This window comes from Phaenicophaeus curvirostris, chromosome 1, assembly GCF_032191515.1.
Source record: "Phaenicophaeus curvirostris isolate KB17595 chromosome 1, BPBGC_Pcur_1.0, whole genome shotgun sequence".
NCBI classification, from domain to species: domain Eukaryota; kingdom Metazoa; phylum Chordata; class Aves; order Cuculiformes; family Cuculidae; genus Phaenicophaeus; species Phaenicophaeus curvirostris.
This window is the reverse complement of record NC_091392.1, coordinates 23,203,791-23,347,969: the sequence shown is the minus strand read 5'-3', so window position 1 is coordinate 23,347,969 and position 144,179 is coordinate 23,203,791. Positions and strand designations below refer to the sequence as shown.

The window sequence follows — 144,179 nt, the reverse complement described above, 5'->3', positions numbered from 1 at the left end:
CTTGTTTTCATGCTTCTCACTTGAAACAAGTGCTGTTCCACAAGGTCTCTGGCTGCTGCAAGGATTGCCACCATTTTTAAACAACTAGTATTTTCTTCAGTAACAGAGGGTAGGAGTTTTTCTCCCTCTCTGCAGTAATTTGTTAATTTGCCACAGAAGGTAGTAAAGCAGGAAGCCTCCCTACTTTCTGATCCTGCTTCCAATATCAGTCCTCAAGTGTCTCTTTTTAATAAAAAACTGTACAGGAGATCAGCTTGCTACTTTTGTTGTGGTTTTAATAACAGAAGGAAAAAGCAGCATCTGGGTTCTTCTGCTGTGGTGAGTCCTGACATGCAGGTCCCACCAACAGTCTCGCAAGGCTGACCAGATTATATCCTCCCCAGCTAAACAGGGAGCAGTTAGTCTCTTTAGGGACTGCATGATCAAACTCCCTTGTTCAATATTATTCAGGCAGGATCACACTTGGGTCTCACCTTGGCACAGAGCTGTGCTCCAGGAGCTCCTGGCTTCCCTGCTCTGCATGTAGTCAAGAAACCTGTCATTGGATGAGAAATTTGTTTGTCCCTTAGAAGACAAGAAAACCTGAGAGGATTTTGTGTGTGTGTGTTTCTCTATCCTACTTTTCCTTAATTTTTTTCTTTTAAATGATTGATTTGTATTGTATAACATGACTCATTTATGTCTTTAGTAAAAGGCCGGACCATCTGATTATCAAGCTTACTGCTATGTGGGACTCTAATTCCCTAAGGGTCTTCATCTGCCAATAATCTTAATTGCAGTTGGCTGTAATTGACATTTTATCTATTTCCTTTCCACTTAGAAAATTCAAAGTGCTGACAAGCTAGCTCTAGTATTGGTGAATGCAATAATTAAGGAGGATCTGGCAACCACTTCATCGTCAAACTATGTTTTGTTTTTAATTAAAACTGCATTTAGGCTTTTGGTAAACTGTAAAAATAAATCTTAACCATAACCAGATCTAAAGCTATGTCCCCCAATTTACAGCTGGTATAAGTGAATGTCAAGAGAAGGTAGCCTTTCTCTGCTGATTTATATCAATCAGCTGAAAATGGGATTCATTGATCTTTTCTTAGAACTTTCTGGAAAAGTATGTCCTTCCTCTAGGACTCCAAAGAAAAAAAAAAAAGGCCCATTAAATGCACTTTGGCCTTGGTGTCGCAGTTTATTCAGATTCTGTAGAAATACTTATATTTTAACTCTTATAATCTAAAATTAATAGACATAGTTTATCTCTAATCTACAGGCAGCTTAACAAAAAAAAAGCATTTAAAATGGGGAAAAGATCCATAACAAAATAGTTATTAATAATTATAATTATGCTAATGAAGCTGAGTGCTGATACAGATTTGGCAAATGCTAATTTAAAAAGTTTTAACTAGTATTATAAATTTTGTGTGGCTGCAGTTTTTGTGAAAAAAAAAAAAGTGGTTGATTGTCCTCCTTTACAAATAAGGGAGTAGTACAAATTCTGATGGCACTTTGGAGCACCCTGAAATAGATTCTTCCTCATCTTGGAAAGTCTGTAGGGAAAGAATCCTTTTCTTTCCCTCCAGAAGTCCCTATCCAGTTCTGTCCTGGCTACATGCAGTACTGCACTGAGCAGCTGTCTGGCCCTGACAGGATTTCTAAGGGTTTTAGGGCACAACATAAAGCAATCATAGAACTTTTTGGTTTAGTTATTGTGCCAAACCAGCAGCTTTTGAGATGCAGGCTGGGACATGTCTCTGTCCAAGGCACTCGTGCTCTCATCCTTCTACCTCTTTTCTAGCAAATATCACCCCTGGTAAACCTTCTTTTGCAGTTAAATATTTCTGCTATTTATAAACTCTAATCGAGAAGAAAAGGTGGACCATACTTTATTTTTTGGTGAGTTTTAGTTGATCTGTCTTTTAAATTAATGACACCTTGGTTGTGTCAGCCTCTGGTCAGTTGGACCTTTTCACCAGTCATTTGGAACAGCACTCTGGTTATTGATTTATTTATCCTCTTTGCTCCACTGTGAATTCACACAAACTAGCACTGAAGATATAGCCCAAAGAAATACCCTCTGAAATTGCATGGCAGAGGTTTGTACAAAGCCAGACAAAAGGAAGGGGTGCTTCACCCCATGTCTAGTTAGAAAAGAACTCCTTGGTTTAGTATTTTGTGGAAATTTGACACGGGTTTATGGTGAACCTGTGTTGGCCCATGGGAGAGAAGTACACTAAGTGTTATTAAACATAGAAATGTTGCCTATAGTGAACTGCAGGAAATGTCCATTTCCTCTGATGAAGTTGAGAGGATATTTTCTCATTCTGTTTTACACTTTTTCCTACGGTTCTGCTTTCAGGCACTTTTGCAGTCTCCTTAAGCCCTGATCATTCCCTATTGAGTTACCAGGAGTTCAGCAAAAAAAAGTAACAAGACCAGGAATAACTAGGGAAAATATATTTCTGTAAAGGGTTTTTACAAGGAAGATGGAAACTTCCAAAGAATTCTAGGGAAAAAAATGGAAAAATCACCTGTAGAAGTTTCTTTTAGAGGGATATGATCATGGAAGCAAAGCTTCTACGTAGGCAACTCCAGATGGACAAAACTGCAGCAAAGCCTGTGAGCTGGGGCTTTGGGGTCATGATTGGCCTAGGGTGAACTTACATGTTTTCCTCTTAGATGGGAGAGGCATACGTCATCCAGCCTCAGTATCAGCCTTCCAAGAGCACTGAACACCTTGTGCAGTACGGATGCAGGTTATTATCTCTGCTGTCACAAAACCCTCTGTCAAGCACGCTGTAAAGAATTCATGGTAGGTCACTGCACCAAATTAACTTTGAGTTTTTATGTGGTAATTTGCACTAATGTTACAGCAACAGAGAAAATCCTGCAGATGGCTGAAGAAGAGGAGTGCAAATGAGGAATACGCAGGTTGGGGCTGTGAGGGTGGGGGAAACAAAGAGGGAGCCAGCTCAGCAGCAGCCAGATTCTGACACTACTCTGAGAAAGGATGGATTTGCTTCTTTTCTGAGTAGGGAGGGTTGCTTTTCTTCACAATGTGGTAGAGAAGAGAAAAGAAACAATATTTTTAGAGGATGTTAAGGAAATTGCAAACATGTGCTTAAGGGAAGTTTAAGTTTAATCCATAAGCATGCCTTCTTATGATAGAAAGAAATATTTTGGGGGTGTGAAAAGTGATCTGTACAGTGGTCCATATAGTAAAGAAGCTAATGTCTGTAGGTTTTTACATATATCGCATATATACAGCTACTGTATGTACAATTATGTATAAAAATACATATGCTTGTACGTGCATTGTATTGCTCTTCAAATAGAAAATCAAATGGTGTGAAAAAATATCCAAAATAGATTGGATCGGAGGTGAGGTTTGGTTACTTCTCTCTGACATGAGCTATGCAACAGGCTTGAGAGGAAGTCCAAGGCATGCAGCTGTTGGCAGGGAGAGGATCCTGTTCCCCCTATCATGCAAAGGCCTGCCCAACCTGCTGAAAAAAAGAGACTGGATAAGCCTTCAGGGATAAAGTTTAACATCCCTTCCTACATTTCTATGTTTTGTGAAGACATTTCTGGGTATTGCTGCAAATACTGCTTCCTTTGTATTTAAATGCTTTGTCCTGCAGTGTGATTCAGAGATGCTTTCAGTGCAGCGCTTGATGAGGCTGGAAAAATGAAAAAAGCCAGTCCTCAATAAGGGAGGGTCAGAGAGACAGGGCACAGCAGTCTTTTAAAATGGGAAAAATCTTGCTAGCTTCTACAAATGAAAAACACAGGCCCTGTAACCATAGAAACATGATCGGCCAGGGATAATACTGTACTTCTGATGAATTTATTTTGTTTAGAATAAAACACTGTTTGGAAGAAGAGATATAGTGTAGATAACGTGAAGTAATAACAGTGCCTTGCTTTCTGCACTTCCTTCCCACCTTAGATATTGGAATACTTTAGATAGCTCTTACTCCATTTTACAGGAAGGAAAATTGAGATGAAGGGAAGAAAAACTTATTTCCCCAAAGTCACATTGCAGAACCAGGAAGAAACCCCAAGTCTTCTCAAGTTAACTGAGATTGAATTATCAGAAAGAATTAAAGTGTTTGCAAGCATTTTTTTATGTGTGATCCAGCAGAAATTGCATGAGATTTCCTGTCAGAAAGATGCTACGCTGAGTTTTACCCTTTGGCAACATCTACACAATGAGAGTTGTGTTAGAACATCTGAACTAGCAACTCTGATATATAACTCTGGACAACTGCTTTGATTTTTTTTTTTTTTGGCCTAAGCTATGAGCTTCTTTCTTCTGCCTCTATGTCTCTTTTGCTCTTGATGTCAAACTTATAAAAGCACACCTGGGTTAACCTGATATCTCTATCCTACTGCAATTACACTATTAACAGCATAGAGGTGGAACATGAATGTTTCACTGTGTCCATGGCACCAAAAGACATGCTCTAAAATCTGAACATATAAACTTCCAGTAGTGCTTTGGCTAGTAATTCCTAAATACTTACTAAAGACTTAGGAGAATACTCCACTATCCTTTGTGAGAATTAAACTTTATTGACTTTTTTTTTTTTTGGTATGAAGGAGGACAAATCGTAAATAGAAAATTGACAAGAATGGGAACACAGGGAGCTACCCTAAGCAAGAAAGGGAGATCTGTAGAAAGCTCTCCAGTCTTGCTCTCAGTTGTCTCATGTGTTGACCTGAAACAAGAATCTCCTCAACACAGAAAAATAGATGTCACCTCTGGTGAAATATAGAGATCATCTGTTTCAATGGCAGAAAATGAGTGGAATACAAATGTGTTGTCTGGAATGATTTGCTAGGAATTTGATCTGTATCCAATTTCTGAAAATACCAGCAGCACAAAAGCATTTTGTTTCTAAACCTGTAATAATTACACTTAATCTGTGCAAGCAATTCTTTCTGTGGAAGAAAATGTTGATCGATGTGAGAGTGTGAACAGCCCCTACCAAGACTAAAGAGTCTGTATGTTTGCATAAGTATTAAGAGTACTCACCAAGCATCCAGAGATATGACATGGGCTAGGATAGTTAGTAATTAACAATATGGCAACTGCAGAAATAAACAACAGGCTTAGATCCCACAGTAAGTAGCCTTTCAGTCAATGAAGGAATTAATTTTTCATGCACTCAGTTTAGAAATGAGAATTTTTTCTTTGGAATCTCTTTTGAGTTTGATGTAGGACAACTCATACAAAATTCTGTACTGTGGAGTTCATAAAGCCAAAGGACATATTTACAGAAAAAAGTCAAAACTCTCATATAGCCAAAGGGAATGCATTTCATGTCTACTCTACAGGAATCTCTTGAGGGCCTTGTGCAGTAAGATTGAATTGAAAAGAACTCATAAACCCTAACAAATCAAATAGCACAATACTATAAAATTAGGCACTAACCTTGTTAGGATAACTTGGTGAGTCAAACTAATTCTTTGTAACATACAGAAAAGAGTTAAGTTCCCTTATAAAGATGATTCAATGATGAGTGACTTGAGGCATTCAGGTGTCCTACAGAGGTCTACAGAAACTCCCTTTGCAAGGAAGTTGCTCAGAGCTAATCAACAGAGAAATGAGCACAGGCAGTATCTGAATTCCTGTCTCTTCTTCGCAAAAACATGAATTGTGTCTGCTCACAGGATGCTTCCATGCACTTGGTAGTCTTTTATAGCCTGATGGTTGCAGCATTCTTGAGTGGAAAATGGCTTTGAATCCCATCAAATTAGGGAGGAAATTAGACAATAATCTTGCTTTCCTGGGTGGTAACAGCTGGAAGGATCCAACTGTATGAATTACTGCCACCTCTCCATTTACTGTGAGTCTGAGAGATCACAGCTGTGTAGGACTCGGTGCTCCCAGTGGTGAGTGTTTCTCCATGAGATTAAGGTCAGGTGCCAAAGACAAAAGAACTTGCACAGCCAAAATAAAAGCGCATGGTGAATTTCAGATTCAGTAGCATCTCACTTTGGATCAATTGATCTTAAATACTAGATCATACCCTATGGCTATTTGAAACACTGTCCTGCAGTGGTGGATTATTTTGTGTCTTGTACTTGTCCTCTGGGATTTCATTACTGCTTTGTCAAATTCTCCTGAAGTGTTTCTATTGCTGAAATAATTAATAGCTCAAATATCAAATAGAATTTCAAACATTTTTGTTATATTCATCCTTTAAGTGGAGATCAGCCATCTTAGCACGTTTGGATTATACGCAATGTTCTCTGCTTTTCTTTTGCTGCAAACAACTGGATTCTTCATCTGGGAAGAAAAAGAATTATTTTTTAAATTTATGTATGCCTGTCACATTCTCTTTGAAATTGTAATGGTACTAGTACTGATAACTCATTTCCTATTCTGACAGGCAAATGATTAAATCAGCCTTTTTATCCCTGTTGGCCTCTGTTTGAGCTGTCCAGTAGCTATGATGCTTTGGCAGTGAAGTCAGATTTTAGAGGGGACATTGGATCACAGGGGAACTTTCATTTCAATCTTTATACAGAAAAAAACAATTGGCTGTGAAGTACTGAATGTAGCAAAGTAGGAGGCTGACTAAGTCTTCTGTGATAAAACAGTTAAACTTCTGTAAATAAAGTGTTGCTTATTTTCTGTCAGGCATGAAAATATCCCTCTGTCTTTTCTTTGTCAGTTCTGTGAACATATATTTGCCAGTATACATCAGATACTCCACTCTGAGCCAGGATTTTGCCTCAGAGGCTGTATTTCCTCAGGCTAGTAAAATTTTTGCAGGGAACCTTTCAGCCTGGTGACTTATTTTGCACAAGCTTTCAGCTGTCTGAAATTTCCTTCAGTTGTGTATCCTTATAGCTTACAAATGTACAAAGTCTTATGTCTGGTGTGTCTAGCAACTGATGCATCTTGCTTCTTCTAGCTCATTGATTCCTTCATTTTCTAGTGCATCAGCTAGTTTCGTCTAAGTTTTCACCATAAAAGGAGAACCTATTAAAAATGTTTTTATTTTTTGTAGCAGTCCATTACCTAATTTTATCAGCCTTGATTCTTCTGTTTACCTTATGAACCCAATCAGAATGTGGCCAATTTTTCCTCCTGTTTCATATGAGTTATTACTGTAAACATCAATAAGAAGCTATTTATTTAGCTAGTTCAGTTTTGCTCTGAAACTGTGGAACTCCAAAAATATTTATGCAAAATGAATGTATGTTATAACTCTCCTCTTGATTTAAGACCTTGGCATTTAAAATCAATTTGATGTTTAATGCTTTTGAAAAGAGCAGTTTTGTGAAGCAAGGCAATAAGTTCAAAGATGTTATGATAGCATCCATAATCCTGGGACTATTTCAATTTGCTTACTTTGAAACCATCTTAGTACACTGGAAGTGCTAATAAAACTCTTGTATTTGTGATTAATCATATCTAGAGCTACACGAAGATCTAATATTTTTTTCTAGAGATGAATAAGTAGTATAAACAGCTGTGTTTACCCAGTACCATGGGTAAAGCATGTACATAATGGAAAGACATTTTGAACCATCATGACAATCTGAAACAAGACATCATCTTCTTGATCATATGCATTCTCAAAATAAAACAAACAAACTTAAAAAAATCACTTGTTTTCACGTAGGTGCCCAAACCTTAGACCTCTAAGTCAAAACTAGATATCCTAGGCTGCCTAGGCAACATGGGCAAATATGCAATCTGAGCAATTCATCTTGTTCAAAGATACATCTCTAGTATAAATCTGATAAAACATCAACAGAAGGTACTTGTTTTTATACTTCAGTTAGAAGTGGAGCACATCAACATCTAACTTGGAGATGTGACAAATAAATGAAATTAATTTTAGCCCTCTTGAACAGATTTATGAACGTTGTTTTTTACATCTGAGTCTCTGATACATAGTACCTCCTCCAGATGTAGATATTTAAGGGTCTTCTGGAGACCAGCAGGGGAATTAACCTTTAATATCTTTGTCTATGGGTGGTTTAATATCACTATCTACTAAGGCATAAACTTTTAAATTTAGAACTCATGAAGGCTTGAATTGTAAAGGTATTGGTGAGCTGTCTGGCATTGCCTTTGTCCTTTTACTTATTTTTGTGAAAAAATACTGCCAAACTCTTATTTCAGCTTTTCCTGGAAGAAAAAATTTTCATCCCAAGAATCTTTTTGTCATATTGAGAGAATTTCCTTCCTGAGCTCAGGATAAATAGTTGACGTCTTGGAAGGTTTTGGCATAATGATGGTCATAATTATGTTTGTTAGTTTGTTTGTGTCACTCAAAATATTGTGTTCCAATCTGAATGTTTTGAAATACTGGCTCATTTTTAGCATCTCTCTTGTCAGCTTAAATTATGAAGCTAAATATATTTTCAAACTGGGAAACTGGAATTTGTATTTTTATAAAAGGAATTGGATCAAAAAACCCAATACTCCTCCTTTTCAGTGTTTCAATTTCAAAGAATTTTATTTTTCTCAGAACAAAGCATATAATCCCCAAAATAAACAACCAGTTCTACTGACTGTCTTGTTTTCAAGTAAATCAGCATATGACATCCTATTCTGAGCTGGAAATAAGAAAGCTCTATCCTATTCCCTTGTCCTTGATGGTCCAAACAAAGGCTGTATAATAATAGTAGACACTGACTCTTTACATGATGTCAGTGTACTCTATGAGAATGCACTGCCTATTAATGAAAGGCAGAAAGGGAAAGTAGAGTAGAAAATAATAATGATAAAAAGATCTCACTAGATGCAGAAATGGAATCACAGAGAAGATATGCACAGAGATCGAGATGATCTTATAATTAGTTGACACAAATTTATTACTTTCATAACTGTAGGTTGTTGCTTCTCCCATTCTTAAATAGGTAGATATGCACAGCAGACTCACAGGAACCATAAATAAAGGGTAAATCTAAACTAATCAAGCTAAGCTTCATTAGGTAGACAAGGAGACATATTGTCTTACAAAATCTCTGATTTCCTAAGATTTTTATAGGCAAAGACTACTTGGACAGTAACACTGAGAGGGTGATTGGTCACTGGAACAGGATCCCAGGGAAGTGGTCACAGCATCAAGCCTGTCAGAGTTCAAGGAGCATCTGGAAAATGCTCTTACTCCTATGGTTTAATTTTAGGTAGTCCTGCGAGGAACAGGGAGTAGACTATCCTTATGCATCCTTACCAGCTTGACATATTCTATGGATCTATAACTCTATGCATCGGAGGCATTGATAGCAGTGAATTGAACTATGGTCTCATGGATGTCTAAGATAAATCTGATATAAGTTGTTCATAGCCTAAAGCTAGTACCTCACTGTATAACCTTAGATTATTTAACAGCTTGACATTTAGAGAGAAATAATTTAATCCCTCATATCCTACTCTGTGAGAAGTTTGCAAGAAAATTGGCAAAGCATAGTGATGAAGACTATAAGTGAAATTAACGATATGCAGATGAGATAGACTGGGTTTAACATTAATGCATGCAGTAAGACATTTTCAAGGGCAGAAATAATAGCATTTAAGCAGTATCTGTGATTATCTGTGCTTAGGTAAAAAGGATAAAGACCTGACAGGGAATATATTTTGGGAAGACTCTTATCATTGATTGATTCTTAACAGTCAAAGCAAAGGTTACACACAGTGTCTTTGCAGTGATTAGTAGGTGACATAAACCTTGCAAAAATAGGCCCCTGCCCTAAAGTAAGCTTGGTATATTCAGGCTTAGATCTCATTTCGTGTATCATTCAGGGGAAAAAAAATATCTTCAGAACACAAATATTACTTGCTAGTATTTCACGGGGTAACAACACCTTCTTTAGTTCAGTAATCTGGGTAATTTCCTCCCTCTTATCTCATTACAAAATTTAAAGGATCAGAAAGTGTAAGCAAGCTGGAAAACTCCCCAAACAAAAGAATGTCTGCAAAACTCCTTTGTTATTGTTTCTTGGCTTATGTGAGTTTTGAGGTTTTTTTAATCATTAGCAAAGGTTAAGCATGTTTTAGTTACTTAGCAACCATAATTAGTTTTCAAAAGTTTCATTTTGAATTTTATCGTGTATTTATCCATGTTTTTCTCTGCTCCTTTTCTCCTCACTGGAATTAAAACTCAAGAAAATTTGAATGCAGCCAGACATCTGAACTCATGATCTTTGCTCCTACCTGCTTGCAGTAAACATGGAAAATCGTAACTAAAATACAAACCAGAGCAAGAGAGAGCCATTGCTGTCTCATCTGCATGAGGATCTGTTCATAGCTGGTTTTCTATTTGCACCGTCATGGCTTAGGCAGAGAAAATAACCTAGAGAAAGTCACAAAGGTATTTTTAGTCTCTGTTTTATTTCCCTTTTCAGTGTTTTCATTTCATTGGAGCTTTGTGCTTTATCAGTTTCAACCTAAAAATGGAAGTTTGAAATAAGTGGTATTTTCAAATTTAATTCTGAAAAGTGTGATTAATTTGAGGATTAGTTAAAATATTAGTCCTGCTGTGTTTAGCTTATGTTCATGTATATTTTAACTTCAGATGAATATTTAACCTAGTGCAATATGAACTATAAACCTTGTGCACACAGAGTTTTACCTGTTTTTTCCAGTTACTGTGATAAAATATGTTACTTGCCTATAAAATCTTTGCTTTCCTTCCCAAATTTACAATATTAAGTTGATATCCTAACTTAGTTAAAATCAATGGGAACTTTCCTATTGAGTTTCCTAGTGTCAAATTTTACTCTGTGTTAGTAACACAGGTAGTTATATAAATAAAAATATTTATACCCTGAAGATATGAAATGGTGAGATAGCCAACTATTACAGCTGTTAAGCTCGTTTTCTCCCCAGAAGCCATGGAGCACACAGGTGAACTGCAAACTGCTGAGGCCTCTGGCTGCCCAGCACCTCTGTTCTTGGGAGGTGGTAGAGCACAAGTTACATGGAAGCAAGTGGTTCGTACTGTTTGTCCTTCCTAACATCAATGGTGTTCAGCAATCATTGTGAATGCAGTATGGTACAAGCCATTGCAAACATACTGATGTGGGAAAACAGATGCTGAATTTGGAATTTTTGCTGTTCTTGTATTATAACGCATCTATTTTTGCTCATAGCAATGAGGTGAGCCTGAAAAAACACTGAAAGTCGAGGACCACAACTGCTTGAGTCCTTTGGTATATGCCCTGAGTCTTAATCTGTGCTGGAAAGAGTGTTCTAATTATAGACTCTCAGGCAGCCAACATCGAGATGGATTCCACTCATCAGGGCAAACAAACCAGTCTGTTTCAAACCCCTCTGTGTATCTGGAAAGCTTTGGAACAGTAAGTGAGTTTATATTCACAGAGTGAGGAAAAGAAAGATAGAACTAGAAGGACAGCAGGAACTGTTGCCTCTCTTTGCTTCTGCTCTTACGCAGTCTCCTGTAAGCAAGAAGAGCAACTGTCTGAGTCTGACATCATGGGAAACAGTGGTGGAAATTAACCAATATTGCTGTAGGCAGAGAAGAGCGGATGTCTTGGTCTCTCCCCAAGGCATTCAAGAGCCTAATTCTGGTCCTAATTATTGTGTCTACAACCTTCCCACTCTAGAAATGCCTTCTAACTCTCCACCCCACCTTGGTTCAGAGCAAAGGTAGCATGATTGTTTTTCAAAGGGAAAAATCCTTGATGAAACTAAGTACAGAGGTGCTAAGACAAGGCAGCAGCCTCCAGACGGAAACTAACATGGGGCTGCTATGGCCCTTCCAGCAAAAGCCCATAGTGATGCTGCTAACGTGCAAGCCTCTCTGCTTTGCAGATATGCGTACACCTCATCTCTGTGTCCTTTAAGACAAACTGGTGTTCTGCAACTCTTCTTAAAGCCTAGGAAGCTTCAGGCACGTGTTCACATTTCTCATTCCTCCCTGAACAAGACTTTACCTCCAGGAAAACAGAGAAATACCTAGGGAGTTGGATATGTACATGGGAGGTTCTTGCTTCATTCCAGAATTATTCCATAAATATGTCCCCTGATGGGTATCAAACGGCAGTATAAGCCTCTCTGTTTTGTCTGTTTGTTTTTATCCAAGTATTCATTGCATAGTCTTCAGGTTATTCAGATCCAGAAAACTGCCTTCATACTTCTAATGTGCTCATGTTTTTCTTCTGCAAAAAAGGAGAATGACATTTTGTAGATTTAATCACCAGATTAAGTGCATTTTCCAGAGTTTCCCAAATTTACTTTCAGAAACAGCAGCTGACATTTTCTTAAAAATAAAATAATAAGGGAGGAGGAGAAAGAAAACCATCCCTGAGCTGACAGAATGCAACAGTAGGAGGCAAGCATTCAGCTGGCAGTTACTTACTTCCTGGCATGCAATTTTAATTAAGGAGTCAGCATGTCTGCTACAAAAGCCCACAGGAGGCAGTAACTAAAAATGATTGGGAAAATGTCCATGGATAAAAAGGTAGGAGAAAGGAACAATGACACTGTATTTCAGGAAGCTAATTGAACATGTTCATCCCTACTTTTCTCTAGATAAGTCCTATAGCCAAATGAAAAGCAAGCATAAATTGTTGTATCACAGAATGCACTGGAATACCTATTTTGCAGTGTGTATTTAGAGATTCACTATTGATCCAAGATAATTCAAAGGTAGCCTCTTCCTTTCTTTTTTTTTTTTTTAGATAGGTCTGCATTTACAACACTTTTCAGATTTGTATAATTAGGTTTTGTCTTTCTTTTTATGCTAGGGACATTGAACTCAAAGCAATTACACATTCACTGAGCAGTTAAAGTGTCCAGTGCATAAGAGGAGTAATGACCTGCTCAGGAGTCACGTTCTGAGATATTAATTTATATTTTTAAACTGAAGACAAGCCAGAAATCTCTCTTTCTTAGACCATAGCTGTAATAATTGCCTAGCTAAGTCAGCAAGTAGATCACTTTAAACCACTTCCAGTAATTTTTCATAAATACTTTTTTCCCCTCATGTGATAATTTTTTCTTCTCACAAAGCCAATCATCAGGACATAGAGGCTGATTCATATCCTGTACTTCCAAAATCATTATTAATCATACAAATATATCTCCAAAGAGGTACTGTGAAATCCTGCCTTGAAATTTCATCGTTGGCTCTAACTTTTATTACTGGAAAATATTCAGATGAAATACTGAGGAATAAAAAGGAGGGAGCTCATGCATCTGCCTTGTTTTATATCTATACACATCCATCTGAAAGGGCTGGGACTAAAAATAATTTGTGAAAGAAAACCAAATTAATATGATATGACTTAAATCTAGAGCTATGCATTCTGTGGAGAAAATAACTTGTCATCTAATCTCAGACTTTCTGTCTTTCTGTCACTTTCACTTATTAAGAGTTCTTCGGCTAGCAGGTACATAATTTAACGCATATGGTCAAATAAATTGCTAGTGAATGTTACAGAAGTACAATGAAGTCTGAAGACAGAATCAAAAAAACCTCTGAAACTTTATTTTTAATAAATGCCATTTAGTGGACTCATTGTGGGATGAAAAATTATTTCTGGGAGAACGTAACTTAGGCTGAAACACTAAACAATCAGTAATGACTTTCTCCCTCCTTCTCTTGAACTGCCTTTATGAATCAGGATTGATGGAGTAGTGTTCGAAGCAAGCTGGGACCACAGTGTGAGCTGTGTGAGGCTGTACACATCTCTGTTCTGTTTCTTCACAGCCATGGAGACCGCATAAAAAAGATTCTAATGTGATTGCTTAAGAGTTTGATGTCTTGCTCATATGAATAAAATTAATGAGAAAAGGGTTTTTTTCCCTTTTCTTTTTTGTCTTAAGTTAACCCACAGGGAGAAATTTTCTTTTCCTTTTACTGAGCAGAGGAGAAAATATCCTTGATTTTTTTTCTCATGACACTGAGAAATCCAGACAGTGATAGAATAGCCTGAAGATTTCTGTAATTTAAACCAACCCACAATGATCATTTCAGGAGCCATATGCTCCCTGAAAATTGTTATAGTTTACTGACTATCAGTTGCTTCTCTTACCTGTCTTAAACTAGAAAATGCCCTAAAGGAATTGCAGGTAGGGATAAATAAAGACCCAGTAATAAGATACATACCACTGCAGTATTGCCAGGAGAGTCTTTGTGGCCAAAAAATGGAGAGGGCAATAACCAGTAGCTCTAGGGCTACCAAGTTTTACTCTCAGACAGCAGCCACGCTTATTAGTATCGAGGATAAGGATCTGCACAGCCCTGCCACCCTCTGCAACCTACCAGCAGCTGTGGGGAGCTTTGACGACTTTTAATGCCAGGTGTATCTAGTTTATGTTTCTTGGCTTTTTGTAATAAATAGCTTGAGGGACTATTTAGAAGTAGGCTAAATTTCTAGTCATTTTACTTTTAAACATCTTAGCTAAAGCATCCTCTTGCCAGTCACTCTCCCTTGCCTCTGGAAGATGCTATTTCAGAGGGCTGAAACTGTGCTCTGTAGGATAGCTGCTAAGTTAAATGAATCTTCTGGTGGCATCTCTCCCTCTCAATTGGAAAGGGACTCCAGGCAAGTGGCTTATTTGAAACACCTATACTAGTGTTGCAAATGGCTAAAATGTAGTGACAAGAATTTCATGCAGAGAAAAACATCACTCTATTTCAATACCAGACTTTTGAATAACTCAGCTTCTATTTCAGCCCGTACTTCTGCTTGGTGAACCTTAGATTTTTATTTTTTTTTTGAAAAGCAACTGTGGCTTTTGAGGTGTATTATTTGTCTTTTACATGTAGAGAAGAGGAAAGTGAGCAAAAGAGGCTACAAACCTACTTTTAACAAACTCGGTTAACAGCAACAGCTTGCTTATAGTCTCTATAATTTTATGTGGAGACATGAAAAGTTTTTTAGATGAAGTAAAGCTGCCGTCAGGCAGTTTCAATTTGCAGTGGACGAACTGATTCAACTGATCATGGTATTGAAAACAGCATGGTTCTTGGCTAAATGCTAGGGACAATATTTTTATATGGATGAGCTGTTCTTGATTAATTTGTGATAAAAAGCTCAGGTGGGCCTCTGCAGGTATCAGAATGTGTTTGCACTGCAATTGTCTAAACACATACTCACATACATGCTCATTTATTGCATTTAATTGATAGCAGCTCACAGACAGTTACCTCCTGCCAAGAGTTGCAGGAAGAAACCCTGCCCTTCTCAGGCCGTGATGGGGGCAGAGAAGAGGTCCTGTGCCCTCTCAGCTTCCAAGTGCACAGTGTGTGCGTAGAGGAGGTGAGCTGAAAGAGAAAGTGAGAGAGAGAAAGACCCCAGGTCTTGTGATAAAAGGAATGAGAAGAGGTTTACGAGAAGGAAAAGAACATCTAGAAGATAGGAAGTGATTGAAACACAAGCCAAGCGCTCTCTCTGAGGTGATCGGAGGAGTCTGCGGGAGCCTGGGAGGAGGAAGAGCACCCAGTTAAATGTGTCACTGATGATGGACATCCAGCAGGGTTTGGAGAAGAGTTCTCAATAGTCTGTGTATGTTGTTTTTTTTCTTTAAGCCATATCCACAATATTGTAAGGAAAATGCTCCTTAGAAAACACTAGCATCCTTTTGACCTTTTCTAAAGGAAATGCAATTTGGACTTTTAAGTTTATAATATTTAAAGTGAAAATACAAGAGCTGTTTGTTCCTTTTCTGGATATGGTGTCCTTATCTCCCTTTATCTCCAATTTGACTCTGCTAGAATCCCCTTTCAAGTCTATGATGCAAACTCCACAGCTTATTTCAAATTACTTTCCCATTCTCTTTACCATGAAACATACTGTTTCGGGGGTGAAGTACCAGCACTCCATATCTGCCTCTGGACCTAGGTCTCTAAGTATTTAAATAGTAATTCAAGTTATTTTTTATTAAACGTATTGTGTACAAAGTGGGTAAGCAGCCCAGAGTTTGGCCAAGAACAGAAACAAAATCAAGTACACATGACAGGGAGTCAAAGAAACAGGGAAACAGGAGAACAATTGCCTCTGGCCATTATTTTACAGCTTTTAGAAAAGTTTTGAAAAAAACCTTTAACTCCTTTTCCCCGTTACTTATGTACCTACAGTTTCTGTGACTGTGAGGGAAGCAAAAACAACCGAGTAAGAACATCTTGGAGCTTAAAAATATCATCACTGCTACTGAAAGAGAATATCTGTACCATATCTGAATATCTGAAAGAGAGTAGCTGTATCGGTACTTCATCCTGGTTTTTTTAAAGCATTCATCCTATCAGGCAGCTGGATCCCCTACAGGATGGATGGAACTTAAGGTAACAAATATCATGGTCTTCAGAGTAAATCTATTTATAATAAATAGAAAGGAAAACACTTGAGTAGGTTCCCAAATATGATAAACAGATCAAGATGTTCTTGGGCATATCTAAATTAACTTATCTGTAGATTTTAACTATAGAACTGCAACATTAAAAGTTCAATGGACTTTATCTTGCCTGGTATCATTGGCTGCTATCCAGTAAAGCACTTACAAATTGTTTAGTTCTAAGGACACGATGCCCTGTTTTCAAGCCAGTGCACCCAGCTGCATATTGGAATAAACCTGTGATAAGCTGTTTGACAAGCCCTGTAACAAATACTCTCCTGCTGTTTCTTGAAGACACCTATGTAGTTTCTTCAAAAGTACTTTTTACCAAAATATATTGAAAATACACCTGGGTTATTCTTCTTCCCCCAATAATTTTTTCAGTTTTAAACACAGAGCAGAATTCTTGCTGTATCTGCCGTCTAACGTCCAGATAACTAATAGTTTATGTATTTTGGATCTATATTTGATAAAGAGAATCGAATAAAAGGGATTACTAATGCACATTTCTGTGATGTCAATATTTTGTTTGTTACTGTTGTTGAAATACAGCCGTAGCTTGTCAGATTAGGATTCCTGGAGATTCTGTCTGTGCTTATATGTTTAATTCTTCCACTTTATTATGAAAATGTTAGACTTTTCCTATCTGTCATTTGCTTACCATAAATGACAGCACTTGCTTTTTCTTGCCCCCTCCCCTTTTCTTTAAGTACAAGGATACTTTTCTCATCCAGCTTCAACCCAAATGACTAGAATGACAACAAAAAAATGCACCCTACCATAGCATTTTAATCTATTTCCAGTAGAGCTCATGATTTAGAATCTCTTTCTTTAGGTGAACACAGAACCATGAAAGAGCTGTGCTCTTTTCAAATATAATCCAACCCATGGATAGTTAGGGTTGTTCATGTTGCATGTATTGAAGGGTAAACTCCTGTCTCTAGAATGTTTAAGGGCAGACTAGACAAACTGTTTGATTGGAAGTCACCTTTTGACTTTAAGTTTTATAAGTCAGGTAAATAATATTTCCATTCAGTGCTGACCACATTGCACAGTATTGAATTCTTGCAGAACAGTAATTCTTCCTATAGTACAAAGACACTGATTTGTCACGAAGTGAGACTATTAATTTAAATTATATTCTGTGGATAAAAAGTATTTATTCACAGAACTCAATTTTCCACCTGTGAGATCCTTTCAGATGGTTATGACCAACTTTTCTTGGAACTATGTCTTCGAGGGATGTATCAAGAAGACAGTGTTTTAAATAAGTAAAACTCTTTCTTTTCATCTCCACATGCCAGCACACTTGTGTAGGTAGGAGATTTGCTCTAATACCAGCTGCCATGATTGTGGGTCACATCAAAGCAAAAGCCATGATGACCAAAGAAGCAGTTATTAGAGCTGTTGGAAATTCAGGATTTATTGGCATTTTTATATAATGAAGCATTCCTGCTGTTTTGTGCACATGTGGACAAGATCAGCCAAACCCTAATCCAGTCTCCTTAGAGATCTCTACACAAAGGCCTCCTCTTTTGAGCACGTACTTGAATATTTCCTTCAGAGTGAAAGAAGTGTGACAATACAGAAGAAAGGATTGTTCTTATAAAAACTAATTGGAAACTGATCTAGCTAGGAAAGCCAACCAGCCCATAGGAAAGTTTACAACATTGCTTGGTTTAGTTGCTGAAAGGGATTTGAGGTTTTCTTTATCTATTAGCTTCAAAACTTGAGGTCTAGGGATCATGTCTGGTCCTACTGGACTTGATTGTCTCAAGAGGAGGCTGTCACTTATGGGTAGTTCTCAGTCTGCGGAACAGTTAACCTTAGTTTACTTTGTTATTGCGAGACCTGGATAATATACAATATTACCACATCATCCATCATCCTCAACATAAGTCTCACCTGAGATAGTGTAAAACAATGCAAGAAGCACTTCTTTTTTTTTTTTTTTGAGCAGAATTATAATTGATACATTACTCAGTTATCAGCAGGTGATATACCATATTTCCATATTTCTTTGCAATCACATTCATTTCAGAGTGTACATACGGGTTGAGCAAGCAACTTTGTATAAACCAGTCAAGATCAGGTAATGTAAAGCCCATTTAAATGATCGAACAATTTGGCTAAGGCAAGCAAGTCCTGTGCTGACCATTAGTATTTGTTGCTGATACATTATGCAGATGTGAGTATTAATACTGGTGGTCTGCTTATGTGGAATGGAGCAGTAACATTTTGAGCTACAGCTGCACAGTGCTGCATCATTTTGTTCCTTATTATTCCATCTATTTGAACCATGCTGTCCTTCTTAATAATACATGTCTATGCATTTTTTTCCAGGTACTGAGTATTCTGACCAGGATAAGAAGTAAATGTTGCGCCTTTTACTACTGGAGATCTTGTGCTTTTCACCCTGAAGTTGGCTGCGTTTCTCTAAAGGTGGAAGGTAGTATGATGTACTGACTTGTAGCATTCCAACAGGAGAGAATTTTTATTTTATTTATAGGTTTAACAAAAGAATTCAGTTTCAACACATCATATGCCTTTTTATGATCTTCATAAAATTCATTTTCTCTGCCTTTTTTCCTTGTTCCAATGAAAATACTAATTCTAATTCTAGTACTTCACAGATTCTGAATATCAGTAGTCTCCTGTAAGAATGTGAGACAGATATTTTTCCTATCATCTTTGACAGTGGTGGTACAGACAGAAAAATTTAAAAAAGGCACAGGAAGCTGAGCTACTGTTTAGCATGAGGCAATAACAAAACAGTGAAGAGAAATCCATGTATCCTACCTCAGGGTCCTCTCTTAGCCATTACACTGTAAAATTCTGTAAATAAGCTCTTTGCCAGTGAGAGTGGAGTGGTGAATACCATGTTGCTAGATGAATATAATTTATTATTTGGTCATAGATCCATTAAACAGCTTCTGATGAAAATGTATTTATAACTGAATACATAATGTTGCATATTCACTTCACTTAACTGTGATTAGCTGAAGCAATGTCAATTAAACCTGAAACTTAAAAACTTACGTGGATAACTATTTAGTTTCATTTTGTGTTTTTGTAACTGCTACCTGCAGTCCAATTAGTGGCATAGGCAATTAATAAATTCAAGGTCAAATTATATTACCTTTCTTAAAAGTAAATGGGAAATGAGCTAGAAGAATTGGAAATATCAGAAAGGCAAAGCTCAAGGACCTTAATAGATTTACTGACCTTTATTCTTGAGATGGGTTGGTAGTCATTATAGTGCTGCAAATGTTTTCTTAAATAATTTAGATGCCATTGCTTGCTTCTTGGAGACACTTCTTCAAGGTTCTGTGAAGCCAGCAAAGCACAGATAAGTACAGATGCTCCTCAGAAATAGAATAGACAAAATTGCACCTCCATTACATCCTAGGTAGACACCTTTAAGTTTCTGCTCATCTGTTTAAAGAACTCCCAAGATGCAACTGAATAATTAGTTTGATAATGATGCTCTTCCTGAAGCAAAAAACCACAAAGTGACAAAAAGCCCAGTTGTGTCTCTTCACACTGATGGTGCTTCTTCTTATGTAGAAGCTTATGTAGAAGAGTGCTTCTTCTTATGCCTTATGTAGAAATAAAAACAAAACTGTAGTACTTACTGTAACTTCTGATTAAACTTCACAGGGTAATTTGTTTTTTTCACAGATAAATTGAATAGAATTACCCTGTCTCCCTTAAAAAATCAGTGACAAATCACATCCATTTCACTCTTCTTTACATTTGAGGAACAGAGTCATAAAGAGTACCTTTGAGTACCACATCTGGGCTCCCATTGCTTTTGCAATGACAGGATCCTGAAGTCTAGATATCCCACAATGCCCACACTTCTGCTGTCTGACAGGCTCAGAGACACCAAGCTGAGCAAAAGCCATGAACTAGGACTACTTACTGGTAGCTACTTACTGGTTCCTGCATTTTCAGAGTCCTCCCTAGCCAATATTCAAAATGCATTGTAAGTAGCAAAGGACGTAAAAGATAAGAAAAAAGGCTGTTTGACACATGCATTAGATGTAATACAAAGTGTAAGCCATAACTTATGGGGAAGAACAGCAATTAGTGATGTCACCGAGCACACAAAATCTTCAAGCCTTTAATTTTTGTTTTAATTTTCATATAAAAGGTCAGTTGTGACTAGATACTGAATAGATTGAAATTATCAAAGATACTGAAAGCAAGTCAGAACAGGAAAAGAAAAGGTGAAGGAATATTTAGATAGGTATGATACAGTTCACTGATCAAATTTGCCCTCTTTAGTACTAAAGGGATTTACATGAAACAATTTCTGAGTAATTAGCACTTGTTTGTGAGACCTCATAGCAGATGATGAGGTCTGATAGGAGCAAAGAAAGATCAACTAAATGTGTCAAACTCACTCTGATATCCAGAAAGCTGCTGAAAGAAGAAATTAAATAATCAATTTTAAGTGCTTAGAGGATAACAACTTGGTAAGAAAGAACCAACACTAATTTCTTATGAGCAAGTCATGTCAAAGAAAGTAATTAGTTCTCTGACTACCCAGTGACTTTGCCTGGTCTAGTAGATGAAGAAGCAATAAAAGTCAAGTATCTTGGTTTTAGAAAGGCCTTTGTTCCTTTACATTCTCCCAAGTAAATTAGGGTGATGTGACCTTAAGAAAAGTATATAGTGTGGGCATATATCTTTGTTCCAAATCTGCACTCAAAAAACAGGGTTCACTTTCCAAAAAAGTGGAGGCATATATCCAATAATCTCCCTCGCTGAGTACTGAGGTTCCAGGATTCCAGTAGCATTAGTTTATACTGTGATTTAAATCATGTGTTAGGGAATTATATAATAAAATCTACAGATAACGGAAATGTATTATGGGTTGTAAGCTCTTTGGATACTGGTTTAGAATATGAAACTGTATCACTAAATTAGGTAAATGATCTGAAATGAAAAAAACCCAAAACATTGACTTAGCTGAGGTAAGAGCAGAGATCTGTATTTAGCCAGGTAAAATCATATCTACAGGTAGAAAATGGGGACTTAGAATTGCAGAATGGTTTCAGTTACAAGTGACCTTCAAAGATGATTTAGTCCATCTTTGAGTGGGTCAGGTTGCTCAAAGACCCATCTAACCTGACCTTGAACACTTCCAGGAATGCGACAGCCACAGCTTCTCTGAGCAACCTGTTCCCATATCTCACCACCCTCACCATAAAGAATTTCTTCCTTATATCCAGTCTAAATCTACCCTCTTTCAGTTTAAAACCATTGCTTCTTGTCCTGTCACTACAAGCCTTGGTAAAAAGTTTCTCTCCATCTTTCTCATAAGACCCCTTTATATAGTGAAAGGCTGCAATGTGGTCTTCCCAGAGCTTTCTCTTCTCTAGGCTGAACAATGCCAACTCTTTCAGCTTTTCCTCATAGGAGAGTTGTTCTATCCCTCTGATCATTTTCATGGCCCTCCTCTGGATCTGTTTCAACAGATCCGTGTCTGTCTTATGCTAAGAACTCCAGAACTGGACCCAGTACTCCAGGTGGGGTTTCACAAGACCAGATTAAAGGAGTCACCTCCCTTGGCCTGCTGGCCATGTTTCTTTTCACGCAGCCCAGGATATGGTTCACTTTCTGGTCTGCAAGCACACATTGCTGGCTCATGTCCAAATTTTCATCCCCCAAGTCCTTCTCTGCGGGGCTGCTCTCAATCCCTTCATCCCCCAGCCTGTATTGATACTGGAGATGGCCCCAACCCAGGTGCAGAAACTTGCTCTTGGTCTTGCTGAATCTCATGAGGTTAAAGACTTAGTGAAATCCTTCATGAAGTTAAGGAATTCTTAACTGGAGAGCATAGGACAGAAAAAGCCCAAGGTCCATAGTGATCACAAACCGGGCAAGATATCCTTGAATTGCTCAGGCAGTTGGACTTGATGATTGTTTTAAGTAAAGTACCTTCCCACTGAAATATCCTATCCTATCCTATCCTATCCTATCCTATCCTATCCTATCCTATCCTATCCTATCCTATCCTATCCTATCCTATCCTATCCTATCCTATCCTATCCTATCCTATCCTTCTTCAAAAAGAGTTAAAAAAGAAAAAGATCTTTATTTTGGGATGTATGAACAGAGTTGTGAGGTTTGTGATAATTACTCCATTGCACTTAGAAATGATGGGGCCTTACATAGATTTATTGGGTATCTCTGCCGATTATTAGATATACCCACTACTGTGGGTGAGCTTGTGTTCAGGAGGGATGTAACTCAAAGTGTCAAGAAGAGGACAAAAAAAAGATAAAATGCTTAGAAAATTAATTATTATAATACACGGATAAATATGTGAGCAGTACAGCTAGTCAGATACGCAGAGTAAGGTATAGTTCATCTCTAGGCACATGCTTGATTTCTCTACCCATACCTGGCTACTGGCATCATATCCAGGAACACAGAGAAACATCTTAGTTGTTTAGACTAGAAAGCAGAGTCTACGTAAGGGACAGAATGGCAGCTCCAAGCATTAAAACCAGATAACACTAAAACCCTATATGAGGGGCAATGATCAGTCGGTCAATGCATCCTCTGGTGCTAGCTCAGACTAATTTATCTGAGAAAAAATTAGATAGTGTGTCAGCGATTAGAACCTGCATTACACAACTTCCTGTAATGTGCTATTCAAAGTTTACTTTGACAGACGATTCAGTAGATGAACTTGGCATTTACCTGAATGCAAATCTCTTTTCTCACTGGCTATTAATTTCTATCTGAAGTAGAACCTCTGAAGTTATTAGCATTTACAGGTGATAATGCTGCTATTATGTTAAATGAATTAAAAACATTTGATTATTTTACTACATTTACAAGTATTGTTAATACAATTTCATTACTGTATCGGATATAATCAAAATTACAAAGAAATACTTCTCCTTTGAATCTGTAGTAATAAGTAGTTACAAAAACATTTTGCTATTTCTATGCTTTGAGGTCTTAGTAGCCACAGGAAAAAAACGTGGAAAAAGTCCAAACCAATTTGTCATTCCAACCAGTCTTTAGCTATATGGACTCGATGATCCGGTGGGTCTCTTCCAACCTGGTTATTCTATGATTCTATGATTCTATGATTCTATTTTCAGAATTAAGGAAGAAGCCAACGTAATACTGGGAATGAATTGCTTGGTCTTGCTGAGATGCATCATTTTATCCTAGGGGAGCATGTATTTTGGGAAACAGTTCTATTTAATTTGCAACCATAATCAAGTGATGTGATTTTATTTATGTAGGAAAAGTGTATGAATTTTATTATCAAATGGATTTCAGCAGGATGTGGCTCACAACCCTGGGTAATCACACTGAAGGGACTTACAACTATTCTGATGAGTAAAATGAGAGGGATTTTCAACTGTCATCAGTTTCTCAAAAGGTTTTTTACTTTCATTTTCTTTGCTAACCTAAGAAATGCTCACAATTTTGCTAAGGCCCTATACAATACAGTAATTAGCACTATTGTATTTTTTACTTATCTGCTAACACTGTCTACTTGTCAGGAAAACACCCCCATAGTTTCAAATCACAGATAGTTTGAAATTTCTTAAATGTGGACAAAGAAGAAGACCCAAAGTGTTATTAGGGGAGATTCAGTCTGGATCGTGCTCCTGGCAACTTCAAGTAGTAGCCTTCATTGACCTTGTCAGCATCGTACACAATACAATCTGTTTTATCCATGTGGCCTGTAAAGCCATCCTGCAAGTGCAACATAACTTGAGAATGAAAAGGTAAGTGGCTGCAGGAGGGCACTGGAAGTTTGGCTCTTAGTTTAAGGCTTTAGTCATAATCCATTATTATATGAATGGTGCTCCACACTTAAGAATTTGATGAGTGGTCAAAAATATCACTCATGAGACATTGTCTAAGCCGTGAATTCTAGAATTGCTACACTGAAAATATGCAGTGCAGACACTGCATTTAGGAATAAGTTAATGGCTTATTGGAATTGAAGAATTGTTCTTAATGGGTGCAAAACTCCATCTGCTTTCACAGTGTGAACAAGGAAAATAATGGTACTATCTATGCCATCCATTTCCTTCTCCCCAACGCATTATAACAGCAGCTAAAGAAAGAACTAGCCAGCGCATGGGTTTCTATTTTATGCAAACTGAACTTTTCAAATCTGTGAAGGATGTCAGCAAATGTTGTCAATCTTGTATATGGATCATTACCAGTTTTGAAAGGTGAGACTGAGAACTGCAAATTGTAGGTTACCTTATTCTCTCTCTCTCTTTCTCTCTCTCTCTCTCTCATGCATGTGCTCCATCCCTTCCTTTCCTCCTTCCCTGCTCCCTTGCCCTTCTCATTTCTTCTTTCTTTTCTTCCTTTTCTTTCTTTATAATAAGAAGCAGAGTTTTGCAAGGCAATATAAAAATCTGATAAAGGACAGTTGTTCAGAGAAATCATCTAGGGGAGCAGAAAATGCTTTTGCCATTTGTTATGCACTCAAGCAAGTGCTACAATAAACAAGAGACTTCTGTTTATTTCTGCTGAGCTAAATAGAAAATAAAAACTATCAAATGTTTGTGGCTTAGTTATACATACCTGAAACACTTAAGTAGAGTAGCTTTAGTGCATACTTGACATTTTATGTTTGTTTTGCTAGCTACACTCGTGAGTGCACAGATAAAGATGGATATCATATAGCATGAATTGCAAAGTACGAGGTGAAGAACAGCTTATCTCAGTGATGCTCAGTGTATTGTAAAGGCTGGGCCTCTTAGCCTTATAACTCCTAGTGAATCCTGTGTTAAAACCTATTTATAATAAAAAGGTAGTTTTTTATTTTAGTTGAAGGAAATTACCTGACCTGAAGATCCAAATTTTGTATTTTAATGGAGGTTACACTCTTATTCTTTTTAAGCTTACTTACCCAAAGAATTTTATGCTAAGAGAAACCCACAAATCTGACTGCCTATTTAATCCTGGAAATATTAAATTGCTTTCTCAAACTATTCAGATTGATTCTTACTTTAGGCATCTCTGAATGCCACTTTGCCTATGTCTTTTTATGGGGTGTGGGACCATGATCCAGCTCCAACAAGATATTCTCACCCTCAGCTGCCCAGGGTGAAGGTCTCTCCCTGTTCCTTGGAAGGATCCTAGGAGGCAAGAGCAAATGTGTGATTGTGGTCCCAGATGCCAGACCCAGACCTTCCCCTTACAGCTGAATGCCCGTGCTATGGGCTTATAGCTATCCTTCTGGGTCTCACCAATATTTCTTTGTTGACTACACAGTCATAGAATCACAGAATCACAGAATAACCAGGTTGGAAGAGACCCACCAGATCATCGAGTCCAACCGTTCCCATCAAACACTAAACCATATCCCTCAGCACCTCATCCACCCGTGCCTTAAACACCTCCAGGGAAGGTGAATCAACCACCTCCCTGGGCAGCCTCTGCCAGTGCCCAATGACCCCTACTGTAAAGAATTTTTTCCTAACGTCTAGCCTAAACCTCCCCTGGCGGAGCTTGAGGCCATTCCCTCTTGTCCTGTCCCCTGTCACTTGGGAGAAGAGGCCAGCACCCTCCTCTCTACAACGTCCTTTCAGGTAGTTGTAGAGAGCAATGAGGTCTTCCCTCAGCCTCCTCTTCTCAAGGCTAAACAACCCCAGCTCTCTCAGCCGCTCCTCATAAGGCCTGTTCTCCAGCCCTTTCACCAGCTTTGTTGCTCTTCTCTGGACTCTCTCCAGAGCCTCAACATCCTTCTTATGGTGAGGGGCCCACAACTGAACACAGGATTCGAGGAGCGGTCTCACCAGTGCCGAGTACAGAGGGAGGATAACCTCCCTGGACCTGCTGGTCACGCCGTTTCTGATACAAGCCAAGATGCCATTGGCCTTCTTGGCCACCTGGGCACACTGCTGGCTCATATTCAGTCGTCTGTCAACCAACACCCCCAGGTCCCTCTCCTCCAGGCAGCTTTCTAGCCAGACTTCTCCTAGTCTGTAGCACTGCACAGGGTTGTTGTGCCCCAAGTGCAGGACCCGGCATTTGGCCTTGTTAAACCTCATGCCATTGGACTCTGCCCAGTGGTCCAGCCTCTTCAGATCCCTTTGCAGAGCCTCCCGACCCTCCAGCAGATCGACACTTCCACCCAGCTTAGTGTCGTCCGCAAACTTGCTAAGGGTGCACTCGATGCCTTCATCCAGATCATTGATGAAGACATTGAACAGGGCTGGACCCAGCACTGAGCCCTGGGGAACCCCACTTGTCACTGGCAAGTCTTTCAGGAGGAAAATTCATCTTATAGCCTGGTACAATTGGGCTCCCTTTTGCGATGTAAAAGCTGTGGGTTCAAATAGCACAGTATTTGAGGAGGCATCACAAAAGAAGTCTTTATGCTTTCAGTGTTGTTAGAGGATGTTGGAGGATGGAAACAGAAATCTTTAAGTGAAGAAAGCAGTTTGCATAAAACTGCCTGCAGCACTCTTGGATTGATGCCTGAGAACAGAGTTTCAGACACGTGTTTTTCATTACTAGTTTATTTTGGATAGTTTGGTTATATCACCTTGCTGGTTCTTTAACCCTCATGTGGTAACTAGCTTGTCTCCATAATTTGTACAGTGGTTTAGAGAATTCAGGACAACAATCTGAGGGCCACTCTTGGAGCTTGACACCCGGGTTTCCACATTTGCCACAACTGAACGTGTCAGAACCTGAGGTCCTTCATCAAAGGACAGCCAAATGAAATGCTCAGAAGTAACTCTTCCAGCCATCCTTGTGGGTCTGCTCTTGCATCCTGACCTAAAATGATTCTTCCTGACTTCAAGGGGTACTGAACCAAGTAGCAAGCTTTCAGGGACTATTTTTCACAGATATATGTATTGCTGTGGGATTTTCTAGTGAAGCACCAAGCAGTTAAAGACTCTGATATTTTTACTCTGTTTGTAGAAGAACTTAGCAGAGATCAGATTTTTACCTTAGCTGTTCTATAGAACAGCTAAAGACCTTTGTCCTTTTGAATTCTTTTAAAAGTGGCCTTTTTTGACATCCTGTAAGTCTAAACTATTCTCAGCAGGTACTCTTCGTTACCATTTATATCAGGTTGAGATATTTTAACAATAAAAAAGGTTTAAGAAATCTTAGGCACTTTTATTGAAATATAACCTTTCTTCATAGACGACGATTTTAGTTCTTCTTACTTTTTCACATGTTAATTTATGTATTGGACTGTGCAGCATTTGGAAAATATTTATTTTAGAAATAGTAGATCAGTATTGTAAAGGAAAGTTGTACAGAAATTGAAATTGTGCAGGTAAAATAACACAGAACAGCTTCCAAAAACACATGGCAAAAGTATTAACACTGGCAAAGAGTTCAGTAATTGTTAAAGAACATAAATCATCAAATGAAATTTGCAGAGACATAGAACTAAGCTGGTAACCAAAGTTATCATTTATCACCAATAGCTGCAAAGCAATCTGAAATCTATGCAGACCTGAACCCTGGGGAATATCCTCAGCTTTAAGAGTGCTGAGGGAGCAGGGAGTCACCATCCGGGCAGCTAGTATCCTCCTGTGGGCTGCCAACGGCAGGAATAGACTTCTGTGAATCTAAGGGGTTACTAGAAGACTTCCAGTCCTGCCAGGAACTGCAGACGACATACAACAGTCTTTTGACTGTTGTAATTAGTACACAAACTGGCTTGGTGCCTACATATAGTAAAAAAGTTGCAAGATCTACGTTATTAGGCTTTTTTTTTCACTACACCCTTCCTGAGCTGTTGTGCTGCATTGCTCCTCAGCAAGCCCTCAGGTTACAGGTTGGTTAACTTTAAACAAGCAAGACTCTTGCAGTAAACAAACACCTATATTTCATTTTAAAAGTACACAAGAGGATTTATACTGCAAGATTGGTCTGTCTATCTGATCATAGCAATAGAACAATCAAGAAGGGTTCCAGGGTTCACTTGGGTTTTTTTGTTTCTGGTAACTGTTTTCTGTTTTCTGGTAAGCACATCTTTCAAAAGCAACGTGAAAGTATACTAAATACAGCATAGAAAAGGAAAACAAAGACACATCTGCCCTAATGAAGTACATGGCAAAGGCTCCATTTAATTCAGCAGGAATGGGACCAAAAATAAATAGTAAGTCATAAATACTATGTACCAATACAGTAAACTAATTAGACTCAGTTGAGACAAAGAAAAACTGCACTATTTTATATGAGAATTATGCACAATGCCATTTACAAATAGTGTAGTCATTATATATTAATCAACTCCTAAAATAATCATAGACGCATTTCCACCATTTTTCACAATACTCACAAACTCTGAACAAAGCAATGAATGTAATAGCAACATATGAAAAGCTCGTTTTCTGCTGGGAGTCAGCATGGTGCTCAGTGCCTCCGGTCAGAGCCAAACCCAACCATCCTGAAATTCTCCATTTAATGAATTTCATCCATTTCAATGCTCTCAGATAAGGATATTCTAGCAATATTAATCTAGCAAAATTCTAGCAAAATATTAATCTCTCCACTGCAGTTGTTTGTAAGTTGTTCAATAAGTTAGCAATAATAAAAGCACAGTTCAAAGATTGTGTCTGACCTGTTCCTTAAACTTTTAGCTAAATAAGGGAAAAAATGTCCCGGTGGAACCCCACATTCCCACTACTACCAACTCATAATTCATGACTGGTTTACTTACAGGATACAACCTGTCAAAAACCTTATGCTTGATTGTTTAATTTTTGTCACTAATTTGTCATGTTGTGACAGTTACGATGCTGGTCACCGAAAGTCAGTTTGTTTATAATCCTACATTTCATTTTGACAACTTACAAATACACATGGCCCAATAGCTGTCTTTACAAATTGCTCCCTTCTCTCTTTGTATATAATTTGCTGCTTATACAGACTGTAGCGAAAATAGTTATTGAAAGTGCATCCTTCATTAAACAATTTTAATCTTCTTTCTCATTTGCAAAGGTACTTTATCACACTGTCTGTCCTGAAAAAGTATTTTCAGGGAAATTCTTGGTCAGCATTATGTGAGCATTCAGACAAAATAGGCCTTTCTTATCTTATTATCTGTGATTCTATGAATAAGCCAAAAAGTAAAGCCAATGAACAGCTGAAAATCAGCTCATAAGCAGTTAACAAATTTCCTGCAGCTGAACAACAGTTGCCGTGTGGTTATAATACTGGTAACTCTTTGCAGAGCAGACCAGTGGAGGATCAAACATCACATCCACTGGGAGTTGTGAACCTAAGGCCACAAAGAGGACTGTCCCCCTTTTTCATGTTTCTTTAAAATAAAAAAGTTTTACAGATAGAAAACATCTATCAAAAATAAAATGGAGAAAAATGAGTATTCTACTAAAATGAATATATGTGTGTTTATTTATTTAAAGACAAATGTTTCACAGCAAGGACTGGTGAACATGGTGAACATTACCCAGGGAAGTTCTGCAGTCTGCATCTTGGAGATTTTCAAGATGTGATTAGACAAATCCCTGAGCAACCTGGTCCAAATTTAGTGCTACCCTTGCTTTGAGCAAGAGGTTGCATGAGATGGTCTTCTGAGATCCCTCCAGTTCAAATATTCTATGATTCACTGTTTCTCCTGTTCTTGAATAGTCTGGGAATTACTGACAGAACTTGAAAAGTGATACCTGAGAACCCTAAAGTCAGAACACTCTCATAGCTTATTCTCCTCTCCATGCCTGCAGGACCAAAGGCCTCCATAAACAATGACTTCCTTGTTTATATGTTGCACAAGCTTCTGGGAAGACACCATATGATATAATCTAAGACATGCATAGTGGATTATCTACTTGCATAAGCATTTCCCTCTAGTACCTGATAAATTAGAGGCTTCATTTAGCAAAGTGCTGCATCTCTAATCATAATCATTTCTGCAGGGGATTAGTTAACGTTATTTGTATAGTGGTGGCTCCTGATTGGCCTATTCACAGACACAGCCCTATTTGGCCAAGCATAGTATAAAAACTAAAAAATAAAGAAAAAGAAAAAGGAAAAGAAAAGGAAAAGGAAAAAAGGAAAGGGAGGTATCCATCCTAAAGAGATAGTCTCAATCAGGCTGAAAAATGTGGTGGCATGTGCAGATAGAATTACTTACACAAAAACGTAATCATTACAAAAAAGTGCTTCTTTAATAACTCATTATAGCTAATGAAAGCAAAATACATGTACAACAATCCTGTACACTGTATTCTGGCATTTTGGAAATCATGACGTCTCTACTTTAAATATGCACTATAAAAATAGATGTAAACCATCTAATCAAAAAAACAAAAGCATTTTTTGTTGCCGTTGTTAGGATAAATTACAGTATCTGCAAAAGACAGATTAAGGTTTACAGCCATCATAGAAGTGCCCAGGGAGTGACCCAAGATAAATACACTCAGATTTGTTTCAGCCTATTAACTAAATGCTCTTTACAAATTGTCACAGGCCTTCCCAACAGGTGAAAAGAAAAACACTGTAGTCCTTACAGTGAAAAACATGTAACAACCATGTAAAACATCATTATTTGAAGAAATATTTGAATTTCAACCTTCCATTCTGACTACGTTGCACTGATTTGTGTTTACACTAACACAGTCTAGAAACCTTCACTGCCACTTGTCCTGTAGAGATCATGAGCCTCCTGGTGAAGATGCACTGCAGTCCTGATTGAGGCAGTAAGCATCACATTTTCAGAACTTTATCTTGTGCTTTCATTCATGAAGGGAGGATATATCTCTATTTTTGGCAGAGAGGTATGATGATAAATTAGTCTCCATTCATATAGATCAACTCAGATCTATCAATACACGTCTATTCAGAAAAATGCTAAACGACAACAATAACAACATGTTTCAGAGAAGTCCTGGAAGGATGTGGACTAAAAATATGTTTAAGTACATATTCTCCTTCCAGATTACAAGGTGCTTAACAGATAAAGTGCTGTGTAAGTGGTCATACTGCTCTTCTCCATTTTTTTTGTGCACTTTTGACAGGTCTATAAACTGTGTGTTCAAGACAATCCCCTGTCTGATCTTTTTCTTGTGAACAACACCATTTCAAACAATGTTTGAGTCTATAAAAGAGAAAACAAATATGTTCTTGGACAACATTACCAAAGTAATATTAATAACAGATATTTAAAACTAAAAAATCTGAATCTCATTATTCCACTACTCTTGAGAATGGGGGCAAACTGCCAGTGATAATGGCTATGCATGTTTATTTTTTCCTTCATAACATGAAGATATAAAAATTCAGACTAGCTGAACTAGATTAGAAATTTAATCTAAATTTATGATATTGAGAAAGTAGAGTACTCTTCCTGATTAGACACTCAGCCTGGATCATCAGTCTCTAGGACTGTAAAATACGGCATTTATAGTAATGTGGATTCTTGTTGCTGTGGTGACAAAAAGCATTTTAAATGACTCATCACATGTCAATGGAAATGAAAAGAAACAAAACCAATACAATCTAATCCTCAGGATTATTTTTTTTTTTTACAACCCGGTGTTATTTGCAGAAGAAATGATTGGTGCCCAGCTTGGGTAAGTATAGAGATCGAATATAGGCACTATCCACGTCATGATTGCAAGCATAACTACAGCAACTCCGATGATGTTAATGCCCAAACCAGCTTTCACCTAAAGGAGAAGAAAAAGAAAGCAGAAACTCACATCAAGACACTGAAGAAAGTTTCTAAAATGCCAAAAACCCTCATTGGGGAGTTTTGCTTACAACTCACCATGTCCATAATAGTTAAATGACCATATGAAAATACAATGGCATTGGCTGGATTTGCTACAGGAAGCAGGAATGCAAAGGAAGTACACAAGGTAGCAGGTATCAAAATGAAAAGTGGATTCACATGAATGGCTTCAGCCTATCATAAAATAGAGAACAGCTGTCAAGGGACACATTTGCCAAATGAAATACATAGATACAAGCTTATTATATTAAAACAAATGTACTGTGAACAGAATTGCCAGTTTAAATAGTGAGAAATAAGCTTTACTGATAACTCATTTTTAAGATTATATCTGGGAATGCTTCAAAGAAGAAAAGGTGATTCTAATACAGAATAGCTACTGAAACTTAAATTCACGTCTGATGTTTTCTACTTGTTGCTGAGTCCATAAAATAAGACTGTTACAAAGAGTATGGGTACTGCACAGACACTAAAAGCAAAACAATGCAAGAAAGAAGATAAGTTTGAAATTGTATATAATATATAGGAGTAATTCAGCGTAGTGAGGACTGAGGTTTCTTTGTAAGAGAGGGAAAGGGTATTAGTATGCTTCTAGGCTGGCCAAGAGGAAAATCTACAGACTAGAAGATATTAAGTTCTTAAGAAGAAGAAAGAACTGAGTGTTTTGATAAAGAGGATCAGAAAAAAAGGACACAAGTGAACTAAGGAAAGAAGAAATGAGAATTAAGTGTTAAGTACATCTATTAGCTCTCTTTTCTCTTTGATGGCAGCTTAAAAGTTGCGCCTCAACCATTTCACTAAAGATGTGGTCCTGAAGAAAGACTGAGAGCTGTGTTTTTCAAGTGCTTCACAAATAGGAATAACATCATTGACTTGAGTGTTGAACTTTCACCTAATTTTACAGACTTTTCAGCATCTCTTCTAAGAAAGCCTCACAACAATGAAATATACAATGCACAACAGAGGACAACAGAAAAAATACATGAAGTATTTTATGGAAACTTTTAAAAACTGAAGTTTTGAACAGCTATATTATTACATAGATGATAGAGCAGATTGTGATTAAAAAAATCACCTGTGTTATACTCACCAAAGGAGACAGTATGGGCAAAAATATCGTAATGGTAGCTGGATTGCTGGCCACTTCTGTTACTGAAGTGACAATAAGGCATGATATCAGGATAATCAGCCACAAGGGTAATGATCCTAGAGGGGTCAATTTACTTGCTACCCAATCAGAAAGTTTTGAAACCTGCATCAGGAATATGATAACGTTATTAAGTTTAACAAATAATTGAAAAGAATTTAAGAAATGTTATAGAACAGAAATTTACTAATCTGCTAATTGTGAAGTATTTGTATAAAAGAGACAAAATCTGAAATATTCCTGCCACATACATTTAAGCATATTTTTCTAATTCACTGGTGTCCTATAGGAACCCTTGCAAACTATATTCTGTTTATTTATATTTGTACCTTTGAATCGTTTAGAGGAGTCATGATCAGAAAACTGAGATATGCATGTACCAGGCTTCATAACCAGTGTGTGGGCCCAAACCTGCCTGATTTACTGGAGCAGCCAGCAGGGCTCCAGATGAGAGGTACCTTAGTGACATGGGGCATCAACTCTGAGACTCTAGAAACAGTATTTCTGCACAATTCCAACTACCATCAGGTTTAAATTATATAACAGTGGCCATCATTGTGCATAGTCTTTGAAGACAAAGCAAACTCCTTTTTTGTAAACCTGCTTTCTGAATATCTTAAATATTTGTCACATTTATCACATCCAATATTGCTACAGAATAACTCGCTAAAACAAGAGAATAACTGTGATTTCACCGTATGTCTGGATTTTTCCTAATATATGTTAGGCTAATTGTTCAGTACCTTCTATAAACTGCATTACCTCACAGCCATCTGCCAGTGCAAATCCACCACCAACAAGAATAGCTATTTCCCAGGGCATGCATGACTGAAATTCCTTCCAAGTAATCAGTGGAGTGTAACCAAAAGCAGCTAAAGAAAAAAAAATAAGACCAAAACAAAAAACACACTCAATCAACATTTAGAAATATATTAAAAAACATCTTGAAACAATCTTTGTTAGGAAGTACTCAGGAAATATTCAAAGGCAAAATCTCATCATTATAACATGAAGAAAGTCTTTGACATGAACTACTTGCATTTCCTGGGACAGATTCATAGCTGGTGAAAAATGTCACAGCATGAACACAATAGAGCTACAATGGTTTCCACCAGCAGAGCATTGGCCCCTCTCCCCGTCTTCCGTAAGTGGGAGATAGCTGTGGGAATCAATGAGTTTAATTTACTCAATAAAACTGCACTATTGAGACAGACTGCTGAGCAAATGCTGTTTCACTTAGGCTCATTTATGTTCTGATCTTGCATTCTCTGTGAACTCCCAGATCTCATTGATTTCAGTAGCAAAATTGAATGCATTAAGAGAACAAGCTGGAGGTGTACTCTACTCGGGGTAAATTCCATTTTTAAGGGGAAAAATTAAATGAGAATGGACTCGTTTGCCAGGATGAATTTTGTAGAGTACCTTAAATGAGCAGTAACATTTGCAAAAAATAAAACCAACCCTGCTCCACACCATCCCTTTCAATGCCCACTGCTGTCAATGGAAAGGTGGTTTCCATTGGCAGTCATTGGCTGTAGGTAGTAGGTTTCTAACAGCACTATCTCCTGCTGCTCATATTGCCTGACTGTTGGCACTGACTTCCAGGCCAGGGATGCTTTATATCCCAGCAAAATATCATCCTGTATTAAGATTGTAACATTAATATTCAACAACTTTCCTCTAAGTAGTGCAATAAGTTATATTTATGATTGCATCCTAGATACCTTAATGTAGTAAAATCCGCATTAAAATATACTCAACTGTTTTCTCCATTTGAAGTCTTAGACAATGTTTTTGCTGGAATAATAAAGAACAGGACGCCTATCACTAAGGCTGTTGTTGAATCTGTAGCATAGCCTTTATACCTAAGGAAAAGTTAACAAGAAAAAAACACGTAAATATATATATATAGTCAGGAGGAGCAGGGGAAAAGAGTGAGGAGGAGAATGGAGGGGCAGAAAGGAGCTGTTATGTGCTGATGACTATTCCTCATTCCCCACCCCTCACACCACTCGGTGCAGTGGAAAGAGGAAAAGGAGTCAGGAACTGTCAGGAATGAAGTTGAGCCTGGAAAGAAAGGGAGTGGGGGAAATGTGTTTTAATTTTGTGTTTGTTTCTTGCCATCCAACTCTACTTTCAATTGTCAATTAAATTGATTTCTCCCAAATCTAGTCTGTTTTGCCCATGGTAACAACTGGTAAGGGATCCCTCTAAATTTATCTTGACCCAGAAGCTATTTTTTCTCCCTTATCCTGTTGAAGAGGGGGAGTGAGAGAATAGTTGGATGGGCATCTCACAGCCAGTCAAGGTCAATTCACCACGTCTGTAGAAATATTAGGTGTAAGCCCTCTAAATTCATAAATAAGCATCTTGAGTAAGCATGTGTCATTTTGCCATAGAATCATAGAATAGTTAGGGTTGGAAGGGACCTTAAAGTTCATCTAGTTCCAACCCCCCTGACATAGGTAGGGACACATCCCACTAGATCAGGCTGACCAAGGTCCCATCCAACCTGGCCTTAAAAACCTCCAGGGATGGGCAGCCACAACCTCCCTTGGTAATCTGTTCCAGTGTCTCACTACTCTCATGGTGAAGAAATTCTTCTTAATGTCTAGTCTAAATCTGCCCCTCTCCAGTTTATACCCATTCCCCCTTGTCCTATCACCACAAGCCTTTATGAATAGTCCCTCTCCAGCTATCTTGTAGGCTCCTTTCAAGTACTGGAAGGTCGCTGTCACACAGAAATAAGCTGGGGAAGAAGAATGTTTGGGAATAGCTGATGCTTAAACAACTAATTTTCACAGTTCAATGCTAAATTTAACAACTTTAATATGCTGTGTGATAGATTTAGTCCAACTGTAATAGATTCAGTCCATTCAGCTTAAGAGCACTCTGTGTACCCACAAAGGATGATGCGTTTGTAGCAAAGAGAAGGCAGTAGGGCTTTATTATCACCTTATTATAGCTGTCACTACTAGGGTCATAGACATAAGGGCCATGTTTATTTTGGTCATTTCCAGTGCCAGAAAACTGCTTGCACTAGTGTTTCTTAAACTGATCCAATATTCTTCTAAATTGTATGGAGTAGCCCCAAGATCAGGTAAAGTGTAGAACTGAGGTCTAGGCCCATTTTAACAGATCCGTCTGACTTCATTACACATTGTTAGGTGATGACATATCCCAGTTTGTCTTATTTGAGTTAAGATGTCAATTCAAATTAATAATAATTTTTGTTGAAGAAAGTTAAACCAAACATGTACTTCAGCTTTGTTATTTTTTTTCCTATTTTCTGTAAGTTCTTCTGTAATTTTTCCTGAACTGATATTCCGATATATTTTTCATCGGCTTCATATCACATGAATTTCTGCATATGCAGCTACAGTAGGTACAGACATAAACTTCCCAGCAGTCCTTCCCATCAGCTTAAGGCTTTATACTAAACCAGGGTTTTTCACTGAGAAAGGAAAATCATCACCCAGTTACATGTTACAAATGTATGATCTGGTGGATCATTTTGCTTTAACAGTGTTAGATGAGATTCAAAAAAACCTTAATATACATAGCAAATTGACACTACAGCCAGCATAGTTTTAGCTAACACTGTCACAAAATTAAGTAGCCATATAGTTAAATAGGTCTTCTAATATATTCTGTCTCCTGCTCCCTATTGTCTGCTAGCACAGAAAAGACTTTTAAGAAACAAGTTATCATTTTGTTATGGTTTCTTAAGGCAGAAGGTTCTGCCTATGTATCACCTTTAGACTAGGATCAGATGCACTGGGTCTAAAGAGGAGAAAATTTCTCCCTCTAGGATCCTATCCAGCACCCACTTAAGAGTTGCCAGGAATTTTGAAGGAATGCAAGATTTAGGCACAGAAACAATTTGTGCTGCCACTTTCTTCTAGGCAGCTGCTTCTTCACAGAAAGGTTGAGGTTGTAAAGAACCTCTGGTTGTCACCTGGTTGAATATCATCTGCTCAAGCAAGGTCACCCACAGACAGTTGCCAAGGACCATGTCCAGATGGCTTTAGAATATTTACAAAAACGGAGACTCCACAGCCTTACTGGGTAATTTGTGCCAATGCTCGGTCATCCTCACAGGTAAAAAGCGTTTCCTAATGTTCAGGAAGAACCCTCTATGTTTCAGTTTGTGCTCATTGCCTCTTCTACTGTCACTGGACACCATCAAAAAGACCCCGGCTCCATCCTCTTTGCACCTTCCCAGGTATTTTTAAACACTGGCAAGATGCCTCCACAGCATTCCCTTCTCCAGGCTAAACAGTCCCAGCTCTCTCAGCATTTCCTTACAGGAAAGGTTCTCCAGTCCCTTAGTCATCTTTGTTGGTCTCCAGTACATCCATGTCTAGTGCTGGGGAAGGATCACCTCCCTCAATCTGCTGGAAGTACTCCTCCTAACAGCCCAAGATACCATTTGCCTTCTTTCCAGCAAGGGCACATCACTGTCTCATGTGCATGTTGATGTCCATCAGGACCCCCAGGTCCTTTGCCACCAAGCTGCATTCCCACTGGGTGGCCCCCAGCATTCACTGATGCCTGGAATTCTTCCTCATCAGGTGCATGACTTTGCATGTCCCCTTATTGAACTAGGGAGGTGCACACAAACACTTAGTATTCCTGATGCAAAACACCATTCTCAGAAAACCTGCTTGGGACACACACAACATCCTATTATGAAAACACACATGGCTTCCAAACAGAAGCTTTTCAATCATTAACAAACTCTAGGATAACTATATTTCAAAGCCAATTTATCCAAGCTGTAATACAATTGCATACATAGCATCTGACTGCTCATAACACTGCAAACCTGATTGTCCTATAAGGAAGCAAAAAGCTGTTATTTAAGGAGATCTTACAATGACTCCAACTGAGATCATTGTAGAGAACAGGCCTGTGGGCAAAAATACACAGTGGCCTTGTACTGGAAGTAAAGAAAGCAATAAAATATGCAGAAAAAAAGAAAGAATACACTCAGACAATCTCAGGAAGTGTGAGGGAAGCCCAACTTGCATACATCAACTGTAATCAGCCACAACCCAGTGTTGAACTTTATGTTTCTTATAAGGTTCATAAAGTCCTCACCAAAGGTCAACTTGAAACTCCTGTAATTGAATCCAATACTCTACAGCCTGGAATCAGGCCAGGACATGGAAGGAAACTGCTGTTAACAGAAATGATGCCTGTGCCTGTGCTGTCAACAGATGGGAGGGAAACAAGTGTTTCAACTATCTGTTGCTCTCTAGAGTGTTATAAGACTTTTATTAAAACACCCTGCTCTCTGCCTCCAGAGGGATGCAACAGTGGTTCAGGGCACAATAAAGGATTAGTCTTTAATAGATTTACAAAACTTTCTCAAGAAAAATTGACTGGTAAAGGTGATTTATATTTGAAAGGCATCTGATAATGCTGCTCTTTTACAATGAGCTCTTCTCAGTCCTGATACAGTACAAATGTGGATTAAAAATTGGCTAACATTTCAAAAAGTAGTCCTTAAAAACTGGTGTGTTATCATCATTAAATATCAATATTTCTGCTGGGATTTCAAAAAAAAATCACTGTCTGTATTTTAAAGGGATACTCATGATGATGCAGACAACAGGCTGAGAACATGAACATGTGTGGTGAGATTGATGAGAATTTGCTTCTTGAAGTAAAACTTTGATCATTCCATTTAGTTTGGCAAAACCAAGCTTATAATTCAATAGAATTAAACCAGATCAGTATATCCTCAGAGCAACTATCACAGAAAAGTTCTTAATCCAGCTGGGAAAGACAAAAACAGATGGCTGGAAGCTATATTTAGACAGAAAACAAACTGTGAGATTGTCTTGCTTAGTTTGGCAACAGAGAAGATTGTACCCCAGGACTATCAAGGAAAGAAGTAAATTCTAAATCTGAGGAATCTGTGCTTTGCCACCCTGATACCAAGCCTGGTTGCATTCTGGGAGTTCATGTTCTAATGAAATAAATCTATAGCAGGCTTAACACAGAATAACGAAGCTCTTCTGATCTTCAGCATGTTAGAACAAATGAACTGACAGTCTGTCTGGTGTAAGATCTTGGGAGTAGTGTAAATCATACCTAATGAGACGCACCAACTGGCCATGGAGGGTCTCAAGGTTACTTATAGCTCTGACATTGCAGCTTTTTCTAGGGGAAAAGCTCATCATTGTAGGTGACAGAAGTTCCCCAAGGCTGACTTGAGACTGTGGAATAGAGTCCTGCACAAAATACATACTATCAGGTTTCTGATAAGAAATCAGATTTCTGAGGGCAGAGAATATTTCCTTACAGCAGTTTCCTGTAGCATAAACTTAAGGAAGTTGTGCACATCCCTACCAGTATACTTAAATCCAAAAGACTGGACAATTTTGTACACAGAAACATTAGGGACCGGGTGCATAAGAGATGTAAGCTGCAGATCATGCACTGCTAGAAGCCTCGTGGACATCACGGTGATGAGTGCAATGTAACCACTGACAGAAACAGTTTTCTTGGGTTTTAAGTTCTTTTTCCTGTTTGTCTCTTTGTTTTCTTTAAAGAAGATGACTCATAATACTTCCGGCAGTACCTGTGCTGGCTCCTTGCCCCACTCACGTATCACAGCTGAGTAGTTTTCTGTTGCTCAGAAAGTAAAAAACCAATTGCCTGGTTTTATGCTAATTAATGCAATTGATTGATTGACAAAATTAACACTACATAGAAATAGGCAAGGTCTAAATAGTAAGGAATGCTTTCTTTCCACTTAAAGGTTTCGTTAAGCAGTAACAGAAGCTTTGTTTCACTTTACCTTGCCTCACCCAAATCATGTGATTCAGCCTAAAGTAACATGACACATCATTGCATACTCTCTCAAGGAGAACATTTGAGGGAATCTACAAATTAACATCCCTGTGCAGGACCTGTAACCATGTTTAATACAAGAATATTCTGCTTTTTCCTGCCAGTGAACAAAATTCTCAGACAACAGTAAGTAGACAACTTCAAACAGGAAAGTCGGGATCTCTGTACTGAAATAAGCCATTGGAGCCTTAAGCCCCAGATTTGAAAGGTTGTTTTAATTGTCTGTTTTTCAGTATCAGATATATCCCATTAAATGGTCCTTGATAAGCACTAGATGTTAATATGAAGCACAAAGAGAAACAAAGCCAGCCTAATTGCTTAGATGGCCTATTGCTTGATTAGGTCCAAAACCACTTCAAGAACACAGTGTTTTGTATAAAACAATGATCATCAGCTCTCCTATGGTTATAAGGCAAAAAAAAATATGTTCTCTTGCAAATTTTTTAATAAAGAAAAATATTTTAAAAACAATCTTAGCTTTTCTTGTACTTTTTAATTTTTCTTTGTACTTCAAATGTTCAAAGATCTACAATTATTTCTTGTGATAACCTATACCAAACTCTCTGGCAGAACACTACTGCATGTGTGTGTGTACGAAAGGTGGGAGTATATTTAAAAAAAGGAGGCACAATGGATTCACATTTACTTTTCATTTATGACAGACACACAGGAAAAAAAAAAAGAAAAATTACAATTGAGGTCCGGTACTGGCCTTTGACCCATCCAGTAATAAATGTTAAATCCAGAAGGGCCTAAACAGCACAAAGTCCTGCTCCTCCCAGTCCTGCAACTACTTCCTATAAGTCCAGAGAAAAACTCAGACCTTTATCACAGAACAGGACTGAAATGACAGTAATTACAGCAAAAGAATAGGAGATATGACTATATTATAAGTTCTGAGGAACTGAAAATCAAGTTGAAGGCAAAAAAAAATGTAATAGCTCCTGAATAGTTCTGTTTTTTTGGTGGTTAGTTGAACTGTGACATTGAGAGAGAGTTATGTACACAGAGATAGTAATTTCTATCATTAATTACTAATTATTACAGCTGTCAAAGCAAGAGATGCTTCCCTGTATGGACTCAAGTTTGATTGTTACTAAGGACAGTAGATAAAAAACTTGTAACTAAAAATTTATTCTCGAAACTGTAGATGTGCTGAGGAACTAGGATACTGTAATATCAGTCATTATGCATTCTCCCTCACTGGATCAGCTCTGAAAACTAGGCATAATCCTGCTGAGGAAGCACTTTATTTTATCCTGTAAAGGGTTTAGCACATTTCAGATATTGCACACATACATCTATGAAATTGCTGGGGTTTGCCTGTCCTGTACACGCTACAAGTTTGTCAACGACTTCAGCCTGTTAGAAGTTTTGAAAGTTTGTTTGGTTGATTTTTAAATTGAGAAGAAAAGAAGGTATGTAGTTAGGATACAGTACGGTTCTTTCTAATGTATCAGAAAGATTACTTACTTCGGGAAAAGTGAAGACCATCCTGGGATGAAGCCAGGCTCTCTGGTGAACCACAGCAGGGTCATTAGAATGAATAGGACAAGTGTAACGATTTCTGGGTAGCTAGAGGAGAAATAGAACGGCTTATAAAAGTTCTGAATTCACACTTGGATTTACTTGCTTTTGTTTGAATATCTATAGTTTGACACACCTCATCCGTCCAAGTTTCTTGTACTCCTCTTGAATCACCTGTGCTGAGGCCTTTTCTCTAGGTGTTTTCTTCTTGCCACACTTGAACATGTTTTTAAAACTGGAATGTAAATCAGCAATACTGAACATTGAACTAACAGTATATCCAGAAAAAAAATAGTCCAACCTTTCCAGTTACCAATAACACCTTACAAAAGTAAAATTTTCCCTTTACAAGGTAGTGTCTCATACTTAGTTATCACACACCAAAATAAGCATATGTGAATTAATCAACAGAGGTTAATGGGAGATTGGCAGAAGCATCAACAAAATGTATCCTGTTGTTGACTAGCTCATTTGTCCAGGAAGGATGAAATTTTAGTCACGGAAACGAATTGAAACAATCAAATACATAACCTATTTAATGAAAGCCATCTATGACTTTGCTTTACCTTGTTTTGTAATTAAAATGTTAGTGCCTCATGAGTAGTTTGCATACTGATCAGTAGACCATTTGGTACAAACTAGGTTGTCATACTTCAGTAAGACCCTTACACAGTGTTATGGAGAACATTGTCAAAACAATCAAAAAAATGAATCAATAAATGTTCACACATTTCAAAAGTGGAAGGTTTTTACTTCACATTTACAAAAATAGTAATCCAGTTTATATCACAAAAACTCAAGTATTCAAGCTGATTGCTGGCTCTAGTAAAGGGCAACATATTGGCTATAAATCTTTTAGTCTTAGATGGAAATGTATAAAATTTCAATATTCTTCTGTCATGCATACATGTACTTTTTAATGATGATGTCTACATATTCTAAAAGAATGGGTATCCTAATTTGTGACATGAAATTTCAGCTTTGGGCTGCAGAGTCAAGGATCCTTATTTTAGAAAATCCTTGTTCCAGCCAGGGGCACAGTCATACCAATCAAGTACACAAAAGCACCGTTGCTGCATTATCTTCTTGTTGTGCCTGCTAAACTTAGGTGAAATATTTACTCCTGGCACAAAATATCTCTTATATAATCGACAATTAGTTTTATTGATTACAACATTTACTTACTCAAACCCAAGGAAAAGCCACTGTAGCCAGACCCAGGAGAGCACCAGAATAATAACTGTGATGGGGATGGAAAGGATAAACCAGGATCCAAAATTGATGCACTGGCAATCCGGGTAACGCCTGGATGAAAATAAAAAACTGTTCAGCTGAACTTTGCAAAAGAATGAAGACTCGTGAGAAGTGCCAGAAAGCTTTGCTGCAAGAGAATGCTTCTGGCTGGCATGAGGTGGCCTCTGGTGTTCTCTTGCCTCACCCTCCCATCTTGTTCCTGATCATCATGACCACTACAGGAGATAGCTGTGCCGGTCATCTGAGCACTGGATCAGCAACAGGTCTGGGGATCTGTTACTGAACTAGTGGTGCCTAATCTGATTTCAGAAGGCAAAGAAGGGCCACTCACTGCATTAAGGATGGTTAGGGCTACAAAGAAATAGAAGAAAATGTGGAAATGAAGAAAAGCAGTTCTTTGAGGGGAGACTTTAACAAAAGAAATCATAGTCAAAAGAACGAGCTCCAATGAATTTAGAAGACAACAGTGTTGAGACTTCTATTGTTTAAGGTTCCATAAGGGATTCAAAACTGTTTAGAAACAAAATTATTACTAATTTCCAGGAAAGGCAGCAACATTAATTTCTTAGGTGGATTTTCTCTCCTGTCACCTTGGCTCTTTGTGATTGTCCTTATCTACTGTTTACAGATGTGGACTTTTCAACCAGAACTATCTCTACTCTGTGCATTTAAGAAATGTAGAAAAGGGCTTTGGCTTTCTGAAAAAAAATAATTTAATGTTGAATGAGATAGATGTCAGAAAGGCTAAAAGAACAGGTGAATGAATCCTGGTTTTCAATTTACTTTGTGAACCGAAGTTATTCTTCATTGGAGCTCCCCTAGCTCTGCTAAGAGAGCTTTTCACATTAAAGGTGAGAAAATGTTAGTCTCCTTGAACAGCCTTGCTTCTTGATGCAAAAGTCAGATGGAAGTGAAGTCACAATGTGAAGACAGAGGCTATAACGACTATTTCTAACTATTAGCCCATCTTTTGTATTAGCCGGGCCCAGAGAGTGGTGGTAAATGGTGTGAAATCCAGCTGGAGGCCAGTGACAAGTGGGGTTCCCCAGGGCTCAGTGCTGGGTCCAGCCCTGTTCAATGTCTTTATCAATGACCTGGATGAAGGCATCGAGTGCACCCTTAGCAAGTTTGCGGACGACACTAAGCTGGGTAGAAGTGTTGATCTGCTGGAGGGTAGGGAGGCTCTGCAAAGGGATCTGAACAGGCTGGACCGCTGGGCTGAGTCCAATGCCATGAGGTTTAACAAGGCCAAATGCCGGGTCCTGCACTTGGGGCACAACAACCCTGTGCAGTGCTACAGACTAGGAGAAGTCTGTCTAGAAAGCTGCCTGGAGGAGAGGGACCTGGGGGTGTTGGTTGACAGCGACTGAACATGAGCCAGCAGTGTGCCCAGGTGGCCAAGAAGGCCAATGGCATCTTGGCTTGTATCAGAAACAGCGTGACCAGCAGGTCCAGGGAGGTTATTCTCCCTCTGTACTCGGCACTGGTGAGACCGCTCCTCGAATCCTGTGTTCAGTTCTGGGCCCCTCACCACAAGAAGGATGTTGAGGCTCTGGAGAGAGTCCAGAGAAGAGCAACAAAGCTGATGAGGGGGCTGGAGAACAGGCCTTATGAGGAACAGCTGAGAGAGCTGGGGTTGTTTAGCCTGGAGAAGAGGAGGCTGAGGGGAGACCTCATTGCTCTCTACAACTACCTGATAGGAGGTTGTAGAGAGGAGGGAGCTGGGCTCTTCTCCCAAGTGACAGGGGACAGGACAAGAGGGAATGGCCTCAAGCTCCACCAGGGGAGGTTTAGGCTGGACATTAGGAAAATATTTTTCACAGAAAGGGTCATTGGGCACTGGCACAGGCTGCCCAGGGAGGTGGTTGATTCACCTTCCCTGGAGGTGTTTAAGGCACAGGTGGACGAGGTGCTAAGGGGCATGGTTTAGTGTTTGATAGGAATGGTTGGACTCGATGATCCAGTGGGTCTCTTCCAACCTGGTTATTCTATGATTCTATGTTTCTATGATAATTCTTTAATGAACAACAAAACAAGCTCTTGAATACTTTATACTAAGGAGTAAATTTCATTAGAGAATATCAGTGTATTGTGGTTAGATTTCACAGTAAATTTGTGCAGCGCTGAATATATAGGTAAATATTTCTAGTAATCTTAATATTAAAGTTAGTAGTTCTTCATCTACAGAGCAAATGTAGACTAGATGATCACTTTAAATGAAATGAAAAATATTTATTAAATAGTGCTAGCTAAATTATCTGCTATTGTTGAATTATCTCTTGTCTGAGGCAAGGATGGACAGGCCACACTGAAATATTTATTTTTTTAGACATTTTTCCTTTGGAAAATGGAAAAAGTGTGATTAATTTTAATAATCCTTATTTTACAGTGATTCTGTGCCAATAACAATAAACTCTTTCCAGACAAACACTATAAATGCCAACAAATTTGGTTCCTAGATCAAGTCCACATAAGATTATTCCTTCTATGACCTTTTTATAAAATTTCTTAGGTTGAAAATAGTGCACTGTTGACAAAGTTTGGTTCCCTCATGTTGGAAGATCATGGTCAGTAACCAAAACAGGATTCATGAAATTTAGTAACCTCTCAGTGAGTCTGATGGGAGAACCAAAGGTTTAATTGTGGGATTTACTCTTCTTCAAGCACAGGAAAACTCGGTTTTCTCCCTCACATAGTGTTGCCTTGTAACCCTTTATATCTCTAACCTCTTCATAGCCTTTCTCTCACTCTGTGGTGCAACTGCCTATGCTCCTGGGACCCATAGCCCTGCTCTAATATGGTCCAGTTGTGAACTTTGTCTTGCAGTGCCGAAGAAACGGCTTTGTTTGGGAAACAGCTTGACAAAGTCTCCATAGCAGAACTATGTAAGATTAGTTAGGTGATACTGCAGGCGTGAGATAACTGACATGAAGTTCTGCAGCACCCTGAAGAGGGAAAACACCAATATGGAAAGGGATAAAATACTAAAGGAAAAAAAAAATGGAGACAGAAGAAACGGGCTCAGTATCACCAAGGATCTGTTCCAGGAAACAGTGAGGACCAACCCATCTCATCCTCACAGATGCCCCTCTGGCCAGTAAAGACTTCTGGGTACCTTACAGGCAGTGGTGGGCAGACTAGTACTTAGCCTACTAGCAGGCTATGCTTCCTTTTGGTGTGTTAGCCATTACCTTTCTTTTTTCTCTCTCCCCAGCAATGTATGTTCTTTGGATACCATTAAAGAATGGAGTAACTCTGAGAGGACCAGTAACAAATTTGTCTTATAAAGAAGCCCTTATGGAAACTGGTCTAACTGGCAGGAATTATTCTGCTCTGTGGATTGCAGCACAATTGCTTGTCCTAAATCAACTGCAGGCTGAGAATTCCCAGCAACACCCAGGCCCCAATGCTAACACAGATAGTCTACTTTCCCCTTTACGTGACAAGTGAAAAGGAGGGAAGGAAAGAACAGTAAACACTAATTTCAGCGTATTTAATACTAAAATCAGGAAGATAAAAGGGATATAGAATTTCACAGTGCCATTTTCAGTGTTTTGTCACTGAGTGGGAAACCCAGGAAAATAGTGTATGTACAGCTTTTTAGCTGAATTATCCTCCCTTCAGGTGCTTATGATACATGATGGTAGGTTGCAAATATGTCCAAGTTGTACTAACAGGTCAATTTCCACTTCAGACAGGGCATAAATACAAATGTGGCCTCTAGGGAGAAGGGAAGCAAGATAGTTAAAGATAAAAATATTTGCACAGTTAGATGGTTGATTCAGCTCTGAGTTAAGGATTAGGCTCAGTGGTTGTGTAAAGATTAAACAAAATCCTGTGAGGTATAAAACTGGATTGCACATGCTGTGCTCCATGTACAGCCCATGCTCCTAGCAGAGGGTGAAGACCCAGGGGGAGAACAACAATCTGCTTGTGCATTCTTGAAGAGATTGTTAACAGCTAAGGCAAACTGAAAAACCAGCTACAAGCCAGTTTTCTTCAAGTTTCTTACAGCTGCAGGGAAATGAACAAGAATCCCTAGCAATCTATCTTGGATTCTTCTCAGCTCCTAAGCCTGCTTGAACCAGAAATCCTTGCACGTTTGAAAGTTTAATTCTGAAGGATTTATAATGCCATAGTCTGCCTTGTATAGTTTTTTTGCCCCAATTACAGGCATTCTGTTATAATTTCTATGCTATTTCCATTGTTGCTATTCTCTTAGCACAGGCTGATTTACAGACTGTACCACTTCAGTTCTCTTTACCAGCATGCTGAAGCCAAATTTCATCCATTCATGGAGCACATGTTGGAAGAAAATCTGTCAATAACTCATCTATCACTGTGGAATGGTCTGCCCAGGGAGGTGGTTGACTCTCCATCCCTGGAGGTGTTTAAGGTGCGGTGGATGAGGCACTGAGGGGCATGGTTTAGAGATTGGTGGGAATGGTTGGACTCGATGATCCGGTGGGTCTCAACCTGGTGATTCTATGATTCTATGATTTTGCCATTGGCAATAGAGAATCATGGACAGAGAATAATAAAAGGATTGTATTTTACAGTAGCAGTTTGCAGAAGAAAAAAATGTTCATCAAGAACTATTAGTTTTTCAAAAGCTTTAGAATGAAATCTGCCAATTTTCTTTTCAAAGGAATTCTAGTTAGAAAAGCAAAAGAATATTAAAGAATGTTCTTAATAACCTCAAACTGAAATATTCAATTGAATGCAAAGTTTCAGACTGGTTGGAAATTATTTGCTTTTTCTTTGGCTAAGAGACATAAATTCCTCATTTCAACAATGCACTAAGTAGAGCCTCCTGAAAGTCTCATGATGCTTTTTGCTGAGTTGACCTGAGTTTAGCTCCTGCTGTACTTAGAAATGAGTTACAGACCTTTAAGGCCAGATAGTGCTCGGCATATCCATGCTAAGTACTGTCTTCCTTCTCAGATAAGTCTATCTTTTCTCGTGCAGCTATTCAAAGAGTAAAGTAGTACTTAATGAAAGAATGGTCATCTTTCTGCATGTGTTGGATGATCACTTATAGCCTTTTCCAGTGTAAGGCAAATACAACCCTGCAGTTCCATTTTATCTATTTATCAAAAAAATAACAAAAAAGAAAGTAATAGAATCAAATAATATAAATCAAAGAGTAAGGTTTCTGATGCATTGTAGGGGAGCCATGTGAGAACTACAGAACGAACAGTTCAAATTCTGATTAAAAGAGTAAAAATAATTTAATGCAGTCTCTTACGTATTGAAGTGCTCAGCAAAAATCAGATTAGTTGATGTTCCTGTGATTGTGGTCAGCCCTCCAATGGTAGCAGAATAAGCAACACATAAGCACATCACCTTGAAAACTCCACTGTATTTGTCCTTTTTGCTTTTTCCCCGTGTTTCAGCAGGTGGAAGGTTCTGCTTAAAAAGAATATACACCAATTAATATTTAAGAAGAGTTCATCGTCAAGCACATGAATAGCACTCAAGGATGTCCCAGGACAGCCACACCATTTGCTGGCAATATAGCCACATGTTCTGTGGCTTGGTTTGCTGTTACAGTGGTACTGGGTATTTATGCAAAGGAAAAGAAGGCAGAGTCAAATCCTGAAGTCCTTTGCTTGAGCAGTTTCACTTTCCACACAGGAACTTCCTTTACGTACACTGATACTTACACACCAGATATATAGAGTTTATTGTCTGGTGAGGTTGGTTTAACTTGTATAAAATATACTAGGAGTTCAAAAGAACTAATGAAATAACTAAATAAGGAAACTGTAGGTATACGGGTATCTAAACATACATATCTTATTCACATGAAACTATCTTCATTGCTAGCTGAGCTGTGTTAGGAGAGAGACTTCAAATAAAACTATGTTACACATTAGGTGCATTAAATAAAGACATCTTAAGTACCTGCTCCTTTTCTTTTTCATTTTCCTTTTCAATTGTGCACACAGTACTTCCCACATTGTTGTCACATCTGGAAAAAACAAAAGTATGTGTTGCAATAAACAGATACAATATTTAGATGAATTCTTAGAACAGAATTTACAAAATTAATAACTATTACCCATTAATTTGTTTTTCTTTCTCTTTCCAGTCACTGGTTTCACACTCTCCTACATTTTCTGTAAGACATTGATGGAAAGACAGATAAGCAAAACCGGGAAGTCTCCATCAGCATGTCCGATTTCATGCAACTGCTTTGCATCATCCAATGAATACATTTACAAGTGCCAGTTTTAAAAAGCAGCTAAGTTGTGCCCTACTCCTTCATGACTCCTATTCCACAAAGTCTTACTCCTCTATTGATGAAAAATCTTCTCCTAATTTATAATCCAGCTGTGTACGTAGCCGGTTTGGATTCATTTGTTCTCCCAACATTATCCTAGAGATTAAAGAGCTCTTTTCTCTTAACTAACTCCAAGAGTATTTGTAGCCTGTAGTCATATTTCTTCACAGACTTCTTTTTACTAGGTTGAACAAGGCAGCCTCTTCTTTTTTCCTCTCCTATAATTGCCATACTCTGCACGTGTTCAATTTTAATTAATATTTGTGAATGTGAGAGAACTCACACAGGAATCCAAGAGAGGTCTCAAAACCAATCATGTAATGATGGTAGTACTTCCCTAGCCATTCAGCTTTATTTCATGTGGTATTTACCCTGCTGCAGAGTAAGGTGGGGCAAAGACAAAATCTGCAGTGCAAGCCTACCGTCCAGCTCCAGTGCTGGGTTGATAGAGCCATTAGAGCAAGACATCTCCAGTGCATCAGCTTCTGTTTCAGCTTTGATGATCTGCTGAGCTACAGCTTCTACAATTGGCATCACCATGGCAGCAGCAGAGGTGTTGCTGAGCCACATTGACAAGAAAGCACAGCTAACCATGAAGCCCAATGTAAGCCTGGAAGAGAAGATGTTACAGCAACATCTGTTAGCACCGCTCTGTTTAATACAAATGGAAAACTTTTTCAACAGAAAGCTTGTATATAGGCAGCACTGAAAATTTAAAGCTTGTAGCTGACCTCTGAGTTAGTTTATGAATTAAAATTATCTTGATCAAAGACACTGAAATAATCATATTTTAGATTTAGAGGCTCCAATATGTTATAAATTCAAACAAGAAACAATGTTTATTTACAGAATGATACTGTAGTAGAATCATCTATGAAGAAAGAGCACCTTGCATGTTACAAGAGCAAATGAAAATTAAAATGGCTATGCTGCTAATGTTATTAATCTTGTATTGTGCAAGTGAAGTGAAAACCTTGGCCTTATCGCTTAGGCTGAAAGTCTTCTAGATACGAGTCTAGGTGTTATAGGAAGAACTATTAGTAGGTGGTGTTTAACTTAGTTCTTAATCAGTGTAGGGATTATTTATGCTCCAATAAATAATCCTATTTTATATTAAATGGAAAAAATGTCATACAGTGCTTTAGTCTGGTCTTGGCCAGCTTATGCTAAGTTTACCATCAAATGCACTGAATTTCATCAGTGACGGGAGTCATCTTAGCTTTACTCTAAAATACTCAAATATTTCACATCATATTTGGTGAAATTGGACAGTAATTTTAGAATACAGACCACATTGTCATTTTTAATGCATCTCCTGGACTTGTAAATGAGAGTAGTTCTCTTGACATCCTGTCCCAAGCTACTGGCAATGTCATTAAACACCTGTCATGCATCACCACAGCAAAAGAATTACTGTGAGTGGGAGGACTGTGGTTTTAGAGTGTTTTCTGAGAAGTCATTCATGTCATTTGTTAAGCTTGTTGCCTAGCCTTGATCAAAAGCTTCGCAAAACTGTAAGCACTCAGCAGACAAAGATAAGATTTTTTAAAAAAAAAATTGTAAGCAATATTTTACAATATAAAAATACACTTCAAAATCCCTCTCATAACCATTCATTTCAGCTAAGAGTAAGAACATTTCAAACATCAATTTTTTCGATAGAGGTACCTTATTTTTTCTCTGTGTACTTTTGATTGCTTAATGATTAAATGATCTGCACACCTGCAAGTGGTGGATCTGATTTGACACAAATTGCCATCAGCAGTATAAAACCTATTAACTACAGGTAGGTTTTTATTAAGTCCTCAGATGGACATTGGGGAAGAATTGTAGTTCTAGGAGACTTTTATGCAGAAAATGCTGGTCAGGCTAAGCACACCGAAGATGAATGTTCACTGTAAGGAAATATAATTTTAATACAACCTGCAAAATTTAAACCCAAAGCAAATGAAGACATTCAATAAAGTGTTTAAAAATCATCCATCTTATAAGTCCACCACTAAAACATGTCCCTAAGCACCACATCTATATGTCTCTCAAATACCTTCAGGGATGGTGATTCCATCATCATCCTTCCCCAGGTAGCTTGTTCCAATGCACGACTACCTTCCTGGTGAAGAAATTTTTCCTAGTATCCTGTTTGAATCTCCTCTGGCTCTCCTTGAGGCCATTTCCTGTTTCCCTATTGCTTGTTACCTGGGAGAAGAGACCAATACCTCACTGCAACCTTTTTTTCTGGTAGCTGTAGAGAGCAACAAGGTCTTCCCTCAGTTTCCTCTTCTCCAGACTAAACAATCCCAGGGTCCTCCACCCCTCCTCATAAGACTTGTGCTCCAGACCCTTCACCAGCTTTGTTGCCCTTCTTTGCACACACTCCAACACGTCAATGTCTCTCTTGTAGTGAATGGCTCAAAACTTAACACAGTATTCAAGGTGTGGTTTCACCAGTGCCGAGCACAAAGGAGCAATCTCATCCTTAGTCCTGCTAGCCATGCTACTTCTGAGGCAAACCAGTTTCTTTAGGAGAATGCAGAACTCAGAAGGCTCTTGATATTCCACTTCCACTGCTGCATCCTCCGTGTCTTCTAATGCAGAAACCTCCTACAATGATTTCTCTAGCTTGGGCTGCACGAGGCTCCAATGTGCACAGACAGGCTGGGGACTCCTGCTATTGGAGGAGGAGGGCTATGCACATGGAACAGCATGCATCATTTTGCAGTGGGCACAACTAATGCACAGCAGATGCTGAGAGGTGGGAGGATCCTCTCATTCACAGATCATATTATGATAATCTTCACAGAATCACAGAATCACAGAATAACCAGGTTGGAAGAGACCCACTGGATCATCGAGTCCAACCGTTCCTATCAAACACTAAACCATATCCCTCAGCACCTCGTCCACCCGTGCCTTAAACATCTCCAGGGAAGGTGACTCAACCACCTCCCTGGGCAGCCTGTTCCAGTGCCCAATGACCCTTTCTGTAAAGAATTTTTTCCTAATGTCCAGCCTAAACCTCCCCTGGCGGAGCTTGAGGCCATTCCCTCTTGTCCTGTCCCCTGTCACTTGGGAGAAGAGGCCAGCACCCTCCTCTCTACAACGTCCTTTCAGGTAGTTGTAGAGAGCAATGAGGTCTCCCCTCAGCCTCCTCTTCTCCAGGCTAAACAACCCCAGCTCTCTCAGCTGCTCCTCATAAGGCCTGTTCTCCAGCCCCCTCATCAGCTTTGTTGCTCTTCTCTGGACTCGTTCCAGAGCATCAACATCCTTCTTGTGGTGAGGGGCCCAGAACTGAACACGAATCTTATCGTGCTTTTGTCATGATCAGGAAATGTGAGAGAGCTGATATAGTTATGAAGGATACTGCCTCCTCAGGGTTACAAAGCTGTTGCTGGAATTGCTCTAGGTATCCTCAGCAGCTGGCTGCAGGTTTCTGTGTCCACAGCAAGTTCTCCAGCAGTGTTCAGCTTAGCATAGCAAGCCATCCACTTGTGTTCTTCCTTTCAAGATTTCAGCCAAAAGATGAGAAATTAGGAGTGATCAAAAGAGAAGCTGAAAGAACTACTGCTGCATAGCTCAAGAATAGAACTAAAGATAATAGGAGGCTGTTGAACAGGAATGTAAGGACCATTTTGTCAAAAAAAGAAAGCTAACCTGATATCAAAAGATGCAGGAAAAAAAATCAAAATAAATGTGATATTTAAAATTTGGACAGACAAGTCACTGAGGAATAGATATAACCCAACATTTCCATGAGTTGTTAGTTAGATCACCTGAGAGGTACCTCAGTTTTTAGACCTAGGGTTGCTACTTTGCTGAGCTTTTACTTCCTGTCGCTGTCCACTTCCTGGAGAGGAGTCATAAGCATCATGTATTCTGGTAAGTGAATCTTAGCCTTATGGATATGCTGACAGCTTAATCTGTGGGCCTAAACCTTTTCTGCAAGCTTGTAAAGGAAGTAAGCAAGCAAAAAAAAAAAAAAGTTTTCTCTTCATAAGATACATGCTGTTAGTGAGTAAGTGGAGAGTGTGTAATTTCATTTCCTTTATCAACTCACCCGGCTGGGGTCATAGGTGGACAAAGAAAAAACACAAAAGAAGACATTAATGTATGTGCTTAATGTATTTCCCCACTACGTCTTTAATTTTATGACTTTTTTTTCTTTTCCCCTTTCTACGTATATGAATTCTTCCTGTATTTTTGGGAAGAATTTTGGAAACAGTATTGAAGAACAAATGAATAATAAGTGCAGCACAAATTTGCAGTTGTAAACATCAGGTATGTAATGTGCTACCACAGTTAAGAAACAGAATCTTTGCATTATTCACAAACTCTCCAGATTTTTGTTTAGAAAGTTCCCTAATATGAACAAAATCACTGCAGGGAACTTTCAATTAGGATCGCAGTAAAATAAAAAAGTCTCACCTACAAATTAATCATATAATTTAAAGTATCTGCTTTGTTTCACCAGAAATGAAGGGCTGGATTTTCACTACAGAAAAGCAATAGGCAATTTTTTCCAGAATACATAGCTTTCCACAAATCTTATTGTCCTTCAAGACATTGTTTAGCACATACCATGCAGGGTTGACACCCACCAGCATCACCATTCTTAAAGCCACCCTTTTGTGGAAATTCCATTTTTCTATTGATGTTGCCAAACAAATTACTCCAATCAGCAGCAGATGAAAGTCTTTAAAATAAGCAGATGCCACCTGAAATAAAAAAAAAAAAAAATTTGTTCACAAAACAATGACATTCTAATAGTATTTGATATTACAAGATAAATGAAAAAAATTCAATAAGGGTATATGTTGTAACAAATATCAACAATTTTTGGCCTAGATTTAGACTGATAATTTTTTTGAAACTGTTAATTTCGTTTAACAAAATAAAGCAGAAGTAACTGCACTGAACTTCATAGTGTTAAAATGAAAAATAAGGCTTATGATATAAGAACATCAGTCATATCTCACATACAAACCAAATCACCAATGAAATGCTGCTTTTCTTAATTTAGTCATCTACCCAACAGGTAAAAGAATAATTGTAAATACAGACTTAGCGTATGATCATTTGTAGTGTCCTCTAATTGACATGAAGAAGTATACTCAGCATTTTGCACATGGGGTCTTTAGCGTGTCATCTTGCTTCTGTGACATTAAGGATATTTTATATCTACCTAACACTTTCCCATCAACTGGTCTATAAGCACTGAATTGCAATCTACACAGAAAAAAATATTAAAGAAATATGAACAAGTCTGTAGGGCAAAGCATGTCTCTTAAACACCTCCAGGGATGATGACTCAACCACCTCCCTGGGCAGCCTGTTCCAATGCCCGATGATCCTTTCTGTGAAAAATTTCTTTCTGATATCTAGTCTGACCCTCCCCTGGCGCAGCTTGAGGCCATTCATCCTTGTCCTGTTCCCTGTCACTTGGGAGAAGAGGCCAGCACCCTCCTCTCTACAACCTCCTTTCAGGTAGTTGTAGAGAGCAATGAGGTCTCCCCTCAGCCTCCTCTTCTCCAGGCTAAACAACCCCAGCTCTCTCAGCTGCTCCTCATAAGGCCTGCTCTCCAGACCCTTCACCAGCTTTGTTGCTCTTCTCTGGACTCTCTCCAGAGCCTCAACATCCTTCTTGTGGTGAGGGGCCCAGAACTGAACACAGGATTCGAGGCGCGGTCTCACCAGTGCTGAGTACAGAGGGAGAATAACCTCCCTGGACCTGCTGGCCATGCTGTTTCTAATACAAGCCACTTGTGACCGGCCTCCAGCTGGAGTTAACTCCATTTCCCACCACTCTCTGGGCTCGACCATCCAACCACTTTTCCACCCAGGAGAGTGTGCGCCTGTCCAGGCCAGTGGCAGCCAGTTGCCTAAGCAGAATGCTGTGAGAAACTGTGTCAAAGGCTTTACTGAAGTCTAAGAAGACTACACCAACAGCCTTCCCCTCATCCAGTAGGAGGGTGACCTTGTCATAGAAGGTGATCTGGTTAGTTTGGCAGAACCTGCCTTTCATGAACCCGTGTTGACTGGGCCTGATCACCTGGTTCTCTTGCATGTGCTGTATGATAGCACTCAAGATCACTTGTTCCATGACTTTCCCCGGCAACATGGTTCTTTCTTTTGAGTTTTTATCATTGAAATGCACAATATGATAGAGAGAGAAAAAAGTTACCTCCTTGGATTGCATTATACCAAACAATGGGAACATAAAGGCAGGGAGCAAAGCTGAAACAGCCAGCGGCAAAGCTTCTGTGAGCCAAAAGATGGCAACTACAAACAATGTGTATGCACATTCTGCTTCCTAGAATACAAAAGGCAACAACAAAAAAAATGAGTTGATCATGCAGGAAAAGAAATCACAATTGCAAAATGTCCAGCTATGTTAGTAAAGAGATTCCCCCAGGCTTGAACAAATATGAGTAAAGGGAGCTGAATTTAGGGTGGATCCTTGTTGTCTGGTATTGATAATCTTATGATTATGAAGAATAAAATAGGAAAGATAGACTGTAAAGTAGTTATAAAGGTGTTTTTCTAAGAGATAGTAAAAATACTTAAGTTATACCACTTATGAAAGGTGGAAAGTCTGCTGCTTTTTCCTTCACACACAATTAGTTAAATAGGTCACATGGGAGCATTCTGAGACCATGAACTAACATAAATCACGAACATTCTGCAGCTGCAAGTAAACTTTTAAACTTCTAGGAGCAGCCACAGCCAATAAAAGTTCAAATTTTGTCTCTCATTAATCAACAAAATTTTGTCCTCAGCATCAATAAGGCAAGGATAAAATCGAATGTAAACAGCATTATGCAAGAGACACACTGTGCATTGATAAGAAACACAGCTTTTTTTTTCAAGATCTGTAATTTTAGTACATGTCTTTTATTTAAATTCCTGGAAAACAGCAGTTTTTTTAGGTTTTTTTTTCAGGAGAGTTTACATCACTGCTGCCTGTAAAATGCCACAGCCAAATACAATGAGATGAGGTGAGCCTAGTTTCCTCTAGAATCCTAGAAACCTCTTTTGTTTGGTTTTGTTCTATATTTCTGCTCTGGAGAAGAATGGTTTAGATCTCTTAATGCCACTGGTTAGGTGAGAAACTCCTTCACAGCAGAAGAGATGCTTTGTGTTGGGAAAGAAATAGCTTAATGAAATGGCTCTAGGAATCTCTAACTAGAAAAGAACAATTTTAAATTCAAGCTAGTCAGCTATAGCTGTCATTTATTTTGGGGGGGAAATTTCTTGTATGTATGAAACAATTTGATAGTGTCAATTCATTTATCACCCAGAAAATTTTCATATGATGAAAGTACTACCACATGAAGAATTTCTCAAGGTTTTCCTCTCAGAGAGGAAACTGAAACACTGAAACTGTGAGGTGAGACAGTGTGAAGCATGTTGCTCTGTAACCAAGGAGTTCTGAACTGGACTTTAGTGTATTGTTATGCATGAAATGTATAATGCATATGCGGTAATATATATCACAGAAGAATCCCACTTGATTCTGCTGACATCAGAGCTAAATAGAATTACTTCTAGTGATTCTACCAAATAGAACCACTAATAAATTTTTTAGATAGCTGTTTTATCAGCCTGGAGTTGTCACAGGAGTTATTGAAAGTCCAAAGGATTTGTTTCAAGTAAAATAAAACTAAGATATCCTGCCATGATCTTTGCTCTACTTAGGAACTAGAGAGAATTTCTCAGATTATTGATTCCAGTAATTGGTTATTAGACAACACAATATATGATGAACTTGACAAAATCCATCATCAAATACAAATGTAATTGCAGTTGTCTTCTTGACAATTCTACAATCTACATTGTTGATCATGCAGAGCTGTTTAAAAGCAGCCAAAATGCAATAGTAAGGACAGGATTTTCAAGATAATTCAGATGATGTTAAATGAGAAAAACATTTCCTTAACAGGAAAACAAATATATAATTCAGAACTTCATGCAAGCAGCACAAAATCTTACATTAAAGCTGTTGTCTTCTCTGCATTTCTATGGAAATACTCTGAGTTGATAAAAAAAAATTAAAAATAAATCCACAATACGAACATCATGAAGTCATTCAAGGTCTTATCCAACCCAAACCATTCTTTGATTCTGTGATTCTGAAAAGATCTGGTAATCTCAGGCTTTCCATACAGGTCCAAAATAATTACCTATCAAAGCCGGTCACTTACTTTGGTTTTGATGATAAGTGGAAGTGGAAGTAAAAGCAGTGGGGTGAGGACAATGAGCAGAAACCTTCGGTAAGCTAGGAGGTAGCTAAGAATCTTCATGGTTGATGGCTGGTAGAGGAACTTTCCTGCAGAAACTGCCAAAAAATAGATCTGACTTTAAATAGTTGACTCTGATTAATATTTTTCCAAGCTATCACCTTTAGCCATTGCTAAAGCAGGCCAGTAAACCAAGTTAAAATTAAATCTTGTTCTTTATTGTTTTAGTGAGTTTATTAACAGTAGGTTGATAAGATAAGCGTTCATCATAAACCAAGGCTAGATGTCAGCCTCCTCATGACTTTCTCCCCCTGCCTTTCCTCATAACAAGTTTATGTAATTAGAGCAGGTTTTAGGCAACCAGATAACAAAAAATTTCAGGTGCTGTCCCAGTCATTGTTAGCTTCAACAGGAAATCAAAACATCTAATATACCTAGAATATATGTTCAAAACCAAATATGGCATTATGTGAAAATATATGCAAGATCAGTTTATTGAACAGAATTAAAAATCTACATCTCCTTCTGTGGAGATATTTAAAACTTGACAGGACAAGGTCCTGAACAATATGACCTAGCTGTCATTTTTGCTCAGCTTTGAGCAAAAGGTTAGACTGGATGACCTGCAGAAATCCCTTCCAGCCTTAATCTTTCTATTGATTCTGTCTGTCTAGAATTCGAAATACATGGGAAAACCATGGGGTTTTTTTTCTGTCTCACCTGGCAGGGAGTGTATGCTAGTTCATTTTCTCTTCTTACACAGAAACAGGATTAAGTGTTCCATGTACATGTTATTAAGGTTTATGAAAGGCTAAGGAGGATTTTTGAGGAAAAAAAAAGAAAAAATAAACAAATCTTTTTTTCTGAATTTTTCTGTTTTCAATACAAGAAAACTTTATACAGTCTTTGTAATATAACAGAATAGCATCAAATAAAAAAAGAGGAAAAGGCAGTAAAGAGAGTTGTACACTGTCTGTGAGTGAAGATCAAAAGGAGAAAGGACACACTGTTTCATACTCAAGATCTTCAGTGAAGCAGAGAGTTGGAAGAGGAGACAGATGAAGGAGTCTTTGTGCTGCCATCAGAACCATTCAAAGGCCAGATAATAATGTATATTTTCACTACCTGTATAACATTTTGTTATAAGGGTCCGATGTGTCAGGGTGCAGACAAGCCAAGTGATCAGAATGACAGTGTTGCAGACAAAGTTTTGGTTTCAGGAAGGTATTGCAAATCTAAATGACAGGAAAGAATTGATTTAAAACCCAAAGGTGAGAAATAATTTGGAGATAGACATAATAATGAAATAACAGCCTTTACAACTGCACAGAAAGAATTGGGAAAACAACTTTGATGCAGCCTAGGGAGCTGAGACCTCCTGAGAAGATAATGTAAGAGATAAAGAAATTCAAGTGAACTGTCAGCTTTTGAAAGGGGCTATTCTAAATACATAATAACAAACCTGGTTTAAAGAGTTCAGAGACAGTGAGCAGAGAGAGACACTATGGTGAAGGAAAGCTTCAAATATTCAGAAATGAAAAAGAATTGTATGAGATCTGGAAAAACTGACATGTGTGTGAGCAATGCTATAAAACAATAAAAAAGTATAGATAAATAAATTCAGGGAAATTTTGATGTGAAATAGTTTTCAGATGGAGACATCAGAGAAAATTTCTGTTAAAATGTCAGAACTAAGTAAAGGAAGAGGAGTAGAGACATATAGTAAACAGAAAGGAAGATAAACTGTTGGAGTATTCAACAATTTCTTTGTTTGATTCTTCACAAAAATAATTGGCAGTCAATCCTCTACTGAAATTAATTTTAACATGGAAAAAGGAACATACTATGGACATGGTGCTGGTGGGAATACTGAATACTTAGATTTAGTATTTGTACTCAAGTCAACAATGCCAGATGAGATTCACCCATAATTCATGGGTGAGAATTTATGCAGTAATCTCAGAAATATTATAGAATATATTTGAATTTATTCTGATATACCATATATTTGAAAAACTCTGGAGGATTATATGCTTCTAGAAAACTGGTCAGGCATACATTGAAATGAAATATGGCTAATATGTCATGTGAACTCAATGTAATTTTTTGGTTTTTAATTGGGACAACTAGCCTACTGATCAAAGATATAAAATATATGCATTTTATTTTATTTTAATAGACTTTTTAGACAAGCTAAGAGCAATTCAGAGGTAAGAACAGAAGAAGTACTCTAGAGGAAATTATGCGTGGGTGAATAACTGGTAAAAAAATGTTCTTGAAGAGCAGTTACAGATGTTTCACAGGTATACATAGGTGACATTTCAAATGAAGTCCTTAAGGGGTATATTCTGGTTAATTTTCTAGCCAATATTTTCATTAACGGTTTGAAGCATAAAGTAGCAAGTGGGGTCGATGAACATAATACTTTCTAACTGATATTAGACTGTAAAGACTGTTTCTTCAGCATTCTCAAACCATCATGGCTGTAGAAAAATTCCTTGTAGAGACAGGCACACATATTTCAGAATGAAAGAGAAAAGGAAAACAAATTTTATGGGCTAATTCAGGTAAATTACTGCTGATAAGACAGTAGAAATTAGCCTGCAGAATTAGCACTGAAATTCTCAAGCTTGCCTGCAGGGCCATAGTCTGAGAACCTCAGTCAGCCACCAGAGATGGCCTGGGCAAAACTGAGAGTTAAGAGGGAGAGATTTCCTTCCAAACTTTTGCTGAGATGTTTCTGGAGCTTTTATAGGTAACCGGAAAATGGATCAACAAATAGATGCTCAGCTAGATAATGAATATGTAGTGGAGTAAGTTTAGTGGAGGAAGCTGAAGGCTTTCTGAGAAAACATGAAATTTGGTGCAAAACTCTCCTTAAGTTAACTATAGATATCTCCTGTGTGTTTTCTCAGTAGATGAATTGAGTATTGTGGTTCGTCTTTCCAGACCTTAGGAAAGCCTTTTATGCTGAAGCTTTGTTCAGATAGCTGTATTTGCAGCTTGGCTGGGGGCTACTATTTCTCTTTCATAGCTGAAGAAGGGCTTACATGCTCAGAAACTCATCATTGCGTAGACTAATACAGAAGTGTTTGAGAAAAAGGAGAGAAAAATTCATGTTCTTCCAAAAGCTGATTTTGCCATAAAACAAATCAAGATCAAAAGACTTGCACAAGAGATCCAGTTAGTGGGAATAAAATGGCAGGATATGCCTCTTCACATCCTAATAGATATGATTAATAAGATAACAGTCAGGTCCATTAGCAAAAAAAAAAACAAAAACCAAACACCAAAAAAACCCAAATAAAACAAAACAAACCAGGCATTCATTTAGGAAATTCTGGAGAATGTAGAGAATGTATTCCAGGTCATAATCCTATCTGAGTGACCTGGGTACAGTGCCTGACTAATGCAGAAGAATGCGGAAATCTAGTGTGTTCCCCAAGGAGATTAGACTTTGGGGAAAAAGCATGTAATTGGAGCTACATGTAATAGGAAGTGCTACATAAATAATCACTTGAACCAACAGAGAATAAACTTCATAAAAAGCCAAGCAAGTACAGCATTGACCCAACCTGAACCAATAATTTAAGACAATATGTGATAAAATTATTTGAGTTGTAAGGGACCTTAAAGATTGTTTAGTTCCAATTCACCTGCCATGGGCATGTACATCTTCCACTAGATCAGCAATCTGGAATATCAACATTTATCAGAATTTCCTTGTCAAAGGTTGATCATATGAGATTATCAGGATGTCTTTATAGAATGAGATAAGCAACATTTTAGAGCAGTACATGTACCTTAACAGCAAAGTATTTGTTATACCAATATATCAATAATTACTGCAACAGAAAGGCTATTTTTATCACTCCAAGAGCTGTAAAATGGGTAAGGTACTTTGCAAAGGAAAGACGTTAATGGAGGAACAATCAGAGCAAAGCAATACTGCAAAAGCAGCTTTGCTGCTGATATTTCAGGGATTTTTACTTTTACAAGATTTAATAATGATTTTCAAGATTATACTTGATAATAAAATTGAGAGTTAATATCAACAAAGTTATTTTTCTTATGTAAGAACTTGAGAGCTTGCATTCTGAAGTTACCATGTTCTAAAACACATAGTGGTCAGAGAACAAAGGTCCAGAAATGGCTTGAGTAAGTGCCCTGGTGGCATTCACTTCTAATTTTATGCATCCATGTCTAAACTAGTCACCAGAACCGTTTTTCACAGTCTACATAGGAATCCAAGTACTTCCACACTGCTTAACTGAGGTCCTTATCTCAAACTGAGGTGAACTACAGTCTAAACATAAGTGTTTCTCTTTACTGCCTACAAAAAGCCCAGGGCACACGTGTTGGAGCAAGATGTCTAACTTTTGGATGTCTGTACTAGGACAGATGTGTTCTATCCTCTGCCTGTTTGGGAAAAGTCCGAAGAAGCTGCCTGAAGGCAAGAATGGCCACAAGATACCTGGACCACTAAGCAAAGACACTACTTTCTCTTTCTTGGGTCTTATATTTTAAGCAAACAGAATATAGAACATAGATAAAGAAATTTGCTTCAGAATTATAAACTTCATTATTATTATTGAATAGTTAGCTTTCACTCCCTCCTTATCATTGCAAACAGTGGAAAGCATCTTTAATTTTATTTGGTTTAGCAGTGGCTAGGATCGAGGGTTTTCTTTATTGCTAGATAAAAATTAAATATCTTCTGTACAAACCAAACATTGACTTCCAAAAGTTGGAAGATGCCATTGAGAATAAACATCTACTAAACAGAAAGTGTGGAAACTAAATCACAAGCACAATTTCCCCAAGATCTTGCATATTCTGCAAGGCTTTTAACAAGCTCAGAAAATTTTGCTTGGCTTCTTCCCATTGTTAGTGCAGAAAGCACATAGGAAGAGAACAAAATTTTCATACTCCCTCCCTTACTCTGTGTTACAGATATGAAAGCAGGGAAGTAAAGTAGTTAAAATTGCATTGAGGACCAATGGCAGAGTTGGGTGTGTAGCCGTAGGTGTCTTCCACCAGAGACACAGTGTCTCCCATCAAATCAATGGTAAAGAGAAATGATGATAAAAGCACTGGGCCATGAGCAGGATTTGATTCTCTAAAAAACACAAGGAAATCAAAGCAACAGATGTTGGGAAAATGTAATAGCATGTCTAAGATTTAGCACGTAGGGTTGTCAGATCAAATCCCATCCTGAAGTGCTCCCATTTCTAAGTATATGTCCAATGTGATGACAGAGAGCTGCTCATACAACTCTAACTGCTCCAAACTCTCTAAGTTACTAAGTCTTTATGGAAATGCAATTTGATGAATTTTAAACTCTGTTGGTTTTTTTTTGTTTTTCCTTTGATTTTCTTTTAAAAAACTGTATCCTAAAGAACAATCTCTTCTAAGCTTAGCAAAATCCTGTCAGAGACAAAGAGATTTGTATGGAAAAGGAGGAAAACTGACATGCAGAACAATCTGGAAAAAAGCACCTTTCTGGACTTTTAATGGCATAAGATTCAAGACTGAACAATGTGTGAGCTTTATCTCCAGACTGAGGATGGAAGCTTCTGAAATAATTTGGATGTTGCTTTCCTATGATCTTGGCCTGATTTTCTAAAGAGTGGTAGTCAAAAAAACCAAAACTACAAACCACGCTTTCTTTCCAATTTTCCTTGCACTTCTGTTTCTGAACTGCAGAACTACTGTGAAAGTGGTGTTTGAAAGAGATTGTTGACAACTTTTGGAGAAGCAGTCCACGGAAACCAGATGAAATCTATTTTCAACCTGTGATGAGAGGAGAAACGCATTTCATACCTACTTGAAGGCTGTATTTCTGAACGGATGAAACCTGACATGTTGAATACATTTCCAGACAGCTTACTGCATAAAAGCAAACAAACTGGAAAGAAACAGAAACCTTGACTTTCAAAATTTTAAAGACTAAAGTTCATAATTCACTATAAGCACATTGTATCGTTCCTTTTAATTTTGAATAGAAATCCACTGGGCCTGAAGGACATTAGTACCATGATTTTTCAAGACGACCTGTACTTAGAGACTTTTTTCTTTGAGTCACTTTGAGTGCTTCAGCAATTACTATATAATCTTCCATCTTTCTGAAGCAGAATCCTCTCTTCTAATGACACTAGATAGCACAGAGCTCCCCCAATGTACTCATCATTTACCTCAGATACTCTATTCCTATGAGTCTTCCCACTGGAATCACTGATCAGTGATACAAAGTATTTCCAAGATGTAAATTACATATAAACTTCTTGTAGGAATATAAAATACAAATGAACAATGTGATCTTAAAACTATAAAGATCCCAGGTACTGGTCTGTCATACCTGAAGCCTAAAGAGGCCCGATTACTTGATATTCATCATACTAAGTCTGCCTCTATACCTATAGACAACTATACCTGTATAACAACTCCTTCATAATGCTTCTCTTAACCACTGAACCAACTGTAAGCAAGTTAACTTCTGAACTGGAAGCAATTAAGCTTCACCAATGCAATGTTGTGCCTACAGTAAGTAAATTCTGCTCAGAGTGTTAGCTGGATGAAGCATGACATCAACCAGGTGAGTCCAATTTCACCCGTGCTGGAAACCTGCCACTCGGCTTCCACAGCATAAGTTGTTTGCTTGGCCAGGACTTCTTTGTTGAGCTAAGTAAGGTCCTCTTGATGAAGGTACTACAATGCTTCCTTTTCATCCAATGTTTTGCTCCATCTTCATTCCAGAGGCTTCACTGAATGCCTCAGCCTCCTGTATATGATTGTCCAATGTGTTCTTTTTAAGGAAAACTGTCATTCTGCCTTTGAGCAACTGATACCTGTGCTCCTAACTTCTGGCAATATTCACTTACCAGATTTCAGTATGTGATGAAAAAACAACAAGCCTTCGAAAACTTTCCATCTTCCTGCATATCCTGCTCACTGAACGAACAGGCAGTAATTTCTTTAAGGCACATGTACTCTGGGCTGCTGTCGCGTGACTCTGGCACAAAATCAGAGCACCAACCTTGAATCATTTATAGGCCCAAATCATCATTTAACAACTTTCTGCCTTCCTCAGATATGGCCCTCATGTTTATTCTTGTTGAATGACGGCCATGTATTTGGTGCTGTATGAATCCATGACTCTTGTGTGCACCAAAACCTTTAACCTGTAGTGGATCTGCAAGGAGTAGTTTTCTTTACCAGAACAGACACTCCCAAAGCCTGGGTGAGTCTGTGTGCACACCACGGTGGCTGTACAGGAAGATGGATTTGCCATGCACCATGGTCTAATGCTCTCCTAGAGTATTTAGCACAGACTTCTCAGACTTCTTCCCACTGCAATGTGTACATTCCTCGTATAACAAGGTGATGGAGACTGTGCTAGAGCAAACATAGATTTGTAAGCTCCTTTATTTCATTAAGTGCTAATAATACTCCTCACACAAAGCACAGGCTTGGCAGTGAATTTCAAAATATATTCCTGAAAATAGTGCTCAATTTTCACAAATGCCACCAGATTAAACATCATAGTATGCTTTTGATTTTTATCATTTTGGAGGAGGAAACTTGCTTTAGAACTAATTGCACAATATGACTCAGAGATCAGGTTTTCATTTTTGGAAGGTCAGGGTGGACAGGGCTTTGAGCAGCCTGATCTAGTGCAAGATGTCCCTCCCCACAGCAGGGAGGTGGACGAGATGTTCTTTAAAGATCCATGTTTAGTCTCATACAGAATTTGAAAACAGCTGGGAAAAAGGCCTGCCTTGAATGGAACTATAAAATGTGGCATTGTTTGCAGGGGGCTTTCCTTCATGACAGCAAAATCTGTTTTACATGGTCTTCTGTCAAGTAGAATTTGAGTCAATCGTACCATAATGATGGAAAATGAGAAGGAAAAATATTTAAATAATTTCATGAATAGTTTGCTAACTTAAGAGCTTTTTATTGTTTAATTATTTCAAGTGATGACAGCTAATTGATAGTAGCATAATTATACATTTGCAGTTTATGTTGTCTGTGTGTACAGATGACATGCTAATTTCATCAGCTATGCTGGCTTTTCTCAAAGATGTTTTCATTAGTTGTGTTGTTGAGGAAAGATGCTAATCAACTAAAACCATTACCTATGTTATCTTTGATTTATACTCAGAACAAAATTCAACTTCTGCTTTCTTGGAAGTGACAGAGGATAAATCATTGCAAAGAAAAATATTATATTTTTTCTGATGGAACACAAAACTGAATAAAGATAGTTTCTCGTAAATATGTAGGCAGTTTTTACTGATCAATGTCACTATGTACAATTTCTCTGTGGCATAATTATTCTAAACTGATCATTCCTACACTTAATCTTATATTTTCATTTCATAGTTACTAATAACTTCAGCAGTTTGCTTCCTTTCAGTAAAAGATATTTTTATTTTCTTTTTATGGATATACCTTAAAAGCCCTTACATTTATTACGTTGGCATAAAAATAATTGCTGGTTTTAACCATCAACTTTAAAGTAGTATAACTTAGCTTAGAATATAATGTATTAATCAAAATAAGAACCATTAGAATCTACATATTTTTGACAACAAGAAACAAGTCTGTTTATTCCAGTAGGAAAGAATTCTGGGGTCCTAGAAATGATGAATTCTTCAAAGGCATTTTCAGCTTCTGCTTGATTGTGGAAAACCTCTTGCAGGGAGTTCTTGAGAAGCCTGAAAATGTGGTAACTTGGGAGAGAAGTCTGGTGTGTAAGCTGAGTTAGGTAGAGTTTCATAGCTCAGTTCATGCAGCTTCTCTAGAGTAATTTGCAAGACATGCATTCAGGGGCTGTCTTGGAGAAGAATTGGTCCTTTTCACTTGACTGATGTTGGTGCATTTTGTCATTTCCTGGCAATACTTTTCTGCTGTAGTGGTTTCACCAGGATTCAAGAAGTTGTAGTGGATGATTCCACTTGCCAACCATCGAACAGTGACCATGACCTTCTTTTGGAATAGCTTCATTTCGAGGAAATATTTTGGTGCTTCACCTTTGTCCAGACACTGTGCACAATGCCATTGCTTGTCATATAGATTCCACATTTTGTCCCATGTCACAATATGATTGAGAATTGGATCATTTTTATTGCACAAAAAAAGTGCAGAGCAGACTTTGTAATGGTGATTATTTTTATTTTAATTCAGCTTGTGCAGCATGTATTTGTCAAGCTTTTTGATTTTCTACTTTGGTGCAAATGTTGAACAACTGTTGAATGGTCAATGTTGAATTCTTCGGCAACTTCCTGAGTTGTTTTGTGTGGGTTCACTTCAGTATTGACCCTCAATTTGTTGTCAACTGCTGCAGAAGGATGTCTGCGATCCTCCTTATCTTCAAGTCTCTTGTTTCGATTAGGAAATTCTCGTAACCAATGTCGATCTGTATGTTCATTTACATTCCCCTGGCAAATGCTTGGTTGATGCTGCTAGTACTTCCCACTGCTTTACATCCCTTTTGAACTCATACAACAAAATTTCTCAGATTTGCTTTTTTTCCAACTTTAATTTGACAGCATAATATAAAACAGAATAAACAGTGAAAACAAACCCATTAGCATAAATAGAGCAAATTTTGTGCTTTAAAATTGTATACTACATGAACGCAGTTAAATAAAAGTTTAATCCAAAATAAGCATCACATTTTATTATAATAATGGCAAGTATTTGTGCACCAACCTAATATTTAATACTCTTTCATCATGTTTAACTTCATGAGAAAAGAAATGCCTCTTTTTCCCCCCAGGTTACATTTCATGTATTACATTTCTATTATACTAACTAAATGCTCTCCACATTTAAGTCACAGCAGTATAATTCCATTTTCTCTTCTTGGTAAAACTTTCCTGAATACTTTATTAGATCTTCTGCCTTGGCCCAAAACTTCACATTAATACTCTATTCGCCAAAATGGTATCAGTCTTTTATAAATGTCCACCTGTAAAAATGTATAATGACTAGTTATGTGTAAATGTTGGACTTCCTATTGCTTTTGTGTTTGGAGTTGTATCTTCTCTGTCAACCTTCTTATGTGGTTTTGTCTTTATAAAGTTTACCAAACTGCTTGATGAGCTCATCCAGAGTCTTCTCATTGACAGGCATGTGTTTTACCTAAGCTTGAATCCCATTTTTCTTGTTCCTTCCTCCAATTTTCAGTGATTCTTTGTCTCTCTTTCAGTGACCAGGATATAGTCAACAATAAAATTGTGGCAGTCATTTATGTTTCAAAGATCCTCAGAATAGCCATATCAAAGCCAGGTTTATCTTAATTAAGACTTTGCTTCCTAATCTTTCACTAATTTTGGACAATAATCACAAATATATTTACTCAGGGATTTTTTGTAATCTAGACTCTCAGAAAAAAACTTCTACAACTTCCTCATATGAGGACACGCTTTTTGGCTTGCGTAGCCTGGAGAAAAGAAGGCTTTGGGGAGACCTTTTAGCGACCTTCCAGTACTTAAAGAGAGCCTACAGGAAGGCTGGGAAGGGATTCTTTATCAGGGGCTGTAGTGACAGGGTGAGAGTTAACAGTTTTAAGCTGAAAGAGGGGAGATTTAGATTAGGTATTAGGAAATAATTTTTTACTGTGAGAGTGGTGAGGCATAGGCACAAGTTGCCCAGAGAGGCCATGGATGTCCCATCCATGAAGGCATTCAAGGCCAGTTTGGATGAAGCTTTGAGCAACCTGACCTAGTGGAAGGTGTCCCTGCCCATAGGAGGAGGGTTGGAAATACATGATCTTGGGGCTAGCTGAACATATTCCTGTTTTTACTTATTCAGCAGGAACTCTGTCAAGGCCTAGTAAGCACTGTAGAATCTTGACTTGGCAGAGTGTCTCCTGTGCTGCCAGGAGGCTGAGTGCCTTGCTAGTAGTAAACATGGACTTGTAGCACGCCCCAGGTCAAGTAGTCCCAGTGAAAATGGCCAGGCTCATGGAGTAAGGTGCTGCTTGAACAAGATAGTAAGGTATGAGCAGATATATCATATCACCAACCCCATTCTTCCTGGTCAGGGAATCTTCCTGTTAACAAAATTTAATTTTGGGGCTGAAACTGCGTCAATGAGAGGAGACTGCAGCAATGAGAGGAGACTGCAGCCACACAACTTCCACTAGGATGGAGTAGAAGTGCGTGTAGACAGTCTCTGCTCCTGTTGTCCCACCCATGTCCCTGTGTCCTTGTTTTACTACTGACTGAAATTAATCATAGAAAATTAAGGTAGCTATGTTGTTAATAACATATCTTAAGAGTATTCCAAAATGCAGATGCAGTACTGGGATTTCTGCATTTCATCCACACTGTCCCATTGTTTACACTGTCCATGTCAAGAGCACTCTGGCTCGAAGCCGCAGCAAGACCTGCTGCTGCTACATTTAAGAAAGGCAGCACAACTTTGAACAGAAAATTCTGCTTGAGAAGAATATATTTTCATAGATTATTTCAGCATTAGCACAGAGATTCTCTGAAGGAGTAATGAGCTGTCAGGAAAATAACACAAGAAGTTATTTTTGAGAAGGTTAGTGCTTCTGAGATGTAAACTGACCAAATGTAAATTCTCTTAGAGCCACAGAGTTAATCTATATGAATTACCAAGCGTCTACCTTAACTTAGATCAACAAAGTGCTTGCAACCTATTATCTTATAGGAAGCTTCACAGGGTTTGTTAGGAATCCCTTTAATGAGTCATGACACAGGAGACATCAGACTTCATGTGACATATTGCAAACATTTTTTTCTATCAAGAAAACTGCTTCTTGTGGGATACAAGTACAGTCTCACAGCAAAAAAAAAGTGAATTTGTATCAGTGTTATCTAATCAACAGTGAAGGAAAACTTGTATTTCAATGAAAACATATTTCAGTTATTAAAGACTAAAATTCATATGTAAAATCACATTATAAATCTCCCTTTGAATCCTGTAACTTGCTTATTAAAGAAATACAGGAAAAAAATACAGATGAGAAAATTATTGGTGAGTAATTGCTTAATCATTAATATTTTCTTTTTAAGTAGACCAAATGTCAGAAACCAGGTCAGAGTGGCACTGAACCAGATCTGCAGGCTCTTCCATTTTGCCTCATTTGAATATGAATGAGTGTTGAACTCTAACAGCTTGAAAGATCAGGGAGGGTGAGTCACGAGGTTTGGCTAGTACTCATGCCCTTCTCTCTTATTCTGAAGTATTTATTTATTTCAGGTTCAAAGCAAGCTGTACATTAATACTGTAGGGCTACACCATTTTTGTGCAAAGGTTCAGCATTCTTCTTATTTATACCTAAGGCCATATATAACAACTGCAGAAGGATGCTATTACTTCGTTATTAGAAGTAATTTTGAGCTTGTACTTATGATCTTAAGATATTTTAAGAGGTCTTTTTTTCCATATGTGTGCATTCCAGGTCTTCAGTAATTGTTCATTTAAGACCTTTCTGCAACATCCTTTGAAGTTAACAGGAGTTCTCAGTTCACAGTGGACACCTAATAAATAACAAATCTGTTCAGTTATACCACAGTCATGGGGGATATTCCCTCTGGAGCTAACCATGATAGAAGAAAGGACGGAAACCATGGTGGTTCCCTATAGAAACAGCTAAGAAAAGCAAGAGAAGTAGGATTAGGACTTCTGAGATGTGCTGTTTTATTGAACTCCCCCCATCCAAACCGTGGAAACATTCTGCAGAAACCTCTCAGTCTTGGTGATGCATTTTCATTGAGGGTCCAGCAGGAGCCCTGGCTCCCTGCCTGCTCAGTCACGCGAGGCTGAGCCTCCAGGCTCTGGGGTCAATGGGCTCACCCAAGTTTACATCACTGGTGGGCAAGACTTCTTCAGCAAGGGATTTCAACAAAATTTAGGGGATGAATTTACAGCTTGTCAACTATTACATTTGTGCAGCAGTTACAAAGCAGGAAGGAATGACTGTATGCTCTAGATCTTGCTGTGTCAGTAACAGTGATGCATAGAAACTTGATCAGGTAGCCAGGCTACATTTCCAGCAGCAGCTGGCAATGCTAATGCCAGCTGAATAAAAATTTTGGGAAAGCCTCATGTCTTGGAAAGATCTGTTCTCTCCGTTTCAAATTTCTAAACTGCAAGCTTTGGTTTACTTTTGATCCAGTTTCAGTGCAATTAAAAAAAAAAAAAGTTAAGTTTTTATATTTACAGCCCTTGCGAACAGGAAACACCCTGCCTTCAACAGCTTTACAGACCCACTCCAATGAGCGGCTTTTCTGAAGGATTTCCTTAGGTCAGGGAAGTGAAATCACCAGATCCAGTGGGTGTAAATCAGGAAGAATGTGACACAAAATATATTTCACAGGTCAGAAAACACAGATGTCTTTTATGTCTTACAAATCAACAATATTTCTTCACATTTATATTAAAGGCTTCATTAGTTCTATATTTTCGAAATAAAAAGGAGAAGGAGAGATATACAACTCCAAAAATAGGTAAAGCATGGCAGTTGGAATTCCTTACTGAAATTAGTTATGGAAAGATGTTAATCACTGCACTCTCTAACTTAGCTTCAGATCACTGCCTTTACTCTCAATCTTTGCAAAGATTAACAATCAGCCAATTTACATATATAGCTCTGTAAAAGATTTACAGGTTCAGATTGTAGGAATGAGCTCCAGATATTCCTGCAAGCTTCCTGTCTTTCTGTTTCTTCCAAATTAAATACCAGATTATGTTTTCTTCTCACTACCCCTCCTTGAAAAAACCCAACCAACCAAAAAGAAAAAAAATCAACCATAGTGCAATAATAATTTTTAGAAATACAAAAATTTTGTATTTTGTTTTGACTTTTTCAGAAGAGGATCATTTTTTTCTAAAGCATATCCTGAATCATTATAGCTTTACTTATGAAGAAGGCAGAAGCAAATAGTTGAAGGAAAAAGCTGTAATTTTGTGTACTTCTCGGCACCCTCGCACAGTGGCTGTGAGCTGTCAATGGCTGCGTTCTTATAAGGTAAACTGAACAATACCAGTAAAAGTAAAGTAAAGTAAAATTATCTTCTTGGCCAACTGTTGTATACACTTTAAAAAACTGTGAACGTTTCAATGAAATTAGCTTTTTCTTTCCTTTCCTGTTGTGTGACACAGTAACTTTCATGGAAAAAAAACACCCATACAATCCTAGGTCAACTTCCCTTATGTTATGAAAAATGTCGTTTCCTACCTGACTCAGCAGTTTAAAATCTCACTATAACACACCTACTTTTTCAATACAAAGAAAATACTTATTGGAAACACGAAATACATCCCAACTTTTGTACTCAATGCCAGATTGATGCTGTACTAACTATTCTACCTTTCTATGTTCAGCCTTGCAACAGAGACAATACACCTCCCCTTTATGTATCTGCTATATGGAGATTGGCCCAGCTCAATGCTGGCTCATCCTGCACCTTGGCTTTTCCTACAGGATGCCTGCTTTTCCCTGAGGAAGGGCAACTGCTGGCTAACGGCAATCACTGTCTGACAGCTAGATTCCTTCTGCCTGCTCACAACTGCCAGCACGGAGCAGAGGCTGATTCTGCAGACTCACCTTTGGTAGCCTGACCTATGGTTTCCAAAACCAGGTCTATCTCTTGGGACTGTTGAGGCAGAGAAAGTTTGCAATAGAGATTTCTGCTATGCGTGTTAACAGCATCCACCAAACGGGTTCCATTTCACTTAGGGTCCTGTGCTCTAGATACATACAGCCAATAGGCACTGCTAACCCACCACAGCCAAACACGCTAAGAGGGGTCATGACAGCTTTCCCTTACCAGACCTATATTTTGTGTGTTTATGCAGACAACCCCCACCCCCTTTCCCTAGATATTCTAAAAAAAAACAACAATGGAAGGTTAATGAGAGTTTCTGACAGACTCTGGAAACTCTCTTTTGGTTGATCAAGCAGCTTGCAAATTCCTTTCTCACAAGGTTCAATGCCTCCACATTCCTTTGTGGAGTGTCAGGGTGATCTAGCAACAGGAAACCTGCTGTTAGAGCAGAGCAACCAAGGTAAGAAATTACCTGTATTCTACCAATCTTGTCTTCAGCCAGGCTCAAGTTCACGTTGCTGGGGCTGGAAAATAGCTGACCATGGCTGGGTGATGAGAATGAAACCTATCCACAACTTTGAAGTTCCCTACCTAGACCACTTCATTATAGGGTTCCTCAAAGGCAAGCAAGTGGCCAGGTTTTAAAACAAACAAGCCACCTCCCCCTCAACAACAACAAATAACCAAGCAGACTTTATCGTTATATAAAGTAACTCAGTTAACATTTTAAATAGGAAAAAAATCATCTAAGTAAGATGCTAATAAAATTAAATACATAAGTAATAAATATTTATGCATAGCTCTCCCTCTCCAACTCAGTCCTTTTCCAGGCTTGGTTTAGGTAGTGTTTTGGCTTTCTGACCATCGCAAATTCTGCACAGCCTCCTCTGATCTGGAGAGGCTTCCCTCCAGCACCAGAAGGTGCTGGCTGGCTGCTTCTTGCTCCTCACAACAGTTCTTGTCTCTGAGCTGCATGTTCCCAGCTCCATGCCCTGCTCCCTCACTACCCCTCCCTGCTGGCTCTTGAACCTTCCTGGGTCCTTAGCATGCTCAATTGCTCAGGAGCAATTTCCCCCACCTTGCCCTCTTTCCAGTCGGTTGCAGCTGACCTAGTTTTATTTAAAGGATTAGCATGAAAGCATCCATAACCAACAAACCAAACATCGAATGTGCCTGGCTCAAGACTTCTCAACTGTGTGGACAAAACAGCTTCTTGGTGATCGGCACTCAGAATAAGGTTAGTTAGACCCTGCTGCTCAGCCTTGGAGGCATAGGAATCTCTGCTGTCTACAGCCCTGTTAAAAGCCATTAACCCTGTTTAACATCTTTTTCACTTGTCTCCTCTCTTCACAGGCCACACAGCAAACCCAGCTTTGAAAGACACTTGCACAGAAAGAGCCAGCAGGATTACCAAGGTTGTCCTGTTACTACCATGTATCGGTCGCCTCAGCAGTCTGTTTCACACCCTGGCTGCTTTCTCTAAGGCTGAGGTTCTGCTCTGGCTCTCCAGAGCCTGAAACACACGGCTGCTGGCAGCGAGGACAGAGAGCAGGGACGCAGGACTCGCTGGAGCCATGTGAAGCCCGATGATGCAGGCAGAAAACACAGGCTCTCCATGTCTATGCACACATGGGTGATGCTCATAAGCCCTATTCCCTGCCAACAAACTCTAAAAGGGCTGATATTTTATCCTGAATCTGAAGTGCGTCACTGAACTTTGAGAAAGGCAGCTGGATACCTGTAGAGGGGATCAGGGGTATTGTGGATCTGACCATTGCAATTAAGGCCCATCCCATAATAAATAAATAATTTAAAAAACCATTTAAAAATCAACATTAGAATAGGCTAAGCTGCAAAACAACATTCATTCTTAAGCCCATGCCCCCTGTCATCTGTACTGCAAGCAATGGAACTGTAAACATAATAACTAAGAATTAACCTCCTTACCTAATGTAAATTAGCATCAAATAATCTCTGTAGCTGATAGTAATTGTTTTGCAGCTACTAATCAATGTATCACAAACAGCTACTATGTCAAATTCAGGCAGTGTAGTGAGTTACAGCTCAGTATAACTGAGCACACACATGGTGTTCTTCCTATCTGAGGTTCAGAAATCTATACAGAGGATTCCCCAATTTCTTACTAATTCACTCTATTTTAATTAACTTTGCTTTTACATCGTATTTTTTTCCAAGATTGCTCTTTTCTGTGGTTCTCCATTCTTTGCTGCAGCATGATTTGACAAACATTACTTAGAAAACAGCACATCAACAGGCTGTGAATACATTGCAGTGAAGTCATATTTTATAGAAAGCACGTGTTGCATTTCACAGAATCACAGAATCACAGAATAACCAGGTTGGAAGAGACCCACCGGATCATCGAGTCCAACCATTCCTATCAAACACTAAACCATGCCCCTTAGCACCTCGTCCACCCGTGCCTTAAACACCTCCAGGGAAGGTGACTCAACCACCTCCCTGGGCAGCCAACAAAATTTGCAACAAAAGTGTGTATAACGTTCAGAATTATTTTTAGTATTCAAACTTTCTCACAAGCTATGCTATTTTAAAGGTCAGTAGAATTTGAATGGTTGTAAACTTTTATTTCTTTACATATACAAAGCATTTACCACTTAGAGCAGAGTTTGGTAAAATTGTTTATGGGCTATGCAGTGCACTTAGTACATAGCAGGACAGATTTATTTGTTAAGCGCTTATCAGGAATACATATTTCTGTGTCTGTTAGCACACCCCAAAGGAAGGAAATTTTAGGGGAGAAAAATGTACCTTTTGTTTGTTTATATCTCTTTTGCTAAAGATTTTGAATTATTAGTTCTTTATTATTAAAGTTCATAGATATACCCAAAGAGTTTACATTAATCAGCTGATATTCAATGTTTACAACAAGCTCACTAGAATATCCACTAAAAACAAACAAAAAAGATGACACAAATATAATCAAAGCAAATCCATTTAGAAGGTGAATGATTAATCATGGTATTCACTCAGCTCCAGTTGGCTCCAGTTGTTACATATATTCAACTTTCCTTCCTCTGGCCGGTGGAGCTGAGCCTTTCCTATCAACAGTGCCTTGTTCACAGTATCTGAAGCAGCTTTCTCAGAGGAAGAATGAGATTTTTCAGCATTTTCTTTATTTCCCCTCCTTTTTTAATCTTTTTTTTTTTGGTACGTCCTGTCATTTCTGTCTCTCTGTTCTGCCTTTCATTTCTATCTGCTCCTCAGTGGATTTGCTGGAAGGCTGACCTGTAGAAAAACTGTAATTAAAAATAGTTCCTTTCTCTGCTTAACAGGACACAGTCCTCCCAGCTCAATTCATTTCACCACAGTGAGATTTGTGTCAGTCAGGCAAACAGTATTACTTCAGGAGGAAGGGAGAAGTTTTCAAAAATGGATTTTCAAAGCCCTCTGCTTCACTGACTTGTCGAAAAGCTCCAGGCTCCATAAGAAATTGAACCTTCTGGGTTTCTAATGTTTACTGGGGTTGATGGATTACTTGCTCAAAGGGTGGCTGATGGAGGATGGTCTTCTTCTGCAAGAAGAAGAAAAATGTGTCTCACTTCTTCCACCTAGAACTTCTAAAAACCTTTTGAATAATGGACTGGTTGCAAAGCTTCTCCACATTTCTTTCTATTCATACACAGTGAAAAAGTTGGAATGTTTTTCTCCTTTAGCAAATTGTAAAGGAACTATGTGCGTTAGATGTCTGAGGATCCGATTCTGTTACAGGTATTTACTGAACTCAGGGGTTAAACTGACAAGGAAAACTACAGTGAAGAAATTAAAATGCTCTGAACATTTGACATTATGAAAATTATTCCTAACACCAAAATCAATTACAGAGTAGAGCAGATACTCAGGGAAGTTCATGGGGGTGCTAGGTGGAAACAGTAAAAACAATTATGCAAGGTCTGAGGACAGACTAAATGATGATGAGATTCCATATAAGTGATGGTGACAGAGAGAGCTTTTGCTGTGGCTTAATATGTGGCTGGGTGTAGCAGTGGCAAAGCAGAGACAGTGTTTCTAATTCCCTCTAAGTGACAGCAACATGCATGGCTTTGCTGAGCCATTGGCTTCTACAGCAGCATCTGAGCTCCCAAAATTTCTGTAAAATAGTCTACGCGTTTGACTGAATAATACTGATTGAAGGTCTAGTTTTCAACAGCACCTTGTTTTAAGTCCAAAATCCACGATTTTATGAAGCAGGGTTATGGCTACAAAGAGATGGGCCCTTTAATAAGACTACAGCCATATTGCAGGTTTTCTGCTCTAAAATAAAATTCTGGTTTTAGTTCTCCAAATTAACTGTTTTAAGAAAACTGCCATATGAACTGGAAGTACATGCAAAAGGAGAACATGAGTTTGGTACTTTATTTTAGGTTCTTGATGGAATCATTGGGTGAAATATGATGCAATGATAAAATAAGGGGATAAAATGTCAGTATGGGCCAGTGATTTAAACATCAGGGCACTTGTCCTTCCCAGATGCTTTCTAGGAGAAGCTGGATGCAAGCACGCACAAACAAAACAGACAGAACTTTTTCTGAAATTCAGAATTTTCCAAAGAACTAGCAAGGCTTACTCTGCTTCTCAAAAGCTTAAAAAAGCTGGAGGAGAGGACAACAAAAAACCCCAAACAATCAAATTTTATCACTTGCATGTAGTTTCATATTTCTTCATACTGAAACACAAACCAGGATGCAACTTGTTACAGACTCCTTTGAATTCTAGGAATCCCATTTTCCAGCTGCTTAATTTTCACCAGCGAAACAGGCTGAAAATCCTCTTCTCTCCAGAGAAATGTTCAGCTTAGCTATCACATTAACACATCCATTGAAATAACTTCGCTAAATAAATTATGATAAAAGTTTATGTTCTTTTGGGGCTTTTTTTTTTAAAAAAAAATCAGCCTCATCTGTGCACTAAGTTATTTATATTACAGTCTGGCCTACAAGACTCAAACTGAAACAGTGGAGACATTGCACTGAGGGTTTGTTTAGTTTCCATCTAACTTGAAAATTTGCCCTTATCCTGAAAAGAAAGGAAAAAAATCTGCAATAAAACAACCAAAATAACATAAAATTTTCTGTTCATTTACTTTAGTGAAAAATAATCTTACTTTACCACTACAATAAATGAGGGGAAAACTAGGACAGCTGTCAAGAGTCTAGCATTTAATCTAAAAGTAAAACTTCTCGTTTTCCATTTTGTTTTAAACTAATGCTGTTTCATTGGCACAAAAGAAATAATGGCTCAGATCCTTGATCTGAAAAAGTGACTGTTAGGCTGTCAAAAGAAATGTAAACTACTTTGCAGTTGCACAGCATCATTTACCTGAGCATCTCACAGCAATTCTGAGTGATCTGCCATTTTACTGAAGCAGAAATAAAGGCAGACAGAGAGGAAGGTCTGAATTTTTGGAAGAAGCCTGTAACTTGGCATGCTTCCATGTTAAGGGAGGATAGTTTTCAACGAAGTTAATGTCCAGTGGCTGAAAGTTTAGATTCAACTGGCATAATGTTTACTGCATTGGATAACATCTGCTTTTACTAACCAGCCTGGTGTTTGAGGAACTTTACCTCAGCTTTTGTCTAAATTCCAACTGCAGGTATCATATAATTGTGTCAAAAATTTGAGATTTATTATTTAGCACTAAATAACATATTGGAGATAGATGACAGTCAGAAAAAAAATGGATTTTCTGAGTTTTGACCTCTGGGTAATTTTGCCTCACCAATCCAAGTCTTCCTGATGTACTCACAAACGTCCTCTGTGAAGAATTATATTTAAGAGCTTTAACAATTTAAGGCCTAAAAAAGCCCTAATGATAAACTATTTTATGAATCTTATGATTGGAGTGTTGGGATGAAGGGGTAAAGATTCTTTAGGAAGGACAGGCAGGGGAAATGAGGAGGGGATGTTGCCCTCTATGTCAATGACCAGCTGGAGTGCACGGAGCTCCACCTGGGGGTGGATGAGGAGCCAGCCAAGAGCCTCTGGGTCAGGAATAAAGGGAAGGTAGGGACAGGAGACAATATGGTGGAGGTCTGTTACAGGCCACTGGACCAAGCAGAGCAAGCAGATGGGGCTCTTTGTAGATAAGTGCAGCCTTACACTCACAAGCTCTGGTCCTCATGGAGGACTTCAGCCACCCAAATGTCTGTTGAAGAGGCAGCACCGCAGGGCATAAGCAAACCATGCGGTTCCTGGAATGTGTTGATGACAATTTCCTTCTCCGAGTGGTAGAGGAGTCAATGAGGAGAAGTGCTACACTGGACTGTGTTCTCACTAAAAAGGAAGGGCTGGTGGGGAATGTGAAGCTCAAGGGAAGCCTTGGCTGCAGTGACCACGCAATAGTGGAGTTTATGACCTTAGGACAGTAAGGAGGGCACACAGTAAGCTTGCTTCCTGGGACTTCAGGAGAGCAGACTTCAGTCTCTTCATGCATCTAGCCAGCAGTGTATCATGGGATAAAGCCCTGGAAGGCAGGGGTATGGGGGCAAGAAAGCTGGTTAATATTCAAGGATCACCTCCTCCAAACTCAGGAGCAATGCAATCGAACCAAGAGGAAGCCAGGCAAAATGCCAGGAGGCAGGCATGGATGAACAAGGAACTTCTGGACAAACTTGAACACAAAAAGGAAGCCTACAGAGGATGGAAGCAAGTGCAGGTAGCCTGGGAGGAATACAGAGCAATTATCCACGCAACCAGGGATCAGATTAGGAAAGGTAAAGCCCAGATAGAATTAAATCTGGCCAAGGAAGACAAGGATGACAATAAAACTTTCTACATGTTGGTGATAAAAGGAAGACTAGGGAGGATGTGGGCCCCTTTCTGTAAGGAAGTGGAAGATCTGGTTGCCCAGGATATGGAGAAGGCTGAGGTACTCAATAACATTTTTCCATTGGTCTTCACTAGTAAGGTCTCAAGCCTCACCACCCGAAGGGCAGGAGGCAAAGGCAGGGGCTGGGAGAGTGAAGAACTGTCCACTGTAAGAGAGGATCAGGTTCAAGGCCATCTAAGGAACCTGAAGCTGCACAAGTCCATGAGGTCTGATGAGATGCATCTGCAGGACCTGAGGGACTCACCATACTTGAAAAGTCATGGCAGTCCACTGACTGGAAAATGGAAATCATAACTTCCATTTTTAAAAAAATAAAATAAAATAAAAGAAGTAAGATCATGGAGCAGATCCTCCTGGAAACTCCGCTGAGGCACATGGAAAATAAGGACATGATTGATGACAACCACGACAAACATGGCTTCACTAAGGGCAAATCATGCCTGACAAATCTGGTGGCCTTCTACAACAGGGCTACAGCATTGATGGTTAAGGGAAGAGTAACTGACATCATCTGCCTGAACCTGTGCAAAGCATTTGACAACATTCTGGTCAATAAATTAGATAGATAAGGATTTGAGGGATGGACCATTCAGTGGACAAGGAATTGGTTGGATGGTTGCACCCAAAGAGCTATGGTCAGTGGCTCAGTGTCCAAATGGGACTGGTTACAAGTGGCATTCCACAGGTGTCAGTATTGGAACCAGTGTCATTTAACATATTTGTCATAGACACGGACAATGGGATTGAGTGCACCTTCAGCAAGTTTGATGATGGCACCAGACTGTGTGGAGCAGTTGATGCACTGGGGGGAATAGATGCCAACCAGAGGGACCCTGACAGGCTCAAGAATTGGGCCTGTGCAAACCTCATGAAGTTCAACAAGGCCAAATGCAAGATCCTGCACGTCGGTTGAGGTAATCCCAAACTCAGCTACAGGCTGCATGTAGAATAGATTAAGAGCAGCCCTGAAGAGAAAGAGTCAGGGATGCTGCTGGATGAGAAGCTCAACATGAGCTGGCAATGTGTGCTTGCAGCCCAGAAAGCCAACCATATTGTGGGCTGCATCACAAGAAGTGTAACTAGCAAGTTGAGGGAGGTAATTCTGCTCCTCTCCTCTTATGAAACCTCACCTGGACTGCTGCATTAAATTTTGGACTCCTTAACACAGGAAAGCCATAGATCTGTTGGAATGATTCCAGAGGAGGGCCACAAAGATGATCAGACAGCTGGAGTACCTCCCATACAAGGACAGGCTGAGATAGTTGGGCTTGTTGAGCTTAGAGAAGACTTTGGGGAGACCTTATAGCAGCCTTCCAGAACTTTAAGGAACTGATAGTTCCTGATAGAACTGTAGTTCCTGATAAGGGATAACAGTTTTATGCTGAAACAGGGGAGATTTAGATTACATATTAGGAAAAAAAACAGGTTGTCCAGAGAGGTTATGGATGTCCCATCCCTGGAGGTGTTCAAGGCCAGTCTGGATAAGACTTTGAGCAACATGATCTGGTGGAAGATGTCCCTGCCCGTGGCAGGGGAGTTGAGACAAAATGATCTTTAAGGTCCCTTCCAACCCAAACCATTCTCTGATTCTATGGTTTCAAAAGTCTGCTTCATACAAAGGTAATTAGAAAAGCAACATGAAATAATAATGCAAAATGAACATCAAACCATGCTGATATATGAACATCTGTCAGTGACACCTACTTCCATGATGGATTAAACATTACATTGCAGTACAGATTTCTGCAATAGGAATGAGAGCTCAGCTCCTTATCACGTGTCTCCTGTGTGAACCAAGGCTGTTTGAAGCAGAGTATAGAAGTACATACTTTAATACAGAGAGATTTTGAGAGGCAGTAAGTAATGGTATTTACTTCTAAAGCTGTCCTTGTAAAGGCTTGTGGTGAGCTGGTTGGGCAAATACCACGCTATGCAAGGGCTGGGTAGGAGCAAGTACAAAAGGACAAATCATAGAGCTGAAATGTCTGTCAATCGAAAAAAAAAAGTTTTGGTTAACATGTCTGGTGAGCACTTCATTAAGTTCAAAAATCAGAAGTCATACTGCAATCTGACAGTCTCTACTTCATCTGCTAAAAAGTGATCAAATGTCACTGACTACTTCTTGTTCTGCTCAGGGTGAAGGCTATGCTGCCAGAGATATGACAGAAATACTCTTCCAGAATAATTGGTTTATCTAAGTGATACTCTTCTAGCAATGAACATAATTAAAGTTAAAGTTCTAAAAGTTCAGGCTGCACTAATGGAGCTACTTAACCAGTTACTTGCATCATAATTGACTCATCTGCTGCTGCTTATATTTAAAGTTAAAAACAAACCTTGTTGCCTTTTTGCTCTTCTTTTTTTTTCTTTGCACATCATATTGCAACAGCAATATCTGATTTGTTTACAGCAGATGTATGAGAGAAGGTTTTGTTAATGAAACAGCATGCATTTTTTCCTATATCAGCTGCTCCATTTCATTGGGCACTGGAACAGGCTGCCCAGGGAGGTGGTTGAGTCACCTTCCCTGGAGGTGTTTAAGGCATGGGTGGACGAGGTGCTAAGGGGCATGGTTTAGTGTTTGATAGGAATGATTAGACTCGATGATCCAGTGGGTTTCTTCCAACCTGGTTATTCTATGATTCTATGATTTAATAACCCTCCCTTTTCCTGCAGGAAACCTAACAATAAGCCCTTTGAATTATGGGCACCATAGCCCTTTCTAGCCCTTCCTGCATGAGGCAGCTAAAGGAAATGGTACAAGTGATGCTCGTAACACAAGGACCCAAGGGGTAAGGTAGTCTTTCTCTCCCTGCCTATGGTGAGGGGATCAAAACCCCTGTGGCCAGATCTAATTCAGACTGGAAACATAAAAGGTTTGCCTTTAAACACAGAAGGTTCACAATCCTGTCAGTCAGCCACGTGCTGTGTGACCTCTTACTTAGTAGACCATGCAAAGGGCTACGTCAGATTTCTAAAATCAGGTCAAATCTGAAGTCCATAGAAGAAGATGGAAAAATTCCAATGCCTTTGAACCAGGCCATCATTTCTAAGTGATGCTACCCCTTAAATACAGCTATCATCACAGGGAATCTTCCAGATAGTGTGTATTATCCTTGGGCAGAGGGAGCTGGGGGCACACACTGTGCTGGCACATCCCCAGCCGTTACAGAAACAAGAAATGGCTGACAACTAAAAGAAATCACTGCCAATTTGCTCATAACTGCTTGGCGGTACACCAATTACTTCACTGATTAAATCATCAGTTAACTAACAGAGGTAAAATTTAAGTTAAGAGAAACTTCAGTGTTGCTATGTGAAATTTTCTCTGTTCCAATTTCAAGCTGTTATGTGATGTGGTGAAGTCCTGCTTTGTTCTCTCAGAGCCTGTTGCCATGGAAGTGACTGAAATATCACAAGTTAAGCACTATAGCCTCAATTTCCTAAACAAATAAGCAGCTTTTCCCTCTGTAAAGGGCCACAAATGGTACTTTTGCTGCTCTTAGTTATGCATTGCATTTGCCAAATTCTTTTGAGCACTGAGCTCAGCATTAAGCAATTAGGTCACCTAGCTGGAAGGAACAGCTACAAGGTGCTGCCTTGTATGTGGACAGAAGCAGGATATTCTGGAGTTTCGGACTTCATAGTCTTTCCTATTCAGATCAGGTCACTCCTCACTTCTGCTGTTTACTAGCAAATGGACCCATTGCAAACATGAAGAAAAGTGGAGGTGATCTTCAACACAGGCAAAGCTTAAAGTCAGAAGTCCAGGTGCACAACAGTCCTATGAACAAAAGAATGAAACAACAGAAAACTGAGTCTTCAGCTGCCAAATCACTTCTACCTGTTAGGGAGCAGGATGATTTTTTAGAGACAAGGCTAACACTGCTTGGTGTGCTTTTCAGAAACATTCTTTGCGTACAGGACAGCAGAGATACTGCTGCTGTGCCCGCTGTTTGCAGATATAGAGAGGGAGACGACACTTCACTTCTCTGATCCTTAAAACACAAGATCACAAGAGGCAAACCAGCCCTCTGACTGCAAGGGCATGGACCTGAACAGCCCAGCACCGTGTTTGTTTTCCCTGTCTGTGTTCAGAGCAAGCGCACAGGAGAACTAGGAGCAGTCTAATATGGCAGTGTCAGAGTCTGTTTTGAAAGAACAAATTTAGTGGTGCTAACTTTTTTGGTAGAGGCAGATTCTTTCTCAGAATGAAAGCTTAACTTGGTGAAAAAACTCCTTGCATGCTCCTTCCAAATACACTAAAACAATATCATAGAATCATGGAATCAGGGAAAAAACCTTTGATATCATTGAATCCAACCATAACTGTCCACTACTAAACCACATCCCTAAGCACTTCATCTACCTGTCCTTTAAATACATCCAGGGGTGGTGACTCAACCACATACATTATCATATGTAATGAGCAATAATGAAATTATTTCCCTTAGAACTAATAACAGACAACATCTCCTCTGCTGCAACTGCCTTTTCGAATTCCTTTCCTACAAAGTGTGGAAAGGGCTGGAGTAGAGATTGTACTGCAGCTGAAGCTCTGTGCTAACACTTTCAGAAAAGAGGTCCAATATATTAGAGTATCAAAGAAGAGTATGAATGAATGATAATTTTGATGACTATGTAATTTCCAGCTACAACAATGGCCTCACCATAAACAGCTTTTAGAATGACAGTCCCATTACAGAGCAGCTGAATCCAGCCCTGGGTTTGCAGCAAATACATACACTGCTGATTAGAAAAAAATGCAGATATTATTTAATGAGTAACATGCAATCTTACTGAATCTTTGAAGTGAAACCTTTGGCTATTCCAGATGAAAAGAATGACCCTACTGAAGGAGTCCTTCACCTTTCTGATAAGGTAAGGTGGTAAAAGTAACTAGCTCACGTGTTAGCCAAGAGTTTCATAATAAACAGCAGATAGCCATTCATTAGGCACACCTCTATAACTTCCAATTCTTGGACACCAATTTTATTCAGGAGAGAGTTTCAGAAATTACAAATAATCTTTAACTCATTTATATTTTGCTGAAGTGTGCTCAGTGCAGCAGTCTATGACCACAAAAAACTTTCTGCCCCCTTGAACTTCAAAGTGCTATAAAAGCAATTACAGCAGAAATCTGTTCAAATGATGTCATAACATGAACAGACTTTCAATTCCCTGATACATATTTCTAATGAAGATTTTTTTTTGTGCTATTTAAGGCAAACAAAAACCACTCACCCAAACCTCATGCTAATTTCTTCCCATTTAGCTGTCTATTGATGACTATTAGACCACACAAACTGGTAACAGCTTCCTTAGAGTTTCTGAAGGGCAGCTAAAGTGGCGACTCATGCCTTGGTTCACAGCCAGCCTGAACGAATAGCTCTGGGAGAGAAAGCTGAGCACCTGGGGGGCCTTCAAAGACAGACTAGCATTAAGAAGGTGTGCACACAAAGCCCTTTGTTGCCACCCTTGCTTTTCCACTGGCATGCAGGACTCAGAAGTGTGAGGACTTGGGGTGTGTTAAGGAAAAGAGGATGAACCATATTGAATGTCTTCTTCCCCATTGCTTTTTCCTCCTTTTTTTTGTTAAATAAAAGGGTTGAGACCACTGGGGGTGTGGGACAACCCTGTTCAATTACCGTTTGACTATACAGAGTTAAAGAAGGCAGCCACAGCTGGATCTTTATGCTTTCTGGGTATCTTCTGCCATGGACAAATAAGGCTGTTTTTAGCAGGATAGGAACCAGAGCAGTCCAGAGTTTTCCCTAACATACATTATTAGCTGACCTGTGTTCAGGTATGCAGAGACAGAAAATACACTGCCCACACTGGATCCAGTCTCTCAGTCTATCCGCTGTTTGGTGCCTGACAAAGCACGTGGCTGCTTGTATGCTTTGGTTTCCTCTTTTGACAGCTCTAATAAAAATCCGTCCCCAATATCACTGCAATGTTTTGAAACATCAGTATTTGCAGCTATCTGCTTTGCTCCTCTGCCAGGATTTTATTACTGGCAGGAATGAGAGACCCAGACAAGCACCTGCATCTCAGCTACTCTAGTGTAAAATCTGATATATTACGTCCTTGGTGGAAAAAGACAGCACAGCAGTGTGAACGTAATGAACAGCTGAGGCACAGGTATACATGAAGGAAAGACAGGGTAGATAAGGATAGTAACGTCTCAAATCATGCCAGTATGGTTCAATGAATGGTATCTGTTAAATGGCTAGACTGATCACTCTGCTATCCATACGTATTCACATTTATCCAGAACAAATAAGATACACAAAATTACAATTCAAACATTATGTTGGGAAGTCCTTAAGTTATCCACCTTCCAAAAGTACTTTTATGAAAGCATTTGTTGTTTTATTTATGTTGCAAACGTTAGTTTTGTGCAGTTTTTATTAATTAAAGTTGCATATGATGTCATGGTGACTGTACGTAATTCATTTTATGTTACTTCTACACAACTAGTTAAAGGAGCACTCAGATTCAGAATGGGTTTCATAGTCTTTTACTGAACATCCACATTACCACTGGCAAAGCAGAAAAGATATAGTCATTCAGTAAATCATCTTATATCATGGCAATAATGATTGATACATAAAAAAAAGTTCAGCTATAATAATTCAGGAACATACCAGGTCTGGGTGTTATACAGAAATCCAGCCAATCTGAAGCAAGGAACCCACGTTCAAACAGGAGGCATACAAAAAGTTGTGGTGTAGGTAAGGAAGCCACTTCATTTGTGGGACATCAATAGCAGATGATTTGCACTTGTGCTCAGTCACTGTCATAAGTCTCCTTTCCACCCACATAGGTAGGAAGTAAGAAAGACGCCGTGCCACACTTGGGAAGTGAGAGATTACTTACTTAGGGAACCACCCCTTGGCAAGACCTCGTTTCTTTCTTTCTTTTTTTTTTTTTTCCTCGTTTCTTTTTCCCTACACTTCAATAATTTTTAAGCCTTTGGAAATCTGAGTTCTGTAGAAACAGCTCTTTTCTTGTTGATTTTTCATTCATTTTTGATAGGGAATGGACCAATCTGAAAGTAGAACCTGTACTAGCAAAATGAAGAACAGGTTCCTGTACTGGAAGATATTAAGACACCAAAAGATTGTTTGGCATTTGAGCAAACTTAAGGTACTGTTTTAATTTTGGTTTTGTTTCTCACTATCCAACCTGTTTCAAGTCGCAGTAACTTAATCTTCCGTAAGTTTGTTTTGCCCATGATGATGACTGGTAATCGGTGTCCCTTTTTTTATCTTGACCCACAAGCTTCTCCATATTATTTTCTCCCATCCCATTAAAAGGGAGGAGGAGGAGTGAACAGGTGAGTGGGCAGCTGGCAGCTGGCCAAGGTCAACCCACCACACAATGCAAGAGAAAAAACAGCCTGTAGGAAAATGAGTCCACGCCCCACTTGTGTGGGTTGTCTCATCCTCTTAAATTTAATGTAAATATAAGATTATTGCTACACTTGTCCCCACAGTCATGACCACCTGCTGAGACTGCTGTTAGGTTTTTGCCAGAAGTGACCAGTATCCAACATTCAGGCTGCTTCTTGTATCTCTGCTTATCTTAGCCCTCTCATGGTCATTCCTTGTTTTCAGAATCTCTGGTTTCCAGTGCTTGACCCCAACTTATGCTGAAATAATTACAGAGTCCTCTAACGCCTGTACATGGCTTAATATTTCAGCTAATTTAGATTTGCATATTCATTATTTATCAGGCAACCAGAAGGAAAGGAAGCACCAATTACTTTACTGAGTCTTCCCTTGGCAGATAAATCGACCTCTTCCTTTCCTGCCCAAACAAAAATGCTACTATTGGACTATTTCTACTATAGTTCTGTTTCATTATAAGTCACTGCTGGGTTTCCACATGGTTTGTGAAATAAGTAATTTTACAAGCAAAGAAACCAACAGTTCAGGGTGCAAACCAAACCTTTATCAGGTCAGGAGGTTCAGATTCTAGCTTCATCTCATTTCCCCTTTTAACAATTGATAATTGGTGAATATTGTGAGGAAATACCATAATTTATGGCTTTAGGTCTTTCCTTGTTTCTTGTTCCCACCATTCCCTCCATCTTTATTGAATTATTTCGTACTTTGTAGAGAAATGTGCCAGCACTCATGGAACTCAGTACTTCTTATAACTGAAGTGAGCTCTGGGGAATAAAGGCTCACACCTTCCAAACAGAGCTAATATACTGGCTGGAACAGTTCCCAAAGCAGGCATGTTTTAACAAGCACACCTGCAATTAAACTGAATTGTGAAATCAGAAGTACACAGATCTGGAAGTCCCCTGACAGGTTTTTAACTTTATTCAGTAAGGTAAACAAATACAGGAAGATACAAAACTGCTAGAATTTCTTGAGTTCCAGCCTTCTTCAAAAGGAAGGAATCCAGTCCTGCTGAAATCAGTCTTTGTCTCCCACCACAGGCCAGCATGATGTGTAGCTGCAGGGCTTTGAGGTGGCATGGGGACTCAAGCAAAGCACATGGCCCCCTGATGTGGTGTGCTGGATGTTCGTGTCCAGGCACTGGCAGCAAGGGTGGCCTTTGCGAGAAGAGGCTGAGTAGGTGCCTGCCAGCTAGCCAAGGTCAACTGACCAGATGCGCACAAAGAGCAGTTGATCCTCTACTAAGAAGGACTAGACATTGTCCCCAGGGCACAGCCCACCTGGCCCCCAGATGTCTATGGCTGTGGGTAGTTCCCTTCCTTTTCTGCTGCTTTTCCCAATACGGACCTCACAAGAATAACCCTGCCACATCAAGGGCTACAACACGTCTTGAACTTTCCATTGGAGGGATGCGCCAGGTCACTATAGAAATACAGTATATGCCCCTACAGGCCCCATTTACCTTTGATCATGGTATTGTTGTTGTCAGAGAAGGTAGAAGGAAAAATATTTTCTCCTCAAAAAATGATTTCCCCTTCATTCTGGAATGTATAATACCAAACACAATAAACAGTTCAGTCTGACCATTTTCTGAAAGCTTCAGTTTTATGGAACTACCAAAAAGCTAATCCAACAAACATCTATTCCAACATCTGATCCAGTTTGATCTCTTCTGAAACAGACTTATCTCTTCACCATTGTACAGCCTATATCATAGAATCATAGAATGGTTTGGGTTGGAATGGAACATGAAGAACATCTTGTTCCATGTCCCCTCCCATAGGCAGGGACACCTTCCACTAGATCAGGTTGCTTATAGCCTCCAAGGATGGGACATCCACTACTTAAAAAATTTCTTCCTAATATCTAATCTAAACCTACCCTCTTTCAGCTTAAAACCATCAGCCCTTGTCCTATCACTACACTCTCTGATATAGAGATCCTCCCCATCTTTCTGCTCTTCTCCAGGCTAAACAAGCCCAACTGTCTAAGCCTGTCCTCATATGGGAGATGCTTCAGTGTTCTGATCATCTTCGTGGCCCTCCTCTGGACTTGCTCCAGCAAATCCATGTCCTTCCCGTATTCGTTTCCTCCTTCTTTTCTCTGAAGTCCAGCTCAGGCAAGCAAGGGAGGGTACATGTATCACCATTGCCACACTGCAACCAGGACACGGTGACCTCCAGGAGAGTGCTCAGATTCAAAGCAACAATGGAAAAAAATGTGGACTGTAACTATACACAGAGTTATCAAATACGCTGAGGTTGAAGAAGTCCCCGAGCTTAAAAACTGGAGACTGGTGGAACATCAGGAGAAAGTACACCCATGTGCTTACCATACTCATACCACTGCTGGAGACAGCAACCTGAGCTAAGTGGCCTTGTAAAACTGTTGTTTGGTTCCTATATATTGTTACTGTTGAACAAAATCTGTTCCAAATTTTGTTGGTCCTAGATATAAAATGTAAGAAAGCTGACTTCTACAAACAAAGCCCTTTGTAATAGCTCTCCTCTCTTCTAGCTATCAGTTACATGACCATTACATCAATTTTCAATGTTGTATCATCTAACTTGCTTTAAAGGGAGAATTAATAACACCAGTCCAGTTGTCTATTCTGGTGACTATTTTTCGCAAAGAAAAGGTGCCTTTCTAACACAGCGTTTCTGTGTAGATCAAATGACAGCATTCTTTGAGGCTTTAAAGAACATTTGGGAATAATATTACAGCAGAGAAGTCACCTCTGCTAGTTGCACATCAGTTTTCCTTTTGTCTTCCAGGTCAGGATTGAATGATTCGGGAAGAATAGCTTCAGACAGCATTTAATTTACCTCTTTGACTGCATAATAAAAATGTGACATCCGGGAATGATGGGTAGAAACTATTGCTGGTCTAGTTATGTAGTTTATTCTGTCTTTCTTCTGCATCATTGTCCTATGACACAGATCAAGATCAGAAAAGTTAGAATTTTTCTCATGACAAATGTAATTTTGTCAAAATTATATCTTTTTTGCTCTTTAGTTACTAACAAAACCTGTACAATCATAACAAAACATCACTGCAGAGGGAATGAAAATGTTATTTTTACCATTTATTTTACCAATTTACCATTGTTCTTTTACTATTTCCTAGCTCTTCATAATGTTTAATAACTCATTTCATAGTCAGATAGCATCTTTTATTAATTGCAAAAGAATCCAGCACACCTTGAATGTCTCCAGGCTTCTAGAATCATTGAGGTGACCATAAATATGCTCAGAGTTAAACAATACACTAGCACAGTGCCTCTAACAACTTTATACATCCTTTTGTTTCCTTTTTTTGTACAAAATTCATAACTATCCGAAAAATACCTAGAAAATGAGGGACATTATGAAAATTACCTATCTCTGTTATGATGCTGTTTGCATCTTAGATTACAAGCTTGAAAAGTTGCACTCGTTGCCATGACACCAATTACAACTTTGCCATCAGTATAGACACAGACCTCTCTTGCTTAGTAACTCCATCAGCTGTCCACGGCTAAAACAAATACATGAGTTACCCTTACTCAACATAATTGTCACAGACATAAGCTGACATTAGAGCGAAGATAAGTCTTAATACTTCTGTTCTCATTTGTGATACACATCCGAACAAAGGGATGTATTTTGAAAAGACTTTTCAACACCAATTATACTTTTATACAAGACTTATACTTTTATTAGTTCTGCACTTTTCTTAATGTTTTTCTCAAGAGAAAAAATTACAAGACGCAGTTCAGTCCTCTTAAGATCTAGCATCAAAATAATATACTTACTAAAGAGCCTTTAGAGAGACCAGGAGTTTCAATATATAGTTTCCTATCAAATAAGTTATTTATCCTTCACATTTATCTCTGTTGTTATGTCTTTTCTTGCCAATAATAGCTAAAGTGAAGGCAATTTGTTCTAGTCCTTCTAATATCCAGACAGAGTAATAACCTCTACAGCTTCACCTCAGACCTTTCACAAAGATCATTATCAATGAATTATGGTAATAACAAGTAGAATAATTATTGTTGCCAAGCATAACGATACTTCTTACAAGTAGTTTAATTACCCCTTTCTGCTATGATATTTTTTAAAGTTACACATATTATGAAGAAATATATTATAAAAATCATAAATATCAGACCAGGAAAACCCTTTGCAGCACTAACAGGTCCATGGCTATTCTGTCTGAGGAACTGACAGAGCTGGACCTTTGGGATCATCAAATCTGCTGTTTGTTGTGAGCTGCATGATCATATGGATTCCATAGGTGAGGATCCAAAGTAAAATTATGGATGTCACCAAGCCCATCCAGATTCCAGGAGTGAAGAAGCCTGTACAGTCACTTGCATAGGAAAACTGGTTGTTTTCAATGTTGAAGCCTTGAATCTGAGAATGAAGACAGGTAGATAAATGAGTGCAATGAAACATGGCGCATAGACCCTACTTTGAGGACACGTGGTAATTACAAAAAGCACACTTGTTAATTACCAGTCACACTCTGTCCATTAAAAAAGAGTGAGAATGAAATCCTATGCATAACAATGTTCCAGAACCCCTTTTCACCCAGGAAATTAAAGATGCAGAATTCATTTGCTTGGCAAGATGTAGGTTTCTCACTTCAGAAATCTGTGTTACTTTTAGAACTAAAGTCCCAAAGGGAATGTGTGATCAGTACCACTCAATGACCACTTAAGAACCAGAAAACTCAATGGCATAAGAGTTAAGCCACCTGCTCTGATCACGAGATTTGTTGAAATACCATAAGATTTTAGCCAATAACTCCTTGACAAGGATAACTCCTGAAATCTACTTTAAAATACATCAAATGAAGACGACTTTTTGACTGAGTTTTACTGAAATTTGAAGGAGAAAACAGTTGTGAAACCTTTCTTTCCCCTGCTTTAGACATCAGAGACTCAAAACAGGAGAGAGGGTTTGCTTTACTGAGGTGTGGGATCTATGTTGTCTATTAACATATGAAATCCACATAAGCTTTCCCAGGAGACAGAAAAATCTGTAATATCTCTCATTTGACTGGATTCTCGAGATCTGCCACTGACTGAGCTCTTACCATATTATTTTCTTCTGAAAAATCAATTCATTTGGGGACCTAGTCTCTGCCTAGCTACCAATTTTGCAAAAAGTATCAACAAACTGAATGTCTTTGAGACTGCTATCCTTCTAAAACTTTTGTTAAAACCAAAGGGTTGGAAAATACAAAGAAAGGGAAGACAATCCCCTCTGTAATTACATAAGCACTGATTTCTTCAGAAGGAAAGCAATCAAAATGGTGGAAGAAAATAGAGGAAGGAAAGAATCATCTGATCTGTATTTCTGAGTCTCTCTTAAATAATTTTAAAAAGAATAATGAAGACTGGGAGTCTTGTGTATTTACAGATGCTTTGAAATAAGTGTGTAAGGAAAGCATGAAACATCATAAATCCACTAGCAAAGAGACAAAACTGGCTATTGTCTATAAAATACTATAGAATAAAATAAAAAAGATTATTTTATTTGTATCACTCCCTTCGCCATGCAATAAGCAAAGAAGCAGAAGATTGTGGATTTCCAGTTTCCTATGTTCCCATTCCATGATTGTTCTATGTTTTGTGATAAATCAAATGGAAAGCTTTGTGGTAATAAGAGAGTCTGTTCTTTGTAGGAAAAGTATTGGTAAAAACATTGGAGAAATTAATCTGTGGCTTGCATACAATGCTACATCAGTAAGTACTAAGACCAATGCCTATACCTTTCCGAATGCTGACTAATAAAATTGTTATAATCTGCAGAACGTGGGTCTATTTAGGTCCTGTGGAGGTGAAGACAATTTTAGTAATACAAGCTCTCTGGGCCTCCAAGAAGAACTTTCCAAGTCAGATCATGATAGCTAGCCTGCAAATACTGCCTGCTTTCAATATAGGTAGTCAGAGTTCTGATTAAAGCAGGATTAGTGAAAATAAGCTTTGGGGTTGGGTAACTGTTTACACAATTTTAGAGAATACAGGTGATTACTGAAGTCTTCCCTTGTTAAGCCACTGCTTTGACAACTGATGAGAGTGTGAATAGGAGTCACAAACTGTAGTCTGGAAGACTTATTTACAACAAAACCAGAAAGCAGGTGATGAAGTATGTCACTTATGTTCAAAAAAAAATGGATTGAAATCCTGGAAAATAATACATACTTGTTGCCACATTTACAAGAACTCTCTGAAGGACTTACCAGGTGTATTTTGCTTAGAAAGGCTTTAGCATTTCTGATTTAGAGCCAGAAATACTGAATTTTATTATGTCTATCCTAGTGGGGTTTTTTTGAAGCAGGATTATGCTTATTGAACCTTCAAAGTGAAAGATTTAATTGTACATTCTTAAAACGCTATGTCTACTTTTAGGTGGGAGATGAAATATATTCCGGGTTCTTTTATTGTATTTCTGAAGCTTTATCATTTCCGTGGGGGTGTTAGATCCCAGGTGGAAGATAAAAATGTGATTCCTAGCATCTATCTATAGAAAAGTTAAAAATAATTGCATGTGGTTCTTTAATTTTTATGAATGTAAAAGCCTTTTGGATACAGGCCTCTATACTGCAGAAGTTTTAATTTTAGTGTTTGGAGAAGTGTAATTTGCCTTGGTTATAGTAGTCTGCATTTAGTGTTAAATTAAAAAAAAATTTTTGAATGGAGTTTTCTTATTATTTGACCTTTGACAAAGCCTTCACAGAAAATCTGTTATTTTCATGGGTCTTGAGTATACACTGAATGTCTAATTTTTTAACTTAGAAATACATTAGCCACGAAGAGTTCTAATATTCTTTGTTTTAAAGTGTTGGAAGCTTTTCTTAAAAACAAAGGGGCTTCTAAACCACTATGAGACATACTAAAGAAAAGAAGTGCTTTTGGTGGCAGCCTTCTCTTTAATTTCATAGACAATTCAGAGATCCTCAAAAAGGATAAATGGCATTATAGTAGACAAGAACTCCTTCAACACTACCAAAAGCAACAAAATCCCCCCCACATTAGTTTTTGGTGCTGTGTACATCAGTAGTGACCCTCTAGGCTATGAAACAGCATTCCACAGGGGTTCTTTAGGTAGCAGTGACTGAGCTAGGTCTAACTGAAGTAAAAGGTTGCATCAGATCAGCCTTGCCTTGGAATAAGCTATGCAAGGCTTTGCAGTGCAGATGCTGTGTCCATTTAATACAATGGAAACCTTTTCAGAACTCAACATTGCAATCGTACAAGTGATACTGGCACTGGATCCTACTTCACTGCTTAACATTGAGATGAAAATCATGATAGGTTGATCAATCAAATTTCACCACATGTCAGTGGAAGATACCTGGAAATGTGTGATCTAGTTCAGATAAAACTTAGAAATGAGCGCAGAATAGTGACTTTCTGTTTTGGCACACAACAGAAAAGATCAGAATAGGACTATTCAGGTTGTGTTTAATGCTCAGGACTTCACCAGAGAAAAAGACCTTTCCTAAGAACTGTAAGTTCTGCTGCCTGAACAGTGGAAGCAGCTGTTGCTCTGAATCAGTAAGGAAGGTGTGAAACCTACTACTTCCATTCTTGATGAAGACCCCACCAAAAGGATGTCTACTAAGGATGGAGCAAGGCTTCTCTCTAAGCTTTGAGAAGGCAGCAGTGTCAATCTATATAGAAACTCAAGGAAAAAACACAAAGGAACTTTGTGTTTTCATAGCCCACGTGCTTTCATAACCTAGTGATGTACAAGCCTAACTTCAAAGAGTTAACTAGGCACAGTGCAGTTGTGCGAATGCAAGATATTTTCAGGCCTTTCCATAATCAATCATTGGGAGGAACCTTCACAATATGATGTGTAATGCTACATTACTTCTCAAAAACTCTGGGACTTCATCCTTGAATTTGTAGAATAGAAATCTCACCACCGATACTATTCCTTTGAGATTTCCACTGTTTAAGCAGAAATGTCAAATCTGGACTCAGATTATTGAGATTTGGTTTGTTATCAACATGTTAAATACAGCCACATTGGCATTTGTATCCAGTTATTATGTGGTTAGCTTATGAAATTATTCCTATGAATTTAATCAAAGAGATCCCTTACTGTTTTAAGATATAAACATTAATTTGCTTCTCCTAGAGTTAAGATCAATGTTCAAAAGAATAAAGGTGCAATCATCACCACCACACATGTAGTCTGTACTACTGCTCTAAAACCACAGAAAATCTATGCCTCATTCAAACAAAAAAGCCAGCTTCTTTCTTTCTGTACCATGCGGGACCTAACATTGCTCCCACCTGAAGTCCACCGTAAACCTTCCATTAAATGTAATTGTACTGGGCTTTGTTCCTGTCTACAGGAGTTCAGACAGTCTGTCTCTGAAAACAGTAACTACGCTAAGCTCTAATTTCCCAGATAAACAAAGTGCAAAGAAATCAAATAAAAACAAAAGTAAGCAGCATAAAGCCACCTGCCTAAGAGGTCCACATTTCCAATAGCAGCCCAACTCATTAAACAGGCATGGGGACTTACAATCCTTTGCCTAATTAAGCGCATTTGTTTTATTGAGTTTTCTTTTCTGTAGTCAACTTCAGTTTTTTGTTTTTCAAAGCTCTGCTTTCATGTTCTCATTGTTCCGAAACTGGCATTTTTTTTTTACCCCTTTATTGAACAGCTCACCTAGGGGGAACAGATTTTCTTTCACGTTTTCCCTCAGGCTGAAATGAAAGTAAGGGCATTATGAATGTGTGTCGTTCACCACCTACAATAGCCCATAATAGTTCTTGGAATTATCTCTGAAATGGCAATGTGTACTCACTTGCAACCAGGAAATGAAAACATCCCAGTTTTTTGCCTCATTGTTGGATGGAATCAGCCTTGCAGGATAGAGATTGCTTGTTCCCACCAGCTGACAATGAAATGAATACTCTGCAGGAGCAGAGATGACAGAAACATTAAATTTAGCAAACTTTTCTTCATCTTGTACAATCTCAACTGAATCTAAAGTGGACCAGTTTCTAGCTGAGCCTCCATAGAACTTGTTGGTCATTAAAAACCTGTAAAGACAAGAGAGGAAGAAAAAAAAAATCAAAATGACAGAGGTAAAATTTAATATTCACTTGACAAACTACTGGTGGCAGATAAAGGTTCACTATTGCTAGCTGCAAACATCACAGTCAATATCTTAGCTTGGCCTTCTGTTTCATTAGGATTGTTCATAAGGGACATTGTGAATATGTTTTTACTACTTCTTAAGAGTTTCATCTCACATTCACAGCTTTCCACAGCTGTAGCAGGCAAGGAGCAAATGTGATTTCACTCTTCAAGGGCCTCTGCCAGTGCAGTATTCCATCAGTTACCAACAGTTTGTAATCAGTGTAGCAGACCCTAAGAGACTGTCATTAGGCCTGCAGTGGTTCTCAATAAATATTTTAAGGGATCTTTCAAAAATTGCTTTTATGATAGGTACAGTCATGATAACCATTCTGATTTATCATTGCAATTCTTCCTTGACTCGCACGCCTAAATGACAACTTGCCTTTGCAAATGTCTGAATTTGCAGAAGACCGCAAAGAGTTTTCTCTTACTGGAGAGTGGGGGATGTCAGCCCTAGTCTCCCAGTTTCTGGTGAGTTAGGCACAAATAAATACCTTCTCATTTTGAAAAGGTCTGTGCATGTGTGGTGTTGCAGCAATTTCCAGTAGTTTACAGCCATGAGATTTGTTTATAAGTTAACTGCAGAGCACTGCAGTCTGAACACATCCCAGATGCTCTGAAACAGAAATAATTAAGAGCATTCAGAAGTGCACGCTGGTCCTTTACAGACCAGGACAATGTCCTACTCTCTACTTTTCACCCAGTTGCTTTTGAGTATCCCAGTTATCTCATAAGGAAATAATAAACTTTTCTTCTTGTAGTATGTATCCTAATACTTTAACCTTACTTGGTTTATGTATATATTAATTTATTGTTTCTAATCAGCTTTTTATTCATGTAATTTATAATCCTAAGGAGTTTCAAAATGCTCAGAATGGATCCTAGAACTCAGTGTCACGCATGTGAGAAAAGGATGTTTTGTCTTATGACGTTCCTTACATTTTGAGCCTAATCAGACCTTCACATATATACAGCTGCCATCATCAATGGAAAAGAAAAAAAATTAATTTCATCTGTTACACATTCACAAATATTTATGGAAAATGTTCTATTATTATAGCAATAAATCTACAAAATTGAAACATGTATTAGCCTAGATACTAATTGCTAGAAGAGTGGAACATTTTCCTGATATACAGCACAGGCTGAACAGAATTCCTATGATGTCCCTGTAGCCTGTGCTATAGATATGAGTTCAAGGCCAGTTATAAGCACAGAGAAGTTCACTTAAGTGTTTGTGCCAGCTACATGTGCTGGGTGTGCTCTGTACTTTTGCTGAGAAGATAAGAAAATATAAACATGGAAACTCTTTGGAGACTTACCACATAAACAAACAAGTTTTATAAGGCTATATATGTAAGTACAGTCTGAAGTGACCTCCAAGAGAGGTCTCTTCATATTGCATCAAAGCATAATTCTTATTTTACTTGCAGATTTATGAGAATTAAGATTTTAATTAGAGACCTAGCTGAACATAGTTAAGTTTAACAATACAGGCATTTATCTCTAGTATTTTTCTAACTGGCAGATAGTGAGTAGCCTCTAACAAACACGAACTTAACTGATACGACTGTGATTCATTAAATTACAGAAAAGACATTAAAATAACAAAACCCAATAGCATTACTTCATTTAGTTTAATATTTTCTCAGATGAGCACAATATAGCCAATTAATGACAAGGGGAGGAGAGATAACAAAGATTTTATACACAGAACAGAAGTACCCTGGTTTTATAGGAAATGCTGTGTTCTTACTAAACATTAGAGCCAATACAGGAAATAACCTTTCACATAGACGTTATGTACTCTGTGTACTGTACATTATGTACTTTGTGTACTGTCTGGCCTATGATAATTCCCGGTCATAGGCCAGACACCCTTTGTGCCAGATCACCATACAAACTCTAACTGCCACTACCTCTTGCCACCATCTCATGTGGCTATTCATTACAAGGAGAGAGATTTTTGAAAAGGAATCTAGCTGGAATTACTACTGTTTCAAAGATTCAAATTGAAATTCAACTGTCAGGGAAAAAACTTTAAAACATGGTTCTTGGGCCAGTTCTATTCTATACATGCTATGAGCAGTGACAACAGTCAAGTGCTTATCAAAGTAAGCGGGGAAAATACTAGTGCTCTGCCCTTCCATCCACTTTGATACCTTTTCCCAGAGAAGATGATATACAGGTGCTTGAACATCTGTACGTCATCAGCTGCTCAGAGCTGAGATGATGCTTCTTCCAGCAAAGATACTGCACCCTGCTTCTACTGCTGCTGCAGTAGTAGTTCACTTTTTTAAAAGTAATACAACCAGTAAAACTCTACTGCCTGTCCCTAATAGCTCACCTCTCAGCTGGAAGTGCAGAATGAATGGAAAAACTGCTCTTCTTAGAGGGAGGAAGACAGAGATGGCAGCTGTTTGCATGGGATGAAGCAGATATTGCAGCTGCTACGAGGAGGTGAGATATAACTAGCTGCTCAGCATGAGGTGGTAGACTAGCAACGATAAGAGCTGGCTCTGGTCCCAGCTCATGCTGCTGGGGTTAGAGCTTCTTTTATTGAAGAATAAATAGAGCTATTTGAATGTGTTCCTCTCTGCTGTCATTTCCTGTCTTCAAGGGATGTTCTTCTATACCTAAGTAAATGGTCTTTACAGGGAAAAAAAATGCAGTCATGGCTCTAAACTCTGTTCCCTCCCACCTCTTTGCCCTGCTTGTGTCCTGTTTATCGATGCAGACTGTAATCTTATCAAGGAGTCATCCTGAACAAGAAATGTAATCAAAGTGAACAAGAAGGTGAAAACAGAGATTGTAACGTTATCTCTGTGCGTTTTAGAAGCTCTTTAGGATATACTTGCTAAGATAAACATGGTGGACAAAGTGTTCCCAAATTATAAAAAACATCAATGGACTGTTCTTGTTCCATTGAGTGGATCTCACTATTTGCATTGCATGACATGCAGTATTGTACAGAGGCCTGAAATATTATTGTCTCTTAAATTAACAGATAATCCAACATAAAACAGTGCAAATAGCCAAGTGTGTCTTTAGCAGAAAATTTTTTTCATAAAGCCTTCTGAGGTGCTGTGGGTTGATGTCAGCTAAGCACCCATGTAGCTGCTTGCTCGCTCCCTGTTCCCAACAGGACGAGTGGGAGAATAGAAAGAGCAAAAATGAGGAAACTTGTGGTTCGAGATAAAGACAGCTTAATAAGTGAAGGAAAGAGGAAAAAAAAAGTGATGCAGAAGCAATCACTCTCTACTTCCCACAACCAGACCAATGCATAGTGAATGCCTGAGCAATGCCTATCCTGGAAGCCACCCTCTGCCTTCTTCCTCTACTTCATTTTTCATTGATAAGCACGTGTCACACATTAAAAATGATACATTTAGGCATTTTTTTATGTCTAAATGACCTAAGGAGCTATGAAAAACTTGCATCCCACCTAGCCCAAGAGAATAAATCAAATTCTCATGCAAAACACAGCTGACTTAAGCTACTTAATTACTTGCTGGGCATGACAGGGGGTAGGACTTCAACCACTTTCTAAGTCCCTACCTGTTGCAAAGCCTGAGTTTCTTATCCCACCTTCAAGGGCTGTTTACAAATTTTGGTACTTAATTGTAATGTGTTCAAGTAGAAGCACAGATCAAGAGAAACTTTATATTTCTGCCTTTACCACATTAGGCTCAAATATTCCAGAAGAAGAGAGAAAATATGAACCATTCACCTTTTGTTCTGCTGTTCGTCTTTAATTTAGTTGGTCTGCAGAGTTGTTTCAAATTTCTTCATTTCAGAAGCACCTCAGATTCATGACCACATTAAAGTTTTCTCCCAATAACTAATTAAAATAAGATTTTAATAAACAGATGACTAACCATAAATTGGAATATTTCTCATTAAGTCCATATGTGTGCACTAACATCATATTTGATCTTCTTATGTCTGCTGCCACAATCAAAATCTAAGAAGTTTCAACAGTTTGAGTGTTTTGTTTCTATAGCAGCATCCTAAGGTTTGTAATTTGCAGTTGTATAGTCGAGCAAAACCTGTTGACTACTTTAGAGAAAACAACCCGTCTAAGATCTCAGTTAACTTGGTAGCTAGTTTTGCACCTCAGTGTCATGTTCCATGGGATTTTCAAACACTTCATAATTGGTATTATTTTCTTGGAACTGTGATTTTACTAGAAAGCATAGCATTATGCTGAGAATGGGCACATTCAGGACAAATGCAGGAGGAAATCAGATTCATTCGTACAGAAACAGATTACAGGAGAGCAGCTAGGACCTGCACGAGTATGAGAAAAGACAGAGATTGAGGATTCAGGGCAATGTTTTGGTGGGTCTGTCTGTACAAGCATGCAGACAGTAGATGAAGGTCCAGAGAAGAATCAGACAAAATGATATTTTGTGACTTAAAGAAAAGACATAACTTGGGCAGAGTCTTGGTTTGAGAACAGTATTTTTGGAACAGGTTCCAAGGAAAATGTTTCCTTAATTTTCCACAGTGTTCAGAGAAATGCATGCCTCTGATAATTTACGTATCAAAAACCAGTAATGCTTAACTCCATCACCAAGGACAACCACGTCAAAGGTCCTATACAATTAGCTAACTGTTGTAGCTAACTACAGTCAAAAAAGTAAAAATACTATAATAACAGCAATCTTATCTGTACATTATATTCTTTCACAAAGCTCTATAAGCATGCGGAGGAGAGGAGATGTTCAATATCAAAGCATGTTTGTCTTTTTGCCAAGTATCATGGTCCCTGATGATGAGTGAAGTGTCACTATGCACTCCAAATACAAATGCAAACACATCACTGACTCTTCAAGGCAAGTCCTTCTGGACATCCTTTTATCTAAACGTAGAATGTCCTTCTATGTCAATATAAATAAAGGTATCCATTCATATGTTTCACCTTGGTGTCACACACTTCTTTTATTTGCCTACCAAAATGCTGGTAAAGTTCTGATTGTTTCTTACATTGTTACTTTAAACTTTCTCTCTTTGGTTTCCTTGGATTTCAATTTGCCTAATTCAAAATGTCAAAAGCATTTTATACGCAGTTATTTGTCCCTCTACTGCCCAAGCAAACATCCAGTTCATCCTCTGATATACGTAAATTCAATTCAGTGCAAGTCCTTCCTAAGTAACTTGAAGTAATTAATTGAGGTGCTTCAATGAAACCAGCAGGCCACGTTATCCATGGCAGAACTTAAGAAAATATTTTTAACTGCTGTTCCTGCTGCTGAGGAAAAAGCTGACCAGCTGCTGAGGAAAAAGCTGACCAGCTGCTGAGGAAAAAGCTGACCAGCAGCTGTATGATGACCCTCAGAGCAGCAGATGACGTTGTTCCCATCTCTAGAATCCACTAGTGAGAGCAACAGCTGCAAGTTCTCCCATTGGCTTTCATCCCAAATCTTCCTATTCCCTAACCTTCCTCCTTTCTTCTCACGGTAGGGAAAACCTGACTTGTCACCATCCATGGAGCAGAAGAATTAGCAGGTTTTGCAGCCCTCATTAGCCAAAAGGTAGCTGTGACAGAGTACACTGGTAATCCACTCTAGGACTAAACCTTGGCCATGCAAGTAGACTTCAATCCCTAGAACGGTTTATAAATCACAGTTAGATTTTCCTGAAACAGGTTTGTGGTCTGATCCTATTAGTAAAACAGCATGTTTCACACACCAGTACCTTACAACATAGTTGTTTCTCTACACCACTTTTTCAGATCTTTATCTGAGCATATTCATATATTCTTTCTATAAGGACTGCCTTATAGACTCCTGCATAGTAACTTGGAACAGAGACCAAATTGTAATTTTGAAAACACTTGCACTTAACTCCTCCTCTTTTTTTCACTCCTAATTTACAAACAGACTGTACATCACAAAGATCAATTTAAGAATAAATCATGTTACCTTATCTCTAGGCTGCTGATTCCATTCACTGGATTTGTGTATTTTAATGACAGTCTAGGAATAAGAAACAGAGTTTTAATGTTAGAGTAATTTTAATGCATTTTAATGTTAGAAGTAGTCAGCTTTAATTAGATCATTGTGACATTTCAGTCAGAGGGAATATTCTAAATCAATAGGCAATTACAGAAGTCATATAGCAAAGTTTCAGTACACAGAAAAGTAATGACAAAATATTTCTATATTTCTTTTTAGCCAAAAGCAGGTGCTTCAAGGTAAAGGAAAACAGAGATCACATTTCATAAATATATTTCCAGCTGAACTACTACCTAGTAACTGTCAATACTCCCTTTCAGGGGAATTTCACAATGAAATTATGTTCTCATTAATGCCAGTGGAGATTTCTGTGATTGTGAGATCAGGCACAGAGAAACCTGTTTGGACCAAAGGTAAACAAACAAGGAAGTAAGGAATGTAAGAGGAAAAAACCTGAAAACAAGAAGCTGCATCTGTATAATTTTTGTGGGTTTGCCTCAATGTTTTTCTTCTAAGGATATCCAATCTAGTATTTTTTTTATTTTGATGCTTTAGAAGAAGAAAATTAAACTAGTATTAAATTGACATTGCAACTTTTATAATCACCTTTGAGAATCAAATGTTTTATGATATGAAATTTCTTGTGCTACTCACGTTGTGTTGAAGTCTGAGCACTCAGAGGAAGAAGCATCCACATTCTGGGTTACAAATGTTGCATTTGTCAAATCTATAAGAACTGAATTGTTGGCTTTGAGCCTGAAATTACTAGCGTAGAAAAGGATGCATGTAAAATTCCCAGTGGTCACATTCAGAGGAGGATATGATAAACTGTCTTCTTCTTCTGTGGCCATTAATTGTCTTCTTAATTTCCCCACCACATCAGTAGTTCTAGAAATCTGGAATAACAGCACATTAACAATGCATCTCCTTTGGAAGAGATAATATTAATTCAATACAAACCTTCAACATCCCATATGATGTGCATCCATCCTTCTTAAATCCTTATTCAATCTCAGTACTTATTACTGCCTGTATGCATTATTGTCAGTAAGACGGCAAAGGACGTGATGTTAACCTAGGTTTCCATGATCAAGTGTCCACATATGAAAACAAGCACCACTGACATTAGGCAAATGTATGTAAAGCCACATTGTTACCACTGCCTTAAGGCAGTACTATGCATTAATGCTAAGAGGTGAAAGATTGTTTTTCTAAACAGAAAAATATACTGAAGAAATAAACTTTATTTCTGTCATAAAATAACAAGAAAAATTTAACTTGCTAGTTCAGTGACTACTCTCCTTAGTAACAACAACAGGTTTTGCACTCTATTTTAACAGGCATAAAAGCAGGCTACTTAACTACAGCTTTAGACTCTTCTGATGGCTGCTGGAAAAAGAAGATCTATGCTCATTTGGCTAATATGGTGAACTCCTATAAGAAATTTCAGAGCGTATACACATTTGCTTTTAGAAGGTTTCCAGGAATTGTATTTAATAGGTACATTAGTTTTAAAAACACGCCCTGGGAATCCTTGATAAAAGCCCCATTACAGCATCACAGAACCACTAGGTTGGAAAAGACCCACAGGATCATTGAGTCTAGCCATTCCTATCAATCACTAAACCATGCCCCTCATCACCTCATCCATCCATCCTTTAAACACCTCCAGGGAGGGTGACTCAATCACCTCCCTGGGCAGCCTTCTGCCTTCTTGTGGGCTCCTCTGATTTTAACCCACAGGCACTCGATCCCATCATTACCATAATCGAGCTTGAGGGTATCAAAGTCCTCTCTTACACAGAGGGCTACCCCATCACCTCTCCTACCTTTCCTGTCCCGCCTGAAGAGTTTATACCCCACCATAGCTGCACTCCAGTTATACGAGTCGTCCCACCACGTTTCCAAGATGGCAACTACGTCGTAGTCTCCTTGCCCTACAATAGTTTCCAACTCCTCCTGCTTATTGCCCATGCTGCGTGCATTGGTGTAAATGCACTTCAGCTGGGCTGGTGAACCTTCAGCCATCATAAAGGGAATAGTGTTCATTCCCAATTGACTGGTCCTTGGAATACAGGTCCATTGGTCCATTGATATCAACAGTAAAAGCTAGCTGACCTTATGGGAAAATAACTTGATCCTGTTGCTCATATCTTACTCTTCACTTCTTACTCTGTTTATATCTTGGCTACTCAGTCTATTTTTAAGACCCACGTCAGCTTTAAAACTTTGTACTATACAAATGACCTCTGCCCTTGTATAACTTTGGGATACAAGAAATGAGAGGCACCACAGGCATTACCAGAACTATAATTATGTGGAGTAATTGCCTGGAACCACTTTTAACATGTTTAAAGACAGGCAAAGACCATTTTCCAGTCTGGAACAGAGGCTGTAATATGGCTTTATAACCTGCCTGTGGAGACGAGCCCCAGAGGGTTTTGTCATCTTAACCGTTGCTCTCTAAACACCACGTGCCACCTGTTACATACAATGCATCTCTGCAAAATTCTTGTTCTATGAACAAAGCAGAATGGGCTAAACACTCAGATGAAGACTGCAATCTTCCTCTCCCATACATGCATACTTTATGAATTTCTTTTTAATTCAGAGTAGTGCCTTTACAAATACATCAGAACATGCATTATTTTAAATGAATACCATTTTCTGTAAAAGAAGAGCGTACAACAAAAGAAAATATTCAACTTTTGATATAAAACTTTTATTCTTCCCTTAGGCTTTCCTGAAATGTAATCATTTTATTTCAAACTGAGAGGAAGAGCTGAACTCTAAATTATATCCTGTCTAACAATTGACTTCACTATGTGGGCCCCGCATATCATCTAAAGTGGGCTTTAAAAACCACCTGCTAATAGCTGAAAACAAGGCTACGTTGGAGACTATGATTGGGCTAACCTGGGGGACTATGTTTAAGTATCCTAAAATAAAAAGAAAGCTATTAAAATATAATCATGAGACTCCAGCTTCAGTTCTATTGCTCTGTTGCCAGTACTTTGTCCTGAGGCACTCACATCGAGATTCCTCATTGTCTCTGAAAAAGTGAACATTTGCCTGTGCAAAAGGGATGTCAGGGACTAAGAAACCCGCTAGTTTCCCACAGTTAAACCTGTTTTAACAGATTTTCTCATGCTGAAGAATGGAGGCAAAACAGCTTTCTAAACACATTTTTAAAGGTGGGCTTCATTTCAGTCATATTTCTGGCTGAAACTACAGGCAGTCATTGGACTGTACAGTTCAGCGAGTCCTTATTTGCACAACTATAGGCAGGCAGAATGACTACTCCAAATGGGAGACCTGGTATCAGGTCTTCGAAGAAATGTCCCCGAAACACTTATGAGCCTGTACATTCATCCCTTCACTCTGAAGGTGTATTCCTAAATTACCTGTGGGTGAGGTACTTTTGCACATTCAAAATTAGAAAGTATTACCGCACAGAGATTCAAGAAAATTTAGTCTTGGGGCTGGAGGAAGGATCCCTGAAACATCCCGAGCTGGCACCCACAGGAGACCTGAAGACAGCAATCACTCCTTCCAGCTGGCCTGCAGGGGGAAGCTGAGAGCTCCCCCAGGATATCTCTGCCTTCTCAGAAACATTTTCTTATTCTTTTATTGCTGCACAAACATGACGTTACTGAATTAAAATAAACCTCTGCATGCCATATATTTTATTCTAAACTATAAATGACAAAATACTTCCTTGAGAAACGAATTATATTTACACTGAATTCTTGTAAATCAAGTTAGACTGTTTAGGAACAATCCATAGTGGCAGTGCTGTCAGTCATTAAAACACAGTTTATTCTGTTGTTTAGTACCCCCTTTGTCTTTACCTAACCTGAACCACAGGGTGTGTGAGTCACTGTCTTGTTTGTCTGGATTTTTCAATGACATTTTTGAACTCAGACAACCAATGAACGATCAGAAGACCTGATTAAATAAGAAAGGGTGCAATTTACATTGTTCTAGACCAGAAATGCACACTCTAATTATAAACTGAACCTTCAACTGAAGTAACCTGGACAAATTTCTTCTTTGACCTGTTTTGCAAGCCTCCTAATTCAAAATCCACTCTCTTGGAAAAGGGAAAGACAGGTGATCTGGCAACATTTTGATGAACCAACATACTGATCTTTTTTCAAATCGAACAGATTTTACATTCAAAATTATTCTTTTTGGTTTTGTTGCTGGCCTTTTGTTGGCTGTTCCAAAACAGAATGGCCAGAGGCAATAAAAAATATTTGGGCCATTTTATAAATTGGAAACAAAAATCAGACGGTTGCAAACACATGATATAAAAATACAAAACATTAAGAAAATGAAATTTTCATTGGCTGAAAGCATTAATAGTAATGAACCATAGAAACAGCCAACATGACACACTGGTTCCAACGTGGGATTCTTGGTTATCAGTTCAACAGATGGTCATGGCTTCTCTTTCAATCTTGTACTTCTTGACGTTTTTTTATTGTGTGTACACCAATAAGAAAACTGTCCTAGTAGTGCTCAACTGAATGCACCTTTTTAACCCAACTACCTTTCTCATTCAAGGTGGTTGGTTATGACATCTTCAACTTAGTTTTTCAAATTTGAAATTTCCATTCATATTATATCACCTGAAATTTTATAACTTGCATATAATACAGTAAAATGTACATATCTAAGGACTGCACAAATCCCAAGTAATCACATGTGCTGGCGTTATCAGAACCAGAATTCAATTATTGAAATTGCTCTTTACTTCCGCATTAAATCTCTTTAATGTAAACAGCATGATGTAATGCTACAATGCAGTTTTTGAAGAATGCAAACATGGTAAAAAATGTGCATTGAGTAGATCCACTAAAATTTAAAAACTTGGTTTAAAAAAATCGATTTTTGTATGTACGTATAAGCTGCAGTAAGGTGTTTGGACTGTGAGATTCAAGCCCTTACATTCTGCACCTAGACATATGTCCTGTCAATATTAATTTTTTTCTTCCTACGTAGAAACTTTAAACTGACCAATATCACCGGTTCAGGCAGAAGAAAACAAGCAAATATGTAATGTTCTTCTTTGCAGTGAAACACAAAATAGAAATTTTGTTCTAAATACAGAGAGAAACATGCTTTAAAATAAAGATAATCTAATTCAAGTTCCATGCATAGGTGAGCTATGACAATACTCGACTAAGTATGGACTTGGGTACCTATATTGCTCACATGTGTGTTTGCACATACACACACAGAGAAATAACTACACAAAGCATAATACCAAGTTCCAAACACACTGTAGATAATACAAGTTCATGGAAGTGTAGTAGAGTGGAATTATACTCAGAAGCAGAGAGTTTCTTACTTGGAAATCTCACTCTTTTCCCTGCTGACTTCATGGATCTACGTGTAGATCCAGATGGAGAACATAGATCTGAAGCCATTAACAAGAGGACCAAGAGAAGGAGCTTAAAGTGGTCATACTTAAAAGTACACAGAAGGAAAAATGTTTGCAAAGCAGGATTAAGTTTGAATTGCTGAAAACTGAATGAGCTCCTCATAGAAAACGGAAACTAAACTTCTAAAAAATGGTCTCTTCCTTAGATTATTTTTCTCCTTTTCAGTTACACTTCAGCAGTGATTCATTAGACCATTGCTTCTTATCACACTGAAGTGATTCTATGCTATTTTGCACTTTTGTAAAGCAACTGTAAACCTAAACAAGACATCAGAATAAACGCCAACAGCATGCCATTTTGCCCAGAGGAATTGTTCACCTCTTTTTCCCTTCGTTATTAATATTCTGATGAAGCAGATGGGGAAGAGAATACATAGAAATGAGTTACATTACATCAGTAGCAGTAATTTATTAACAATGATTACTATCTTTTTAGTGGCTTGCAGAACATGACCAAGCTTACTGGCTCCCATGATCATCTAATGGCTCCCCTGTCCAACTATGCATTCTTCTACCAGCAAGCCAAACAGCCTGGGGACTGTGACACTCAGGTCCTACATCTCATCTCCCAGGGTTTTTAATAAAAGCCAGTCTGGGACATGAATGTTTTAAAATGAAAATAGAAGTCTCACTGCAAGAGGTAATGATCTCTTTTATAATTTATAATACTGTTATAACTTGTGGACAGTACCTATGTCACAACCAAACACTTGGAGATCTTCTGTTAGAAGGGACAATAAAACTGCAATATTTATTATACTGCTCAGTAGAGTAAATAAATAAACACATAAATAAACACAACTAATACACTAATGCACAGTCTGCAGTGGCAGCTCATAGGTTTAAGGCTAAATGTGTCTCTTCATGGCTTGTCCTTTTGCAGCACTGAGCTGTATACGAGATCTCTTGACCTTCATTTATGGAGAACATGACTGCTCTGTACAACTGAATATGGTGCAGAAGCAGGGAATGTGCAAATGCCAGAACACAGAGCAGAGGAAAGTGTTGTAATGCAGCACTTGAGATAATCTTTCCACTTGAAAGGTAAATAAGGTAGGAAATTGTATGAGATGTACAAGCATGTCTACAAATGCCACAGCAGTCCCAATTTTATGAAGAAAACTCATTTCAAGTTATTTTCTCATTCTGACTTTCAACTGATTTTTATACCAAACTTTTTCAGCTAACTCAAGGAAGAGCAGAAATAGGGTTATAAAAAGATCTTGATTTTAGAAAGTAAAATAGGGTAAGTATAAACTGGAGAAGCAGTAGAAGGAGCTGCTACACTTAAATTCTCCACCTTAGATTTCACGTAGAACAAAAAGCCCTAATAAAGCTATCCGAAAGAAAACAACATCTTGGTCACCTACAAGATTGTTAAAACTCATTTACTTCCCTTTAGCTAATCAGATTTTTCAGTCTAATACACAAAAGAGATCTTAAAAAAAGTATTAAGAGTTTGCATTGTTAAGTAGAATTAATCCTGAAAGGAATATACCAGATGTATCATCCGAGCAGTCTTCACTGATGCTAGTCTTCCCAGCTTATTCTGCAAAACTTGGGGTCCCTTTTCCTTAACTTAAAGAGAGAGGTGAGGACAGGATGATACATGTTACACTTCAAATTTTCCTTCATATTTCAAGGAAATTAACTTTAAAAAGTTGCACATCAGTCTTAAAATTCCTCGAGGCTGTCTATAACAAATTACAGTATAAATACCAGTATATTTTTTGGATAGTCAGATTCTCCCTGTAAAAATACTGTGTTCAATATGATAACATCATTCTTTCCTTTTAGCTTTTCTCCACCTGTGTGTGACAACACTTTCAGAGAAAAGAGAAAAAGAAAGAACTTGCACTGCAGGAACTTGTAAGGGGAGTCTGGCTCTGTTTTCTAGTTTTTCTGAATCAAAAGCCAAGGGCCAATAGTTCTAGCAAACTGGATCTCTTTGACAGGGAAGTTAAAATAAGCACATTTTTCACAGAAAATAGATAAAAAGTGCTTACCCTCTGCTCTGCTTTCTTGCACTCAGTATCCACTTGATTTTTCTGATACTAGTGTACATAAAATATAAGGTATGTATTTCTCTGTTAAACATTTCTCTGTTAAATAATATTTCTCAGGTAAAGTCACAATATGCTTAAAAATTGAACAAAAATATTATCATCCTCTATCCTAATTTTAGGGGCATATATGCTATACTTATGAGTTTAATGACCACATATGCACAATGGTACAAATAATGATGGCCCCTCTTTTCTGTTTCAAATGGTAAAAAATCATTAGCTGATGGCTTTGAACAGAGTCTTCTACTTCAGGGAATCACAGGCAGCGTAAGAGTTAGAAAGTAGAGAAAACCAAAAACACTACAGGCATACATATAGCAGATCTACAACCATGAAACAAAATGTCTTCCTACCCAAACTCACTGAATTTCTAAAACCAAAACATTCTGTGGACTACATGAAGTGAATGAGTTCTTTACTAACATGAAATGAAAGATAAAATGTGATATGCCAGTTGAAACTAAAATGAAATAATCCAGGTTTCTTCTAACAAGCTTTAACTGTGTTATAGATTGGATGCACTAAATTTCGGGGTTTATTATTCTGCCATCAGATCACACACAATTTCCAGGATCGGGGATCTGCATTTGATGGATTACTGGGAAATTTTCCTGTCATATGTTGCTAAAGTGTGTCCTTATTCCTTTCACAGCTATTCCTTTAGCGCAGACAATGGAGGCTGCAACAGAAATTAAATGGTGCAGGATATTAACACTTTTTCCAATAAAAGGGGCATCCCTGTGGCTGAACGAGTTCTTTTACCAGATTCATTAATTTAATATCCTACCAAGGGAAGAAAGACAAGAAGTACTGCAGATAAATGTTTAGGGCAAGGCTGTTCTGACCACAAGAACAAGCTACCTAGCACCAAGCTCCTGGCTTTTCAGCCTTAGGAATATGTTAAGAGATATGTATGCTGTAATTTTCCAGGTGAGTGGGATCACTTATCATCTCTAACCCTTTGCTTCCCTAAAATTGAAATGCATGTCTGCCTCTGAAAAAGATCACACCTATGGGTTTGGCTGTCTGAAGAACGTGCTGAAGATACATTCTCTGTGCTTTACCAGTAGCAATGAATGGGGGAAGGAATTCAGAGTTCCCAGAGGGAACTTGCAGATCCTTAATTACAAGGATATTCAGAATCCAACCTGTTTCACTGCACTGAAAGTAGGGAAAACTGCCACAAGCTTGGGGTGCTACCTACCCAACTTCCAGCTGATACAGAACAAAGATTTAAGTGCAGCAGGCATTTTTTTGATGTGGCAATTCTTTTTCGTTTTCAGAAGTGGCAATTCTACAACAACCTAATAGGTGAGTATGAGGAGGAAAGTCTGTGACTTTCCTTTACTGGAGCTTTGTTCGGTGTATTGGCTGCCTCTTCTAGCTAGCAGCCTCTAGTTAAATAATTACATATTATCTTTCACATTCCCATCCCAGAGAAATGCTATGTCAATGTCCCAGCCTTTCACTGCCAAGACACAAGACCAGCTAAACTGTGCAAGAGCGAAGGTCCAGCTAGCTCACTGCCAGTGCTACTGGTAGTAACTGGCAGCTAAAAATAAGAAAAGGGTAAATACAAACAATATTTATCCCAGGACACTCTCCTTGATTTCTCTAATATTTGGGTTTAGAAACTTTGAGAACTGAAGGTTGCATTCAAATGAATATGTGTAATAGGATCTTCCTTCCATCCTTCCTTCCTATCTTTCTTCCAGTAGTCCACCAAATCACTAAAATCCATGTACTTTTGTCACCCCAAAATAGTTTATTTGGTTTCTTTAAAGGAATTTAACATTCCTGAATTCCTGCATTATGGTCTGTGAGTAGTGATAATTGTGAATACTGGCCAGAGACAGTGATTAATTATTTCCTGTTTAGCCCGTCCATGTTATTGTTGGTTTTATTTACTATTTCCTTCTTGAATTGTCACTTTTCCTAGCTAAAATATTTTAAACTTTATCTACTGTACCCCTTTGGAGATGGGGTGACCAGAATCACATATACTATCCCACTGGCAGACTTTATTCACCAAGGGCTTCGCAAACTAATTAACACTTGCCACCTTGCCCTCCTCCTTTCCAAATTATTGGTAAAACTCTGTTTGCTATTTATCCCACTGCTGACTGCTGAGATGTTCCAAGAGATCTACCCACAATCACACTGTAAACTCTCCTCTGAGAAACAGCAGACACTCACTACAATGTCATATGCATATTTAAGGTTTTCCTTTTGTGTTACTTTCCTTTACACTGTATTTCAACAGTCATTTTATCACCCGGGAATGCAGTACTGTACATGGTTTCTCCAGCTTGCCAGTACATCAGCAAACTTTAGCACCTTGGGATTTCAGCCCCCCTTCCACACTAACAATGACTCTGTCGAACAGCACAGTTATTATCATCAATCCCCATGGAATCCCACTGGCAATTACTCCCCACTGCAAACACCAATCCTTTATTTTTATCCTTTGTTTCCTACATTTAAATTTTGTATTGTTGCCCCGAATAATTTCACTTTTTTTTTACTTTTCTTATTGTAGCAACAGGATCACTTTTACCTACATATTTTATGCCTCTCAGAGAACACCAAATTCATATTCTATTTTCTTCATATATCCACATATCTACTACTTTAATTCCAACCAGTTTTGTCAGTACAGAAGGTAGGTTTTCTGGTTGTATTTCTCCAGAGATATGGAGCCACTTTTCAAACTCTGTGTCACACTTGCCACTTTCTGCTCCTTTGAGATTAAGACTAAACTAATTTATAATTTTTATTTGTACATTCTTGTTATATACATTATAATGTATAAGTTTCACATAAGAAAAAATGACAATTAATAGTTTGGTAGTTTCTTATCTTATTTCAATTAAAATTTAGGTGAAAATTAGCAAACCATGGTGATCTCATACTATTAATTTTATTGATTCATTCTGAAATCCCTTCTGCTACCACCTAAGTAACAGCAAAAGTTTTGAGGCTCAATGATTACTGAAAAAGTCTTGGAACTGAAAACTTCTCTATGTTCCACCACAGAAATGATCAACACACAGACTTATTTGGCTTTTTGTTGTAACTAATTTTTCTGAGTTCCTCTTTTTTTATTAGATCCAATGCTTTCTGAAAGAATTCCTGCATAATGTGTTTTTATTAACAATTTTTATGTCTTCCGAATTTCTTTAAGTCTGCCATATGATTTTGCACTAACACTGCAAGAATTTGTATTCCTTCTAATTTTCTGCATGAATATCAAACTTTGTGGTTTGGAGCATGACTTTATTACGTTTAATAGCCTCACATCTTTCACTCTTGTTAAATTACAACACAATTTAGGATGTTTCCATGCAGGAAGGAGAGGGGAAAGAAGCAGTCTTTCAAAAATGCTTTTTGACATAGTTTGAGCTTTTAATATGTTGTGTTTGAACAGTTTGCATTCAGTCTACAAACAGTGTCCATCAACATAACTAGTGGAGCTTAGCCTACAATTCACTGAATCACAGATACATGGATCATTTTGATCTTTGGGTTAAAGTCCTATCACTTGATTGCTATGTTGAGCATCAGACTTCAAAGACCCTGTTCCTGGAATAAAACTCCAGAACTCCCAAAACACTTATTTTTGTTTCCTTGAATCCAGGCTTCCTTTAAGATACAACAGCAATCCTTTACAGATATGTTCTGTAACTCTGAGAAGTGTTCTACCTTGGCATTTTCCTTCTAGAAAGTTTTTAGCGTGTTTGTCAACATGCAATATCAATACGCATGTTTACAGTTACACGTTCCATTTATTCTATCATATTTTAGTCTTACACCTTACTTTTTATCTGAACTATTGTGTTTATATCCTCTGCCTAGATATGATTATTTTTAAGAGTATTCATTGCAATTTTTATATCTGATTTTTAACCATTTCTGTTTTTTTCCTGAGACAGAATTCATCCTCACTTGCGTCCTTTTGCACCATCCCTTCTCTGCTTGATTTTTTCTGGTCTTTAGTTTTAAATGCAAAATAATACAACTTTCTAATTTGACATACATGGAACACCTGTATAGGTTCATCTACACCTTAACAAGTTAGTTAGCAAGTGGCAATAAATAATAAAATTGTTCTGCTCAGATTAGAGTAACAGTTTAGTTCCATGCTGCCTTTCATTCCCCAATGAAGTTAATAAGCATATATATATATAAACATAAACAGAAAAAGAAAGCTAAAATTGCAAAAACGTTTTAAGCAATTGAATATTAATGCCCTAGTGCAAAGTCTAGGGTTAAAGGTAAAAGACTAGTTTTCAATTATTTCTCCGAATTCCTCTCTAACACATGGAATGAATCATACAGAATTGCTAACAAGCATTTCTCACATTGTGAGCATTCAATTTCCAAGGTAATTGGCTAAATGTTCAGGTTTTTTCCTCCAGAGTGACACCTGACTGGCTTCAACCAGCCTTAAGCAGTTCTTTTGTAATTATTTTAAAAAATTCTGCCTCTATTAAGTAAAAAAACCCTGAGTTAGCTAGGAAATAATTAAGTGCATAGTCTTCATCTACAAGTTAAAGTTTATTTTTTGTTATAATGGAATTCTTTAAGTGGGGAGAGGACTAATGTATGAGGAATTTCTGTGAGTTCTTCCTTTATGTTGGAAACACTGATTGTTTATTGTACTGTGTCAAACTATAATTGCTCCTTCAAATATAAAAAATGCAGAAGTAAATGAATAAGGCAATTCCTGTATTCAAGGATGCATGAAGACATCCACCTTGTAGCACCAACTGTAGTAAATGGCATTATAAGCATTTTTCTAATATTTGGTTCATGGGAAAGCTCCCATTATATAGTGTGAGTATATCAAAGGGTTAAAAGCATTCTATTAATCAGAAGCTGTGAAGTCAGTGGGGTGGCTGTTGCAGAGTTTAGTTTCCTCAGAGTGGTGAACTGAATAGTCAACAGAAAAGTGAAGAGCTGGATATAGGTGGAAAATGCAGCACTGAAAAATGTGATGCATTTTTCAAAAATGCACTAGGTAGAAGGCAGAAAAAAAGAAAATGCAACTATAAGCACTTGTCAAAGAAGATAAAACCTTATACACTTTTCAGCTAGGTTGCATATCAATAGGACCTGAGAATACCTCCAAGAAACACTTTTATTTTAAGAGTCAAATGCAACCTCTCATGCTGCAGATGCCCATGTTACTTAGAGCTGAATAAAGCTCCTATAACTCATATTGCTTGGCTCTGAGTGGGATCAAAGACTCAACACACTTATACACCAGCTAGAGCAGACAGCTTGTAGAATGAAGTCAAAAGCCCACAGTAGCTGAAACTCTCTGAAAATGTGGAGGCAGTAGAGAAGGTTTAAGCAGCACTTCACAATACATCTGTAAAAAGTGGAGTCAGCAAACTGAGTGTCAACTGGGAAGCTGCCATAAATCTCCTTTTGGCAATATGTGGTTCCTCAGCATTCAATCTAACTGGGAAGAGGTAACAACTATAAAACTCTCTTACAGAAGGTTCAGAAGCAAACTTGTGGAAATGTGACACTATGAGGCTGTGAAGGATGTGAAACATGAGATTTATGATTTGAGTCATATCTATCTTTCAGTCACTGCAGCCTTTTTAACTAACTTCTCTGATTACAACAGCACAGATGAAATTATGCATTACTACCACAAGCTAAAAAACCTAACTAGCAGCAAGCAAAAGTAGGAGGGGCAACTTTGGTCATAGTCCCCGAGAACATGAAAATTCACATATTCATGAGAAATCCTGTTGCAAGAGTGGAATGAGGATTTGAGAGTTGTGTGACTAAATGTATATGTTGAGATCTGACCTAAGCACGAGAACTACCTTTACCATTATCAGAGACAAAGGAGATCCTGAAGGGTCAGTTTCACCTCATCCTGCAACATTCCCCTACAAAATATGTCAGAAGGATCACATGCTAAAGTCTTTGATTGTAAAGCAAACCCTGGTTGGATGACTTCAGATGCCGACCTTTACACTTCACTTGCCCAGAATTGTGTGATACAAATCTCTCTCTCAGCCCAACTCAGCCAGACCTTGAAGGCAAATCATCTTAGAACAAGAGTCGTAAGATGTGGCTGTTGTCCTGTTGGAAGAAAGCAGCTCTTTTATGACATGATGGGATACCCAGAGCAGTCATCAACTGGTTAGTGAAACCATTTCACGCAGGTCACTAAACAGCCTCTGTTTCAGAGTCTTAATTCTGTCCTACAGCTTCAAATTCTGAAACTGGAACAGAACAAGACGCTAACCTGAATCAATCTCCCAATGCATGAGAGTTATTAACTGGCAACTATGACAGCCCAAAGGGTTCTGTGGCTGCACTGACTAAACTAAGCAGCTTTTCCTCATCAAATCAGAAAAGACACTCAGTCACAGGGGAGTTTTGCTTCTGGGCTCATTAATTCACTTTCTCTGAAACCAGCTCCTGCCTGGAATCTTTTCCAGTATACACATTTCTCACATTTGTTTTTCTCTGCTTGGGGCAATAGAAGGATGAATGTAACAAGATAATACTATGAAGCCATCAGTTGCCCAAAGGCAAAGAGGTAGAGCTACTGGCAGAGACGTATCTCACACCCCCAGTATTTGGGAGCTTCATTGCATAAAATTCATTTATCTGATCAGGAAGTGTTGTCTTTTCTTTTTTAAAGGGTCAGGCTTAAAGCTCATTTCCTTCATCAGCAAAAAAAAAGTCAAGTAAATGGAAATCTTTCATTCTGAATGATTGCTTTTGATTTACAAATGTACTAAATAATGTAAAATCTTTTCCCATATGATCAAAGGCTTTTACTCCTCATTTATAGTCATCTTGGTTATCACTGGAGAATGACCCTGTAACTTCTAGATCATGGAGTATACTCTGTATAGCTTAAGCGAAGGGAGTTAGTCCTTCAGCTTAAGGTTACAAAACAGTCCACATCATCTGTAATTCAAGCACAGCCAAAGATCTGCAATCCATACTAAGAAGAGGTTACATGCAAATGCACAGGCCTCAAAGGTACTTTTCATTTTGCCTTTTTTAGCTCTGTACGGAAGCTGATAACCTTGAATGCACTGAAATAAAGTTATTGGCAGGGAGTGCTTCAATTGGTTTTTATATGGCATTGAATTTAAAGAATTAAGAAAAGTTTAAATTGCTTACTTTTTAAAAATGCAGAATGTCTTAAAATACATTGCTTTAATTATTTAGAAGTGCTCCAGTTGCTCAAACTAAGCTACTTTAATTTAGAAAACCTGCTGAAATATGCAGAGATTTAAAATTCAAAAACTTTTAAAACTGCTTGAAAAATTCCTTCTCTTGACACCAATTTTTTCATTAATTAAAAATACTTTTCATTCCAATTGTTATAAATGCAATATGCAGCTACCAATGCTCACACCCCCTTGACTTCAAGCAGTAAAAAGCTACAATAACTAAATAACTAGGGGGAGAAGGATGTTTGCTAAAAAAAATAATGCATTGTTTACAAAAAAAGGGCAGATCAAAAGTCTCAAACTCATGTCCTATCCTTTACCACAAGAAATATACAGTATAGAGAATATCAACGTGAGCTTCCTGGTGCTGCTTTTCAAAACCCAGTCTCTGGAACTGAACTTCACATGGTGGGTTATTGAAGAAGGTTTTTGTTTTAATTCAGCTGAGCTAGCCTTTTTCCTAGAGTTTAAAGGGACTACTCTGATCATCCTGTTGGCCAGCCAGAGTTTCAAGATTCCAGCTCCCTGCAATAACCCAGGTTACTTCTGATGGAACACAGAATGGCTTGGTGGGATCAATCCACTTTTTGCTTAAGGAACATTTATAAAGTGCAATCAAGTTGCCTTGTACTCTTCTGTTGGATAAGCCAAACAGACTCCACTGCATATCCATTTAAAACAGGTTTTCTAGGTGTTGTTCTTCTATTAAAAACAATTGTGGATTTTTCTTAGTGTTCCCTCCTGAAACCCTCAAGCTCACCCTAGATCTAGATAACCCCACTAGCAGCTTCCCTGCTGCCTAAACCAAGGCAATTATATCTTTCGTATTCCCAAAGGACATTATCTTGAGTTTGAATGAAAATTCAAACTAAGCATAGTATTAGGAGCTCAGATGTGCTACCACTGTAACAGACAGATACATGTTTCTTTTAAAGTTGTTGAATTTAGGATACAGCCCATCCCTCATATGCCTCTCTTCTTAGTGGGAGCTGCATCCTGTTTTCCTCAAGGCATGACTGTCTTCCACTTAATCACGTTAAAATTACAATTTCAATAGTTCTTGATTACAACCTGTATGTTATACAAAAGAGGTAATTCTGCATAAAAAACTATTCTGCATTGCTACTTACTACTAACATAATACGATGTGATCTATGTATGATGTTTACCTTTCAGTTGTAAATACGAAGTATTGACTAAAAGGAATGAAACCAGTTAATTTCAAAATGGATACATTATTAGCCTTAAGTTAATAAACAACACTTGGTCCTTATTGACCAGCCACTCTAAAAAGATTGATAAGGCTGGCAAGGCTCCACACAGAACTTACTGTAAAACCATTAGAGTTAAATGGCAAGAAAATCTAAAATTACAGTCCTTAAAAATAATAATAAGTTCTAAAAACAACTGCAGATTTGTGGTATCCTAGAACAGTAAAACATCAATAGTTATGTGATACAGCTTCTGTAAATGAAAATTTATGCAATCATTCCTGGTCAAAACCTTATACAATACAGATTGCTTGCTTGTGTAATCTTGGAAATGATCTACAGCATTCCTCCATAAACATTAAGTTGTTAGATGCCCAGAATCTGACAGTTCTAGGCACTGCAGATTACTCACCCTTGAAGGTCTCACTGCAGTATAAATTACTGAAAAATGAATCCCTCGTTCCTGCAGATCCATGGTCAGTCTTCCAATTATTTTGTCTATAAGTAGAAATGTGTATAATTTAATGAATTCTGTAAAATGAGAAAGCTAAAATCCTACAGTAGCTGGAGAAGTAATGAGCTAGATGTTTAAGCTTATTTAGTTTATTTAAGCAATTTAGGTGCTTGTACCCTTTATATGTCAATGGGTAAAAATGGGATAAGGCATGTTTAGTGCCTTGAAAAACACATAATTTCAGTGACATGATACAAAACAAATACATTACAACAGTTCAGAAAAAGAGGTGATTTTGGAAACTAAAAAGTAAATACTGTAGAAACAATACTGGAAAGGTTGAACTTTGCACAATTAAAAGCAAGAGCAAAAGAAATCACGAGATTACGAGAGTAGAATGCATATTCTGTTAGTCAAGTGACTAGTTAATAAATAAGTAATAAACCTTACGCAGTATTATTATGTGAATTACAAAGTACACAGAACCAATCAGTGAGAAACAACACTCAAAACACAGTGCTTAGTTTGTGGCATGATATACATAATATTGGCATCAATATTCTTTTTGGCTTCGGTAGGTTTAAAGCCTGAATCTGTACCCTCAATAGGATATGGAAAATTTTGCTGCTGACTAAAGTGGAGGCCAAAGGAGAAACACAGTGAAATATTTCTGAAAAAAGGAGGAAAAGTCAAATAAGGAAGAGAAGACCTTGCAAACATGCCTCTACAGAAGGTCTTCCTTTTTTTTCTGAAACCACAGGAAGTTACGATACAGACTTACAACTGATAAATGTTTTCAAGTTGTGTGCAGAGATATTAACATCTGCTTACGGCAGGGAGCAGAACAGTTGTGAATTAAGAACCATTACTAGTGTTATTGGGACTAACAGAAACAATCAAGCAGAAATACATTTACTGTTTCAGTGCCTTACCGCTTCTCATCTATGTATTAATCTGGTGAATGGATATTTTATAGCCTGGACACACAGGCTTCTCAGATTTTGAGGCTATACTTTATGGAAATTGTACTTAATTTTCATGTACTGGAAGTAGAGGTTATATTATTATCTTTTTTAATCTGTTTTATTTACAGTATTTATGGTCTTTTGGCTGAGTAAAGTGTTTAGCTTTTGTAAAAATGCAAGCATTGTTTTTTCTGCAGTGTTTTAAATAAACAGATCTCCTCATATCAGTCAAGAATCACAGCTATGTAAATTTTCCTTCTAAAAAATTATTGCTAAAAAGATCTACTATAAGAAACAGACTTAATCAGAAAAACAATTGCTTATGTACTAGTAGTGTAATTATATTGTGTGTGGACGTCCAAGGCATTACATACTGTAGATTTTGCATTGAAGAGTGTAACTCACTGGAAATACTCAGCAGCCTCAGCTAAAATTTGTAGAAGAAAAAATAATACATAGAAAAATGCATGGACTGTCTTTGTTTTTTCTTTCATTAAAGCAACCAATGCTTTCTGAAATAACACATTATTTGCATTTCACTTCAGTAAGGAGCTACATGTAACTATAGTTACCAGTAACATCTATAACTCCTGCCTTTGGGAAGATTCTAGAGGCAACTCCTTCATTCAGAAAAGCTGCTGTGACCACACTGCAACAGAGTTGATACAGATCTTTCTTTGCCTGTGACCAAAACTCTACCTTGCTTATGAAGTATCTGCATATTGTCCAAGCAAAAGGGTTCAGATTTTCCACCACATTTTAAAGCACCTAAATTACAGGCCTACATGGAAACAGTAGTCATACAGGCTTTTTCTTTAATGGAACAAGACAAATCTCCAGATGGTGATATTGATGTTAGAGTGATTTCAGAGTGGTTCTACTGAAGTGTTTGTTTGTTTGTTTGTTTGTTTTTAAATAGCATGAATTGAGGAAACTGTACATAGACCTACGAATAAAAAGCAGCTTGCCTAGGATAACACTTTCCAATTAGCATAACTACCTGCCTCTGTGCCCTGGTAGAAGGATTAAACCTTTTCTAACACACTGAAGACACATCCTCTGAATTTTGCCAGGGAGTATGGGATTAGTGCTATTCATAATTTCTAATCTACTTTAGTGTCTTTGTGTGATTTTGCACGTGGATGGAAGGGACAGAAGAAATTAACTGAGAAGAAATGTTCTGGAAGGAGAAAAGTGAAAAGAAAGGAAGGGCATAAGCTATGAACAAGATATCCAGAATAGTAAAGAGCAAGATTAGAGGGGGGAATGTAAAAGAAAAGAAAGAGTGGAAAGAGGAATGTGCTGAGAATCAGAGTGGAAAAAGGAATATATGCAATAGCAATTGAAAAGCCTCATCTTAGGCATATGGATTCACAGACAGCTTTGCCATCCGTTTTGTTGTATGTTGAATCCAGCAGGGAAGACTGACATGATAGAATGAAACCTTCTCCTGAGTAGAGAAATGTTTAGGAAAACTGGCAAAAACTGAGTAATAATGTCAAAATCTACCTGAAGTAAAAGAAATAAATAAATACTGAAAAGAAGCATAAAGGAAACAGTGAATCTGAATCCTTTGAAACCTGAGCAGAATTGGATTCTGAATTCCACTCTGGATTTCATGAGCATCATTTTAATAATGTGCTAAAAAATCATGCTTATTCCAGCCTCAAGCTATTTCAGAACAGCACGTTTCCCTCAGGCAGAGTCTGAGCCCATTTGCTCTGTCTTACAGAGCTTCCTATCTGCAGTGAGTAAAACAGCAGGAGAGATTTCTCTGACATTTCATTACATCAGATTTTTAAACCTTCTACACTGGAAAGGAAAGAAGTTGCTTTAAAAAATGTAAGAGGCTTTGTGAACTTCTAGGCAGCCTGCTAAAGGTCTGCAGTGTTTTAATATGAGTTTACTGTTGATACTGCAAGAGAAACATCTACAAGCAGTATTTATGGGTTAACAAGTGTCACATTGCAGGTATGTGACAAATAGTTTTGGGGGGTTTTTTTGCTGAGCTACTAGGACCTAGCAGCAATCACCCCTTAACATACATGAATAACTCATGACCTTGCAAGCCGTTCTGACCTTGAAGGGTGTCCTGACAGCAATATTTGGGAAATCACTGTGCTTATGCTACACACAGTACCTAGACACCCAGATCAGATTGTATGACTTGGAAGATGGTGTTTTGGAGTCTTACTACTACTTCTGGAATGACTCTTTTACAACTCTCTCCCATCTGCTGCACAGACTTTCAGTAGGATAATTTTAAGGAACTGTGGCTCAGGAACTTTCATTCAAATTAAAATGTCTTGCTGATGTTATTTTCCATTCTTATTCAGCAATGCATTGAGTGGCTACTTCGGTGAATAAACTAGAATGTGAAGACTTCAGCCCACACTCCCACACTCCCCCCTCCCCTCAAAAAAAAAAGTGACCTGACACACGGTTTGGGAAGCTTCTTCTCAATTTTGTGCAGATGATTTTGTGGATTTTAAATCTGCCACTCATTACTTCAACATTGTGTTAATTGATAGTTTATAAGTACTACAGAGGGGCGAGAAGAAAACCTTTAAATAGTACTGTAACTGAGGAACTAGAGAATACAATCTGCTCAAGTGAAAACACAGACTTAAATGATGAAATGTTAGTTATATCTTGGTCATATTACTTACCATTTTCAGCAATTGCTTCGAGGGTGGAAATCTCATTTAAACCGCTACAAAAAGAGTGGGAGAAAAATAACTAAAAGTCTTTTCTAAACAAGAACAACATGAACCAGAAATGTACAAAGATACTGACTAGTAAAGGGATTACTGTTATCATCAGGCCCTCTATCATTCTCTTATCTTCTCCTTATTACTCTTTAATTCTGCAAAGCCCTTAGTAGCACAAGGACCACACCTTCAGCTGATTCCTCAACCCCCTCAAACTTCCTTAGCTGCTGAGAAGCCTCACTACTGATGCTATTTTGACCATTCTCAGATTTTCTTTCCCTTTGTCTAACACTTGTACATGAGCTCCTTAAAATGGGTACTGTCTTTATTTGTTCAGTGACATGAGATCTATAATTGCACTTCCATAGGACACATTGATACACGCACCAACATGTTCAAAAGTCCAAGTAACAGGCTAGGAAGAGGGAAGAGCATTAGAAGCTGAACAGAGGGACACAGTACACTCATGCCTTATATTTTCTAAGTATATATTGACATAACTTGTAGTCAGTATGACTATGTATGCACCATGCTGCTTTCTGCTGAAAGGATAAGAACAGCTGACGGTCTAAATCAGGTTGGTTTCTTACACCCAGTGGTCGGGAGTGCTCCACAGCAGGCAGCCCACGGAGCTCTAAAAGCCCTACAAGTAACAGGCAGGCCCAACTTTGCCTAGAGGAACAGTCTTTCTACCTCCCTTAAATCACTGTTGTCATAGGCCTGGAAACATGAAGAATTATGGCCCTCCTCTTCCTTATAGAGTGACGGAAAATAGCCTCTTCATTCATATTATCTCCAGGTTTGTTTGTATGTTTATTTGTGGGTTTATTCATCCTTCCATTTTTCTGCACCTCTGGAATGCCTTCTTGCAATTAATTCTGCAGGTTAATCATATGTTGCATAAAATAACTCAGCTTTTTTTGATAGAAGTGTGTTGCCATGTCGTTTCATTAATTGTCCCTTTGCTCTCTTATAAACAGGTAGACTAAATAGGAATACTTGACTGATTTTCTCGACATAATTTGTCTGTTACACCGGATAAGCTCGTCGGGGAACTTAAACACTAAATTCAGCCTTGCAAGAAAAATAACTTTGTTAACCCTTTAAGCTTCCACTTTGGTTTTTAAATTTCCTGAATACAAGTGACATTTTAAAAAGCTTTAACAATTGTGCATACCTTTGGGTCAGTTTTGTTTGTGACAAGCTCCTACCTGGCAAGTGGTTGTAGCTGAACAATCAGGAAGTTTGGTTTAGATGTATTCACTTCCAGCTGAGAGACGTTAAGATTATTTATGTTTGTAAACTTCTCAACTCCCAACTCCTGAAGAAAGCTCAGAACATAGCGGATAGCCTCACAGTCAACAGCTGGCAAAACTAAAGATGAAGGAGAAGACTGAAGAATTTCCTGTAAGACATGTATGGACAGTTTATTTACTTGCTTAGTAATTAAGCACCAACTTATTTTTTCATATGTATATCCACAATTTAATACTAAAAGTGTGGAACCACCATGGTAAATGCTAACTGTGTTCTCACCAGCCTGATACTGTCTGAAGGCTGCTTCTGGAAAGGGGCAGTGAAGGGGCACTTGTATCAATATTAGTCCTGCACTTTCTTGTGGTAAGCTTAAAGCAGGCACTGTCACCAAATTCTTACTGTCCTTTCCATGCATGTGGTGGAAGAGGAGAGACAGATAATGTAGAAGTTCTCAAGCCGAGAAAGGTGAAGAAGAGAATGTATTGGAGAGTTTGCAGAAAAAGGAGAAACTGGTTACAAATGCTGCCAGAAGCAAAATTCATCAGATTACCATCTAACTAAATGCCCTCAGAGGCGAAAAGGATCATCGCTGGACACTTCACATTCCAGCAGCTCTATTCAGTATGGAGTCATACTCTGCATCATAAATGCCCTTCCTTTGTGTATATCCACGCAGAGCACACGGTGTAGATAAGTGTCTATTTGTTAGCTGTTAATTAAAGCTGCATATTTCAAGATCTACAGACCCTCCAGAAACATATAAACAAACTTTATGTGATGCACTTTCTGTCTTTCTACTCAAAATACCAATTATAAAGCTCAGCCTGAACTGGATCAGATAATCAAGCATCAGGGTATCTACAATTTTTTTATAATTCTCGTAGCTGAGTTTCTGATGAAAATACTTAAGTGAAATACATTTAAACACATTCTCGTTCTTTGACACCTGCATAGTCAAAAAACTTCCCTTGCAAAGGTTTTCCTTCGTAATAAAATTAACTTGAAATATTCAGGGAAAGAAAATGCAAGATGGAATCTTGAGAATGATCAAAATTAATTTATCCTGAGCTTAACATGAATAAATACTTCTTTTCACTGAGTCCTAATTTACAGCTTGCTAATTTTGCTTTCCTATTTTCTACATTTAAGTCTAGATTGAGTCTGTCACTTGATCCAACATTAGATATTCAAGTTGTTATAGACTCTTTCTCCCACTGTAACTGATGCAAGTCTTGTGGGGTTGCTAATACTTTTTGCCTCCTACTCTTTTTCCTTTTTGTCTGTTCTCTGACTGCCTACCACTTTCCTGACCTCATATGGTTCTTTCTAATTGCTCACATGTTTTCCATCCTAGGCAAAGGCTGGTTATTTTCATATTTCTTTAGATGCTCATAAGGCAGGATTATGTAGTATTGTCTGATTTGCCAGACCGATAGAAAAATAGCTGCAGAAATTAAAATAGAGCAGAAATCACTGATCTGGTTTACAGGTCTTTGAGTAGCATTTTTTAGAACTGCCTTAAAGGAAAGGATGACAGATACCAGTTTGATTATTTTGCATATATGAATTTAGAGCTAAAATTCTGAGCTTTTCTATGTTTTATTTTACTGTTTTATTATTACTGTTTTATTCTATTTTCAATATTTTAATCCCTTGGCCCCCTAGCAGTAACCAGAATGGCAGTAGCCACTTCTTCCAAGGATATGTTTAAGCAGATTACTCATTAATTGTAGAATAAAATGTAAAAATACATCATTACTGAATAATATCTAAATTGTGCCTCTGCTCCTGACCAGTCTTGCACTGCCATCTGTCTCACCTTCCAGCCTCTGGTATTCAACTGTTCTCCATCTGAAGAATAGACACAGCTGGCTATCTAATCATTAGCCTCAGACAGCCATTCTGATCCCACGCCTCTTGTTTGTCCGTCTTGACATTTGCTTTATGCATATTAGGATTTCAACTACCATGCATATTCAAAACACCATTGCAAAAGAGAGCAGAGAATGAAGAGGGCTACGTAGAAACACCTGATCTTGTTTTCTTTTAAAGCACTGAACAAAGAAGTACAAACACACAGGAGCTAGGAAAAAGAGAGAGAGAGAGGGAACATCATATTGAACTGTTGGACTGATAGTAGAACATCCTACATTACATGCAAAAGTCTATAACATGTCTATGGTCAGCTTACTCTGATTATAGAATCATAGAATCATAGAATAACCAGGTTGGAAAAGACTCCCAGGATCATCGAGTCCAACCATTACTATCAATCACTAAACCATGCCCCTCAGCTCCTCACCAACCCGTCCTTTAAACACCTCCAGGAAAGGTGACTCAACCACCTCCCTGGGCAGCCTGTTCCAGTGCCCAATGACCCTTTCTGTGAAGAATCTTTTCCTAATGTCCAGCCTAAATCTCCCCTGGCGGAGCTTAAGGCCATTCCCTCTTGTCCTGTCCCCTGCCACTTGGGAGAAGAGGCCAGCACCCTCCTCTCTACAACGTCCTTTCAGGTAGTTATAGAGAGCAATGAGGTCTCCCCTCAGCCTCCTCTTCTCCAGGCTAAACAACCCCAGCTCTCTCAGCCGCTCCTCATAAGGCCTGTTCTCCAGCCCCCTCACCAGCTTTGTTGCTCTTCTCTGGACTCGCTCCAGAGCCTCAACATCCTTCTTGTGGTGAGGGGCCCAGAACTGAACACAGTACTCGAGGAGCGGTCTCACCAGTGCCGAGTACAGAGGGAGAATAACCTCCCTGGACCTGCTGGTCACACCGTTTCTGATACAAGCCAAGATGCTATTGGCCTTCTTGGCCACCTGGGCACACTGCTGGCTCATATTCAGCATATATCATATTCATATTCATATCATATTCAGTCGGCTGTCAACCAACACCCCCAGGTCCCTCTCCTCCAGGCAGCTTTCTAGACAGACTTCTCCTAGTCTGTAGCACTGCACAGGGTTGTTGTGCCCCAAGTGCAGGACCCGGCATTTGGCCTTGTTAAACCTCATGCCATTATGTGCACATTCACCTTCTTTAGTGTCCCCTGACACACCTATCCTGAATGAAATGTTATAAGAAAGTTCACTGTTGGATTACATAAATGGTTGTTCAGGTTTTTTTTGAAGGTAGATGTGGGATGACTCTGCCTACATTTCTAGGCATGAATCCAAGTATCAGCACTGTGATAAAGCTGTTCTCAGACTTACTTGCCATCCTGTGGTTTCAGTCCTGCATTAACTGGATTGAGGCTACATCTAAGTGATACGAAGCTGGAATTTAGTAAATTTAAGTCTATCATTAAAAACCTATGGTAAAAATCTAATTTTATTAAAATCATGCATCCATCTATCAAAGATCATGTAGACATACTCATTGTTCTGAACTAGTTTATGTTTGGCACCAAAACAGTCCTATAATGAAAATATTAGTTGGGAAAAAGGACTCCTGTGTTGGTTCTAGAAATATCTGGGAACCTACACCCAAACAGGCAGGCCCTTCAATGTGAAGGAGATCTTCTAAATCTTCATCTTTTACCTGTAAGTATACAATTTAAAATATTAAAGTACTGTAGTTATTTTCTACTGCATTGGTCAATGGGTTATCTATAAAAAGAAAAATCTCTTCAAACAGATTTGGTGGCACATCTGTTTCTACAGTGATAAATTCAAAGAAAGTTATCATTTCATTTTAACTTTCCAATTACTATTAATCTTACAGACTTTTATGCCATACCTGTGTTCTCTGAATGTAGGCATAAACCTATATATTATGATTTTAATAAAAACTGATCTGATATTCTTTAGCTAATAAAATATGTTGCAACTATGGAAAATATTGTTGAACAAATGTCCATACCACTGTACTGTATGGTGGCAAACATGACACAGTTGGGTTTTTTTCAAGGATTACAGACAGATCTGAGGAACTACAGAGAAACAAACTTGAAGTCCAGGAATGGGAAGAACTATTCCAAAGAATAAAATACAGACTATATCAATAAGGAATTATTATACTGGGAAAATGCTGACATGGCTTTTGCAGAAAGAATCTGTGCCTCATAATTCTGCTCAAAATATTTGAAGGAGTCAATAAACATGTACATCAGGGAGCTCTAGCTGATACAGAGTACTTAGATTGACAAAAGACACTTGACAGAGTCCTGAAGCAGAGACTCCTAAACAAATTAAACTGCTTTAGTATGGGAGAGATGATCTTCATATAGAAGTAGGTGAGGGATAGGTAAAGAGTAGGTAAAGTAACAGCAAGCAAGGACTAGAAAAAAGTATCCGTTACAACACTAGGGTCTGTTCTGTTCCATATATTCATAAATTATCTGGTAAAAAGGCATAAATATTGAGATAAATAAATCTACTAATTATGCTGAATTATTCAAGATAGTAAAAGCAAGGGCCGACTGATGAATTGCAGAAGCAACTTCTGATACAACTTCTTGGGCAACAAAGTATCTGTGAGATTAAATATATATTGATTTTAGCAGAGCACAGGGTGAGAAAAAAAAATCCACTAATTTTATGTGCACAATAATAGATAATAGGCTCAGAACTGAGTGTTACCCTTCAGTAATGAAACCTTAGGCAGCACAACAGCTCCTTGAAAATGTCATTTCACTAGCTGATAGTGATCAGAACTGAAAAATCAAATACTAGACTAATAGTTTTTTCAAGAAGGCTAGAGAGCAAAACATCATCATGTCATTGAATAAATCTATTATGAACTTATATATTGATTATTATGGAGTTCTGCATGCCCCCTTGTCAAAAAAATAATAACTTGAAAATAAAAGAGGACAAGAGAAAGGGAACAAAGACAATCAAGACTGTAACAGGACCGCTGTTTCACATGTGACTAAATAGCACTCTTCAGTCTATGACCACTGACTGAGGATAAAATGGAGATATAGAACTGCTAATGGCAATGACTTACAATAATAATTATGCAGCTACACAGTTGGCCACTAATTGGAATGCGTTATCATAACTACAATTCTAAGGGGCTGAGCGTCCTTTGGGGAAAGCCAAAGCTAATATTAAAGAAAAACAGTTTGTAAAGTAGGTGGCTGCTTAACAAAAAAAGTTTCTGAAGTGCAAATCTTTGTATTTTATTATTTAATTTAAAAGTTCTTTGAATGTTTAAGATAAATGATCTGCTTGTAAGATTCCTTTTGTACTAACTGGAAATAGAATTCTTTTATTGCATATAAACCCATTGATCCCAAAAGCTCAAAACAGCTGCTAATGTAGCTGAACAAATCTAGTATCTGCAGATGTCACTGTGATTTACAAGCCTATAACTCTTTTGCAAAGAACACTCCCTTCTTGTAGTACACATACTGCTACATGCACATATACATTCTAAATGAGCTCTCCAGTTTAGGTTTGTGAATAAATTTGCACCTCTGAATTTCAAAAGGAGGATACTTAAGTGACATGGAACATCAATTACAGCTTAATGAATCACTTGTATAACACAGAGTGTGAAGGTATAAAAATTTGAGATTATGCAACATCAAAGATTATAGTGAGAAAATTCAGACCTGACCGCCACTTTGTCCTGTGTTCTGTAGATATGAATATGTCAGTGCCTATGGAGTCCTGATTACAAGGCCAATGAAAGTTTTAAATACTTCAATATTCCTCCTCTTAAATATCCAGGGTCTTCTTAAATAAGACCACCACATCATTAGGAGCTTGCAATACCATGTGTACATTTCACACAGCTTCTAAAATCATACCAGCTTCACAGTCAGGCAGACGCAGCCTTGCATAGATTTTAAACCCAGAGAAGACAAGGCATACGAGGGAAGTACCAGTATCTCTGTCTTTGTGCATGTGCACTGATCCTTGCACTACAAATGAGTATCACTCCCATTCACCCCTCAGACAACCCATGTACATACTTTGAATAGTTTTTTCTGTTCCAGTGTCAGTGTGAAAATGCTGTTATTGTAGAATCAGAGAATGGTGTAGGTTGGAAAGGACCTTAAAGATCACCTAGTTCCAACCCCGCTGCCATGGGCAGGGACACCTCCCACTAGACCAGGCTGCCCAAGGTCTCATCCAACCTGGCCTTGAACACCTCCAGGGATGGGGCAGCCACAGCTTCCCTGGGCAACCTGTGCCAGTGCCTCACTGCTCTCATAGTGAAGAAATTCTTCCTTATGTCTAGTCTAAATCTTCCCCCCTCCAATTTATAGCCATTCCCCTAGTCCTATTGCTACATGCCACTCTAAAAAGTCCCTCCCTAGCTTTCCTGTCAGCCACCTTCAGGTACTGGAAGGTTGCTGTAAGGTCCGCCCCAGAGCCTTCTGTTCTCCAGGCTGAACAACCCCAACTCTCTCAGCCTGTCCTCAGAGTGCTCCAGCTCTCTGATCATCTTCATGGCCCTCCTCTGGAACCTTTCCAACAGCTCCATATCCTTCTTATGCTGAGGATTCCAGAACTGGACACAGTACTCCAGATGAGGTCTCACAAGAGCAGAGTAGGAGGGGAGAGTCACATCCCTCAACCTGCTGGCCACGCTTCTTTTGATGCAGCCCAGGATATGGTTCGCTTGGGCTGCGAGCGCACATTGCTGGCTCATGTTGAGCTTCTCGTCAATCAGCACCCCAAGTCCTTCTCTGCAGGGCTGCCCTCAATCACATAATCTCCCAGCCTGTACTGGAATCGGGGATTGCCCCGACCCAGGTGTAGGACCTTGCACTTGGCCTTGTTGAACCTCATGAGGTTCATACAGGCCCACTTCTCCAGCTTGTCCAGGTCCCTCTAGTTGACATCCTATCCTTTCCATCCCTGTTAAATGGTAAAGAACTGAAGTTCTCCAATATCAGTGGCCAAAGGAAGACAAGAGTTTCTTAGACAGTATAGATGTAGAGACAGGCAATATGTGAATATTTATGTATTTAATTACACACAGAGCTTGCTCTTTGTTGCTTGGGAATTTACACTTCCTCATATGCTCTGATACCAGTTACATTACCAATAGCTCCGTTCATCCTGCACTGCCTACAGGAATGTCTTTATGAATTCCACATGTGAACATTTCCTGTGTCTAATTACAGTTCAATAAACCATTATGTAAGTATAACCAGAGACACCGTGCAGAAAGTCTGTAAACCTCCTGAGTGAGAAGGTGAAGTTGCTGACTGACTCAGGAGGACTCCGTCGTAAATCCTGTGTTTGGAGTTGATTTCAAATTACTCAAATAGCATGTGTTTTTTTCATGAAGATTAAAGCAACCCAATACCTCGTCACATATTAACTGCATTGAAATATGAAGCAGTTAAGTGTTAAGCAGTTAATGAGTTAAGACAACTTCAATTTCTATGAAAATAAAATAGATGTTCAGTTCTGAAAATCAGGAATAAATAATTGATTCCTATAATTACTTTTCTTCCTATGGCTTCAAAGCAGAATTTTAGGGTGTCGGTCTGGAAGTTTGTATTGGTTTTTATAGCATAAAATTGCAACATGTTTAGGAACAATTTTTCTATTACGATGAATTCTAAAAACTTGTTCTTCAGAAATAAAATACCAACAAAACATTTCAGTTGAATTCCTTTAACCTTAAAATAAAACAATCTCAATAAATAATTTAAATAGGAAAATTGCTGCAATCAGTTTAATTTTCCCAGTTATTTTTTGTTTGCATCTTTCTTAATTTTAAACAGTACATATAAGGAAATAAAAGATATAAATGCTTGCCTGAACATTTTGAAACGGATTCTTGTCACCGTAGGATTCACTGTGGTATGTGAAATCATCTATGCTAAGCTGAAAAACAGAGAGAGCAGATTGGTGAGAAGAAGCCATGCATCTCATTTAGGTACAGACTCACACTCAGCATTGGTGAGAGAAAAGGAATTATTGTTACATACTGTATCTTGCAGGAACAAGATGAGGTTTCTGGAATTCTGGCTGAGAACAGGTTGCAAGAGTCCAGTCAGCTCCTGTGCTGAGACAACATGTCCTTCATGCAAAGCCGTGTCTGGTTTCCACTGTGATCTACAAAGAAATAACTTTTTTTCTGTAAAATTTGCTGCCGATGAGAACACCTCTTCTTGCTTTAAATATGAGGCAGGAGGTAATGATACCATTATCTTTGGATTTAGATCAAGTTTACAGTTCAGCTTACTTTCATTCTACTCAAGAGGAAAAGAACCTGCCTTTTTATGCCCATATCACATTCACTATGTTACAGCAGGAACAAAATTGGTCCAACCAAGGTAACAGTCTCTCTCCACTTCCTTGTTTGTATACAACAGCACAGTTGTATATTAGCTACTATGTGAAATAAAGATGAATATGTTGAAAACCTTCAGAGATAATACCTAAAGGGAATCCCAGCTCCAAAACCAAATTCCATTGCTACCAGACATCTTGGTGCCTAAAGAGGAGAACCCAGGCTAGACAACAAGTTGTTATAAGCCAATATTTTTTCATGAATATTTTGTTAAGTGGCTTTTCAGTGTTATTGCAATCAGTATTTTCTCTCTTAACGTATTCATGATGAAGAAACCACAATGCAGGAGCAGCTCAGAAAAGCCGCCTTTCCAGAAGCAGGGGCTCTTCTGAACAGAATGGCTCAAAACACCAGGAAAAGCTTATGATTCTTTTGCCAATCTGTCGTTATGAGGACTGGGCTGAGAAATAACTCATCTACTTAGCGTTCCTACTACTACAAAAAAAAAGGCAGTTATGTGCAAAACAAAGAATGGCATTATTCTTTCAACACTGGAATGGGATTCTAGCAGTATGCAACATGGGCCAAGAGGAATGAAATTTATTAAGGAAGTTTTGGTCCTAGATATCAAGGTAATGTCATTCTGTAGAAAACTCAGAGCTTGAAGCTTGATCTCCCATCTTCCCCAAATACACATCAGTTGCTGAGAAATCAGGTGTTCCACACTCTAAATTGTTCTAATTTCAAAGAATAGAATACAGAGAAATTCTGTATGCTATGGCACCAGCTATTATATGATTGCAATTTGGTGAAGTTGAGATACTTATTAAATTTTCTAACACAAAAGTAATTCTAAAATGGCCCTTGCACAGCCAGCTTTTACCAATGAAAATAATCTTCACAGTCTCTTAAGATGGAGGCAGAACAGAGATAACGAACATGTAGAAGGGTTTCAATGTCATTTCTCAGATAAGGAAAATCTATATTTCACTTCAAGAATTCCTAGTAATTCCAATGAAGATTACTGAGTGAGTCCAAAGTCTCCAACTGTACCCACAGCAGATAAAGAAACAGCACAGTCCTACAGTACTAGATATCTAGCTTCCATTAGAACAAACAGTGTATGTGGAAGACTCTTTAAGGATAATGTGCTGCAGACGTCAGAATTACATTCTAGTAGATCTTCTGCCTGTCACTTTCCAAGCTTTAGAAGCAAACTCTTCTGTGCAGGAAAGAACTTTTTTCCATGTGGCATGAATTATAATTTTAGATTTTCTTAGTTTTGCCCAGCATCTTCATTTCTTTGTTAATTTGTACTTAGAAACTCATATTGATTTATATTTATGAAGTCAAACAACTCAGAATTTGTAACAGGCATGCCCCAACTTTTCAGAAAAGTCAAACTTCAAACACTTAATATAATCTTTAAAAATAAGATATTTGGACAAAAATAAAGATTCTGAGTGACTATTCCAGAATTGATTTTCATACTGACTTTATGCATGGCCACGCCAACATACTAATGATATTAAAGGAAAAGAAGACATTGAAAAAAGATCTTAAGAATGGCTTGTGCTAAAAGAAAGTTGTAGTGAATATCTTGGTATATTTATTTTAAAAGCTAACTAAATAAATATATTTCATGCCTAATATTAGAACAAATTGAGGATGTTGAGTGCTCTTGGGACTTCTGATTAAGAGTAAAAGGCAACAGAAAGCACATGAAAAACCTATGTTTTTTGCAGCAGCACAATGGCAAAGGCTTTTGTCATGAAATCAAAACCTCAGAAATTTAATTATTCCATTTTAAAGCACACTTGTTTGTAAGGTATTCCCTGTTCCTTGAAGCAGCTCTTGTTAGCTACCTAACCTTGAGAAGCACCTTTTATGAGATCTTTTACCTTCCAAGTAGTTGACTTCAGTAACCCCAGTGTCATCAGTAGAAAAATAGATATCAGTTTAGTTAGCAATTCTATTACAATGCAGCATTTTCCTAATACTTACATTCACCATATTATAAAAGCATTTATTTTGCTTCTTTTAAATAAGTTTGCTGAGCACTCTGCATGGCAGCAGGCAAGACTAAACTCTTCATTGAATGGGCTGCTACTGTCAGCTGGGCACAATATTCTCACCACGGTGCAGACGGGAAATGACAGTCTATTTTACAAACTGGTTTGCTTGTGAATTGCAGTGACACCGAGTCAGACAGCGCATCGTGGACAGGCTGATGGAATGCAAGGAACTTGTCCATCCCTTTGAACTCTTAACCTCCTTGAGGTCAGCAAGAGATCAGTCTGGGATGGCATAGAACAAAACCGGCAGTAGGCAAACACACTTATTGACTGATACTATTTACTGCTTACACAAAGTTTTGTGTCCAAAGATGCATTTGCTGCCAAGCACATCAGACTTAATGTCCCCACTGTAGAACTATCCTGGGCTCACAATCATGAGCATTTGTGCTAATATATGTGCTTTCCTGCTGGCTAAAAATGAGGAAACTTACATCTCAGCTGCTCTCTCTTTTCTCCAATAGTCAGACAATGTACTAAAGAAAGAGAGGAAAGGAGCTTGGCTTGGTATTTTTGCCTCTTTCTTGTCCCTAACTGCTCTGGCATGACAAGTTTAAACATAAAGATTCTTCTCTGACCAGTGTTCTTTCTGGGTAGAACTGGGATTTGAGCACTTTCTGATGGAAGCAAAGATTTCAACATTTCTTGTACCTGGGCCCACCACAAGGGTAGAACGTATGATAACAAGACCTCTATTATTCAACCTTGGAAGCCTACATTTTACTTTGTAGCTGGCATCTAAACTCTCTCCTACAAGTTATTCTTATCAGTTTTCTCTTTCAGTTGCCTTGCAATTACCATATAAGAAATAATATTCTCTCCTGCATAGCAGAAATAAACTGGCATGCATGCTAGCACACAGTATCTCCACAGAAGTAAAATAAATTTACAGCTAAAACATTTTTCTGTATCCTTTTTATGCTCTACCTTCTTCCAGCAGATTTTGGAGTAAATTCCTTGCAGTTTTAAGAAACACTGCAAATGTACTATTTGACATTAACACTTTGCCAAAGTCACTTACAATCTGGATTTTCCAATGAAAGATTAATTTCCCAATATAAGCATAGTATAAATGAAGGTAGCAATATTTTTCAGTTACTGTAGGGAAAGTCATTCCTAAAACAAAAACAAACAAACAAAAAGCTGATTTTAATTACTTTATTTCCTCAAGCTCCCTCTGTAATCTGTGGAGGGAAAGAAATTCTTTTGAATATTGGTTCAAAATGGCTAAATCAAGTTTCTTCCATGTATCGTACGCAAGAGACACCTCTCCATCTCTTGTGCTTTGAAAAACTAGGTGATAGCTGCTTAAAAGGCTAATTTAAGAGAAAGATCAGTTTTTCTAGTCCAAAGTTATTTGGACAACATCCAGTGACATATTAGTATTCCTTTGTGAAAAGCAGGACATTGTGACATACCAAGTTATTCCCACTTATCTTTCTCCTCACTTCAATGGAGAAAGATTGTTGTTTGGTAGAAAACACTTATTTTTCTCAAAGCAGAGATCTTCATTTTTCTTTCTAAAGGAAAGAGCTATTTGATTTACTAATGTCCCTGTAAGGATTTACATCAAACTTAGTTTATGCTTTGCACACTGCATGTGTTTGTCAGTTGCAGGATTCATCTGTATCTGACATCTAACATTATCTTTAATAGCATGACTACAGAACAATAGTAATGCAGAAATGAGAGAGTTTAGAGTGTTACATTTTTCTAATATAGCTGTGCTGAGATACAGCTTTACAATCACAGGCTAGTTCTAAAGAAGAGCCAAATGTATTATCCTTCAGCTATTCAATATCATATCCTAACAGATAGCCTGGGGGACAGTGATGGAATAGATTGGAGAATCTCAGCTTTTGTTAATCAATGAGTGGCTGAACTTCTAAACTGGTGGGACGTGCTTCCACAAAGTGAATAGAAATCCATTGATAATTGCTGTACTTCTTCAGCTATCCTTTCCAAAACACAGAATACTAGTTTCCAGATTACATAAGCCATAGATCACACACCGCAAGCCTTGCATTGCTGCAAAGTGCGAAGCACTGAGTTAAGGTTAGCAGCAAAAACTTGCTGTTACTGGTTTTTTTTATAAATCTCCTTCTCAGTTGCTTCAGTGACTTTAACCAGGACTAATTTCTGCCCCACAAGAACATCACCCTTCAAAAATGTGAAGGTCATGGTAGGAGGAACACTTCTGCCACAAAATGTTCTATTTGTGGAAACATGAAACTGGTTTGTTCAGTCCACTATCCTGATTTTCTTGCTCTAGATTTGTATAAACCTGAACAATCTGCAGTACAGCAAGTTGTTAATTGCATGTTGGTGGAAAGTTTGCTTTTATGACCACCCAGGATTAACTGATAAGATTTTGCTTATACTGACGACTGGTGTGTTGTTTATATAAACTAGGCAGTAGGACAAAGGAAGCACTGATCTGTTCTTAGACTCTTAGCATCACTTTTGTCCCAAGAACAACTCTCTTCAACATTTACTTTGATGTTAAATGCATAAGTTTAGTACTCATATATGTGCCTGTCTTATGTAGAGGTGAACTGATTAAGTATTTTGAATATTAGAACAAGCCTTGATGTTGAGACATTCACTATTTTCTTTCAGGGACAAAAAGAAGGCAAAGTCACTGAATCAGGCTTCATGAAAATTTGAAGATTTCTATATGTGGTGGCTCCCCAAGGACCAGAGGTCGGTTTCTGGAAATGCTTCAGAGACAAGTAGACATATGTAAAAGTTGGTATTAATTACTGCTGGGAAAAGAATACAATGTCCATAACATGTATGAATGAAACGCAATCAACACCTCCTGCACAATCAACATCTGTTTTCCATGGCCCTCAATATTATAGCATAACATGTGAAAAACCAGAAAAGTAGCATGCTTTTCTATATGGCACTATACATTGAGAAAGATTCTGTGACGATTTTAATCTAACTCCAGAAGTTCACAAAATTTCCGAATCCTCCTATTGCTGTCTTAAAATTAACACATTAAGAAACAAAAGAAGCAAAAAAATCAGGAAAAAAAAATATTAACAAGATTTAACTCTCAGATTTAAATCTTAACAATCTTGCCTAAAGACAAAATATTTACACTGAAATAAATGAGAGCAAAATTTAGTCTAATTCTCATCCTAGTGACAAATAATTCACATTGTCTCAAATGAGTTCAAGAATGGCTCAAGGTTTCATGAAAGGCAGAGTGAATCCAGCACAACTAGCTGAAAGGATAATTTCCTCCCACGAAGCCACTGGTTTGGTTCCTTTCAGTTTACAGAAGAGCAAATCCCAATTAACACACTGGGAATTAATAGAGCAATAAAGATACAAAAGAACCAAATCCCATGAATTCAGGCCTAACAGGAGTTGATGACCAAAAGAGTTCAGAAGCAAAACTTCCCCTGTCCAGGCACGCGCAGCTTAGTCACGTCGGCAAAGCCACAGGAATCTCCATCACTGCAGCCCCTTCTACTCATCCTTACAGCAAAAGTGAGGGTTAACCTGTGCACCAAGGCTGCTCATGGTACATGGAAGCCTTTTATGCTTATGAAGCCACCCAAAGGGATTTGTGACAAATTCCAAATACTGTTAGTGTTATGGATTATTTGTATTAGAGCAATTAATAAATGACCAGCTGAGATCAGGCCTGTTGAACTAGGTATGATGCATTTGTGCTTGCAGAAAGTATGAGGTGAGCTCTCTGCAAGAGGGATTGCAATTAGATAAAGCAGGTTAAGAATGTGGAGCATTTAGGAATTAGGAAAAGTTGTGACTTACTCAAGCCAAAGCACACTTCAGGCAAACCTACAGTATAGCAGATCCATTGTCACCTTCCCACCCAGAACAGAACTTTGCCATTAGCCCTTCCAAACAGTCATGTGAGCCCATACAGCCCTCAGAAGCCTTTTCTTTCAAGTCTCTGACATTGGCTTGCTGTATTTTGGAACAGTAGTTCCTAGACAAACCCAATGTGTACGCCCTGTGGAGACTGCCTCGTGAATAAGTGGCATGTTGTCCTCTGACAACTTCACATATCCAGTACCCCACCTGAAGATATGGGGCTGCCCAGGCTTCCATATTTCTGGAAATCCCAAGTAATTATATAAAATCCTTAAAGTTTGTGTGGATAAAATCCCTGCTTGGAAAACAGGTCTATATCTGGCTCTTTAAAGACAGGTTCAAAGTCTTATCTCAAAAGTATATTTAACCCCCTGAATTTCACGTGTGTCTCTGGATCTGTCAAAACTGTGCAGTTGTTCCTAACAACTGATGTCTGTACACACAGCAGAGCAGTCTATTAAAAAATCTGCATTAAAAAGAACATTAAAATGAAAAAATAGGATTCAGGAGTTATGAAACGCAAGGATTAAGGTTGCACACACAGCTTTTTGTCATCTCCTTTTTGTGAAGCTGCCTTATGTTGTGCCTTTAAGTCACAAGACTTCTAACAGTGGAGTTCAAGGCTGCCTTAGGGTGAATAAAGCACATCTACTTTAGACTTGAGAAACGTGGATCTTATTTACTTCTTACTGTCCAGCTTAGAATATTAAAATTAAAAATAAAAATGGGTAAATTAATCCCTTGCTGTTTGATTGCTGAGAGGCAAATTTACTTATTTATTTATTGGGTAACTTTATTGCCCAAAGGTTATTTACCACAACCGATGGTATACACGATATTCTGCACACACACACACAGAGCAGGAAAGTAAGTAGAGATGCTTTTCTATTTGATTTCTTACCTCTGCGTTGACCAAAGCAGCATCGGTACATGGTCCACTGACAGAGATACTCTGAACAGCACTGCGAGGGTGCAGAGCAGCGGGGCTGGCGCAGCAGAGCCGAGCTGTGTCATGACTGCAGGCAAGTGCATGCGGAACTGGCCCAGCTGCAAGGTCCCAGCGTCTGCACAGCTGCGTTTCCTGGTTCAGCTGCAGCCATCCGGATCCAGGCAGGCTGCTGGGTGAGGCTGCTCTCTAACGACAGGGGGAACTTACAAAACACAATTTCCTCAGCTCCAAGTTGGGGATTATGCTTTTAGTAACTTTCAGTTTTGCGATTTAAGCAGCCCATAAAACTCTCTACAGTATAAGCACAGACAGATTCCTCGAACTTTCTAATACAAGGAAGAGTCACAAGGTTCAAACTCCTGTCCTACTGTTTTCAAACCCCCTGATAACTGGCCGATAACAGAGTTGCTCAACTTCAAAATGGAGTTTATAGAAAAGGTTTTTTTGTAGTGCACAAAATGTATTCTGCAGATCTTCTTTCTTCTTTCCCTGCTGTATGTTATCATGTCCCTCAGCTTAGCTCTTTCACATGTATTGAGAGCTGGTGTCACACATTTGGGTGTTGACAGGTTTGAAATCTGCAGTTAATCTTTTTGCAGATTCCAGCAAGAAGGAATAGAGTGAGAAAATGGTATGATTGGAGTGCATCCACTGAAACGTGGAATTCTTCAGCTATCTTCTGCATAAAGTGATGCTGTCCCAAAAATCAAAAATATCAAAAGTCAGGAGCAAATTATAATCACTTCAGAACCTGACATGACTTCAGTATTTCACAAGTCTCATGCAAGATCAAAATAGTCACAGAGCATTTCTTCACACTGGGAAGCAAATTCTTCTTCTTTGCTTCTGCCAAGCACTGAGCTGTTTTACATCTTGTGACTACACTAGGCAGCAGCAGTCATTGAGCACGTGTTTATCACAAGGCACGGATGACTCTTCACAATCAGAACAAGATGTTAGGGATAATACTCAAAATAGATTGTTAGCTATATTAAAACAAGTTGTGATAAGGAAAAAATAAGGAAGCACAATGAAAATCGTAAGAGAAGGTATAAATTGATGTCAGAAGACATGCACTCCTGAATCTGAGCACACATAGCTTCATTAATTAAATACATTTGCCTTAACACACAGCATAGTTACAGTGCTGTTGTTTAAATAAGGCAATTTGTTCATCATTTCAATCTGAAATCTATTTCTTACATAAAAAAAAATAATTTTGAGGGAAGTAATAAACCCAGTCATTTCTGTGTTCCTTTTCTTCTCTCTGTTACATTTACATAACACTGAATTTAACTCTTTAATTGCACCTTCTCCTCTTCTTGTTAGAGTTATACTAGAAATCCTTCATCTTCCCTTTCACAAGCAACTATTTGTTCATCTGTTTAAGGGTACATACAGGTAAAACAGCAATTTGGAGCACAAAGAGAGGGGTAGAACTCGAATGTCTGAAAGAATTTAATATGAATTGGAATAGCTTGGTCAACACAAAGAAAATATTCTGTAATTCTTGAAGTGGTTGACTTTTCTATGGTATCTTCCAGAATGTGAGAGATTTGGTTTCTCACATAACTCTCCAGAACAGTCTTAGCCAATTGTTGTGAGCATTTTCTGCTCACAAAGCCAATCAACTCTAAGTCTTCCTGTCTGCTTCTTAAATTAACCTTCATATAAGAAATGAAGATGAATCAAAGGTCAGCATGAGACCAAGAGTGCCCAATGTGGTTGCTATTGTAACCTGACTGTCCCGTGGGGTTCAGGTTCAGGTTGCTGAGGATAGATCTTGGTTAGAAGTATACTCAGATTCCTCCCCAGCCACCCTGTTTCTGCCCAGTTGTTTTGAGTCAGAGTACAACATCAGACTAATGTTCATACAACAATGTTTGAGAACAGGAACCGAAAAAGTACCCACTGAGCTCCAGTGGGTAAAGAATTAAACCAATCAAACACTGGTATTAGCGATATACATATATTTATTAAGCATCTAAATATTCATTATAAAAGTACTTATAAACCTAACAGTAACAAGAACAATAATAATACAGATAACACTTGTGACTGCAATTAAGGTGACCAGCAGTCCCAAACAGTCAGACACCCGTGGCCAGGAGGATGTCACCAGACTAGTGAGATCCTAAACTAATTCTGTCCTAAATTCAGCCTGTGTGGGGCTGTTTTACCTACCCACAATATCTAACAGCAATCCATAAGCAATAGCTTGAATAAAACAACCACAAACTGCAGGCAAAGCGAGAACTTTCAGCTTCTTGCTGCACAGAGCTTGCCTTGTGACATTGCTTGTGGCTGTTTCACTGGGCAGAGCTCACTTTGGTTTGCTGCAGCCTCCACCCAGTCTAGATCTGCTAAGAAAAGGAAGTGAGGGGCTGGGATCAGTCACCACAGACTTTACTAAAAGAATCACAGAATTTCCAACTACACATTTTATGTCGCGGAACCTGTTAGAAGAGCATTGAAGTTGGCAGGCTAGAGAAATAGTACATTACTGCTACACTTTTATTCCACTAAACCCAGACTGTGACGGCTTTCATTCTTTAAATAGGTGATTAGTATTCAACTTTGTTTTTGTAGAGCATTTTCAGAGGGCTAAAGCATTTACGATATTTCAAAAGTTCCACTGTTGCCATGTGCAATTTCATACTCAAATGCTGACACCACGGAAGAAAAGCCTAAGTCATGTAAGAGATTCCTGCTTTCTTGCACCTGAAGTGGCTGAGTTTAGGGAGGTTAAAGAAAACAAGAGAAGCTAATGAGGAGCGGCTGAGAGAGCTGGGATTGTTTAGCCTGGAGAAGAGGAGGCTGAGGGGAGACCTCATTGCTCTCTACAACTACCTGAATGGATGTTGTAGCAAGGAGGGATCTGGTCTCTTCTCCCAAGTGACAGGGGACAGGACAAGAGGGAACAGCCTCAAGCTCTGCCAGGGGAGGTTCAGGCTGGACATCTGGAAAAAATTTTTCACAGAAAGGGTCATTGGGCACTGGAACAGGCTGCCCAGGGAGGTGGTTGAGTCACCTTTCCTGGAGGTGTTTAAAGGACGGGTTGGTGAGGAGCTGAGGGGTATGGTTTAGTGATTGATAGTAATGGTTGGACTCGATGATCCTGGGAATATTTTCCAACCTGGTGATTCTATGATTCTATGATTCTAATACAAAGAAGAGAATTATGAAAGAAAGACATATTGTCCCTGTCTTTTTCCAGCTGGTAATATATGAAAAACTAGATAATCCCTTGGTTTGAGCTGGGTTTTTTGGAGGGTGTTTGCACACACTAACCAAATCACACACAAGTGAGACGGAGCACAGTGGTTATATTCTCTGTATTCTGCTTTACAGAAACAAGTCTTTAAACTTTTTGAAAAAAGTCAATTGTTTTCACTAAGATTCCCATATTACTTATAAACAAACTTCTAGCTGAAAACAAAATTGATTTTCCTTTTTAGTATTTCTCCACAACTATTGCCTGCGAACAACTGAAGTGAAGAAATTTTTGAAAAAAAAGGAATGAGAAGAACCTATTTAGTGGGATTTTAATTTGCCTCCCTCAGTAAATTTGGCTCACAAATGCATCTACACATATTTTCTCCTTTTTCTTTTCTCCTTCACTATAAAACCCAAAGATTTTTTTGCCAAATGATAAGAAAAATATACCTATTTCAAAGAGATTTTTCAATAAGATTTCTTTCTTTCCTTTAATTAAAATGAGATGAGATCACATTGGTACTTTTATCCTTGAGCAGAAACCTAGAAATGCTTTTCATTGATGTCTGTCAAGATACACAAAAGCACATACAGTTTACAGTTGCATTTCCCAAAGGGCTTATTTTCCTTTAAAACCCATATGTGATCTTGAGTCCAGGTTTAGAATTGCTCGCACGTGAACATTTTTTTTAAATCCAACACACTTTCAAAATACTGAAACTCAGACTTTGAAATCATTATGAAACTGCAATAAAGATAGATTACCATGTATCTGCATATAACTAAAATAATTTTATGAAGAAAAGCTATAATATTGACATACTGTGCATTGACACTCTACTCCTCATCTCTCTGGATTTATACATGCTTTATTTTTACAATTGTATGCCTATTGTATATCCTACATCATGTCAAAGTTGAAATATAGGACTCCCATAAAATAAATTGAGAGAAAAGACCAAGATGATGGAGGCTTAATTTCTTTTGCTTATGAATCCTGTCATTTAAAAAGAAAGAAAAAAAATCCTGTCAATATCCTAGTTCTACACTCCTGATGTAAAAAAAAATTGAATCAAAAGAAGTATTTGTGCCAGATTTATGTGAGATGAAGTTAAATTTAGACTGTAAGTCAGCCTAAAAGGTATGACTGTTGTAACAACGACAATTTACAGTACAAGATAAGCTGGAAAAACTATATATACATAGATCATAAAAATAAGTGCAACTCATCTTGCATGTAAATTTTATTGCTTGAGTGATAGGTCTGGGAGCTGGCATAGTACTACAGCAGAAGAACCTACTATTAAACAACCTCTGCCCCCAGCTCAGGTAATAGACATATTCAAAATTAGGTCCTTTGAAAAAATAATAATTAAAAGAATCTAAGCTTTGGATGATTTATTTTTTCTTTAACCTCAGTTATTGTTAGTGTAATTTCCCATTGACAAAGTATTTTCCATATGGCAAATACAGGTCAGCAGCAACTTCGCTACCCTCACATATTAATTTATTATCCTGTTTTATCACTTTTTACAATAATTTTATTATCTAAGAAGGGAATTAATGCTTTTTTCATTGGGACATCTTTTGAGGATAAAGAGGTGGAGGAAATGATTCCTCTGAGTTCTTCTTCCTTTGAGAGATAAATAGGGAAGTTTACATTGTGGAAAAAGCATGGACTTTCCTCTTGGGAGTGGGGGGCCAAAATGTATATGCTTCTTTGCCAGATTAACATATTACCCACTTGTGCTTGTGAGAAAGAAGCCAGAATTCCCTCTTGAAATGGATTACCAGTGGTGTTGGAGGTGGGTAGAAGGCAAATTTAGCTTCATGCGTTGGAGTCTTGTTTACAAGAGTCCTGTGAGGTAAGCTGCAGTGTTACTTGACCACATCTCTCTGCTAGTGAAGAATCAGAAATATAAGCTATAAAGACTAATCCTCTTTTCCTGGTAGTGAGTATCTCACATTTCGGTAAGTACTTAGGCAAACCCAGCATTTGTCATCAGTTTATCAGGAGCGTGGACTCCTCAGACTCAAACTCTAAGGTATGATTTAAGAGAGTTTAAAGCCTATCGCATTAGCCACTTCTCAGAAGTGAAGACAGAAGGTTAGAATTTCACCTTTGTCTATTTTCCTTTGAAGAGGAAGTGACACTTTGCAATCATTTGTTCTCATTATCCTGGAAAGATCTAAGCTCCAAAGCAGAAGCCTTTTTACCAACAGATACCAAAACCGTCTTGTGAGTAACTCACTGAAATTCAAGCAAAGATGATCAGCTGTACTTTTAAAGAATTTACTGAGTTCTAATAGAAACAGGCAGATCAGGCCTTTTATCTGAGCAGTTTTCCTGATAAAACGCAATGACTTCTAGAAATCATAGAATGATAGAATGGTTTGGGTTAGAAGGGACCTTAAGGATCATCTGGTTCCAACCCCCTGCCATGGGCAGGGACACCTCCCACCAGATCAGGCTGCCCACGGCCCCATCCAACCTGGCCTCGAACACTTCCAGGGAGGGCACAACTTCCCTGGGAAATACAGTATCTTTAATCTGACACTCATCTATTCAGTCAGGTTTTCCAGTATTTGCCACTGTCTGATACAGAGAACGCTTTCATTCCTCATACTTGTCCAGTACCTTTTAAAATATGATTTGTAAGCTACATAAACAGGCACTATTAGTGAAAAGTTTTAAATTAATTCCTTTTGAAAACCCAATACAATTATAAATGCAATTGACAAAAAGTGGTAAAAAGTCATTGGTTTTAAATTCAGTAATAATATCAGCAGAACATTTATGATGATCAATGCAGCAATTAAAAACTAATATGAAGGATTTTGTACTAATTTCAATTATGCTAGATTTTAAAAATAGTTGTTAACCCGTTTTCTAATTATGTTGGCTTCATTTGTATGTTCCCTAACAAAAAGACTCAATCACATATCTAAAATACTGAAAATACTTTTTTTCCATTTTTCAATGGCTCTCTTTCAATGTCTCACGTTCTCCAAATTATCGAAGTTCTATGCTTTCAAAAGCCCTTCTTGTACACTGACTTGGAGGAAGACATTAGCTTTCATTTTATACAGGTTGTCTCGTATTTTGTGGACGGCCACATCTCAAATACTCATGAAGTATCCAATTCTCTATTATGGCTACACAAATTTTTAACTGTTTACACAAGGGCTTTCACAGTGTGATTAAATGGCAC

At 38.3% G+C, this 144,179-nt stretch overlaps 2 protein-coding genes across 3 annotated transcripts; both read right to left on the bottom strand.

The window, feature by feature from the left end:
- Positions 1–30,520: 30,520 nt before the first annotated feature.
- SLC13A1 (solute carrier family 13 member 1) lies at positions 30,521–57,452 on the bottom strand. Of its 2 annotated transcripts, none has more exons than XM_069850777.1 (15): positions 57,325–57,452; positions 55,305–55,433; positions 53,702–53,838; positions 49,549–49,736; positions 48,905–48,962; positions 48,748–48,814; positions 48,089–48,252; positions 42,772–42,891; positions 41,723–41,821; positions 41,533–41,634; positions 34,957–35,060; positions 33,958–34,067; positions 33,139–33,300; positions 32,085–32,222; positions 30,521–31,983 (listed from the first exon to the last, which is right to left on the bottom strand). In XM_069850777.1, exons 1-15 carry the CDS (start codon positions 57,421–57,423, stop codon positions 31,840–31,842), a joined length of 1,821 nt encoding a protein of 606 aa, XP_069706878.1. In that variant the 5' UTR covers positions 57,424–57,452; the 3' UTR covers positions 30,521–31,839. The 2 variants fall into 2 exon arrangements, with proteins under 2 accessions (XP_069706878.1, XP_069706888.1); XM_069850787.1 differs by having other exon boundaries at positions 48,089–48,249.
- Positions 57,453–87,137: 29,685 nt separating this feature from the next.
- Positions 87,138–138,096, bottom strand: LOC138717334 (V-type proton ATPase subunit S1-like). Its single transcript, XM_069850852.1, has 10 exons — positions 137,704–138,096; positions 130,568–130,694; positions 130,395–130,463; positions 122,628–122,821; positions 121,375–121,418; positions 117,699–117,784; positions 101,998–102,239; positions 101,311–101,364; positions 95,046–95,283; positions 87,138–90,625 (listed from the first exon to the last, which is right to left on the bottom strand). The coding sequence occupies exons 1-10, from the start codon at positions 137,832–137,834 to the stop codon at positions 90,416–90,418; spliced, it is 1,395 nt and encodes a 464-aa protein (XP_069706953.1). The 5' UTR covers positions 137,835–138,096; the 3' UTR covers positions 87,138–90,415.
- Between the last annotated feature and the right edge of the window lie 6,083 nt (positions 138,097–144,179).

What these genes read in the sequence shown, in the direction of transcription:
- LOC138717334 (XM_069850852.1), bottom strand. Translation starts at nt 137,834, where the DNA reads ATGCACTTGCCTGCAGTCATGACACAGCTCGGCTCTGCTGCGCCAGCC. An exon ending in TCTTGTTCCTGCAAGATACA is followed by an intron (nt 130,464 to 130,567) that starts GTATGTAACAAT and finishes TCTGTTTTTCAG; the next exon opens with CTTAGCATAGATGATTTCAC. An exon ending in CGAAGCAATTGCTGAAAATG is followed by an intron (nt 117,785 to 121,374) that starts GTAAGTAATATG and finishes TTCTACTTATAG; the next exon opens with ACAAAATAATTGGAAGACTG.
- SLC13A1 (XM_069850777.1), bottom strand. Translation starts at nt 57,423, where the DNA reads ATGAAGATTCTTAGCTACCTCCTAGCTTACCGAAGGTTTCTGCTCATT. An exon ending in GTATAATGCAATCCAAGGAG is followed by an intron (nt 53,839 to 55,304) that starts GTAACTTTTTTC and finishes TTTTTATTTCAG; the next exon opens with GTGGCATCTGCTTATTTTAA. An exon ending in GACTTCAAATGGAGAAAACA is followed by an intron (nt 34,068 to 34,956) that starts GTTGAGTATATT and finishes TTTTTTCTTTAG; the next exon opens with CTGCTTTTGGTTACACTCCA.